The 135,731-nt window shown below is 41.2% G+C and overlaps 6 protein-coding genes across 33 annotated transcripts in view; 5 read left to right on the top strand and 1 right to left on the bottom strand.

The window, feature by feature from the left end:
* Positions 1-665: 665 nt before the first annotated feature.
* idh3g (isocitrate dehydrogenase (NAD(+)) 3 non-catalytic subunit gamma) lies at positions 666-6,583 on the bottom strand. Of its 2 annotated transcripts, XM_085144625.1 has the most exons (13): positions 6,457-6,583; positions 6,178-6,225; positions 5,919-5,930; positions 5,091-5,188; positions 4,875-4,990; positions 4,680-4,740; positions 4,445-4,577; positions 2,752-2,885; positions 2,541-2,643; positions 2,307-2,453; positions 2,116-2,210; positions 1,952-2,012; positions 666-1,454 (listed from the first exon to the last, which is right to left on the bottom strand). In XM_085144625.1, exons 1-13 carry the CDS (start codon positions 6,535-6,537, stop codon positions 1,353-1,355), a joined length of 1,191 nt encoding a protein of 396 aa, XP_085000751.1. In that variant the 5' UTR covers positions 6,538-6,583; the 3' UTR covers positions 666-1,352. The 2 variants fall into 2 exon arrangements, with proteins under 2 accessions (XP_085000751.1, XP_085000752.1); XM_085144626.1 differs by lacking the exon at positions 5,919-5,930.
* Positions 6,584-6,720: 137 nt separating this feature from the next.
* fam3a (FAM3 metabolism regulating signaling molecule A) lies at positions 6,721-13,216 on the top strand. Its single transcript, XM_085144627.1, has 10 exons — positions 6,721-7,018; positions 7,454-7,485; positions 7,569-7,676; positions 7,970-7,993; positions 8,091-8,214; positions 8,505-8,563; positions 8,669-8,719; positions 8,835-8,919; positions 9,442-9,568; positions 10,893-13,216. Exons 2-10 carry the CDS (start codon positions 7,473-7,475, stop codon positions 10,989-10,991), a joined length of 690 nt encoding a protein of 229 aa, XP_085000753.1. The 5' UTR covers positions 6,721-7,018; positions 7,454-7,472; the 3' UTR covers positions 10,992-13,216.
* Positions 13,217-14,572: 1,356 nt separating this feature from the next.
* On the top strand, positions 14,573-52,158 carry wnk3 (WNK lysine deficient protein kinase 3). Of its 10 annotated transcripts, none has more exons than XM_085146881.1 (25): positions 14,573-15,192; positions 23,123-24,273; positions 31,208-31,380; positions 31,774-31,994; positions 33,038-33,195; positions 33,391-33,479; positions 33,597-33,816; positions 34,049-34,370; positions 34,559-34,677; positions 34,781-34,981; positions 35,418-38,687; positions 38,987-39,030; positions 41,154-41,283; positions 41,399-41,515; positions 41,605-41,706; positions 41,816-41,861; positions 41,965-42,117; positions 42,219-44,236; positions 44,457-44,703; positions 46,683-46,768; positions 47,483-47,820; positions 47,954-48,189; positions 48,277-48,372; positions 48,467-48,630; positions 48,946-52,158. In XM_085146881.1, the coding sequence occupies exons 2-25, from the start codon at positions 23,554-23,556 to the stop codon at positions 49,495-49,497; spliced, it is 9,822 nt and encodes a 3,273-aa protein (XP_085003007.1). In that variant the 5' UTR covers positions 14,573-15,192; positions 23,123-23,553; the 3' UTR covers positions 49,498-52,158. The 10 variants fall into 10 exon arrangements, 9 of the variants coding, with proteins under 9 accessions (XP_085003007.1, XP_085003012.1, XP_085003013.1 ...); XM_085146886.1 differs by having other exon boundaries at positions 44,457-44,562; XM_085146887.1 differs by having other exon boundaries at positions 35,418-38,540.
* Positions 52,159-53,420: 1,262 nt separating this feature from the next.
* phf8 (PHD finger protein 8) lies at positions 53,421-65,195 on the top strand. The gene is made up of 22 exons (XM_085146896.1): positions 53,421-53,741; positions 54,315-54,602; positions 54,763-54,848; positions 54,953-55,079; positions 57,171-57,331; positions 57,446-57,587; positions 57,695-57,881; positions 57,992-58,154; positions 58,713-58,800; positions 59,081-59,187; positions 59,286-59,377; positions 60,245-60,334; positions 60,445-60,726; positions 60,835-60,917; positions 61,008-61,177; positions 61,377-61,462; positions 61,731-61,852; positions 62,115-62,446; positions 62,535-62,630; positions 62,712-62,821; positions 62,906-63,266; positions 63,364-65,195. Exons 2-22 carry the CDS (start codon positions 54,505-54,507, stop codon positions 63,450-63,452), a joined length of 3,072 nt encoding a protein of 1,023 aa, XP_085003022.1. The 5' UTR covers positions 53,421-53,741; positions 54,315-54,504; the 3' UTR covers positions 63,453-65,195.
* Positions 65,196-65,477: 282 nt separating this feature from the next.
* On the top strand, positions 65,478-115,135 carry huwe1 (HECT, UBA and WWE domain containing E3 ubiquitin protein ligase 1). Of its 17 annotated transcripts, none has more exons than XM_085146869.1 (82): positions 65,478-65,610; positions 67,560-67,629; positions 70,770-70,823; positions 71,055-71,124; positions 72,525-72,623; positions 73,203-73,409; positions 73,553-73,705; positions 73,791-73,853; positions 74,012-74,089; positions 74,207-74,254; positions 74,343-74,511; positions 74,608-74,708; positions 74,920-75,070; positions 75,172-75,299; positions 75,384-75,524; positions 75,621-75,726; positions 79,048-79,155; positions 79,236-79,337; positions 79,463-79,543; positions 79,731-79,837; positions 80,274-80,451; positions 80,554-80,645; positions 80,727-80,947; positions 81,085-81,142; positions 81,285-81,461; positions 81,623-81,868; positions 82,192-82,325; positions 82,406-82,518; positions 82,608-82,790; positions 82,929-83,145; positions 83,239-83,361; positions 84,505-84,742; positions 85,054-85,401; positions 86,084-86,206; positions 86,304-86,399; positions 86,521-86,790; positions 87,113-87,265; positions 88,810-88,937; positions 89,067-89,148; positions 89,601-89,777; positions 89,882-90,433; positions 90,559-90,754; positions 90,876-91,043; positions 91,130-91,278; positions 91,368-91,434; positions 92,760-92,983; positions 93,072-93,283; positions 93,406-93,588; positions 93,773-93,945; positions 94,025-94,164; positions 94,340-94,415; positions 94,675-94,773; positions 96,531-96,658; positions 96,742-96,901; positions 97,276-97,504; positions 97,617-97,795; positions 97,886-97,975; positions 98,407-98,567; positions 98,686-98,728; positions 99,514-99,879; positions 100,063-100,273; positions 100,546-100,670; positions 101,780-102,000; positions 102,125-102,516; positions 102,640-103,300; positions 103,416-104,130; positions 104,234-104,322; positions 106,390-106,546; positions 106,641-106,773; positions 106,928-107,130; positions 107,235-107,470; positions 109,558-109,660; positions 109,932-110,081; positions 110,180-110,425; positions 111,831-111,948; positions 112,064-112,204; positions 112,290-112,577; positions 112,770-112,875; positions 113,040-113,157; positions 113,409-113,590; positions 113,979-114,169; positions 114,264-115,135. In XM_085146869.1, exons 4-82 carry the CDS (start codon positions 71,080-71,082, stop codon positions 114,364-114,366), a joined length of 13,728 nt encoding a protein of 4,575 aa, XP_085002995.1. In that variant the 5' UTR covers positions 65,478-65,610; positions 67,560-67,629; positions 70,770-70,823; positions 71,055-71,079; the 3' UTR covers positions 114,367-115,135. The 17 variants fall into 17 exon arrangements, with proteins under 17 accessions (XP_085002995.1, XP_085002990.1, XP_085003003.1 ...); XM_085146864.1 differs by having other exon boundaries at positions 70,770-70,819; XM_085146877.1 differs by having other exon boundaries at positions 70,770-70,819; positions 107,235-107,317.
* Positions 115,136-132,049: 16,914 nt separating this feature from the next.
* Positions 132,050-135,731, top strand: part of l1cama (L1 cell adhesion molecule, paralog a) — a 47,318-nt gene continuing 43,636 nt past the window's right edge. The window contains exon 1 of one of the 2 annotated variants that reach the window (XM_085146892.1): positions 132,050-132,193. The gene's annotated coding sequence lies outside the window, so the exon portion shown is untranslated. The remainder of the gene's footprint in view (positions 132,194-135,731) is intronic. The other variant, XM_085146894.1, reaches the window with a different exon arrangement.

Consider the following 135,731-nt stretch of genomic DNA (forward strand, 5'->3'; position numbering starts at 1 on the left):
TATGTAATGGAGCACACATCCAAGCAGCTGTGAGTTTTTTGAGTGGCAGCTATAGAAAGTTGTGTTGCCACCTAGTGGCAACATGTAAAACAGCAACCTACCATCTAATGTTGAAGGTTAAGAAGTTGATGGAGCGTGAAATTGTAAAACAAACAGAAAGATCAGCGAGCTTTTCTTACTTACTAATCTTTATCCCCAGCAAGAGGCCAGAACACAAAGCTTCAGAAGAGTCAAAGTAACAATGAGGCTTCCTCTTGAGCACATATCTGTACACTCAGTCGTCCATTTATGAGATACAGCTAATCAAAACAAATCCCGGTTATTAGAACAATCAGTAGGACTTGTCAGCATAAAGCAGTACAGTTCTACAGACTCACATATTAAAGCCTGAGAAATTACCATTAAGGCATATTAAACATTTCCAGAACAGTTTCAACAACAACAAAAAAAAGAGAACTGTTAAAGAAAAGATTTGTTGCAAGACTAAGAACTATCTCAGTGGACAACCTTAATTTCAGCTAACAATCTGGCAGCTTGCTCTCTCTGCATTTATATCCAATTAATTTCTGGAGTGCATGTCGGCCACGTGCATCCTAATCCTTCGTAGTACTCAAAATACGTCTCAAATATGCTGAGAATTCAAACCTCTCTTCAAAAGAAAGATGTTAAGACATAAAATTTCTTTATTGATTACATCTTATGCTCACACACGTACAAACAAAATGAAACCATTCTTTTCATATCAGGCGTTATGAGCATTTTCTTGGATAGACCCCAAAACAACAGTAAAATATTGTGATATCATCCCTACACCAAAAGAAGCCATTATGGCACAAGCAGTAAAGTTCAGGTTTGACAGCAGTCACGCTCCTCTATAGTGTATCACCTTTTCAAAGTACAGTTGCTGTGATAAGAACATAAACAATGTAACAGGATATAATGGGCACTTTACATTTATATTAAGCATTAATGACATTTTGGTTAATTTAAAGTCTGTGATGTAATCACAAGATGCGTGCCTATACTTGTATATTTAAATATCTAACGTAGGCCCTTTCATGTTTCATATGAATCTCTAAGGAGATTCATATTCAACTGAATAAGCTTTGTGAACTCCAGCAGTAAAAACGATGCTTGCAGGAGTGATAATGGATTTTTATCAAAACTGACCTTTTTAAACAGGTCATGTGAAACCTTGAAGTGAAAGCAGGCTCATTTGTATTGTGAACAGGTAAATAAGCTGTGTGAAACGAGATGCTATGGAAACGCAGACATCCTCTCTCAGAAGGTACACCTGTTTAAACTCAAACCACCTGATAAGAGCGTGGGTGCGTGAACCTTCCCGGTCATTCTTACAGCTCTGCCGTGAACTGTCCTTTACTCTGGATGACCCTCATGACGGACTGCACCACCTCTGATGTGGTTCCTTGACCCCCGAGATCTGCTGTGTGCAACTGCAAATAAAGAGAAAAAAAAAAATCATAAATAAGCTACAACGAACAAAAGAACAGGGTGCTAACAGATATGGTCCAAAATCCGTATTAAATTATTTAAGACCTCAACGTATGCTATGAAATTGTAGCCTCATGCCGCATACTGTATTTGGATAGACGCTTTGTATTTCCTTTGTGTAATCAGTTTCCCACAGTAACTAGTCAGATGCTGCACACGATAGGCAGATCAGGTTTTGGTCTGAAACATAATTAAGGCCACCAAAAACGCATGCAAGCACAACATAATGTAAAATCAGATCACATACAGTGTAGAGCTGCACGAGAGCTTTGTGAAAGGAAAAGGGACACAATGCTGCTTTGTGTGAATGTATTGTGATGCCTTCTAGGAAGCATGCCAGAATTGTCACTGCGGCCTTAAATCCTATGTCACGCAACAATGGCCTGTGAGCTTCATGGCAGCACGATAGGTGAGGAACCCATCAGTGAGGAAGGCTCACCCTGGTTTCGTTCATTGTGGTGAGAACTGCATTCCGGATCAGACTTGCATAATCATTAAGGCTGGAGACACAAAGAAGAAAAAAATTATTTAAATATAATACAGTCACACCAACACACACACACAGAAAACCAATGAAGAAGAATTTTATCCGGAAAAGCTTACTTAAGGTGGTCCAGCATCAGGCAGCTAGCTAGCAGCATGGCAGTTGGGTTTGCAATGTTTTTTTCTGCAATACTTTTTCCCGTGTTTCTTGTGGCCTGAAACACCAGACAGACACGACTCATACATTTTCCATCCTTCAAAATTCTGAGCGAACAGTGTCCTACAAACCTATTCAAGCCTCCAACACTCACCGTTTCAAAGACAGCATAGTCGCGACCATAATTGGCCCCAGGCACGAGGCCAGGTCCTCCCACCAGCCCTGCGCACACATTGCTCACCACATTCCCGTACAGATTGGGCATGACCATCACATCAAACTGGTGTGGTTTGGACACGAGCTAAACGACACAAACGGAGTTAAGTAAAACAAATAAAATCAGAAGAAGAACATTCCCCGGATTCCCTAAAATGTCATCATCTGTTACCTGCATTGTGGTGTTGTCCACAATCATGCTGTCGAATGTGATGTCTGGATAACCCGAGGCCACTTCTCTGCAGCACTGCAGGAACAAGCCATCGGCGAGCTTCCTGTTGGAACACAAATGCCACACTCAGCATATCCAGGACTAAGAAACTCCCCGTAGTAAACAAAAGGTTTGACGTGTTTGACAGGACGTTTCCCAAAGGGTAACTTACATGATGTTAGCTTTGTGTACAGCAGTGACCCTGCGGCGACCTCTCTCCCTGGCCAGTTTGAAGGCATAATCAGCAATCCTGATGGAATTATTCCTGGTGATAATCTTTAGACTCTCCACTACCCCGGATACACTCTGGAAGTAGGACAAGAAGACAATAACAAATGAAATACAGTGACATGAAAAAGAAAGATCAATAAGACTGTAGTGGGAATAAAGTGTCGTCTGTAAGACTACGCGTAATACTACATAAAGTAAAACTTCTATCTACAAGGTAATACTAAACATTCAAAAATGATTAAGTGCAACAAACAGAACAAAATTAGCAGTAAATAAAAAATAATCATTTTAATTAGTACTAAGTGGTTAAAAATGTAACAATATGTTTCTGTACAAATTGTAAAACAGCATCTATAACTGTATGGAAGTGAATGGACCACTTTGTGTAAGCAAACATGGCTCAACAACTACAGTTACTGTGCTCAGAGGTTTATATACATTCATCATAGAGAATAAATGTAACAGAATGATTTCTTTGAACTGTTCTGTTTTCCCAGGGTGGAATGATTGTATAGCATCCATCTTTAATGACTTAAAAAAAAAATAAGAATTGGGTCCACAGGTTTTTATTTAGTTTCTCTAATTTACACACGGCCAGAACATAAATATGGGCACAAATATAAACATACACTTACTTAAATCTTTTAATAAGTGGTGCTGAATCTTCTTCAGTGTCTTTTAACTTGACAAGGTCAAGGAGTATCAACTTTTTAGTCATTATGATTGACTTCTGGTTCTTTCTCTTCACCAGAGCAAAAATGATTTGTCTGAGAGCACTCATTGGACTGATCAGTACTCTGAAAAAACTCACTGAAGATCTAAGAATGAAAACTGTAAATTTACACAAGGTGTGAAGATCTCTCTGAAGAATTTTAAACAACAGCAGATTCCAGGATCCTCAGCTCAAACAACTGTACATGAGTCCAAGTTATTCAGAGATGTCATCACTTCCACCAAGACCTGGAGGAAGACCCAAACCGTCACCCACAGGTGAGAGGAAACTGTTCAGGTACAACCACCAAGGCTCAAGCCTACCATGAACCGACAAACAACTAAGGGACAAATAAACAAATAATGGACCATGTTAGAGCCTGAATGTATACCTTTGACCATGTGTGCATTAGAGAAACTGAAATAAATTTGGACTTGTGCACCCAATTCCTTCTTTTTAAGTCATTACAGATGTATGCTGTATAATCGTTCCACCTTGAAAAAAAAAACACTTAGAAGAAATCATCGAAAGCCCAAAATGACAACATTCATAGTGTAAATCTCGGAGCACAGTGGTAGCTTCATGCACAGCAGGTACACATCCCGGCACACCACTGCCCATTTCAGTCTGCTGCAGATTTGGATCTAATGCAGGATTTTCATGTTTCTTTGCAGCCCAGAAGTCTTATTTAGTTTCAGATAATCATATTTTATCTGTTGCATTCTGAAGTCAATGTTGTCGATATTAAATTCTATCATATGACCAAATCAAAAGATTTTGCACAGTTATTTCATTTGGCAAATTGATGATGATAGCACCCAATTCCCTTTTCCAAAAAGAGACAGATAAGAAGTGTTTAAGGGACCATAAACATGTTTTTCAGCAGACAGTAGTATTGATTGTTTTTCCTCTTGCGTCTGACCTCGTGCTCCAGGCTGCTGTACTCTCCCTCTGTGTTCTCCCTGATGATCATGATGTCAATGTCCTTGTGGCGAGTCTGGACCCCGGGGAGGGACTGACAGTGCATCACATTGGCGTACAGGTCCAAGCTCGTGCTGGTAGTACACACAAAAGACCAAATTACGTACGAAATGAGAGTTATTTCACACAAAAAAATGACCCTAATCTAGGAAACTAAAGATTTCATCTAAACTTACCGCAGCACATTATTTCTGGATTTGACAGACGCTGGCAGGGTATGTTTGGTTTCTATGTTACCTATCAAAAGAGGTAAGCAATTACACAGTTACTTTAGTTCTACTGTCTTATTAAAAATTATACTCTACTTACAGCTATGTTCTGTTTTTCATGCTTTCATACTTTGATCGAAAAAAAAGAAGCTGTTTGCTTACCCTTCAGGGCAACTCCATTTCTCCGGATGGCAGTGATGGCATTATTCATGTCATCATCGGTCTCCAAAGCGGAGTTGACATTCACCATCTCAAAGTCAACTGGCACACAGGCGAACCTGCAGCACAATGTTCACAAACCACACAATGGATTCAATTCTTATGTGACTGTAGATGATATGTAATCACTCAACAGGACTGAGATTCAATCTAACCAACCTGAAAACTTCTCTGACATGATTGAGAAGCTCTGGACCGATCCCATCACCAGGTATGAGGGTCACAGTGTGCCTGCCTCCATACTTTGCTGGAGGGGGCTAGAAGATTGTTAAATGCCAAAGGATCAACTTCAATAAATAGAGAAAATTGAAGGTTTGGCACCTTTTAAAGACAGATCATCCACTACAGTAAATATATGTTATGAAAAAAAAAGTTTACCTTTCTAAGTCTACAAATAATCTCATGAAAATAAGGTTTACAGTAAATTTGATAGTTTTTGGTATCTGGTGTCTGCTTATGTCCACATTACCAATGACATAATAACAAATAGATATGGTGTAGTAATGTTCACTGTGGTGGGTTGACAATATCGTGCAATACTTTAATACACAGAAGCAGTAGGAATTCTGAAGTCAAAAGAAAAGAATAATAGTAGTAGTAGTATTAGTATTAATAGCAGTAATACTGGCCAAAAATCAACCAGTACATGTCCAGAGCAACAAGTAAGTATGTTTGAGAGATTATTGTCAGGCAGTTAATAGTGTTTTTTAGGTTTGACAAATATTTAAATAGATTTGATGATGTCATTACTGTGTTTATTATTGTGAATCAAGATTGTTAGAAATTCCAGTTGAAATTGATGGTAACAAAATTGCCATGCATCCATGCAACATGTTTAAAACCTGTTATATTATTTTAATAATGCTAGTGTTTTTATTCTCATCACACATCTTTTTTTCTATATCATAACCCCGTTATAGAAAATATTCTCGTTTAAGAAACGATGCAGTGAATTGCAGTGAACCGTGTCACGAGTCAGCTACTTACAATGTTTTCTCCCTGTTGTTGAAGGTGAACAGAGGAAAGCAGAAGGACAAGAGTCAGTTTGATGTTTAGAAGAACAGGTTTGGTCCAAATAGTGGCAAACAGAGTAGTGTCGTAACCTTCACCCCACAAGAAAGTGGAAAAACAGATATATACACACAATTCCCAAGTTACACTGAAAAAGACATCAACTTCCGATGCGAAACAGCCCGGAAACTCCGGAAACTGACAACAATCCCATGTAGCGATCTGACACACTCACAGTAAACGAGGTCTTATTCCGGTGTCTGATCAAAGTTGTTCCAAATACCTGGAAAATACAAAGTGCAAATGATTTAGAGCATGTTTGTCAACGGATCCCGTGCACGGGTGCCGTAAAACCTGTGACCAACCCACAGATGTGGAAAAGCCCGCTAGCTTTGCTAATCAAATGATGTTAACAGCATGACCTTGTGTTAAAAAAATTATAACGGAGTTTAAATTAGAGCCACACAACACCATTCACCCTTTGAGCAGGTTTGTTCTGCGTGTCTTGTCTTACTTTAGCAGTGTTTCCAAGGCGTCCAACCCAGAAAGGATTCATTATTTTGGACGCGGAGAGTACGGCACTGTGGGCAGCCATCTTGGTTTTGCAGTGCTGATCGCGTGAGGAGCAGATGTGACAGAAAAACAGTTCCTTTTTTAAATTTTATTTATTTTATCATTTCTTAAGTGTGATAGATATTGTAAGAGTTTGAGTTAAAAAAAACAAACACTAAAAATAATTTTTATAATCTTTTTTTTTTTTTTGGTCATGTGAACCACTTCACGCAGACTCTGTAGTGACGGGTTGAGGTCCGTAGAAAAGGCTCGGGGTGGGCTGTAGGTTATATCCGGAAGACAAATGGGTTAAATTAAACCAGGTCTTTTTCCATGTTCGTCGAAAGAGGATACCAACTTCAGCCTGTCTTCTTACTGAAAGCGTATTTATGTCAGGGACGACTCAATGAGGAAACAGCGCAAGAAATAGCAAAAAGTCCAGGGTGACAAGAGCAACAGCTCCTCGTTACTGTTCGTTACAGCCGGGCAAAGGCGGCAAAACAAGGCGATCCTCGCTCGTAAAGGTAAACAAGTGAACTTTTCCGGTTCTAATTCTAGTAGAAATGTAATTGACAACATCGCTAAGGGTTCATTCTTTACTGTCTCGCCTCTGAGATTGTTTGGGTTCATTTTCTAACCTTTAAACGTCATCTCTGCAGAGCCATTTTGCAGGGCCACTGTAAAAAAAATTAATAAATAAAAACATAAAGCTAGGAAGAGAAACGTCACACAGAGGAAAAATGCCCTTTTAAATAATTTAAAATAATTACATTTTTTATTCATGACTGTTTCTTTCAAATTTTATCATCTTTTAAAGCTAAAGGTAGACTACAGGCAAAGACTATAATATTTGGTATAACTAGAAGCTGGGAAATGGTATTTTAAATAAGAACTAAAAAGTATCCTGTCTTGTTAAACTACTTAAGCCACTCTAATCTCAATGCTTTTCTTCTCCCCAGGTCTATGAAAGAGTGAAGCATGAGATTAACAGGTGGGTTGATATTTTCAATGGGGATTTATTGATAAACCCATATGTTTCTGGCCTGAGCTGATGTGTCCTGATTATTGTGACAGGCCCCCTGCGAGCTGTGGCTGTGGTGCTGCTGGTGGGTTTCACCTGGCTGCTGGCAAACACCTTATTTGGAGGGGAGAGTGCGTCATCTATGCTGCATTTCTTCAGCGGTAAGAGGAATCAAGCGGAAACCAGTTAACTGACAAGCAAATAAAATTTACCAAACATGGAAGAAAATATGACTTTACACGTTGGATTGTTAGGTCTGTTTTACGTGAGTTAAATCTTTTGGGTTTGTATTGCTAACTGGTCAAAACAAGCAGTTGGTAAACTGCAATCGGAGTTTTTAATAATTTAATAATTTAATTTAAAGTTGATGTTTTATGGCTGGATTTTCTGAATATAATGTTGCTAAGTTTAATCAAGAAATCAGTTGTTTTTTTGTTTGTTTGCTTTTTTTCAGGTACAAGTGAAGAAGCAACACCAGGTAAGCAAACTGTACAGCATAACTTTACTCATTAATTAATACTTTCACAAAGTTGCATTCTTATCTTCCTTCTTATGATCGACATGTTTTTTAACAGAACCCCACCCACGAAAATATAAATGTGGACTTTCAGCCCCTTGTCCTCCAAAACATCTGGCTTTCCGTCTGGTGTCTGGTGCTGCCAACGTCATTGGCCCTAAAATCTGCCTAGAGGACAAGATGTGAGATTCAGTGTTAATTATTTCTGGTTCTTCATCTATGTCTTTGTCTCTCCTTAGTCCCTCCTTTCCCCCTTTTTTTTGTTTTGTTTTGTTTTCACACTGTTCTGTTTTTTTCCTCTGTGCTGTCATAACCAGGCCTTCAAGCCTGTCTGGGGAGCTGAATGCAAGTATTGTTTCTTTCTGCTGGTCCCTCTCACCGTTTTGCCTGTTGTCTTGGCCCATATAAGTGTTACATAGTGTGAATAAGAGTTTAAATAGCTATGTATAAGCCTTGTGGTTTTGTCTAACAGGTTAGTGAGCAGTGTGAAGAACAATGTTGGCAGGGGACTAAACATAGCCTTGGTGAATGGTAAGACTCTCATTCTTCACGTGTTAGCAGACTATATTGTTTTTGTTTTTTTAGCTCCTTTTTATGGTGCTGTTTTAACATTTTACTGATGTATCTTTGCTCCAGGGGTGACTGGCGAGCTTTTGGAGACGAAAACCTTTGATATGTGGGCAGGAGGTAATAAAAACCAGACATTAATGTTTAATATGCTTCTCATATCCTGTAGTCCATACACTTTGGCAGTAACAACCCATAAACTGCACTTCAGATCTCATTTGATGCTCATTTTCAGATGTTTCTGACCTGTTGAAGTTTCTCCGGCCTCTTCACGAGGGAACACTTGTGTTTGTGGCCTCCTTTGATGATGCAGCTACAAAGTAAGGATTTGTGTTGTGCTCCCAGTTCCTCCCCTTTCACATTAGCCAATTTTAATAGAAACCTGGGAATAGTTCATATTCTGAAGTATTGTGTTATAAATATTTAGTAGAGTAAAACAAAGAGGATTTTGCCTCATGTGCTGTCACATTTTCATGTATTTAATTTCTGCTATAAAATAAATTTGAATGCATTTATCTGGGAAGCCTAACAAGTTAAACAGTCACTGAGCAGTGCAAGGAAGAATGTATGATAATGTGACAGTGAATGGCAGGCTAGACACAAAAGTCTTTCACCTTTAAGATTTATCGGGGTTGCTACATGTGAACACCGACTTAATGATTCGATTTAAATTAGATTTACAAAGTGTAGACCTGAATTAAATTAGACTGATTCAATTCATTCTTGATGTCTTGGGTGATGGTTATTATTATGAAATAAAATTGTGCAGAGAGCATGTTTAAAAAATCCTCTAAACTTGTTTGTTGTCTTTGGTTTTTTGTTTGTATTTTTCACTGTGTCAGGATGAATGATGAGTCTCGACGGCTTTTTGAGGAGCTCGGGAGCACAGCTGTGAAGGATTTGGCCTTTAGAGACAGCTGGGTGTTTGTTGGAGCCAAGGGTATTGAGAATAAGAGTCCCTTTGAGCAGGTTTGTTCCTTTTACTATTAGTGCTGATCGAGGGCTGAAGGTGGAGTCGGTGTGCTGTCTTTGATGTGACGCCAGTGTTCAGTAGAAAATATTCTTCCTGTGCATAAGGTGCTAACTGTCACAACAGTATTACAAAACAGCATTAACTATAACCACCGGACACTTTATTAGGTACACCTTGTTAGTACTGTTGGCTTCAGAACTGCCTTAATTCCCAAAGATTCAGCTGGAAACAATCCTCTGAGATTATGGTCCATATTGATGTGATGACATCACACAGTTGCTACAGATTTGTTGGCTGCACATCCATGATGTATGTTTTTCCATTCAACCACATCCCAAAGGTGCTCTGTTGGATTGAGAGCTGTGACTGTGAGACTAAGACTGCAGAGGCTCTGTTTGCACTAAAGGCCTGCACACGACCACATTCTGAACTGTTGATACAAAGCAGGATGGATTCATGTTTTCATGTTGTTTACGCCAAATTCTGGCCCTTCGGTCTGAATGTTGCAGCAGAAATCGAGACTTATCAGACCAGGAAACATTTTTCCCATCATCTATTGTTAACTCAGTGACCCTGTGTGAATTGTAGCCTCAGTTTCTTGTTCTTAGCTGACAGGAATGGTACCCAGGGTGGTCTTTTACCACTGTAGCTCATTTTCTTTAAAGTTCAACATTTATAGATCCTCTTCTGTAAACCTGCATTTTAACAAGTCAGAGTTTAAGTTAATGCTGCATTTCTACGAACTCGGAGCAGTGTGTCAGTTCTTCACTGGCGTCGAGCTGCTGAGGAAAATCCCAGCAGGTCAGCAGTTTCTGAAATACTCGCAACAGCCTGTCTGGCACCAACAACCATGCCACGTTCAATGTCACTTAAGTCACCTTTCTTTGGGTTTCAGAAGTTTAAACATTAACCTGCTTAAAAAAACAAAAGATTAACCTGCTGAAGTTTAAAGTTCAACAGGTCGTGTTGGCCATGATAGCAACTCTGTACCTTCATGCTTGGTGTTGCTGCCATGTGATTGGCTAATAAGATATTTGCATTTTTCATTTCAGACTACCACATGATAATGCAGATTTATTTATTTTTTTAAATGGCTGTTTTGAAGTCTGGTATTCAAAATGGGTTGTGATGAATGGGGAAAAACCCAATGCATACTTTTCAACAGTGACTATTAACTGCTAAATGGTTAAATCAGCTTTGACTTGAAAAACGCAGTCAGGTTCAGCACTCTGTGTACAATTATTCAGCAGCTACTGTGCTATAGGAACCTGATCCCAGTCTGTTTTGCTGACATCATTTATGTTTGTCTTTCCCCCTTAGCGTATGAAAAACAGTAAAAGCAGCAACAAATATGAAGGCTGGCCCGAGTCACTGGAGATGGATGGCTGTATTCCTCTGCGGCCACCACTGGAAAGTTAACTCTGCCTGCTACCCCTCGTATGCATTGCAACCGAACCTGGAGGAACTGTCAGAAAGTCCAGGAACTGCTTAACAAGTGACAAAATTCAAGCTCTGGACCACAAATAACTTTTTTATTTGTCCTCTCATGGCAGAGGCATGAGCTCAGTGCGAAGATCGTCTCGACTTGATATATTTAAAGTTGCTGAAACCTGCTGTAGAGGATTTTTGATTTAAGCTTTGTGAGCCACTTTTGAGCTGAAGTAATGCTTTGGAATCAAGTAAGATTATGTTAGGCTGTGGGAAACTTCAAAGTCCAACTCAGTGTTTCCATTGTGAAAATTACTGCACCTGAGAAGAAAAAAAAGAAATGGAAAAGTTAGTAGATCGAGGCAGCCCTATACTCTCACTATGCAAATGTATAGAGCTTTTGGACTTACACAATTCCTCTGCTTCCGCTCTCATATGAAACAGTCTGTTAGTGTACACAGCTTTGATGAGAGGATGAAGACTAATTATCTTGTTGGTTATAAAAACCAATGGACAAGTATGGATTATAGAAAGAGCTATCAGGTGAACTCAGTATGTCCACATATATAAGGCTAAACTTGTGGTTTCCTTTAAGTTGCTATAAATGTATTTTTTTCCGTTACAATAACAAAATCAATTGATAATGATAATGCTGACTGATAATGAATGTTCTGCTAGGGTGATGAGTGTGATGGCAGATGGAGAAAGAGAGTGAGCAGAGATAAAATGCACAGGCTTTAGGGCTGGGTAAATGCACACACTCACTCACACACACACACACACACACACAATGTGTATGATACTTATCAGGGAAAAGAACGTGCTGCCAGCTAGGCTGCAAACTTGCCAATGACTTAATTCATAGTGCCCTCTGTACATATTTTCTTACATTTCTTTTCCAGTACGGCACCGCTTTTTTGACATTTACGGTGTGATTTATTCACTTCAGTCATCACCCAGGTATACTTTCCCTGAGCGCTGGAAAAAATTCTTACAGGAAACACTGCAAGTGTCAGATAACCAAAGTGTAACAGTGATGAGTGGATGAATACAGCTAGAGTAGGTCTTCCAAAGCCATTGTTGGAAATAGGTACATTTCTCTCTCTTCGGGACTGCCTATAGGTTTGTTTTGTTTTTTGTACTTGAGCAACAGCATAGATAAGTGTTTAATACTATGATGTAGAAAAAAATAAACATCTTAGTTAGTGGTTTCATGCTGGAAACCCTAATTCAGAGTAGAAAGAAAAACTGGGTCTGTGGACGTATTTTATATTTCATACTTTAACATATTTTTGTTGTGTAATGTCAAATTCATTAGTAATAGTGCTTAGCTGCCATTGTTTCTGTAGAACCTGATGTACACTAGTTGTTGCTCATCACAAGTTTACAGTTTTGTTTTTTGTCTGTTTTTTCTTTTTAAAATTAGTCTTTGTCATTGTCCTTTAATAAAACTATTTATTTTTAAATACTTAAACAGACAGCAAACTATTTGTGTGGGTTCATCACAGCACTGCCAGTGGTTCTGAAGTTGTCCCAGGCCTGCAGGCATCTTTACACTCTTTGCTTTGCTTAAAGATTATTGGTATGGTTATTGATTGGTTATTTTTTCTTTCTTTTTTATGTTGAACGGATTAATTTTGCTTCTTGAAAGTCTAATATATATATAAAGTGTAAAGACCTAGTTCTTCTCTATCGCTCTGTATGGTTAAGTCTGTTTCAGTCGCCTTTCTGAATTAGGTTGTGCTACCAAAGTGTAATTTTTTTTCTACAAAAGATTACAGTCTGTGCTTTTATTGTGACAATAATGATGATGAATAAAGTATGTTCTGAAATCAGTGTGTTTTTATTCCCGTGGGCCCTAATATTGAGTCATCTGTCATGCTTGGAGAAATTCACCAGAGGGCGACAGAAGGCAAAGTCTCACTGGGGTTACTCGGTTCATCCTGCTCAAGGCATTTGCTTCACTAAGCATACGCTGTGCTGGGGATAAAAGCTTCGGACTGAATGCACTGTTTCTGCTTTGACAGGGAGTTCAGTGACAGCAAAGAATAGCGATGGTCGTTGAATCGGTACACTGTAACGTAGTAATGTCAAACACGATCAATTTCATTGTTTCACTGAAATGTGTTATGAGGCATTCAAGTCGTGGGAGAAAAATCGTGAATTCGCAATATGCGTTATTTGACGTTCAAAGGCACAAACTGGGGTTGAAAACCTGAGGTAGAAGAGCAAATCTGCACCCCAAATGCCTGACTTCTATCTTTTAGAATTAGATTGGGAATTGTTTTCACTGTCACAAAAGTAGAACTAAATTCAGTGCTGGATAGAGACCGGAAAGACTTTTTGCTCTCGTGGAAATCTTGTCATTAGCGTCATACCTTGCAAGAAAAACAGTATAACATGGATGTATATGCATGCATGTGTCCATATGCAGTTACACGAGTAGTATAAACTAATTTTTATATTCCAGTATTGCATTAAAATAAATTTTGAGGTACTTGAGCGTTTCTCTTTAATAGTAAGTATTTATATTAAAAGCTACTTTGCACTTGTACTAAGGTGTGTGTGTGGTGGAGGTGCAATATCGTACTTTTTATCTGATAGTTAGAAGTTTCTATTTGAATTTATATGGATAATGTGGTGAATTGTTACAGAACAGAGAATGAAAGCTATAGTTAAAATCAGCTTCACCTTAACCAACTATGACTGAAAAATACTAATTGCAATGAAAGCATGAATAATGTGATGCAGGCGTGTCAAAAGACTCCAATCCGACCCCAATAAAAACGTTGGAAAACATGAGAAAGGCAAAAATTATGGACTTTTAACTGCATTTTCATATAAGTTTTACAGAATTATCTTTACTGATAAAGGCCAAGCGTTTGCTCATTCTTGCTACACCAAATTCATAAGGCAATACATTATTTTTTACGACAGAGATAGAAATAGGAATTTATAGAAATTTCGGGCGGGGGGGAGGGGGGGCTTGACACTAAGGCCAAAGAGTAGTGACACTTTTTTCTTTTCTTTTCTTTAACTACAGCAGCATTTATATATCATAAAGGAAAAAAACGGTCATGTTCTGTTGAAGCGGTGCTTCTTTTTCTTATATAAAGACATCCTAATGATTCAAAGTGGGATGTATGTACGAGGTAACGTGAGTTAGTCATTGCTGGTCTAATGTATCAAATGAAAGTATAACATGCACATGATTTATTTAGAGTTTTCAGTTTTTTAACTTTTTATTATTTTACCTCTATTCATGCTTTTGCTTTTAAACTTCATATTTTTAATTGAGAAATTTCTTGTAGTTCTACTGAATACTTCTTCCACGAAAAGCTAACAAACACACATATAAACATAGTGTTTGAATTAATTATTTTTTTTATAATAGTATATAGATTTATGCAGCCGTGTCTCTGTCAGTCACACATAATGTTTCAATTGCCTTTGCAAGACCGCTGAAAACCCTGCTTCCTCCCCTGAAACAGATTTTTACGACGGGCATTTGAATGCATCACCATATCCACACGATAAACTGCGGACATAAACACGCGGCGTATCGCCCTCTAGTGGCGTAGTAAGCTAACTGTCGGTTTGTGTTCGTCCTCTGGCTGATGATGAGCCCTGTGGCAAGTGAGAACTGGCAGGCGGCGCGCGCTCAGTACACGCGAGAAACTGAAGAAGGCCGTTGGACTCGTACGTTGTAAATTATGTACATAAGTTGCTGATATTTTCCGGATACACATGAATGGCGTGTTGGTCAACTTTGAGCCGACAAACCGAGCAGCGAGTGAGAAAATCTGTAGACCAACGGCAAGCATCGTCTAAACTGAATACACGTATCCCAAGTGCTCCGCGCTCGTGTCTCACACAGACCGAGGATCGACGACTCCGGTGGGGATTTTCAACCTGACAACACCGCGAGAAGCCTTTAAAATGTAAAGAGGAAAAAAACGACAGCAACAAACGAACCTAGCGGAATTTTTATTTTTGTTTTGCCGAAGCTTTTTTATTATACATTTTTTGAGCGTGTGTAAAATATTTTTGTAGGCAGAAAGTCCAGTGTAAATCTCCTGTAAATAACACCAAGGTTTGTAGATAGATAGCCTACTATATCCAGTTTTCTGTGAGTTTGCTAGCTATTCAGTCTAAATAACGCTGGACCGACGAGCTGCGATGTTGCATTTGGGTGAGTGATGTTTGTTGTTATTTTCATTTACAGTGCAGATAGTAATTTGCGTGATTACTGGACTGTGGTGCCCCGGTGGGGTGCTGTTGTTATTTTGTCCGTCTGTTTGGGCATTAAGAGATCGCTCAGGAGGTGTTTATCATCCACATAATATTCCATTTTAATTCACGCGGTGTTAAAACACTTAAGTGCAGACCTGCGGGCCCTCACACACCAACAGTGAGCCCATCATTCGAGTGATTTGAACTGTGCTCAGGGCAAGTCCTGGAGGTTTGATGATTTATTTATTTATTTATTTGTGATGGTGTCAGCCGTCTCAGTCACTATGCTCTCGCCCTGTATCGTGATTGTACTCTATGTTATGCGTGGCGTTTCCAAAGTCAGCTGAGCTATCTGCTAGCCAATAGCTGTACATCATGGTGCATGCACATCCAGGCATCACTGTGTTGGTACCATGTATTTATATACCTATGAATAACATACACGAACCAGTGAGTACTGCGTGACCGGCCACATCATGGGGGCTTTAAGCAATTTCCCAATTAATGTTAAAAAATGAAAATCACCCCTGCTGTCTCCCATCAGCAGCAAAAGGTATTGATATAATATTTATAAATGTATACATTCCCTTAACTTCACCATTGATCTATATCAAAACAGTGGTTTTATCCAGCTGAGAGTAGTAGTGGTGCATCCAAAACATTAGAGAGGGCACTTCCTTCTTTAAAAAAACAGAAAAAGGCTGACAGGTGCTGAACTCCTGAAATCAACACTATGCTGAGCTCAGAGTACTCCAGCATCCATGAAAGTTCAGTGACTGAGGGAATGGGAAGGCTCATAGGAACTCCAGGAGTGGTAAGCCAATTTAGTGACATGTAATCCTGTTTCAACTTTGGCTGATGAAGGAGCCTTTCCCGCACCTGGACCATAGGAATCTCTCAGAACTGGACAGCTCTGCTCGCAAAGGGGAATGAAAGAGAACAAAACAAAACAAAAAACAGGGTTAGATAACATATTCCCTCTCTCAGCGAACAGTACTCTGTGTGTGCTACCTACACTCTACTCTCCCATGCTTGACCTGGATTGGACAAAAGTCCTTGTTGTGTTTTCAGCCTTGCGTTTCCCTAATGGGAAGAGAACAAATAATTGTGTGTTTGATCCTGGTAACCAGGATTCGATATTTTTCATTGGGCTTCAGAGAAGAAAGCAACATGTGCGGAAGCACTTGTGTAGTCGAGGTGGAGAAATAATCACTTTAGTCTCAACTTTTTTTTCTTTTGTAGTGAAATTTGAAAAGTATTTATACCCGTTAAACACAGACACATCTGCCTTTATATTTTATCTGTGGCCAACAGCTGAGACCTGTGTTGTTCTAAATAGCTTCCGCTTGACATTGGGCCCATTCAAATTTTGGCCAGCAGCTCTCAGACCTTGTGTTACCCCCAGCCTGTCTCCCCATATCACTCGGCCTCCATCTCCTCTTTAAATCTCTGTGGTACGAATTTGCAGTCGTGATAATTTGGACAGATTCAAGTTGTTGTATTGGTTATGTGTGGAAAAGTTAGTGTCGCAGACAGGAAGTGGTTTCATGCGGTTAGGTTTTGATCTGCAAACAAGACATATTCAATGAATCAGTCACTTAAATGCAGCCAGATTTTTTCTTGTTTTTTTTTCTTGCCAACTGGATCTTCTAAACATTTCTACTTATCCCTGACTCCCTGATACACTGTAACCGTGCTCATTCAGTCAAGAAAATCAACAAAGGGATAGTATGCAAAGTTCTGCCTCTGACTAGACTAGACACATGCAAATGACCTGATAATACACTTTGCTATAATAACTTCATGCCTAAACTGCATCTGAAACGACCAGTTTAGCCTTGGAAGTTTGATTAAAAGGCATTCGTTTTGTTATTTTTAATGAAGAACGAAACTTTTTGCCCTGTGGTAATTGTGTCTCTGTAGTAATGCGTTATTATCATTTCCATTCCAGAGCTGCTAGCGCAATCTCCCATTTATTTGCTTAATTAACTTTTTTTGATCTACATTATGCAAATGAAAAATAAAAAATAGTGGAAAAATTCACAGTTTTCTAAATCCAGTGGTAATATTTTCACATGGCCTCTTCTGTCTTATTTTAACCGTGTGAGATAACCGCTCACATGAGACCAAGAAGAGCGAGTCCTAAGAGTTGAGACGTTGTCACGACGGGACATTTGGTGTTTATTGCTTTAAAAATGACAGGATTAATGATGAATAGAGAACTGAGCTCTGTTTATTTAAATATTTTTTAATAATTTATTTCTGTAAACGCACTTAAAGTACGTTTATATGTTTATGGTCCTTTAACCTGCTCTCCCTCAGCCTCCTGCACCGAGTCGGGCAGCGACACAGAACACGCCATTGGAAACTATTCCTGCGCTAATATAATCACCTCGTGTTTTCAGCCTTTTCTAAACACTAAAGGTATTTCTCCACTCCTCTCCGTGCACAACTGTAGCTGCTTTTGTTGGTGCAGAAATTTAGCTATAGTCACTGCTTTCATTCACACAAACATTGGCACATATTTTATCAGGCCGCCCCCACCTTTTGTCTGTGCCAGCCCACCGCCCTCCCTTTTCGCTCTCTTGTTCTCTTTCACACACACATTTTTCCCACCCCTCCTGCCCCCCACCCCACCCCCACTCAACTCACTCCTTCCCTCTGCCTCTGCTGTCCGCCCGCTCCCACCAACTACAATCCCTTGCTGTACCCCTCGCCACTTTATAGTCGCTCTCTTTTTTTCTTTTTTCATCTGTATGTCCCCCTCAATTGCAAAAACATAGCCGTCTGCGCTTACACGCACACACGCACACACGCACACAGTCCCCTGGCTCTTCCTTTGTATGCCTGCTTAATTTTTCAGCGGCTTTTTGTTTTGAGGGATTATTCTGCTTCCCTGTGAAGTGATTTATGGAAGTTGTGCAACCGGATTGCAGCATATTTGTTGTGTTTAAAGAGATATGTTTGTCTAGGAGCGTAAACACAAGTAACACAGAGCACATTTTTCCTGTGCTTCACACTTTTAAGCATAGAGGTCAAAGTTACAAGTGAAAACCAACAGAGGCTTCAGTGGGTGTTGAGAATAGAACAGAAATCACATCACTGAAGCAAAGTTGTCACATTGATTTTTGGTGCACATTTCAATAACGATTAGGCAGCTGCAGGTGTTCTCCCGTGCAGGAGCCTCACCGTAGCCTGCAGGGCGGGAGGATCGCTGCACGTCAGTTGTTTAGTTCTCATGTACTTCGGCGCTGATAGAAAACTGAACAGACAACGACTCTGACACGGGAACTTGATGCGCGCTACGCACCAGAGTCATTTTGCTGCCAAAGCGAGATGTCATAGTTTTAGCTGCAGCGTTGGTTTTATTATCTTCAACTTTAGTTTACCGCGCTTGCCCACACGGGCAGTTGCTTGGTCATTTGGCTGGTGTCAGGAAATTCCTCTCGGCATTCTTTCATTGAAAGGGGACATGCAGTTTGGGTGCTAGTGACAGTTTGCTTTCGATGTGTGTCTGTGTGTGTGGTTTTTGTCTGTGTATAAAAGATACAAAGAGCGCTGAAGGGACAGAGGGAGAAAGTTTGTTCTAACCTGCCGTCTGATATCTGTATCGTGAGTCTATGTGGGCGTGTTTGGAAGGGAGACTGATCGGGTGTGAGAGACAGTGATGGTTGAACGTGTTTGGTGTGCTGTGATAACTCTGTCCGGTATGTGGCTTTCATGGGAACTCCTTGCCCCGGGGACATGGGCAAATAAGCTCTTGCTTAAAGGGCAACTTCCCTCTCTTTATCGGCTGTTGTTTTTCCCCCTTTATGCTCCCTACATCCTGTTAGCCTTTACCTTTTTAGACTCCCTGTACACTACAGTATGTCCTCTGTGGGTTACACAAACACACCCAGTTTTCTGTAGTTTTTTTAATCACTGTGCATCAAGTCTTCGATTACATGCATGCTTTTTAGTCTATCTAGTGATAGTCCGGTACAGGGTGCAGCACTTAAATGAGTAGACGACTGAAAATGAAACATGTTTTGATAATTGAATCAGTTCATACTTACTAGATTCAGCTTATTAAAGCATGAGGATTTTCAGTTTCTCGCTCTTTTTCTTCTGTGTTTATCATTTTAAATTTGGATACAAAATAATAGGGCCTCAATTTAGAATTTTAAACACATACTGTTAGGTCCATTAGTTCTTGAAACAGTGACACAGCCGTGCTTCTCTACACCAGATCAGTCAAGAAGTGATTGAAGTGCATACTTTCAGCTTTTTTTCAAGGGGATTAAGACAAATATTGCATTAACTGCTTAGGAATTACAGCTGTTTCTATATAGGCCGAAAAAAAGAAATGAAAAACATGTTTGATATAACAATTGTTTTTAATACTTCTATCAGCATTTACATTATCAATAAACACTAGTGACCAGTTCCACTTGCAACCATACATCTCCATGCCACAACATTGCCTCTGCCATGTTTGCAAATAATGTGCTTTAGCTCGTGAGCTGTTTTCTTTCTTTCTCCATACCTTTCACTCCCTTTCATTCTGGTAGAAGCTCATCTTGGTTTCATCTGTCTATGAAACTGTTTACTTTTTCAGTTTCTCCATTAATTTTTTTGTGTTGTTTTTTTTTGCTTTTTTTTGTTTTTTTACATGTTATAATGGCTGTAATTAGTAAATTAAATTATTTAAATTTATAATTTAAAGTAGTCTACACTTTTCTGTCCAGAAACTTATGGACCTAACTGTGTAGGGTGCCTAGCTAAAGGGTAAGGATAAGCAAAATAGCAGCTGTCCCCACATTCTTTTCTAACATTAAGAAGTACACTCTTGACTATTTGACAGATTCTTCTAAACATAGCTACAGGCTGAGAGCCTCTCACCAGAAGCGTTACCTGCAGCTAGTGAATCAGAGGGACGAGTACAGCGGAGATGCTGCTGCAAACATTAGTTAATCTTCTATCAACTTAATTGACTATTTGATTCAAACACTGTTGATGTTTTTCTTTTAAAAGAAAGTTAAAAGTAATAATAACAAACACATTTCTTAGTAATGTCAAGTAATTAATTTTTAGAAAATACAGAAAATGGTAATATTACAAAGCCTTCTCTGAAAAAGCGGTAAAGTTTAAATGTAAGGGACATCTTGCAACTAATTAGGTTAATTAGATCAGTAACATGATTGGGGTATTAAAAAAAGAGCATAGTGGCAGAAGTTTAAAAATAAAAATAATAATAATAAAAATCACATCTGAAAGTTGTGGAACAATTTCTAAAAAATTTTTTGAATATTTTGTCATTATCTCATCATCTACAGTAGCGGTCTCCAACCTTTTTTGCCCGACAATATTTTCACGGACCGGCCTTTAAGGTGTCGCGGATAAATACAACAAAATAAAACTAGTACCGGTACCGAAAAAAAAAAAAGATTTATTCATAACACACGTGAAAAGACCCAGGAAAACAGAGTAAACGATAAAAACGATAACAAAATAAAGCTGAAAAACAATAAAAACTCTGAAAACTATGCATTTCACACCTGAGCCTCAACTCTCGCGGCCCGGTACCAAACGACTCACGGACCGGTACCGGTCCGAGGCCCGGGGGTTGGGGACCACCATCACCAACATATTCAGGATCTGTAGAAATCTGTGCGCAAGGAACAAGGCCAAAAAGTCAATATTTCATGCTCATGATCTTCAAAAAGATCATGAGCATGTTTTAAATGCATTCTGTTATGGAAACCACTCAATTGGCTCAGAAACACTGCCAGAACTGGTACATGAATACTGTGCCATCCATAAATGTGGGTTAAATCTCTGCCGTGCAAAGAAGACCCAGGACTGTTAGAATCCTATATCAGACAAGAATGGTACAGAATTGCTCTCCTCTAAGTCCAGTGGCCTCAGTTCAGAGATGTTTACAGACTGTTGTTGGTCTTGTCCCAACTTTTTTGAGATGTGTTGTTACCATCAAATTCAAAATTATATGTTTCCTGTGTTTTGCTACGAATAGAATATGGGTTTACAGCATTGCAGTCTATGTACATTTTACATAACGTCCCAACTGGAATTTGGGTTGTAGAATAGCCTCATATTTATTATTAACAACTGGCTAGTAGCTGCTGGACTTTGGAAAGAGACAAAAAAACCCTCACTTGAGTGGTGCTGCTGGTCGAGCCATTTTCTTTATTACTTAATCTGTTTAATTGGAGAAGTGCAAGAAAAAAGACAGATGGAAGTATTTCATTTGGTGGATATTTGAATATTTTATTCATCAATCGGATTCCTAGAAAACAGCCTAAATAACAACATATTACATCACATTTAAAGGTTATTATTTGATGATTTTTTACAACGTTTATTTTCTTTCGTTATAGTATTTGGGTGTGTCTTGCTTAATGCTGATAATGGTTTCTCTCTTAGCTTACATGTCTGTTCCTTGGAAATGTTGCTAAACTTGAATTGCTTGTTCTTCGGGAGCTTAGGAGTTAGTCTACAGACAGTGTATTGTGCATTAGTTTGACTGACAGCTACTAGCATTGCACTTCAGACTCGCTGCGTTTGAGCCTGGAGACACAATAGGCTTGATGTGAGCGTTAATGTCATTGTAATAAAAGAGATAATGGCTGTTGTGAGCTTCCAGATGATTCCCGTGTGGTAACCGTGGGCTTTGTTCGAGCTTAAAGACAAGTTCAGATTTGCTACTGTGACATTTCAGGGTCTGAGGCCGGCTGCTTCGGTGGGTTTCTTCATAGCCAAGTCGCTGTAACCACAGATTGTTTGGGTGCCTAATTGCAGTAAGTTTCACATGTTCACTTTCAAATTAATATGTGTGAAGGTGTAAACTTATATTTGTTAATAGCCTGAATTGGACTGCACTTCCTATCCACTACATTCCCATAACAATCCTTGTGTACGGCTGTTGTTGGTATCCATTAGTATGCTCTCTTCCTGGAACTTCAAATGCTTAGTCATAAGGTGACTTTGGGCCTTATTGCAACTTTTATTAGTAGTTAAACCCTGGCTCTAAGATACACTCTCCAAAGCAACTCCAGGCTATGAGCCACTTAGAGATAATTTGTTTTAAGAAGGCAGGGGAGATGCAATACCATGGGAAAGGTGGGGAGTGATAGAGGAGAAGTGAAGATAAAGATGCCACTGGAAATCTGCCCACTTCTGTCCACACAATGACACAAAAATCACCAAAAAAACTAACAGCAATCAGGTCCTTTTTATAGGAAGATCACTATTTCAGAAGAAACTTTGTTCACTTCTGCCTCACTTTACCTAAGAGCCAGTCAGTAGTTTCAAATTTCACTGCTTTAAATGGTTCCCAGGGTATGAGTAATACTGTAGTGATGATAATCATAATCACAGTTGTGTAATCTTATGAGGCTTTTGTTGCATATGTGTGATAGTGTCTCTCAAACAGTTCAACAATCCCTCTGAGTATGAATTATTCACACTCAACCGAACTGGCCCATAGTTCATCATCCATTTTTAATGGTTGGGATTGTATACTCCTAACTGCAGCTTTCTGTTCACTAATGGAGCTGTTGAGCACAACTTCAGACGCTAGACTCTGGTAAACATGTGATTGACGATTGATGAAACCATGTGTGATCACTGAGCAGGCTCACGGGATATTCTTCAGAGACTCTTTGGTTTAATTGTACACAACTGAGGCGTTTGTTGTGTTAAAATTACAGATGAAAATTTGTCTTTCTTAAGGTTCAGCCTCTATGTGATTATGATGATATCTTGAAGTCCATCCATTCACACTGGGCTGTTGGGGCTATTCCAAGTGTATCTTATTAAATATAAATAATGTACCAGTGTTTTTCTGATTTAAATATGTCAATCGACTGTGTTTTGTTTTTGTCTTGCAGGTTTACTTGAAGATTTCCGCATCAGAGTTTGAAATAATAACAGTGCTGCTTACCCCAGCTGGCTTGAAAAAAACCTTCCTGGTTTCCTGTGTTTGTTTGAGCCCAGAGATGTCTGATTCTTCTTGATTAGCACCGAACAAGTCGCTCCTGAAGAAAATGTAGGCAATGTTGAGAAGGAAAGTGAAGATAGAAAGCTGTTGTGATCTCACCTGCTTCTGTAAAGCAGCAGAGTAAAAGAGTCCGAGGAAGACGACAGAGGAAAAGAGTGACAGAGTGACCAGTGTGATCAAGGACAGCTTCCACCTGTAGCAGTCTCTTAACCCGTTAAAAGAAGTGAGAGGGTGACCACAGAAAAAGAGAGAGACGGGGACTGACGGAGGAACAAAGGTTTGGAGGAGGAGGTCTAGCAGGGGTGGGAAAGCCCATTCCCCATGGCTACTGACCCAGGAGAGCCCGCAGGCACCGAGGATTCCTCGGAGAAACCTGATGGACAGAAGGAGGAGGACCCGGAGTGGGAGGGCAGGGTCGACCAACAGAGGGAGAGGACAGACAGCACCCCTATGGACTCATCCTCCTCCCAGACAGAAGCAGGGAGAGCAGCAACAGAAGAAGATGGAGGAATCAGAGGAGGCGGCGGTGGAGGAGAAGCCTCCCAGGAGGAGACCGTACTCAGACCTATTTCATTCTCCACACCCTCCCTACCCATCGATACAGGTCAGAAACGACTAAGAAGGGAGAAGCGCTTCTTCAGGAAGAGCGTGGAGATTTGTGAGGAAGACGACGAGGTGGATGTGCCCACCTTGGCATCACATAGTGCCCCCCACCTGGAGCTGCGCTCATCAGACTCAGTCTTTAGTAGTAGTCCCCAGCAGCATGGGGTAGCTTCATCCTGTGCAACCGTGGGACATGAACCGTCTTGCACCAGCTCAGTCCATGAGCCTGGGAAAGATGCTCCTTCATCTGCACCTGTACCGAGGGGGAAGGAGAGGGACCGAGAACAGGAAGAGGAGGCAGAGATGAAAGCTGTTGCTACCTCTCCTGGAGGAAGGTTCCTCAAATTTGACATAGAACTCGGCAGAGGAGCCTTCAAGACCGTCTATAAAGGCCTAGACACCGAGACTTGGGTGGAGGTGGCTTGGTGTGAACTTCAGGTAAGACAGTCTGTTTTCTGTTTTTTTTTATTATTATAATCAGTGCACTTAAACAATGCCGTAGGTTTACTGATAATACTTAGACTTTATTTATCCACTTCAGAATTTTAAACACAGTATTACTGTTGTAAAATGAACAGAGACCAGGAAATCTCAGCACGTAGTCTGCTTCCTATTCAGACTGTGTGACTGCAGCTCCGTGGAGACTGAGGTGAAAACGAGGAGCATCACTTGTAGCTGAGTGACAGCACACAGTGAAAGTGGAGGCATTGCCTTTTCTAGGACTGTATGAATAATAGAATAGACTGTCAGCATATCTTCTTGTTGTGATAGGTGTCCTATCAGAAAGACTATGCCATGCATTTACCTGAATTGTATGAAGGCGATTATTGTTTTTCAGGTTTGTATCAATGCTTGTTATAGGTGTAGTGATCAGGAAAGAAACATCATAAAGGGGATATACGGCCTCTGCCTTGCTTTGTAGAAATAAATTATTAAACAAGCTGTTTCTTCTTGTAATCATGCAGTCTAATGCATGATTACAAGTACTAGGAGAAGATAAATTAATGTTTGCATTATTTGTTTTTGTATTATTCCTTTAGGTGTAACCAGGTCTACAAAGCCTGTCTGTTGTTTATGAAATGGAATTATGAATGAGATGTATTTTGTGAGAACAGAGTAAATAGGAGGACTGTAGTATATGTAGGGGTGACTGCACCAAACATCACTCTGAGAAAGTCTTTTTCATGCATTGTAATTGAAGTGGGAGGAAAATGTCAAATTATTATAAATGTTTAATATGGCTCTTCTGTCAAAGGCTTTACACGCTGTAGCCCACCAAATGTAATTATGTGGAGAAGTAATGGGAAACATTGTTATATGGTGTGAATATTAAATATGGTGGGAGGCAGCCTCGTGGAGGAGCAAAGAAATGCATCCCTCTGACTCTTAGCCTCACAATAGACAGCAGTGTTACAGTTAGCCATCTGATCTGACTGCTGGCTTTGTGTGAGGAAAGTCAGTCATGTGTTTGGTTTGGAGCTAATTCCAAAACAAGAGCCTTGGCTAATCCTTGAGATCAGGCTCTTTCTGTTGGACTAACAAGCAGCAGGAATGCCCTCATCACCTTTTCTGGTATTACTCCCAACACTTACTGAAACAGGTTCACATCAGCAGTTGTTCAGAGCTACTTAAATAATCGACTTGCCCTTTTTTGGAGGAAATTTACAGAGCTTGCAAAGGTAGCATCAATATAGTATCAATGTTAGAGTTGTGTTTTGCCACCAGACAGTTTTATGTCATGACATCAGCAACAACATTTTTTGAGATCATTTTTTGAAAATGAAAAGCCATCAGTGTTAAACTTCACCCATCCAGTCCTACTGAGAACAGCAAGTTTTGGGGGTAATTGTTATAAAACAGGCTGTTTCAATCCAAAATGATTAAGTCATTAATTAGATTTTGTATTACAAACAGATAGTGAATCGAGAAAAACAAACAGACTGTAATTGTGACACACAGAGCAACAGCTAGGAGAAGGGAAAAAGGCAGCGTGTGAGAAAGAAAAGTGACAGACACAGGAGGTGATCGTGAAGGGGAAGAGAAGGAAAGACAGAGGGGGACACAATGAGCCAAACACAGGATTACCATGGCATCCCTCCCAGTGAGCAGCCATGTAGCTAATGCTAAGCTACCGTACGCAGGGAGACACATGAACACACACAAACGTGCACATACACAGAGGTCTGGTCACACGCCTATAGATGCATCCAGTGCAACATTCAGTGCAACATTCTAGTCACTCGGTGCACATGATCTGACCCGTTTACTCTAAATCACCAAAGTCTACTCATGGTTTCAATGTTTTCAGGTTGCCATTGACTAGACAAAAGTGATCACAATAATAATGACTTCAAGCCGTGATGGCAATGATACACTTGATTAGACAGAGTTGATGTGGGACATTAATTTGGTCCTAATAACGAATGCAGTGTGCAATGTCAAAAAAGCTTCAAACAGTGGTCGTCCTATTTTAAAACACAGGGAATCAATAACAACTATATAGGTTGAACAGGATGATAAATGACTTGTACATGACTAGCCAGTACGCTGTTTGATGCTGTCCACTTTACTGTGAGACTGCAGCCTGGGAGCACCAGACTCCTGTCCTCCTGTGACCATAAAGAAAGGGAAGCCGGGGGATTAGCTGTCCAAATGCAGCTTGAATGAGTGGGTAATTAAAGTTCACAGTGTGGACACTATCCCTCTTCTTTCCTTCCCTTTCCCAGGGAATTCCACACCTCACAGAGCAGAGCTGTACATCGACCTTGCTATTGCTTCAGTCGTATATTGCCATCCATACAGGGGAATGTGTTTGTTTGAATCCCACAACTGGGAGCTGTTGCCCTCTTGTCTGTCTGTGTCAACATATCACTGTATGTGTCTGCCTGTCACCCTCCCTCTCTCTTTCTCTCTCACCCCACTTTCCCCCCTGCACCCGTACTCTCCCCCATCACTTTTTTGTCTGTTTGAGTGAGCATGCAGAGTGATCCAGGGAGTTAATTACAGTGGGTGCCTGTCAGGCTGGAACAAAAATCCTGCACAGACAGCATAACTCGGGAGGCAGAAACCAGACTGGTTCAACCCAGTCATCCCAGACAGGTCCAGCACACCCCAGGCCAGTTACATTCACAAGACTAGAAGCGTTTAGTACTGAGTTTAACAATAGTCACCACTTTGGGTTTGGTGATTTTACTTGTTTTGTTTCAGAGAATTTTAGCTCCATATCAAAAGGTAAATGTCAGCTTAGGAGGCTGCCTTCTCCAAACACTGTACCATGTGTGCTGGCTTGGTAAAGACTGCATGCAGTCAAGTCTAACAGTTTGGAAGTGATAAGAGAACACATTTGGATTTTTTTTGTTAACTGTCATATTGTATATATTCTATTAAAAACTGTCAATTTTGCAGTGATCAAAGTATCTTAGTGAACGTCAACATGCTCATTGACTTGCAAAAGGTGTTTATTCTGGATATACTTCTTTGGGTTGGTCTGATATGATAACAATAAAAACAATAAAGGGAGGAGTCGGGATTGTGTTTGTTGTTTCTCATTGTAAAGACCAGTCTGATCAGGAAAAGCAAAGACAAAGTAATGATGGGTGACTAAAATTAGTTCAGGCTAAATCAAATAGACTACAGCCGAACTGACTAGACCGATTGGATCAATCTAATCAAACTGGCCAGGCACATATTTGCTGGGTCTCTGATAGTTGACAAGTGTCCCTGGGGCTGTATCCTCCCCCCAGAGTCTTTATTACCTAACCAGCAACCAGAGATTCAGTTGCTATTGATCGCTGGAAACATTAACTGCATAACACTACCATTAACTGTATAGCTTGATTAGAAATCAATAAAAGGTTAGCACTGGTGATCCATTTTTTATGGTATGATAATTGTCAAAGGCAGCACATTGAAAATAATCTGTTTGGTCAGATAGCAGTCAGTTATCACACCGTTTCATCTGAAGAGTAGGTTTCTGGTTTGACAACATGCAGAACCAGAAATCTGTGAAGAATGAGGGACTAGCAAAAAGTTTGGTTTGTTTTGAAAACAAAAACGAAGACATTATAGTATAAAAGTATAGTCTCTACCACTGCACAACAGTAGTACCACAGTAAAACAAGAAACAATTGAACACATTTCTTGTAGTGGTAAAGGCCTGCGTGTTGGCTAAAGGCTTCTATAGATCTTTGTAAACCTGGCCCACTGGCCTGGAGTCTTAATCTGGTATGCAGGCAACCCTTTTGCAGCAATCTGTCTTGTTAGTTTGGGCTGTTGGAGCTTAGAGTAATCTAATCTTAGCCATCCACCACCTTAAAACGCTAACTGCAGAACAAGATATGGTGCATGCACCCTGATAAATGTATAAATATACGCCTTCAGTATGAATAACGCTCCAAATTAGTCCGCTTTATCCTGCTTTAGCCATCTCAGATAAGAATATAACCCCGTGTATGTGATACCTATACAGTGCTTGCCAAAATAGATGGTTTAAGACTCACATGGTGCATTCATGATCCCAGCTTCATGCCGTCGACTTATGTACTTTGTAAGCTATATCCTGCCCATTTACCCTGGTGTTTTATGAGGCTACTTAATAACCCGCGGCTTGACCTTCTGCTCTACCAGATGTCTGATCCAAAAAAAATCTCACGGTGCACGTGGTGCTTAGATCTTATTCTGTTTACTGATCTATAGTACTGACGTCCCTGCCACAGATGCACCATGTAAAAAATTACATGATGTTGAAAGTTTTAACAAAATAAGAGGAGCATTACAAAGTATTACATACTTAAATATTTTGTGCAGTAACTATGGCCAAAATCAGTCATTATAATGCAGGGTGAAATAATTACTTCACATGTCTGAGATTCTACAATTACCATTGTGGGCCCATCTATGACACACTTTAAGTAAAAACTGAATATCAAAATATTTCTGAAAGAGAAAGGTTCACCACAGTGGATCAACTGCCTCTGTCTCACCCCATTCCTAGCATCCTTCTCTGTAACACCTTCCCTTATCCAGTATATCTACTATCCTTCCTCTGCACATGTCCAAACCCTCTCAGCTTTACTTCTCTAACTGCTTAACCAGAGTTACCCAGAGTTACTGCTGTCTTTTTGGTAGTTCCACAGTCTTCAAATCATACATCATACATAGAAGACTGACACTAGGAGTACAATAGGTTTCTGGCCTCTCTCATTTATTTACACAGTATATGTGTAAATGTTAATTTTTTATGATTTCTCTATTTGAAAGCAGAAATGTGGAACTGTCTGTGTGTTTCAATGTTGCTTTGTCATTTAATTGATGGTTAACAAATTGCTCTGCAACTGTTTTTCTTTCCCTCTGGTGTCTATTTGTCATTTTGTTTGCAAACTCTTTGTCTGCAAATTGCTGTTTATATCTATCCATTTATATTTTTGACCATTAATCTAATTCAGCATCTCAGGGTGGTGGAAGAAAGGGCAGCATTCACCTTGGACACAATGTCACTGCATCACCGTCCCAACACAGAGTAATAGACAGCCCTTCACAGCAATAACCGATTTATAATCACCAATTAATCTAACAATATCAGACTTTTGTGATCTTTTGGCTTATTAATAATACACTTAGAGGGATTTCTTCATTGATGCTGTGCCTCCATTTATGAGAATATTAGTGTGAATGTGTGAGCTGGTTCACAGTGGGCGGTAGGCTTGTGTGAGGACGTCTAGACAGATATTAACTGAACTCTTAATAACCTTTGCTGACCCTAAGAGTGGCTGATGATGCAATGCTCTGTGGGGAGACAAAATAGACGCTGAGGAGGCAACAGACACAGTCACACTGTTTCACAGTGTGCCAGACAATGAGGTAGACTGGAGCTCTAAACGAGGACACAGACAGTACTCCCTGACAAAATACAGCACAGCAGGAGCATACGCGAAAATATGAGAAAAGGTAGAAGCAGGCAGCATTGAGACTCACATTTGCACATGTGAGTCTCAATGCATTGCAACATGACATTGCAACATGACAGACTTAGTAGTAAACACAGAAAGGTGTAAGGGCAAGGCTATTCTGAGGAACTAATTCTTAGTGAGTGCAAAAAGGAGCAGCTTCTTTGTTGATGCTTCTTCTCCGTTGAGAGGGGAGGGTGAAGAGATTGCTTAATATTTCCAGGACACCAAACCAGTATTGACACAGAGAGCAAAGGTGCTCTGAAAAAATAAGTACAGAGCTTTTAGTGTAGGCAGAAAAATGTATATCAATATATAAAGTGACAGAAGGCTGTATAACAGGATATCGACAGTACATGAAAATCTGTTGATCTGTGTCCAAATATCTGCAGTACTCCACCTCCCTGTGGCGAGGCGGGGTTTGTGGGGAAAAAGCAAGCTTAACATCAATGAAATCGATTAGTGGAAACCAAGTGTTATGATGACTTCTATTTATAGTGAGGTCTGTTTGTGACACAGTAGTGGCTGCCACCCAACTTCCCCATTGATAATAAGTGAAACATACTGTATTGTTTGTTTTTATTTCTTCCTAAGTTCTTTGCATAAATGGCATAAAATTAGATTTTTTTAATAATACAAAACCATGACACGTAACTTTCCTGTTAAACCTGTCATAATTCCCTGAAATAGCAGGTCCAAGGTTAATAAAGCTCAAATGACCGCATACCTGAAAAGACGGATTTGTATACATGGATATAGCAACAGTTGTTAATGACAACGTCTAAAAATACACACTCACTTAGTGGAGCCAGCAAAGTCATCTCTCACTGTGAAATGCTTTAATTGACAGTTTTATGTGACTCTTAATAAATTCTCAAATCACTATCACAACATAGCATATTCTGAAACATTTTTCCACCTGCTGGGAACTTCATGTTCGTGTGTTTTCTATGTGAATAGAGTACAGCAAATTATATTAATTAAAGTGTTAGTATTTTAAGAAAAAGCAGTATAATGTCTGGAAATGTAAAAAGAAGAAAACAAACATGCTTTATATATTCACAACAGAAGAAAAAACCTTATGCGATCAATCTGAGGGATTGCAAAAGACTATATACCAGTGTGTAACTGAGGGATTAGTCAGTGCTATCTCTGTTCCTATAGGAAGCTGCTTGTGCCAGTGAACTGTATTTCTGCAACAGCCATTCTGTCCGCCATACTAGGGATGTGTGGCAGATGCAGTAGAAATGTGTTTTATAAAGCCAGTGACTGGGTGTTGTCTTTGCAGAGCTACATCTATATGCTGCTAGCACCATCTAGTGGCAGTAGGTGTTATTGCTTCATTATGGGAGTGCTGTCCAGGGCAGGCTTATGTTTTGGGTTCCTGCTGCTGAGGCTCATGACATGACATGTACCTCCTATTTCAGGATCGCAAGCTGACCAAGGCAGAGCAGCAACGCTTCAAAGAAGAGGCAGAGATGCTAAAGGGGCTTCAGCACCCCAACATCGTCCGCTTCTATGATTCCTGGGAGTCTGTACTTCGTGGAAAGAAGTGCATTGTACTAGTCACTGAACTCATGACATCAGGAACACTCAAAACGTTAGTGTAACCTATCTGCTACAGATCGCTATTATTGAGTCTATGTTTATTATGTTCTAAAAAATGAATTATATATGATAAATGATATGAAGTTATATCCACATTCATTTGTTTGTCTTGCCAACACCTTGTTACTCACTTCTGTTAATGCATTTGATGAATGGAGATTATTCATACTGCAAAACACAGTTTTTATTGAGTTAATGTACTATTAATTTGGACAGATGTGTTGCTTTATACAGAGATATATAATGTGTTTCAGGTGAAGTGTCATCACATTATCACAACACATTCAAATTCAGGAAATATAAGTAATTCATAATATTTCGCTATCGCTGTCAGTGTTTTGACACGTTTTATCTATTGGTTGTTGCTTTTATTCTCTATCCACAGTTACCTGAAGCGCTTTAAGGTGATGAAACCCAAGGTCCTTAGAAGTTGGTGTAGGCAAATTCTGAAAGGCCTTCACTTCCTTCACACCAGGACTCCACCAATTGTCCATCGGGACCTCAAGTGTGACAACATTTTTATAACAGGCCCCACAGGATCAGTCAAGATCGGTGATCTGGGACTGGCCACTCTTATGAGGACCTCCTTTGCAAAGAGTGTTATAGGTAGGCTGCTTGCAGTTTATAGATTGAATGCTTTTTAGATCACTCATGCCCTGTCTCTATAAGATTAAGGCCTTTCCTCTGCATTCAGCACTACTGAGATTTTACAAAGGTCTCACTTAACTTCAGTAGACGTTAGGGGTGGAGGGAAAAATGGATACTGTGTAGTATGGTGATATTTTGTTTGCTAATAATGTATGGATACAGGGACAGCAGAAATCGATATTTTGTTACAAAAAGGTTTTTGTGCTCTGACTTCAGAGCATGTTGATCCTTTTTCGGAGCAAGAATCCTGACATTCCTTCACTGTCCAAATGTGTTTAACTTGTTTTTGGCAGCAATAAACATGACAGTTTACTTATTTTAATTTAAGACATGTTTTATTTTAATTAAGTTTAAAACTTTTTTATTTAATGTAAAATTATATTTTGTTTTAATTTACTTTCAAATTCTTCAGTTGCTGAAGGGGCTGCATAGTTTTCATAAACTGCATAGTTCAGAATAGCTATAATTGTACCAGATGGTTGATTCAGTTAAGTTGGACTAGACTGTAATACAAACCGTTCAGTTTGTCAACAATAAAACTGAAATGAGAGAAAGACTGAGTGTGAGACTTTGATATTAGAGAAAATGAATGATTGATAAAGTTTACCTTTATGTACAGAATCTGAATATCGCAAAATATTTTAAAAAATTGCAATAATATCGTATCGTGCGTTAAGTATTGTGATAATATCGTATCGTGGGATGTATGGTGATTCCCACCTCTAGTAGACATATAGTTTATTTCTATGTTAGTGGTGAATGTAGAAAGAGGGCACTGATGAAGAAATGCCAGCTGTCTTAGCCTGCAGAAGCAGTGCCCAGTAAAGATAAATTAGATGATGAGTAAGTAGATTATTATCAGTTTGAAAATTCTTACATTGAGTCTGAGGAAATTTCTGCTTTGTGGATGGTATTACATCACTGTAAATACAAACTCTAATCTGTAGTGAAATAATATTTAGATGTTTGGGTTGTCATAGAGTACTGTTTGGTTTTAACAGGAACCCCGGAGTTCATGGCTCCAGAGATGTATGAGGAGCACTATGATGAGTCTGTGGACGTATATGCCTTTGGGATGTGTATGCTGGAGATGGCTACTTCAGAGTACCCCTACTCTGAGTGCCAAAATGCTGCTCAGATCTATCGCAAAGTCACAAGCGTGAGTCTTTGAAATATTTGCAAGCAAACTCTATGATGATGCATAAGGATCTAATTGATTGTTGTTTTATTTAATTGGGATCTAAACTATTTGGCTCAACTCTGAAAACGTTTTAATTGTTAAATGCAGGACTTAAAATCCTAATTACATAAGTTCCTGTAGAATACAATGAATTTCCTGTTTCTTTTATTTCAGGGTATAAAGCCAGCCAGCTTTGACAAAGTAAATGACCCAGAGATCAAAGAGATCATTGAAGGCTGCATTCGTCAGAACAAAAGCCAGAGGTAAGCAGAATTTGCTTTCATAACACTATGGCATCCACTCTATTATGCAGAGTGTCTGGTAATGTGATCATTAAACGTCCCAGTCTCTTCTATCATCGAATTCTCCTTTCTTGACAGACTCTCCATTCGAGACCTGCTGAATCATGCTTTCTTTGGGGAGGACACAGGCGTCCGGGTGGAACTAGCTGAGGAGGACACAGGCGTCCAGGACTGCCTGGCTCTCCGAATTTGGGTTGAAGACCCCAAGAAGCTGAAGGGGAAGCACAAGGACAACGAGGCCATTGAGTTCAGCTATGACCTGGAAAATGATAGTGCTGAAGAAGTGGCTCTAGAGATGGTAAGGCAGGAATAATTAATCCCTGACAAGCTGATCGGGCCCGTAGGTGTCAGGTACTGTAGACTAGGAAAAGGCTTTGATTTGATACTTAAAAGCTTAAATGCAGGTTAGGAATTACAAGCCCTTCACTTTATCTATCAGCCACTTCAAGATTTCTCCAGCGGATCTAGATTTCCTCTGCTGACATTTGCCCATTAATTAATTACTCTCTCTTTGCCTCTCTACATTACAGGTGAAATCAGGCTTCTTTCATGAAAGTGATGCCAAAGTGGTCGGAAAATCCATCCGGGACAGAGTGAACCTAATCAAAAAGTCAAGGGAGCGTCGACAGCAGCAGGTCCTTCAGCAGCAGGGCTTTGAAGAACGAAGAGACTCCACTCTCACTTCCTACACCTTTACTCATCCATCTTACCCATCCTCGCTGGTGCAAGGGGCAGCTGGACACACAGGAGACGGAGGGGGAGGTGGAGTGCAGGAGTCCGAGGAGCTTCCTGAAGTGGACCAACATGTCAGGCAGCAAAATATTTTCAGTGGGGCAACCCTAAATATGCCAGGTACAGCGTGCACCTTAGTGACATATCCCATGTGCCAGTAGCTGATCAAAACGTATCTATATGAAACAATTATAATGGTGAAATTTTAAATAAAAATTTAAAATACATGAATATGATTTGAACAAGTACTTTTTGTGTAGTCTGAATTTTTATAGTGTCTTATTTTTTAAATGTCTTTGACTACTCAGAAGGGGAGAGCATCGGATCTGCAAGCTGTGAATCTTATGCAAGTGGACAGAGCCAGGCATACTCTCTGCAGGGGGACTCATATACCCACTCACAGACCTCATTACCCACAGTTGCATCTGTAGGTGTATTTTTATATCTTACTGATAAAATTATTGTTTTTTGAACTTAAATACTGTATATATATATTTATATATGTATTCATCATTTTTCTTCCACAACAGAGCACTGGTGCATTGCCTCATCCTCAGATGCCCCCCATTGGTGAGAGTACAAGTGTTGCTACTATACCTCTTGGGCCGAGCGTTAGTATGACGAGCATGTCCTTAGGACAAAGTGGAGGAGGACCCATGGGTCAGACATTTCTTCACTCCGGTACCGTGGTTCCGCAGGTATCGCCAAGTGTACCTCAACAATACTTTCAGGTGAAAATGGTGATAATGTGCAAACCGACAGCCTAATTTAACATAGGGGCAATGAAGGCTAACATTAATGTTAATGTGTTCTTTTCCATATAATAACTGTTTGTGCTGACATAAATCATCCTCATAATCATCTGAGATTCGCCATCTGGTTTTACACTACACAGGGTTTCCCCCAGGAAGTTGTTTGTCAGAGGTGGTGAGATGTCTCTCTCATTAAATACTATATTACCTTGGAGTGTGAAATTGTGATTCTGGTTAATTTTGTGGGGAGGCAGCCAACCTCTGCTATAAAGCACTGTGGGACACCCTGATTAAAATTAAATGTGTTGATAATTGATGCTTCTTTCCAAAGCTTAATCTTAACCCAATTTTTCTGCTACTTTCTTTTCCCCCTTCTTTCAACTCCAAACATCCTTCTGCCATTATCACTCAATAGTCACAAACATTCCCATCAGATGATTTTCAAACCGCCACTCCCCACGGATCAGTTGCCCCTTCACAGTCATACATACCACCTGTTTCCCCACAGGCACCCATTAATGTTCTCACTGCATCCATGCCAGTCAGTGATACTGCTGGACTAGCAAGGACAATTGTGCCCCACGCTCAGCAGACCCAACACCCTGCCACTCCCATGCAGATCACTGACATCATTTCCCAGGCCGCACCCCAACAAACACAGTCTGTCGTGATCCCCCAGCAGACTATTGTCCCACAACAACAGATGGGAATGGATCCCCAGACCTCCACTCTTCATTTGCAGCAGCAGCAGCCACAACTGCAAATAGGGGGGCAGTCAGCTGAGCTTGAACAACAACAAGTTACTGCCGCTCAGCCTGCAACAGAACAGCATCAACACAGCCTTTCAGCTACGTCCATCGAGAAACATCAGTCTGAGACTCAGCAGCAGATCTGTGTACAGCAGTCTGCCCCACACGTCCAGCCGGCTTCACAGCAGCATGTGTTCACACCGCAAACAGGTATGGAGCAGCGAGCTATGCAATCAACAGGGGATCCCTGTGAACAGATAATGCTACAATCACAACAACAGCTTCAGCAACAGCAAACTTTGTTACAACAGCAGCAGCAAAAAGAGCAGCAGCAACAAGCTTTACTGCTTGAGCAACATCAGCTGTATGTCCAGCAACAGCTTGATCAGCAACAACAAAGAGCACTGCTTCAACAGCAGCAGCAAGCCCAGCTACAGCAGCAGCAAGCGCTTCAACAAAAGCAACTGTTGGATCAACAGCAACAAGCTCTCATTCAGCAGAAACAAGAGCAGCAGCAACAAGGTCTTGGACCGCAAGAGCAACCAGTTTTTCAGCATCAGTTAGAGCAACAACAACCAAAGCAACCTCCTTCACAGCAACAGAGTCAGTTATATCAACAAATTGGACAGCGCCAAACTGCAACACAAAAGGAAACAGAGAATCAGCAACAAAGCGGGCAAAACGAGCAACAAATTGTATTGCAGCAGCATCCCCAGCAGACGCAGCAGCAGAATGAACAACAACTGCAACAGCAGGCCTTGATCCGGCAAATGGAACAGCAGCAGGCGCTGATACAACAGCAGTTAATGCTACAGCAGCAGCAGCAGCTTCAGCAGAAAGCTCAGCTGCAGCAACAAGAGCAGCAACAAGCGCAACTCAAACAGCAGATAGAGCAGCAGCAGCAAGCTCTGTTGCAGCAACAGTTAGAGCAGCAGCGTCAACAGCAAGTCCTGTTACAACAGCAAGCAGAACGATTACAGCAACAGGCTCTAATGAAGCAGCAGTTTAAAGAGCAGCAGCAAGCTTCCATCATTCAACTTCAGCAAACTGAAAAACACAAAGCTGTCCCTATACCACAAAGCAACAGTGAGCAGCAGATTCATCATCAACCAACCGATATGCAGCAGATGTGCATCCCACAATTGAACTCTACTCAGTTTACACCTCATGCTTCTCAGATGATAGAGCAACAGCAGCAGGTAGCACTGATGCAGCAGCAGCAGGCATTTGTTGCCCAACCACAGCAGCACACATCTGTAATGGAACCTCACATATCAGTTGGCGCACCAGTCAGTACTGAGGTCATTCATCACCAAACTTATATTATATCTCAGGGCCAAGTGCCCATGACCATTCCTGCTACTGTTCAGACGCCTGCAAGTGTCCCAGCTCAAATCCTTACACAGCAAGGACAAAGTGAGGCTCAGCCCCAGAACCAAGGCCAGAGCCCAGCCAAGTTTATAGCTCAGTCTGCAGCCCAAGCACCTCAAGCTATGACAGAGGGCCAGGTAACTACCCCATTATCATTGATTCAGGGACACACACAAGTCATCCAGAGCCAGCAGGTTCCTTCCCAAAGTAGTTACCCTGGGCCTGTTACTCCCACACAGAGTCAGGTAACTTCTCAGCCAATCCAGGCTCATCCTCTGACCACAACCTTTACTCAGTCACAGCCACTGCATGGCCAGGTCCCAAAGGCTGATGTTCAAATGATGGGCCAACAAAGTCAAACTACTGTCCAGCCTCCAGGTGCAGTTGCTTCAATCCCCAGTCAGATTCAACATGAAACTCTTATTCAGCAAAATGCTCAAATGCCAGCGCTCACCCAGCCCCAGATCCAACAACAAACTCAAGGCCAGCAAGCCAGCCAGTTGCATGCTCAGTCTGCTGCTGTTCCTTTGACCAGTCAGTATGTCCCTCACCCTACCCAGCAAGCCATACCACCTGTACAGTCTGATATAACTCATATTACCCAACGGCTGGAACAACAGCACCCAGTAATCCAGTATCAGCAGATGATTCTGTCACCTGGCTCAGCTGGAAGTTGTGGAACGAAAACAGATGGTCTCAGTTCAGTAGCTGCCCCTCTTCATCCTATACAGACCAAACAAGCACACGTCCCGGGCCAAAGATCACTACATCCAGTTGTTCAGGGTGACCCTTCAGTAATTCAGTCCATCTGCCAGCCTGCTGTTCCTCAGTATACCGAGCAGTACCAACAACAGCTGCAGAAGCTTTCTCACGTGCAGCAATCTCTCGCCATGCCACCCCCACAGACCCAGCTACCGGCACTACCCAGCTCAACTCCCGTTCAGCAACCGCTTCCTCTGAAACCAGCTTTGATAACCTTTGACGAGAGTCAGCTTCCCTCACAGTGTCAACCTACTTCCCCTCTAATGACCATTGCTCCTGGACAATTAGGCCCCAATAATGTGGCTGAGCCTCAGTCCCAGGGCAACACCCTGTCTCTGTATAGCCACCTAGTGCTAGGTGCCCCTCCTTCTCCACAGCACCATCCCACGCAGATGCCACCAGCTCACACACAAACACAAGCCAGCAATCAGGCCCAAGCACACTCTCAAACACAGATACACACTCAAACACACTCTGAGACGCCTATATCTGAGCAGCCTATTTTGCCCCATGCTGTCTTTCCTACACAGCAAGTGCCCCTAAGCCCTTTGCATACCTCATGTCCTTCTACACTATCATCTCTTACATCCCTGCCATCCCCCTATCCTGCTGTTGCCCCTGCTCCAGAGCTGCCCACATCTTCACCAGCAGCCCAGGTAACCTTACCAGCGCAAGCCGACTTTATGCCCACCTCCCCTCTGCCTGTTACTGCTCTACAATCACTTGATTCTAATGCCCCCAAACCCAAACTGACCCAAGGCTCGCTGCAAGACTGTGACCTTTCCCTGCTGGGCATTGCTCAGGTACAAGAAGTATGAAAGTTTGCTTTATAAATTTAATAATAACTTGACTGACATGCTGGCAGAATAAGTAAGAATACTGCTAAATCTAAATATTTGAAAATAAGCTTTGACTGCACCTTTTTGATTCATACTAACAAATTTTGATTCCTAAGTGTATTCACAGAACATGTCCTATATGTCATTTGTCATAATCACATTATTGCTTTACTTGCCGTTAACATAGCTAATCTATTTTTGCATTCTTTTCTTCACGCTGGCATGGTTTGTGTGTGCGTGTTTGTATATATGTCACTCTACAGGATGGTCCTTGTAAGACAAGTGCAGATCGTCATTCTTCATCAGGGTAAGTGATATCATTGCAGTCAGATTTCCATATAAATGTAATCTCAGTACTGAGTGAAGCTGTAATTTGCCATACAAGGACTTAAAACATGCTCAGAGACTTGGTTTTTCTTTTAAATGAATTCATTTTGCAGCTAAGTAGTAGTGCAAAAAGATTATGTTTTTAGAAATCATAAAAGAGTCTCATGATGTAATAATGTTTTACATTTGAATCCTTTACAATTTCACATTAAATGTTGAGTGAGAGCCTTTAAAGCTTCAAGCATGGCTGATGTTTTTAGATCATTTGTGGAAAACTCCTCTGCATTTTTCCCTGTGTTGCACTAGATTTTAAACACTATGGCCAAATGACAAGCCTTTATCTTTAACCTCCTAGGACCTGGCATCCACATATGTGGACATCACATTTTGGGTTATTTAGACCAAAATACTCAATTTTGCTCTACAAGGGCCTGATATCCACCTACGAGGACATTATGCTGCTACTGTTCTATCAAAATTTTAAACAAATATCCTCATATGTGGCTCATATTTTTCTTAGACACAAAAATTAGGTAAAAAAAAAAAATCTGGTAATTCTTTGTTTTTATATTCATCAGGTCCCAATATGCCCAAATATCAAAGAGAAATTAAAAATGCATGCCGTGAATGAGTTCGGGTTTTAGGAGGTTAAAGGCTCATTTTGGGTAACAATGCATAGTCTCAGTCATCTTTCTTTGGCAGGTCAGGAGTATTTGTAGGTTTTGGTTGTTCTGGTTCAGCCAGAAAAGTCCATTGCACTGTGTGCTGACCTGCAATAACATGCTGACAGAAACCATAGTTCAGGTGGTTTTTGTTGGATGTTCTTCTCATTGACAGTCTGACCCTCAGGGTCAGAGTCCTCGTGCATAGAACTGCCGGTATTGAAAACAATGAGAAGTTTGCTTCTGTTTGGGCCTCTGACTAACGTATAGACAGGAACTTTGCTCTTATTACCAGTGATGATTCTGGACAGCCATTCACAAATGCAGGTTAAAGCGTTATTATGCGAAGGATAATCCATATGTAAACATGATTCAGGAACACAGACATCTTCTCTGGGCTAAAGTTCATTTAAAATGGACTGAGGCAAAGTGTAAATATGGTCTGTGACAAACAAAATTTAATGGGAAACATGAATGCTGAGGCGCCACACTAAATAGGGAAGGGACCATCCAGTTTGTTATCAGCACTCAGTTCAATAAAATTCAAATTCAAATTTTATTTGTCACATACATGGTCATACACAGTACGATATGCAGTGAAATGCTTAGACAACTGCTCGTGACCTAAAGAAAAAAAGAAAAGGCTATGAATAAGATAGGAAATAAATATGAAAATTAAAAAGGGGTAAAATTTAACTAGGAAGGAATAAAATAAAATAAAATATATAAATTAAAGTTGAAAAATAAAATAACTGTACAACAAAATACACAATACACACAATAACCTGCATCTCTGACAGTATGTGGTTACATTAGTGCCTATGTAATAATAACCCCGAACATCTGGAAAGGCACCATCAGTGCTGAAACATGTATACAGGTTTAGAGCAACACATGCTCCCATTCAGATGACATCTTTCTTAGGGAAGGTCTTGCATATTTTAGCAAGACGGCGATAAACAACATACTGCATCTTTTACAACAGCGCTGACTTTTTAGTAGAAGACTCCAGGTGCTGAAGAGGCCCACCTGCAGTCCAGATCTGTCACCTATTTAAAACATTTAATGCATCATGAAATTAAAAATACCACAAAGAAGACACAGGATGTTTGAGCAACTAGAATCCTACATGAGACAAGAATAGGACAATGTGCCTCTCCCAAAAGTTCAGCAGCTGGTCTCCTCAGTTCACAGATGTTTACAGACTATTGTTAAAAGAAGAGGGGACGCTACCAAATGGTAAACAGGGCCCTGTCCCAACTTTTTTGAGACATGTTGCTCCAATGAAATTCAACATGACCTGATTTTTGAGATTTGGAAATCATTACATTCTGTTTTTTTTCTATTTTATACAGTATCTCTACTTTTTCATAATTGAGTTTATACATTTATACACACTTAAGATTTACAATACAATTTCTAATCTCCATGACACCTTTAGGTCTATACCAGCCAGTGGCGAAGACCCCTTGCAGCTGTTGGCGAATGGAAAATTAGAGAAACTTAAGTCTCAGAGACGAGCTTCCAGCCAGAAGTCTGAGAAACACCAGTTTCAACTGAGCATGCTTCAGGTAAAAAATATAGGAAACACCAACACCGACTTTATAATATATATAAAGTATATTCATGGATATTAAAAGATTAATAGCAAATAATAAATGCGATTATTTGTCTTGTACTTAATAGGTGTCCGGCAGTGGGGACAATATGGTGGACTGTCAGTTGGAGACTCACAGCAACAAGATGGTGACATTTAAGTTTGACATTGAAGGGGATGCACCCGAGGACATAGCAGACTACATGGTACATTACTGTATATTCCTGTAGTTTGCACTTATTTTGAAAAGTATTGTTTTCATTTTTGATGACTGCCGTTTGATAAAACTTTGCAGGTGGAGGAGGACTTTGTCCTTGATGTGGAGAAAGAAACATTTGTTGAGGAGCTCAGAGCGATCGTTAAGAAAGCCCATGAAATTCTTCAGACACATTCAGAGGTACTATCGGTCTATCCTCTTTAGTTTTTCTGTTTTGTTTGAATGATGCTGAATCTGAGAAAACGTGAATATATATACACAAAATGATAAATCCTTATTTTTGTACTAGACTGGATCGACTGACCAGTTACAAGTCAGCACTCCCACTTACTCCAGTAAGTTTAAGCATACACAAATGTTCTGGTAGAATGGGAATATGTTCTATGTGATGTTTCTCAACTTAGTAGAAACCAGTAAACAATCTTTACGGTTTCTCAGTGGACCCAGTGCCCCATTCCTCCCCAGTGGGACGTTGGCGGTTCTTTATCAACCAGACTATCCGCCACAGAGACTCTCTGTCCAGTCAGGGAGCAACCACACCATCACCTACTGCAGAGACAAGGATTCCCCAGTCTCCTAAAAGAGAGAAAGGTGAGCACTCCTCGAGTCGGTTTTATTACTTTGGCTTATTAACATGGCCCATTTGGCCACATAACAAAAACTTAACTCCGTGTTCATTTCTGCGGCTGTAGAAAGTGAAGGATCCCAAAGTCTGGAGTCCTTGAGTGGAATGAGCTCTCCTTCCTACCCCACCCTTTCTGCCACCTCCCCCCCAGACTCCACTGCTTCAGTACCTACTTCCATGAGCCCCTCTGCTACCGCAGCCCCTGCTCATCACACAGCACCTGAAACCAGGCCTGGACCAGCCTCTGTCCCTGTCACCACCTCAACTGGCCTTATCTCAGCTTCTGCTGACCAACTTTCTATTGCTCCTTTAACTATAGCAACATCTGCTGCTGCTCCCGATGCTAACCTCACCAGCTTGTCCACTGCTCCTGCTGTTGTGTCTCCCTCACCCATCACTATTCATCCCGATAACCTGACTTCTCCTGGAACCAGTGTTTGTTCCACTGCGAGTCAAAGTGTAGATGATACTCTGATCTCTGCTTCAAGGCCCCGTATGTCTGCCGTGGACCCATCTTCAGCCTCTTTTCATTCCCCTTCTCCTGCTGTAGTCATCCCTTCTACTGTAAGCCAACTTGGCATAGAGCAGCAGCAGACATACACCCAAGTAGCCCAACCAGCCCCACAACAGCCACACCAACAGCTACAGTCTGCATCACAGCAGCAAGTACCGTCACCACAACAGAAACTACAGTCCCAACATCAGGTGTACCACGAACAAGTACCACTGCAGCAGGAACGAGCACTTCAGCAGTCTCTCCAGCAGTTGCATCCGCAGCAGCTAATTCAAACACAAATACCACTCCAACAGCAGCTGACTGAGGTGCAGGGAATGTCTCAGCATTGTCATTCAGAGGTGTTACAGCAGTCTCTGCCTCTGCCACCTTTTCCTCAGCAGCCAACCGAACAACCCCTTGTTCAACAGCAGACATCAAAGTTTGCCCCACAGTTGCTGCAGCAGCCTCAGTTACAGCAGTTACAACAGCAGATTATGAGTCCTGCTGGTCCATTGCCCCCCAAACAAGCCCACATTGATCAACAACAGCAGCAGCAGCAACAGTTAAACCTACAACAGACATTACACTTACAGCAGCAGCTACAGCAGCAACAGCAGCAGATGTTTATGGGTGCTGCAATTTTGAACCCAGATCAAAACCAAATGCTGCCCCTATCAGTTAGTCAGCAGTTTCTTCAGCAGCAGACACAGCTAAATGTTTGCCCAGTACCACAACAGCAGGTCCCACAACAAACCCCTGTGCCTGTTGAGCTGTTATCACAACACATACAGGCACAGAAACAATCACAATATACTGAGCAGCAACAGGAGATGGTTAAAGCTGTGGACACACCCCTCAAACAGCTGCAGTTCCCACTACAGAAGCAGTCCTCCTTACAGATGTCAGAGTCAGAGGTGTCCACGGGAGAGACAAGTGTCACAGAGGACACGGGGAGTTATTCTGCCCCCTTTCATCCCTCCTCTGACTCCTCTCTGCCACCTCTGCATCTGGGAACTGCTGACACCCCCTTACCCGCATTCTCCCACGTAATGACGCCATCCCCTGTTCAACCTTCCTCCGTAGCCGAGTCAGACAGCGAAGGCCCCCCCAAAATTGAATTTGTAGACAACCGCATAAAAACCTTGGATGAAAAGCTAAGGAATTTGTTGTATCAGGAGTACAGCAGTGGGACAGCGCTGGCTGGGGGGGCTACCTCTGGCCCAACATCAGCTGCCTCCACATCAGCAGGTGGTGATGAGTCATCAGAGCCACAGTCAATCCACCACTCATCTTTCCCCCCACCTGCCTCCATCTCAGATACTTCCCCACAGTCCTCATCCTCCACTACTTCCTCCACCAACTCCCGTTCATCTTCCACCTCTCCTGACCCAGAGAGAGAAGGAGGTGGAGAGAAAGCTTCCAAAGAGGTGCCAAACTCTATGGAGTTGGACCCAGTGGAGCAGCAGCTTGGCCCACGACTCCTCACCACCTCTGTCTCATCCAGCCCACCCACCCCTCTTCTGCCTCCCAATCAGGATGACTCTGCTGGGCCCCAACGCCCACCTGTACCAGGAGAACCAACCATTCTTGTGAGTGAATACCACAGATTAGATTTCAAGTGAATTCTCCTTCAGTTTGTCTTTCACTGTAGTGAATTATAATTATTGTACTGTTTCAGTGTGTAAATGTGACTCCACTATGTTTCAGCTGTCCGCGATTATTCGTATTATATAAATGTTTGAGTATCTCTGCGTTTCTTTTTATATCTCAACTCCATGCAGCCACTCTTAATTGTCTTAACTGTTCTAGGCTGTACCCTCACATTCTGACACCAGTGCCACTGGAGACGCATCATGGCCCCCCAATCAGCAACCGATCCCCCTCCGGCACGGACAGCAGCAGCACAATGCAGGAGGTGGATATTTTGGCCTAAACCTGACATGTCCTAGTATCAGAAATCCTGTTAGCAAGAAATCCTGGACTCGAAAATTCAAAAACTGGGCATGCAAACTGCGTCACTCCGCCAGCTTGTTCAAGAAGCCCAGAGTCCAGCAAGGTAGCGTCCTTTTAGGGAGTAAACGCGCGCGAGAGAGAGCGAGAGCGAGAGAGAGAGAATGGGATGTTGGGGCATGGACCTAAATCTAATATCTAGTACTAATTTTAACATAGCAAAATAACTTTTTTTAACCTTTAAGGCTTTAAAGTTAATGTTAATGGATATTAATTTTTCCAGCTAAATAATACTGTTTTATGTATGTTTTTTTATTTGGTTATAGTCCCCCCCTGTAAGTCCCTAGTGTTGACATCACTGCATACATTACTGTTTGTTTTTATTTATTGATTTTTTTATTTCTAAATTCCTTTTTACTAAATTTCATTTTCTTGGCAGTCTTTCTTTTTGCATGACTTGCTCACTCAGGGGCGAGAACAGTGGAGCGTAGAGGAGGGTGGGAGATTGGCACAGTATAGGAAGAGTTTGGCATCACAAATCTGATGTCCTCCCAGTGCTGATGAACTATGGAGTAAAGACAAGCTGTGCCTGTGCCAAGGAAATATTCCTTCACATCACACCTCCCTTCATTGTCCCAAGTCCACAGGCACTGCCAGCAACAATCATCTCAACTGCACCTGCTGACTCAGTGTAGACAGCGTAATGCAACTCACACCATTACACAGATAGCATAGATGCTAAGTTACCAAGCCGATGTTATGTAACTAGCATAGATGCTAAGTTACCAAGCCGATAGCATAGATGCTAAGTTACCAAGCCGATGTTATGTAATTAGCATAGATGCTAAGTTACCAAGCCGATAGCATAGATGCTAAGTTACCAAGCCGATGTTATGTAATTAGCATAGATGCTAAGTTCCAAGCCGATAGCATAGATGCTAAGTTACCAAGCCGATGTTATGTAATTAGCATAGATGCTAAGTTACCAAGCCGATAGCATATATGCTAAGTTACCAAGCCGATGTTATGTAATTAGCATAGATGCTAAGTTACCAAGCCGATAGCATAGATGCTAAGTTACCAAGCCGATGTTATGTAATTGTTTGTAGTTCAGAATACATATAGGCTTATCCTGTAAACTCATACACAGTAGCACTGCTCCAAAACAATAATATATGATGTAGCTGTAGTGAAGTAAGTGTAAAATATATAGTGAAGAATGTTAGACTACAGTGTGTGCATTACCAAAGGATTTGTAAGTTACTGCCGGGCTCTTTTGCACACGTTTAGGCTTTCCATCACGCTTTTCAAGTATTCCAGTCATCTTGCATGTAATCGTGTTTATGTGTGTAAAGTGTGTAGCAGTAGCTTAGATCTTCTGTTACAAGAGCACATGCATGAGCATGTACGTTATGTTCTACACACGTGACTAATAATGGACCATTACCTGTAAGTAACACATATACCAGGCTGTATATATTTTATGTTAATTTTTATGTTTTATTTTTCCCTTAAAAATGGCTGTGGTGATCCATGTACACACGCTAATGTCGTAATCCCAAACATCAAACACACTGACCAATATCACTGTTGCTCTGACAAAGATCTTAAATGTGATATTGGGCTACATTGTCTAATGAGTGGGTGGAGCAGCGATGACTTGGTGAGAATGAGAGAGTGGATGTGTGGGTGGGCTATACTGTATTTAACTGGTATTTTAAAATATGTTTTTGCTTTTAATGAATGCATTTACCACTACTCCCCACACCTCACAAAGTTTTTTTTAACAACTTTAAATTCACAAAGACCTCATTTTAAAATTGACATCCACAGAAAGTATCTTTCCACAGTTTACAGACTTGCATGCATGTTAAAGAAGTCAAATGGCCAATTCTTAACACTGTGCCTTTGTGTTTGTTCTCCGTGTCTGTCCTTTTGCATTTGTATGTCTCACTGTCATGTGCATTTTTCTGTTTCTGTTCCTTTCTTGTATGTCTGTATCATCATTTGTGTGTTTTTATACGTGTGTTTTTGTATCTTTGTCCTTGTCTATCCCTTTTGTTTTCATCCCTTTCTCATTATCAGAAGCAGATTCAAGCAGTCAGCTGTTTAAAGATGGAAAGGCAGGAGCACCACTTAATCCCCCGCAGCCTTTTAAAGGACGTTTTCAGGTAGGAGCACATTAGCTGATTCTTGTTAGTCTCAGTCTTTGGGACAGTCTGAACTAGGGCTGCAACAAAAAAATTTGGTAGTCGACTAATCTGCCAGTTTTTCTTTGATTAGTTGATTAGTCATCGATTAATGTTTCATATGTTTCCGGGTCAAAATAATGACCCAGGAAACGCTTAGCAAGCATCATCCTGAGCAGTTTCTGACAGTTAAGCTAACATAAACATGACAGTACGAACATTTACATGAACAAGGTATCAGTGTGACGAACTAACTTAACTTTCTAAAACTGACCCATTCAGAGTTGATGTCACAGGTCCAGGGGGCCGGCCTTAAATGTTCGTGCACGGCAGTATTGCTGTTGTGAAAGGAAAGCTCCGCTTTGCACAGTCTGCATTTAACTTTGCTTGTTTTCTGTGAAATGCTTTCATCTGTTTCCATTTTCTGCTGACCTCCTGTTTTGCAGTTCGCACCACATTCTTTTTCCTTAGTATTGTCTGCAGTCTTGGTAGATGATATAGGTGATCCTTCCCCCATAGCGTCCTGGAGTGTATTGCAGTTACAAAAACACATTTACTTGGTATTAGCATATGAAGCGTTGACAGTAAAATTTCGCATCAACTAATTTTTATAGCTGAGTCATGAATTATGCCGACAAAACGTTGCAGCCCTGGTCTGAACAAGCAATGAAGATTTCCCACATTATTAATCACCAGGTGACTCCAGTGCCCCAGATCTCTCCCCCAAAGGATCGACCGTCGGGCCATGGTGGCACTCACAGAAAAGTTGGCCGTTTCTCTGTGACCCAGACTGAGACTAAGAAAGATGACAGGCAGACTGACAGCTCGCCAGTGTCTCCTGATTTGGTGAGGGAGAGGAGGAAATCTCGGGCAAAGGAAGGAGATAAAGAAGAAAGTAAGAGAACTCCATCAATGGCCCACGCTGCTCGAGGTCCTGGCCACAGCCACTCACCCCTTGGAAGCAGTGATGATGATGATGAGAGTGAGCTGGAGGATGAAGACCTGCGGAAAGAATTACACAAGCTCAGAGAAAAGTAAGTCAACAAGGGAAAGAAGTTTTATTATTGTACAAGACTTTTGCTTCTCCATTTATTGAATTTTCTTCTTTGTGTCTCCGTTTATTTTTGTTTCTTTCTCACAGTTCATAACCGTTCTCTTTCTCTGTAGGCACATCAAAGAGGTGGTTTCCCTTCAGGCTCAGCAGAACAGAGAGCTCCAGGAGCTGTACAGACAGCTTCGTTCCCTCAAAGACCAAAGACAGAGTCTGCCTGCCTCCCTATCTCGTACCCCCCCTCTTCCTGCAGCGCCCCCTGCCCTCTCACCTCGCAGGCCCAGGCCAACCAAAACAAAGTTTCGTCCCAGGCCTCACTCTCACGTAGACAACAATGGAGTTACACATGCTGGTGAGGCTTTTACTATTTCTTCCTCACTTTCTTGTTTTCTTTTTTTATATTTGCTCTCTGCGAAACTGTCTTGTATGTCTCATCCAGGGATTCAGCAGTCAAGCAGCTTTTCAGGTAGTGAAAAGAATAGGCTTTCACTGTACTGCAAGCCAGCGCACCTTACTACGCTACCTGCTAAAAGAGGTACGGTTTATCCTCGTAGTGCTACAAAAATCGGGTCAGCATAACATAATTAATGTCAGTTGGTGCCATGACGAGTCGCCTTGTTTTTCCACAGATCACAGTCCTCTAAGAAAAAGTACATTCACAGACGAGCTGCACAAACTTGTTGATAATTGGACAAAGGAGACAGTGAGCACCACCCCGCCTAAGCCTTCACTGAATCAAATTAAGCAGATTCAGCAGGTGCAGGAGTTGGGAGGCTGGAGCCAGGGAACTGAGGTAGGACTACACGTGAAAAGTGTTGTTGGTATATCAGGCATGTCTTTCTTAATAATTAATTATTTGGATAAATAAACTTTATATATTTCAAATGCATTTTACTGAACTGTGGCTTATTGTTTATGAGAGGAAAAAAATCTTTTTTGAGTGTGATGTTGAATTACCAAACAATTCTTCGTGGTTTTTGGTGATGATGATACAATTAAGTCAGAAAGCTTTAAGAGTTTTAGACAGTTTCTTGAGCCAACAGTACCAAAAGGTTTGTTTTGTTATTGTAGTCATACTCTCTAAGTGTTTACTGCTATATTTGTGCAGGTGGCTCCCCCAGGTTGGTTTCCAGTGGCACAGGCGCCCACAACCCCTGCCAGTTTGACTGTGGCACCCTCTTCCCATTACACGGGTGGAGGAAGCCTGTCCACCCTGCACTCTCCAGGACCTCCACCACAAACACACATGGCTCAAGTCCCGCAGATGCAGCAAAGTTTACACCTTCATCAGTCTCTCCCCCTCCAGCAGATTAGCTATCCACAGTCCCAACTCTGCCAGCAGATACCACAGCCCCTGATGCAAACTCCCATGCAGTCGCAGTCTTTATCACAGACACCACCCATCGCCCAGCCTCAAAGCCAACCGCTGCTGCCTTCCCAAATGCCCACATCACCAGTGTCCACAGCTACATCTATGCTGCCGGGTAGTGGTACCGCTGCACCCACAGATAGCGCTGCTGCTGCTGCTGCTGGGGCATTTTGCTCCTGCTCCTCACCCTCTTCCACCTGTTCCTCGTCGTGCTCTACTGCTGCTCTACCTACCAGTGCCAAAATTCACCAAACACCCCCCACCTCTACTCTTCCTCTGGGACAGAAATGAAACCAGGTGAAGTGTGAGGCCAATATGAAGGTCCAAGAGATGGACGTAAAGCAGATCCATTTAGAGCGTTAGTTCTGTGTACGTGTGCGAGAGTTGTGACTGCAATGACATATGGGTTCTAGTGTACTTGTGGATGTGATGGGAAATGAATGTGAAAGAAAGGTGATAGGTTGTAGTATGTACAGGCAGAGGGTAATGTGGAGCATGGCTGCGGTTTCTGAATCAGTATTGAGCTGTATAAAGTCTTTGATGTATGAGTGTGTGCATTTATGAGTGTGGGTGGATTATTTGAGTACATATCACTTCTGTCTTTGGACACAAGATAACATTAACGTTTTTGTTTGCAAACCAACTCAGCAGGACCTGAAATCTCCCTAAGCAGAGACGAGAAGGACAAAATATTTGACGGCGTTGACATTTTTCTTTGGATTTGTCAACGCTTACAGTGAAAGGACTATCAATTTTTAAAAGTGCAATTAGTAATGATCATCTAAATTGATCAGCACGTATTGTTTTCATTTGTCTTTAAGGCATAAAATATTTTTGTAGAAGCACAATGATTAATACCTGATGCATAGGGGATTTTGTTCAGCATATTTTAAAACTGTAAACCTACAGATCAAGTGTTTCAAAGGCAATCAGAAAAAAAACAAACCCAAACTGACAGCAGCATGTTTCAGAGGTCAGCACTTATCCGGCTATCCATTTAACTGCAGTGCAAACAAACACACTGTCGAGGTGTCGTGTACCTGTACAGCATGTGCTTGATTTTCTATTGTTTTATGTTTGTAACAAAATTAATATGACCAGATGAATCCATAATATGATGGTAAATTCAAATCTGCCATCTCTGTTCAGTAAATATTTGGGTGCCTTCGACCCAGGACTGCATGATTTTATGGCCGGCTTGACTCGCCTAGTGCAAACTGCTTGCACTTGCTGTATATTCATGAATCTCGCAGTTACTGTTTGCAGCCCACTGAGGTAACAAGTCATATACATTTGCTTTCAATATGATATGATTTCACATTTGACATTTTCCTTTATTTCTGCTGCATATCATCTATACCAGTGCTGAAGAGGACGATTTAAAAGGAAAAGAAAAAAAACTGCCAAGTTATCATTAACTAAATTATAAAGGTATTCTCATATTGCCTTTTTCTAAAGATACTGCATTTTTGTGAGCGTGTGAGTTTATTTTTTTCTGTGTGACAAAATGTTGTAATAGTCCTGGTATATTGCATTAATTTATGCATCAAAGCAGCCTCTCAAATGTCACTGTATTCAAGTGGAATTGTTTACGCTGCCTATGATTTAGGCTTACTTTCTTTAAAAAAAAGAAGAAGAAGAAGAAGAAGAAGAAAAGGAAAACAACAGAAACAAAACAAGTGAGCTCTTCAGTCATACACCAGTTCTAAGTTTGATGTTCAACACCAATGTGAGATCCTCACATGCTCATGTGTCAGCTTTGTTTGGCATTGTACAAATTCCTTGTTTCAATTGTGAGCAATTTAATTATTAAATATAGCCTGTTTGAATTCAATGATCAGAAGATGAAATGTGGGCCACTGTGCTTTACGCACACATCTAAAGGTTTACTCGAGTCAAACATCCTTCATTTCTTGATTTCTTAACTCATTGTGTAGATGCAGACATTCAGAGTAATATATCACCAGCAGATATATTACTGTACACTCTGACAGCTTATCAGCCATACACACATTAGACCATCGATGGTTAGGTGTTAATACATTTTTTTGGTCTAATAAATAGCCAGTAGTCAAAGCGGTATTTCTGATTTATTAATAATAGATTGTGTGCCACAGAAAACAGGTGATTTAACAGACAAAAACTGCTAAATGTAAATCAAAGGCATGAAACACGAGTGGTTAAGAGGAATAGTTCATGCCAAGTGGTATGGTTGTTCAGAAGCGGCATAATCTAGAATATAAATTTACAGTACTCAGTATGTGTTGCTTTTCAAGACTACCCACGTTTTCACAGAGATGTACTGTAGTTCATTATTAGTGGAGGTGTGTGTGTTGTCATGTCTGATACTAACATGCATCTAACAAGCTACAGCTTAATGATTATGACTCATGAAGAGAAGCTGACTTTGTCCTTGAAGTGTTACCAAAATGTTATCGAAAAGACAAAGATTATTTTTGTATTTTGGAATGAGGTTGTACAAATTGTAAAATTGTGTTCTCCCCGCTACAAATCAGAGGTTATTTGAAACTAGAAAACTGGTTTTCATCCATGTTTACGTGGGACTCCCTGTCTTGCTTTAACTCTGACAGGCGAAGCTCATTCCGGATCATATTCAGATCATTTTTGGTTATTTTGCCATCATATTTTAGTTTTGAACCACTGCAGCCCAGATGGTACATAAAGCAATGACACCTCACCTTCCCACTGAGCTTTAGGTCACATTAAATTAAATTAAAATTAAATTAATACAAATTAAACAGAAAATCTGGGGGCTCCCAAAATGGCACAATTGAGAACCATGGTTAAAAAGTACATTTGGGCAGAAAAGAAAACTAAAGGAATAATGTATGTTGCGGGTGATTTAGCCTCTGTAAATTCTAACTAATTCATCTGTTGATTTTATTTATGTTTTGTAACTAATCAAAATAAATGATGTCAAACATCAAATGACACCAGTGTATAGGAGGTTTATTTGTACCGTAAGTTCACTGGGCACGTGGGATGTTCATATATATGCTTATATATGTGTTATTATGATGATAAAACACAATAATCATTTGTAAAACTAGTAAAACCTGGGCTACATTGCCAATGAAAAGTTTTTTTTCTTTAATTTCATGACTATTTACATTGTAGATTCCCACTGAAGGCCTCAAAACTGAATGAACAGATATGGAATTATGTAGTAAACAAAAAAGTGTAAAAAGTCAAAACATGATTTATATTTTAGATTCTTCAAAATAGCCACTCTTTCCTTTGATTACTGCACCCTCTTGACATTCTCTCACTTAGAGAAGCTCATTTAGAGAAGGCCAAGGGTTTGCAGGGCTGTCAACAAAGCGAAGACTTGCTAATTTCAGGAATCTAAAATATAAAACATAATAGAATTATTTATCTCTTTTTTTGTGCTACATATCTCCCATATGTCTTGCTTCATGTATTTGATGTTTTCGTTATTTATCTAGAAAAACCATTAAATGAGAAGGTGTATCCAAACTGCTAGTCTGACTGGCAGTGTATATATATCTGTTAGTGCCGGATGTTTTTCTCCATTCTCCAGAGGAGCCTCACAGATCACAGCAGCTAACACCTTCGGTGCATTCCTAACCTGGAATCGCTGTTAATCATAATGCCAGGATGTGAGAAAGAGTGCCAGGGAATAAAAACATTTTTTATAAATAAATTTCATAAGTGATGAAGGGCCTTAGGCAAATTAAAAAAGAGAAAAAGATTATTAAATTATAAAATATATGTACACTTGAATCACAATCCTGATCATGACACTCCACCAGTTGCACTCATAGACCGATGTGTGTGGTTTGCATTTCTTAACACAGGTTCAATAAAATGACAACGTGAAAAATAATGACGTAAATACAAACTTTTTAAATTATAAAATCAGGTTACTCAACGTTGGCAATAATTATTTATTTTTACTTGAAAAGAAATATCCGTTTCAAATTATAGTTTGTATTCTGACTGACATAAAGTGTGAAGGGAAAAGAGATTAAAATAAAATAAAATTAAACGTTATGAGAGTGTGCAGTTATTTGACAAATCGTATGTACTCGCATGCTGATAATTATGTAGTACATTTCTGTTTCTATGAGATGACGGCAAAAATACATGTTTGCAGTGTCTCCTGACGCATAGTACTGAATTTCCGCACCGTAACGTAGTTCCTGAACGCAACTCAATTTTTGACTGTCTACAACTTTATTGTCCCCGCCACGGCAGACAACGACGAACAACGGTCTGACGTTACTACCTTTGAAATGGCGTCGATGCAGTTAAATACGATGTTATTTGTTGTTGTTTTGTTAGTTTAGGTCGCTTCGTGCTACAATTTTCTGGTCCATTGTGAATTTCTGGACCTGGCCTTTATATTTGGGCATTACAAAGTTGATAAGCAAAAATGTGGTGAAGCAAATTGTTAATACTTTACGTTGCATAATAAGGCCGCAGCTAACCCCGAGCTTGCGTAGGGATTACAACGGCTTTTCAATAGTTGGCCCAGCCGCAGCTACATTTTGGTGAGTTGCTATCGTGGAAAGAAAAATCCAAACGTTTTAACCAGCAACGACGTTTTCCTGGCTGAAATATACTAGCTGCATCAGATACATATAAGGGTTCATTCACGCTTCGTAGCTACTTTTGCTTAAGTTAACATCTTGGCAAATAATTTTCTTCTCTAACTACATCGCTTGCTAACGCGGCTAACGTTAGCGTTAGCCTACTTGCTGTACGTATAAGTGCGTTGATAAAGCTAGCAGCGCAACATTCACTATGCATAGAGTGTTTACAAACGGAGCTAACGTTAGCGATAACAGCTGTTGAGCAGAAGCGATCTTGAATTTTCGTCCGGGATGAGTCTGAGCTTATCTGCAAAGATTAGTATTTGACCAATATGCACCGATACTCATTAATTCATGTACCACCGAAACAAAATGCTGATCATTCAAGTAAACGACTAAACTTATTCGTTATGACGGGAACAGGATTTATATGTTACTCTAATCAGCTCTCTACTAGCGAGTGTGGGGTCATTATAGTGAGCTGCTAACAAGTTTTGTTTTGTTTTTCTTTTTTCCCCTTTATTTTAACAGGTTTTCAAGTAAACCTCTGGACATGTGCATCAAGTAGAAGAATCTGAACGTGAAGTGACAGATTTCACCAGCCTTACCATTAATACATAAATAATAATTCCTTTTGTTGATTAATTAGTCTCTCCTCACTCGTTTCCATTAGATTTGAAAATATTTTACATAAATATCTTGCAAAAAAAACACACTGAACATGGCATCAGTGCCCGTGTATTGTCTGTGTCGTCTGCCATATGATGTGACACGCTTCATGATAGAGTGCGACATTTGTCAAGACTGGTTTCATGGAAGGTAGGATGTTTTTGTGCTTTGACCCACTTGATTAGATTTATGATGTGGTTACATCTGTTGTCTTCACTGTAAAATTTCTGTGTCTATATAATGGGTAATGGAGCCATTTATTGTTTATACAGATATTCTTTGTTTTGATATAAGTATGCTTTTTGTGTAGCTGTGTTGGAGTAGAGGAAGACAAAGCAGCTGAGATTGACCTGTACCACTGCCCCAACTGTCAGGTCACTCATGGGCCTTCTGTTAGTAAGTTAACATTTCTTAAGTAAAACTCTCAGGGTTGGTGTTATTATTAGTTGACTTTTTCATAGGAATGTACAGGTTGAAAACAGTTTTCTCCATTTTCTTAGTGCGCAAACGCCGGGGAGGCAATAAGCAAGTAGATGGAGGTGCCACTGGAGGAAGAGACCCAAGTAAGCCTGTTAAGACAGGGAGCGCACAGTTTGTTAGGGAGCTACGGAGCCGAACCTTCCCGAAGTAAGTCTCACCTGCCATCCTGCTAAAACAAAAGTTTGAAGAAAATCATGGTTTGTAGTGTGTTTTTCACATTGTAAGAACTTAATGTACTATTGCTGTTATAATATCCTGGCAACTAATTTCTTAGTCAACTAAACAAAGAAAAAAATGTTGCACATAGTACTCCAAACACACAAGAAGAAGAAAAACACTTAAACCAATGTTAAATATGATATGAAAACGTTACTTCAAAACATGTTCACGTTTTATTAAAATGTGACAAATTAACATCCGAAAAACAAATAAACAGCGACTGAAAAGTGTGATACACTGTGCCATGCATAATGAATTCCCTGGCCATCCAATAGATGTAATCTCTCCAGCGTGTTCAAGGTCTACTCCGGGGCCTCCTCTCGGTAGGACATGGCCGGCCAGAACACCTTACCCTAGAGAAGCCCGCCTTAACTGGCTCCTTTCAATGTGGAGGAGGAGCAGCTCTACTCTTAGCCCCTCCCAAATGAACTCCTCACCTTATTGCTGAGGAAAAGCCTTTTCACACCTATGAGAAAGCTCATTTTCGCAGCTTGTTCTCACCTTTATATAACTAGAAATGATAGTGTTGACAAAAAAATCAGGCAAAGATGAACAGTTTAATGGTGTTTAATGAAAATGCTCCATCTGGTGGCAGATGGCTGCATAACATTTAGGACACAACAATTTACCAGCATTTAAAATGTAAAACAATTAGATAGTAGGGCTGGGCCATATCATACCGTTCACGGTAATACTGGTATAATGTTGAGCAATAATAAGAAAATGAAACATGGCGATAGAATATGGGTAAAATGCGCATGTGCAGTGCCTTTGTTTTCATACGCATATGGCGGAAAAAGCATGGCGGCGACGGAGAACGAGAAGGGCGAAAGCAGATCGTTGAATGAAACAGATGAACCAGAATTGGTTTGTAAAAATGTTGCAACTTCAGTGGTGTGGAACTGGTTTGGCTTTCGTCCGTCAGATACACAAAAGCACTATTTTTGGTAGAGCATGCTAGCGGGCCGTCGTTATTACCGTGTTTTTTGGAAAATACGGCACTTAAAATCAATCCATTGATTTTTCTGAGAATCGACAGTGCCCCTTATAATCCCGTGTGCCTTATGTGTGAATCCTGGTTGTGTTTACTGACCTCGAAACAATTTTATGTACACAGCGCTCGAAAATCTGTCAAATGTTTCAGTACGACTTTGCTAAGCTACAAAGCCGCACCGCTTGATGGATTGTCGGAGCATTACGGCTATCGTAGGCAGGAGCCTCGCGGAGTGATACGTACTGTGCTTCAACATAATATTACCGTATTGTGTGTGTATAACCTCTTTTTAAGTTTTGTGGATATTATACATGGTTATGCTGAGGATATGTCGGCCAGTTTCCACTGGAAATGCCTTTTGGTTAAACTGTTAGCGAGGAATTTGCACTGTTACATTTTTATATAACTTTAATGCACATAAAAAACAGCTGCTTGTTTAAGTGAAAATACATTGATGGTTTTTTTTTTGCACTAATAAAGTTGTGGAGTTGTAAAGTATTTTGTCTAGTGTCAGTTATATCGTCAGTTATATCGTTATGGCAAATTTTCAAATGTATATCATGATAAATATTTCTGGTCATATCGCCCTGCTCTATTAGGTAGATTATAGTGACAGTTAGTTGTCTGGTTGACTAGTTGCTAACATCCCAAATACATTGCTATTAAAGTTGATTGCATTGCATTCTACTAGTCTTTATCTAACACTGGTCTTGAAACCGGTTGGTGAACCAGCAACACCGACTACTGACTGAATAAATATTATAATTTCAGGAATTTAGTGGTTGCTGGTTTTTGCAAGGACTTTAGGTTGCCAGCCAGTCGCTAGTCCTCTGTGTATGTGTGTGTGTTAGTAAGGGAGACTGGTGTTATAGTTATTACTGCTTACTCCATGTGTCACTATTTTAGTTAGCAGCCTGGATTTTTGATCTTTAATGTAATAACACTGTAAATCACTCTGTCCTATTATTGTTTTTTTTTTTTCTTGTGATCAGAGTGAAAACGTACTTTTTGTTTTTCTGTGACAGTGCGGATGAAATATTGTTAAAGCCTTCAGGGGCCCAACTTACAGTTGAGTTTCTGGAGGAGCATTCATTCAGTGTACCTGTCATGGTTCTGCGGCGGGATGGCCTGGGTATGACCCTACCTCCATCATCATTTGGCGTCAGTGATGTGGAGCACTACATTGGTAAAGTATTGATACATTTACAATTTAAATTATGGTTAGGTTGTGTTTTTGTAATCGGTAAATTCGTTTTTGTTTGCTTTGTTTTCTGAAACCTGTGCATTTTGTTAAATTCAGGTTCGGATAAAGAGATCGATGTAATTGATGTTTCACGCCAGTGTGATCTGAAGATGCGTCTGGGCGACTTTGTTGAGTACTACAACAGCCCCAACAGAGACAGGGTCCTCAATGTCATCAGCCTGGAGTTCTCTGAGACCAGGTATGAAAAGACAGTCAGTCATTCTACTAAATATACGTTTAAGTAACACATTGTCGTTACTGGTGTGGAGTTTTGAAGACTAAATAAAAGTTTTGGACTTATCTTAGACTGTCAAACCTGGTGGAGACGCCTAAGATTGTGAGGAAACTTTCCTGGGTGGAAAACCTCTGGCCCGAAGAGTCTGTTTTCGAGCGTCCCAATGTGCAAAAGTACTGCCTAATGGGAGTGAAGGATAGCTACACAGACTTCCATATTGACTTTGGAGGCACCTCAGTGTGGTACCATGTCCTCAGGGTAAGTGTTAATTGTTTCAAAGGTTTCTGTTCACATTCGTTTTTTGTGTTTGTGTTTTAAATGAATAGTTTTGCATCTTTTTAAAAGCTTCCCTTATTGTGCTTACTCAGGGTGAGAAAATCTTCTATTTAATTTCCCCCACCCCTGCCAACCTGGCACTTTTCGAGCGATGGAGTTCATCATCTAACCAGAATGAGATGTTCTTTGGGGACCAGGTCGACATGTGCTATAAGTGTTCTGTCAAACAGGGAAACACCTTGTTCATACCAACGGGTAAGCACTAGGGTAATTCTTTTTGTTAGAGCAGAGCTTTGTTTTGTCAGATATCTCAAACTAACTACATTAACTCAGCTACAATATGAATATCAGGCATTTCATCTGGTTTCTACATGGGCATACATGATGACAACACAAAAAAGCCGTAGAAAATAAGTAAAGTAGAAACTGTCTATGTTTATGTGGCGGAGTCTTGTTTCTACAAGTATATTGCAACAGTTCAGCTTATAGTTCAATATCCAAACAGAGGTCGAACAGCTTTTAAAAGTTACCAGTGAAGAAGAAGAGTGATTGGTGTGCATTCTTTCTCTCTTTGATTTAGATTATGAAAGCAATAACATGCCACAAAATGATTTGTGAGCAGTAAAGATTACAATGGTGTTTACAACACTGTTTGTGTGTATGCACCATAATGCCTAAGCTACATTTCTATATTTATACACTCTTATATTTATACACAGTTGTGTAAAAGCCTTGTTTTAGAGAGACGAGCCAAAGCGGAGAGAAAATGATCTGCTTATAGTGTGGATTTTTATTTATTTATTTTTTATCCAGGGTGGATTCATTCTGTGCTCACTCCAGTGGACTGCCTGGCTTTTGGAGGAAACTTCTTGCATAGTCTCAACATTGACATGCAGTTGCGGTTAGTTTTTTGATAAACTTATGTATGTTAAGTATATTTCATTGAGCATAATTGTATTCCTTTTGACTGAAATGTTGAAATGTCAGTGTTTAGACGTGGCGGACGAAGGAACTTGCACCCTTAATTGTTGTGGTTCCTCACTTCTTGTTCCTCAAGCCTGAAGTTCTGTATTTGGTTAAAATTACTATACTTGTGGGTTGTTGTTGTTGTTTTTTCTTGTCTGCAGAGATATTTTAACCTGGTGGCAATAAACAACTTTTTGTGATGTGGTATTGTTTAGGGCTTATGAAATAGAGAAGAGACTAAGCACAGCAGACTTGTTCAAATTTCCCAACTTTGAGACTGTGTGCTGGTATGTAGGAAAGCACCTTCTTGATACTTTCAGAGGTAAGGGCTTTGGCTTTTATTATGTTTTTATTTGAACTACTTGACTGGTCTGTGTTTGCTGTTAATAATTGTTAACTTTGTGGTGTTTGGTCCGACAGGTTTGAGAGAAAATCGCAGGCATCCTGCCACTTACCTGGTTCATGGGGCGAAGGCCCTAAACAATGCCTTCCGCAGCTGGACCCGCAAAGAGGTAAAACCTTAAACATTTGCAATGTAATGTCCCATTTTAGTCCTGGTTTTACTGATTCTCTTATTGCTTGGTTTATTTCCTTTCTAAAGTTGACTTTGAAATATGAGAAGTTTTTTATTTTTAATTATTAATGTTTTGGCCCAGAGAATGCTACTGACTGAGAAATACAGCTCTACAATTGTTTTAATACATCAACTTTAATGCAGTAAAATCTATAGTGTCATAAATGATTACATAAAAGTTACTGCATGGTATTTTTCTTGTTTAGAAGCAAAACATTAAATTGTAGCAATGCTGTTAAGAAAACTGCTAATTTGGGATGTTTTTATTTGCTCACTAGCGAAGAGTTAAATGAGAAAATCAGTTCCACTTTCATGTCTGTCTGCTTATACCTCTGAAGCTTGTTTGTTTAATCAGTGTAGAAATGATGTCCTGTGGCTTCGCCACGGTGTTATGTCTGTTATGTCTGTTATGTCTGTTATGTCTGTTATGTCTGTTATGTCTTGGTTCTGAGCACTTGCCAGACAACCAGCAGAGACTTCAGGAAGTTACCGATCACTGACAGGAAATACTGCTGCATGACCAAAGTCATTACACTAGTCTTACCCCTTGGCAGCCATCATGGCATTGCCCTCAGGCTCGGAGCCTGTAACTTTTCCTTGTAACATCATTTGTGTAAATGTAGAGTCTGATGTAGTGACATTTCTACAGTGAAATGATATATGTCCATTTCCCCATTGTGACAGTTTGTAATGTGTGAAATAATGATAAGAATAATAATCATAGTAACATAAAAAGAGCATAGTATCACTTGTAGCTTTGGAAAATGTTGTAAGGAGATGATTGATGATTATCTCCTACACTCAGGCTTTAGCAGATCATGAAGTGGAGATTCCAGAAACCATCAATACTCCGGCGCTGGTGAAGGACCTGGCCAAGGAGATTCGTCTGGTGGAGGTAAATGACATCACTGAAAGCTTGTTTTAATTCTACAAATGTTAATGTTTAAATGTTTTTCTTACTCTTTCTGTGTTTTAATGATTTAAAAAAATAATCTGTTTTTTCAGGATATCTTTCAGCAAAACATTGGCCGCACTGGTCCTCAGTTTCCTGGTTCGCCACTCTCCAAAGCTCCCCTCACCACCTCTCAGAATTCAGGACGGCCCCCTGGAAAAAAGAAAGGGCCCAAGCCCAAGGAGATGACAGGGGGTGTTGGGCCCCCAGGAACCAAAAAGAAGAGTCAAAAGGGACTACTTAAAGCAGAAGCAGGAGAACTCGATCTGATTGAGATCCACACCAAACATACACTCAAGAAATTTCAACCTGGAAAGTCGAAACACAAGAACAAGGTATGATGTTTGCAGATGTTTGTGATGATAATGGGAATGCTTATCCAGCATTTTCAGTGAACACGTTTCATTTTCATATATCCTTATAGTGATGATCTCTCTTTGCAGTTGGAGTTACCACTAGAGGAGTTTGAAGGGAAGATAAATAAAAGCAAGCTGAAACTTGTGTTGACCAATGGAAAAATTCAAGGGTAAGCTTTACAGCCATTTCACAGGTTCCTGTTGGTTCTGTGATCTTACTACAGGTTGATGTGTTTACCTGCTGTTTTTTCTGGCTTCAGTAAGAAGGATGGCAGCAGTAATGGTGCAGGAAGTGCTGGAAACTACAAACATGTTGCGACGGAGGGATCCAGTCTGTCCGACTTGGAGTCTGAGGATGAGTTGCAGATTGATGAGACCCCACCTCCACGACGGAAGACAGCTGGACTGAGTAAGAAGAAGAAGCTTAGTGGTAAGTGTATTATGCATTCTTGAACGAAATATATACATGTGTTTAATCTGTTCATTCATTTATTCATCTATTTCAAGTAAAATTGATCATGCTTAAGTAAAGCTGTTTGAATGCTGGGACTAATAACAAAATGTGGTTTCTAATATAATTCAGTAGTAGTTTCAAAGCTGTAATTTAAAGTGTTAAAATGTACCTTCAGGTCTTCCTAGAAAGCTGCCCAGAGCCAAACCCTGCTCTGACCCTAATCGCATCAGAGAGCCTGGAGAAGTTGACTTTGACATTGAGGTGAGATTATTATTGAAACGGCCATCCTTTCAAGTCTTTGGGTTCCAATTTGAATGTGTTCTTTACTTATAACAGTCAGAGGTCAGTCCCAAAGATTTAAAGAAACTATTCACTACACTATAATTAATGTTTCATAAATTAGAGCAGCTCGCTTATATTGATTTTGTTATCCCCTGCTGAGCAAACAAAAGCTTTATTTCATAAGACAAGCCATGGAGTGTTGACAAGAACTTGATGTTCAGTTTTTAAACAATTGATGTGGCTTCAGGAGGACTACACCACTGATGAAGAGGCACTGGCTGCTCATGGAGTGAAGGGTGGTGCGGGGGGCATTCTGGACTTACTGAAGGCTAGCAAGCAAGTGGCAGGCTTGGACTCTACAGCAATCGGGTAAGATTGCCTGGATCATCTGTGTGTTGGTACTTATGAATAATCATAATAAAACGGTACTGTGTGAAGCTGTGCAGCTGAAACACCCAGAAAACTTTGTATACCTTTGTCAAGAGTGGAGGCGGGTGAAAATGACTCATATTGTTGATGAAGTCATCTTGAAAACCTTTGTTTTACAAATTTGCAATGGGTTTGGGGTCCCACTTTGTGTAAGAGTTTTATATTGCGAGGTGATTAGTGATGAGCTGTGTACTTTTCTCAGTGAGGAAGCCCCAGCCTCTCCCAGCACTCGTGATGCCATTCAAGGGATGCTCTCCATGGCCAACCCCCCTTCGTCATCCTCCTCCTCATCCTCTTCATCTCCTTTGTCTATATCTGGAGGCCTGACAGAAGGATTAGGGGTCGTCAAGGAAAAGGGGGGCAAGGCTGTATGGGTGACAGGAGGGGTCAAAAAGACAGCAAATTCTGAGAAGAAACCTGTCATTCAGCGACCTGGAAAACGTCCAATTAAACGACCAGCCCGTCACCTTAGTGACGAGGAAAGTCCAGATGAACAGGAGACTCTGGGAACTTGTTTTAAAGATTCAGACTATGGTGAGCAGTACAACTTTGATTAATTTTCCTGATCAAGCCAAAATTTAATTCTGATAATTTTTTAAAATTATTTATTTATTTTTGTAAGTTTACCCATCCTTGGAATCTGATGAGGAGGATCACACCAACAAGACTAAGATGAAGCGGAAGAAAAACTGGGATGACACACCATGGAGTCCAAAAGGTAAACGTAGCAGAAGGATCGATCAAATTTCTTTTTAGCTTTCTGATGTTTAGTCACTCACTAACTTATTTTCATATACAGCCAGGGTGATGCCCACCCTTCCCAAACAGGATCGTCCAGCCAGGGAGGGAGCTAGAGTTGCCTCTGTAGAAACTGGCCTTGCTGCAGCTGCTGCCAAGCTGGCACAACAAGTGAGTGGGGGGGAACTAATAAAAAAAATCTTATCTTCTAATATTCCTTGGAAAAGATGAAAAACTTTGTTGTTTGTGATTCAGGAGCAGCAAAAGCCTGCTAAAAGGAAGTACACGAAAAAGCAGCGTCCCCCTGCTCCTGTCATCACTCCACCTCCTGTTCAGACCGAGCCAGCCCCACCCTCTCCAACACCTGCCCCCGAGGCTGCAGCAGACGCCAGCCCAGACAGACGAGTGGATTATTACTCTGCTAGTCTGTTGGACCATGAATATACAGCAGGACCAGGACCTTTTGGCTCAGGAGGACCTAGAGGCAGTGGAGCCATGGCTCCGGGTGTATTTCTTACATCAAGAAGACCTTCCCTGTCTCCACAAAATAGCAGCTCTCACTCCGGTGCATCTCCTGCAGGTTTATCCAGTCAGGGCACAACAGGAGTTGGTCAAGGTGAGCATAAACTTGAGTAAACTTTAGTTTTGACAGCACAATTTCATATTTTATAAAGTTTATTTGTTTTTAATGTTCCCCTTATACCTTGATTTAGGGAAACGTCCAAAGAAAGGTCTTGCGACTGCAAAACAGAGACTTGGAAAAATCCTGAAAATTCACCGCAATGGCAAACTTCTCTTGTGAGAGGTGTTGGAAATGTGGCTGAAGAATGAGAATGAAGAAAAGACCTGAAGTAGGTCTGAAGGAAAAAGAGACAGTAATCTATATTTTTTATTCCAGATAAATTTGTTTACTGTTTTTACTCGTTACCGAACCTCACAAAAAAAGTTCTTGTCCTACACCAGTTACTCTGCCCAGTTCTGCTCACCCTCATCTGCATAAAGGTATTTTCGGAAGCACATGTGTGGCTTTAAGTGAATCACTGTAATGTGCTGGACAAGCACTTAACGTGGTAATTAACTGTTAATTACCACCTATTTGACGTCACATTTGAATTTCAGAATGTCAGGTGGACATTGATTTAACGTGGTAATTCACAAAGGCAAATGGTTTCTTTTGTTTAGGCCATTTTAGAGGTTGTATTTATGTTTGTACTATCCATCATACTTTTTTTTCTTTTTTAAAGGGAAAGAAAACAGTTAATGTGATATTTGTATAGGCCCCTTTCCCATGCAGAAGATCCATTGGTGCAAATACTGAGTTGTAGTATTATTTTTGTTTAGTTTCCTTTTTACCTAATTTTTATTACAATAAAGGTTGTACAAAACTCAAGTGTGTGCATATAATATGCGACATGTATTAATTCTTTTTGAGAAATTTGCCCCTGATGTTTGTATAGAAAATAGATCTCCATATATTGTAGCTCTACCTATGAAAGCTGACATGCTAGATTAATGCCAGGACTTACCACCATTATTTTATTTATTCTTTTCATATTTATTTAACAGGGCAGAACTTTTGCCATCTCTTATCCTGTTTTATGTTGTATGTTTTTACAACCTCATCTTCTGGTCCCCACGTCAAGTATTTTCAACCACTTTATGCTTGTACAAAAACTGTAGCCATTGCTTTGTTGTCACTGTAAATACTTGTAATATTTGTAATTAATATAGCTGCTTAAATGCAGAACAATTTTAGACTTAAAAACAAACAAACAAGCAAAAAAAGGTTCCTGCATGTTGCCGTAAATTGCGCCCCGGATGTTAGCAGGACTCTTGGGTCAGAAATAGAAATGTGTTTTTGTATCACAGAATGTACTAGTCCTAAAATGTTGGCAGAGATGTAGATTTAACTTTGTGAAGGTGCAGGACATGAGGTGATATGTAAATATATGTTGTAATTTAAATTCTTTTCTAGTTCAAAAACTTTCAGATCTTTCGTAACATGACTTGTACATTATACATTGCTGTATTTGGGAAATATCTGAAATAGTTCTTTTTTATATTTGTATGCAGTAACTCTCATGCTAAGTCCATGTTGTCTTGTTAGTGTTATTGGAAGCGTGCTGGAAAATGCCCTTGTTAAATTTCATCCATTTAGTTTTATATTAATTATTGTTGATTTTCACTCTTGTGTTGGTGTGAACTGTGCATTTTAAACATGATGTGTTTTAAATACGACCTGGAAAAGATAAAATATACCTTGGGCAAAATTTCTTTTTTTTCCTTTGAGTTTATTTGATGATTGCTGAGTCACCAAAAGCACTACCGGTGGGTCTTCTGATTTCTCATGTCTGCTGGAGAACCAAGGTGTCAGTGCATTCATGAAGGTGTCATTTAGGAACGTTTTTGAATACACAAACAAGGAATGTTGTGTTGTATTAAAAACATCTACACTTAATGATTTTTTTTCCAATAAAAGTACAGTTTCATTAATTGTAGAGATTAGCAACCTACTTGGGTATTTTTAATAAAGGGTGTAAACATATTTTCTCATGGTTTTTTGATCTATGAATTACTGTACTATTATTATTTTAACATCTTAACATCCCACATTTTAAGTTTAGGGTTGAATACATTTGTTAATACAATGTCCAGTCTTTATTCCACAAATGTCAGTGAGTTTGAATGCACTTTGATATTAAACTATATTTTTCAGAAAGCCTGGAGACTTTTGCTGTGTGCTTTCGTTTGCACATTTAATTAAAAAGTCGAGACTGGAAATGCCATTTACTTCCAATCTGAAATGCCTTAGCATTTGTTTTTGTTTTGTGTGGTTTTTTTTAATAGCAATTACAAGGGAGTGCCCTGTGTAAACGCAACAGCAGGTATTCTCGCGAGAACTAAACTGCCATACCACTCGTTAGTGCAAGATGGAGAAGCAAATGTAACACGCATTCGAGGTAGGCAGAAAGACTTATTCTAAAGTGTTGACACGGGGTTTAGCAAAGCGGTGACGGACGTCTATCGTCCGTAAATTGCTGATTGATTGTTGTTAAGGGATCCGAGCCACCAAAATAGTGTATTTTTAATGGTAATGTATGCGTCTTTTGCAGTGTAAACCGCCATTTTTAATTTAGCCGTGATCCCATGGATAGAGCATTGTGCGGACTCGGAGCCTTAACGGCTAGCCGATTAGCTCGCGCGAAACCCTCAAACACAGAAGCCGCACACTTAACACGCAGAGTCATGTTCACTGTGTGTGGGTATTTGCACCTCTGTGCAAGTAATCTAAAGCCAGTTTTCTCCCTCTGTTGCGGCTTGTTCTCTTGGCGGGAATGAAGACAACTTGAGTCTAAGTGTGTGTTGCAGATTGACTTTTCGTGATGTGCTAACGTTAGCCGTCAAAGCTGAATTAAAGCCGAAGTAGCAAATGTTAGCCAAAAGTGCTAGTAAACCTAGCTAACATCAGATGACTAGCTGTTAACTTTGTCTACGTTAGCGCCACTACTGACTTAGCTTTAACTGCGTAGCAAGCTACTTAAACAACACTTAGAAACAATGGGATAGGAGCTGAATGTACACGCTTTCAACTTGGAGCTAACTCAGTTAACTTGGGAGTAATAATAGCCTTTACTTCACTTTGTGTTTCGGATGATGACTTCAACATTCCATAATGTCAGCAGCTATAAATGCTGCAGGTTGGTTTTAGATTAAATGTGCGTTCATCGGTAGAATCAGCATGATTTCGTCAAAGAAAATATTGCACTCGGCTACATTTGCAAATTTTATTTATCCTTTATTTATAAATGTGATGCCGGTGAGTCAGACTGTCTCGTTTACAAGAGAGACCTGTTTCAAACAGCAGCAGCATATACAAGTCTTGAGATCAAGCGGTGAAACCACTTAGTGAAAACATACCGAGCTGCTGAAATGTGAATATTTGTTACCTGTCAGATTCCCTTCACCATCTCATCATACTCTTAATCGCTGTTAATTGTGATGGTATGACAAAGAAGTAGACCACTTCTCCGTCATTGGCTTAAATCTCCCCTGAGTGCCTCATGGGTTTTTGTATTCTTTATTATGGAATCAAACTATTGCCGGGATAGTTCATTTATGCCAGGCCTCAGCTCGCTCATTAAAGGTGATCAGCTTATTAAAGTATAAAACAGTTTAAAAGTGGAGATGTGACAAGTTTTTTCTGCAAATATTTTAATGTACTTTAAAATCTGGGTAATTAGGGTGATTCTGTTCAGCTATATGGAGGTTGTGATATTAAAGTACCATATGATTTAATGAGAGAGATTGCCGAAATGGAAATTGTTTTATGCGGACTACTACTATCTCTCATGGATTTTTCATAAATAAAGTTCTGTTTGGTTGGCATAAATAAGGCATGCACATCAACAGCAAGTCTGTGCTGAACAGTGTAGTTTAATGGCAGACAAATAAGTTGAACTTGAGAAAATTTTAAACAGTAAGGATCTGTTGATTGTAGTCCATGTTTACAGAAAAAATAACTCCCAATTAGTAACAAGATATCAAAGAATTCAGTTTGTTTAAAAATAATGACTTAAGGAAGATACAGATAAGTTAGAAATGTCATTCACATGTGCAAAACACATATACATCCTGAATCCTGTGTATAAAAGGAAACTGTTAAGGCCCCAAAGTTAGAAAACTGGAGGTACAGCCCTGTTTTAGAGTTTAAGTGAAACAGAAATAAGTTAAATGTTTAACTATATTTAATTTTACAAAGTAGAAAGTCTTTAAGTTTTAATTGAATTCTACCTGAAACACTGACATGACGGACGTTTGGAGAAATAGAGATGGTGTTTCAAGTGTCCAAGCAGTTCCATTTTCTTTTCTTCATTCAAAACTAATTTCATTGTTTGTCATATGTTTTCAGATTGTGTAAAGAAACAGCGTAGTAAATCAAGGATGAGAAAGGTGGAACCACTGAACCAGATCAGATTCTGGTGAGTACTGCCTCCCCTCCTTTCTTTTTTTTTTTTCTGCTTTGACTGAACTGAGCTGGTAATGCACACTATACATGAAGAATATACCTGCAGGGATAAATTGATGTAACAACTTAATATCTGTATCAGTCGATTTTTGCATCGCCTATTGGCAAATGAGATGGTATTCAGAGATGGCAGTGTTTGATGTTTATCTGTTGTGTTAGAGAAGATTTCCACGGGCTACATGCTTTGGTAGTTTGAAGAGCTGAACAACATAAAAACAGTTCAGTATTTTTTAAAAAATAATGATTTCTTTGTCTTCATATGGCACAAAAAGCAGTAAATGTCAAAAACAAAACACCCCCTATAGCCATTGGCAGAGTTTTGGCACATTCTAGTTTGCAATAAGAAGAAGAGGAGCAAGGTATTTCTGACAGTAAACACTTTGGTGTATTTGAAATATTTTTCCGCAACTGAAACTAGCAGAAGTTATTGAAATTCCTAAATAAGAAAATATGACCTTCTTTTCTGGCTCCATGTGGTTATATCTGTCTAACCAGAGGGTCTTGGTGAGATTTACTGTGATTTCTATTATTCAGCCATTGTTCAGCTCTGAACAACTGGGCTCAGTGACAGTGTTTGTGCTGCTCATCATACCCAAATATTAATTTAGGGAAAAACCATAACCTCTCACAGGGTGTGTGGAGCTTTTGGAAACTTTTTTGTTTTATGTCTGTGCTGTAATCAATATTGGCAGACATCCATATTTATAATATATAAAAAACACCTGTAAATACTATTTTAAATAATCACCAATATACAACCAATGTCAGTAAAATATCCACTGATATTGCAATAAAATATTTAAAACAAAAACATCCCTTAAGATAATGCCTAGATGTGGCAGGGGTTTAATTTAGTCCCCACTCATTTTGTGTAATTTGAATTTGCCTATCAATAAATAATGCATGAATAATTCAGATTAATTTGGTAAACAAATATAGTGCCAAAAGAAAACAATGCTTCCCTTTTCCCCCCTTTCTTCTTTTTTTTTTTTAATGACACTGAATTTTGTTGAATTAGGCATATGGAGAAAACTACACTTAAATCATATAAGCTATAATGTAGCACTGAGTAAGAGCAAGGTCGGTGTTCTAACATCAGTATGTTAGCTCTTAAAGGTTTGAATTAAGTACTTGCTTACTTCATCAGAGAAGTCTTACACACATAATGCAACAGTGAGTAATCTTAAAAAATATCAATGAACTAGACAATTAGCAACCTCTAAGCTTATTTAACTGAAATAAAGTGTTTACTCCTGACTTGTCCAGGTTTCGTAAACAGGCTTTTAAAATTCTGATTTATTTATTTTGTAAACATTCATGGATCAAATACCTAAAGTTGTTTTGATGCAGTGTGCTTGTGTTTTTCTAAGTGTTCACGGTGGCTAGCACAATATTTTGATGCACATGTAAGTTCGTATGAATATGTCGGCGCTTACGCTGGTGTGCCTGGTATGCTTTCATGAAAACAACTTGAAGAACTGTGTCGACTTAATATGATAAGATGTTTTGGTGGTGCATCCCACAGAGGGCCCATTGCCCCGTTATAAATACGCACTGCATCGATACAGACAGCAGTGGCTTCTCATTCCCAGCCGTAGCGTTATTCACTTTTTGCACACTACCCACACTCATCATGACTGTGCCAAGAGCTAGTGCCTATGTGCTATGGAAACAGGCGGGGATAGTGTAATACTCCGGACGGACGAACAAACTTCTTAATTGATTCGGTAGTCAATTTTCCCTTCTGCAAACTAAAAACAAAACTCGCAGTGTCACGTTAGACCAGTCCGACAATGATTCAGCGGGTTGTTCTGCGATTCTGCTCACTGCTCAACTAACGGTAGCTAGCTCGCTAGCTAGCGCGTGCAACGACTGTAGCTTTAGAGCCAGGAACTCCGAGCCTAAGAAAAAAAACGTCACGTTAGTGTTTCCAGGTATTTTGCACACATTCATCTCTTTGTCGCTAGTCACCGAGTTGTTTACAGATTCATCTTAACTGGAGTAGGGCCAGCACTGAACTAGGGAGTGCGGGCTCCTTTTTGCGGCCTGTGCAGCCCCGACCTAAATTAGTCAAGAGTCAGGTCAGGACAGGATGGTGAATCTGTAAGGTCTGGTTTGACAGCTGTGCCACAAATGGTCCTAGCGGTTTGAATTTTGTTTAGTTACATTGCGAATGGTTATCGCTGATGACAGGCATGAGTTGATTATGACTTGGCTGACTTTTTAAAAAACGTTTGGTGACTCTGAATTTCAGAGGAAGATCGTTTGCTAACGGTACCGGTAGCTCGGTGTTAGCTGGTCAGGGGTTAACATCTCCGCAGCAAACGTTGCCGATCGATTCCGTCGCTACGTTGAGTTTTACAGGGGTTCTCGTTTTCTTAGACGTGTTGCTACCTAATTACAAACAAAACGCATCACGTTTATGCCCTATAACTGCAGTGTGGGCTTTGAATAGAAACTTGTTAACGTTAGGTAAATAACGTAAAGCTATTACCGACGCTAGCTTGTTAGCTAGGTAGCTATAACTTTAACCTGTAAGCTTCGAGTCGTTTGAGTTGGTGGAAAAGCAAACAGAGAGGCGCACTGTTTGGCTTAAATCTCCCCTGAATTTGAAAGTGATGAAACGTCGGGCTAATGTTTTAGGCCAATAAATGGGACCCAATATAATTTGATTAACTTTGTGTCGTACATTGCTCGCTAGCCGTCAGCTAATGCTCTGCCCGGTTTGCTTTGTGATCATCAGACTTTTAGAGAGCCTGAGAAAATGTCAATGTTTTCATCACCTTTTTAACCACTGGTGGTGATCAATCATCTTTTGCTGTAACAGATTTTCGAGGATTATCGCCATATCATCTACCTTTGCTTATTCATTGAGTGCCCTGCCAAATGTTGAGATTTGTAGTCGACTGTCTGCATTTTGTTATGTGTATTTCAAGTACATAATGTACGAATTTCCCTAGCTATATAGCCAGCAGGTACTTTTTTGTGTTATATTATATACTGAATATTATCCAAATAATTTACATATTTACCTGGAGCATTTTTTAAATAACATATGGGACACTGTTTTGATGTAAGGTTTTGATTTTGCAGATAGAGCAACTGGAACATGCCCTTAAGTGGGCATTGCCAAATATTTTTTTGTAAGTATGTATCTTATTTTTTATTTTTTTTTTTTTGGGGTTTTTTTTTTTTTTTTTAAGACATTTTAATGTTAATATTTCAATATCCGAATAACTGTTTGGCTGGGAGTATTTAGATATGTAAAGTCAGTAAATGTATATTTACGCAAGTGCTATAGAAGAATATCTGCATCACAGCACACTGAAATTCATTATTAGATGTTGTTTTATGGGTTACATTAACATTTCTCAACAGGAGCAGCAAATAGAGATTATTGACAATGAAGGTCGACAGAAGCAAGTTAAAGAAAACACCTACGGAAGCTGTGAGTATATTTGATGCTGGCTGTGTTTTTTTTCATAGCTCCTAACCTCACTGCTGCCTAAATTGCATGTAGTTGGGATATTTAGGATAACTTTTCTCTAGCCAATTGTGATAAGAGTTCATAATGGGAGCAGGGCCTAAAAGAACTTGTTGAAGATTTATTATTATATGATTTATTATTTATTATTATAAGACTTATTTTATATATATATTGTAAGAAATTTACAGTTTGTCATGTCCAAAAATGCGCGGGGGTATGACTGCAAGCATGATGTGTACGATACAGTTGACAACTCGGATAACTTCTTTAGTAAAAATATGGGAATTTTCTTATCTGTAATGTTTTGATAAGCAGGAATGGCTGTTATCCTTGTTTTAATGAAACCCCAGTTAACAAAACTGGATACAGAAATAACTTTATTCCAATGCTGTTAATTACTGTGGGTCTGGCTACAACTGTTTTGAGCACCAAACATTTCTACAGGAAAAATTCTGGTATTTATCTTAGAAGGATCTTGAACTCTCTGAACTGAATTTGGTTAAATTGAACTGAATTACTTTAATGTTGGAGTTTGTAAGAATGGTAAGGGGTTAGAGCTGAAGACTTAAAACATTTAACAGCCATACTGTTGTTTACCTTGATGATAATGCCTGCACAGCTGATTGCCGTGATAAGTAAACAGTGACAGGACAGGACACGTCTTCTTGTAGGATTGTGCTATTCAGAAATGCAAGTATTGGTCAGTTAAACCAAGTAATTCACTATGCTTTTTAACTGTTGGTTCAAAGATGTTGAACAGTCTTCCACCACTAGGCAGACTGCAGCACCGCTCACTTTTTTGAAGGGAAGTTGTAAACAAGCTAGGTGGAAAGTAAAACAAGTCACGGCCCTGCTAAAGCACAGAATTCTAGCAGTACTTTGTTTTAGAAAATAAATGCCTGTATCTAAACTGTTTCAGAATAAAATGGCATTCAACCACATTTTGCACAAGGGTATTGGCATTAAAGAATGCTGTGGTGCTAGCATTGCTGATGTCAGGCTCACTTTGTTTCTCAAAGAGTGTGATTACAAGCTTAAAGTAGCTCAAATACACACATAGTATTTCTATGTACAATTTTAAGCCCAGTTCATTAGATTGTGCTCAGTTTGACTTTGACTTGCTTTTTGACTTGTTAATTGATCTTTTTCTTTTCTCTTCTCATATTTAAACAACTTGAGTGAAAATATTGTGGGTTATTGTGTTTGCCCAGAGTTGTTGTTAGTTCAGTGTAAATGGAGATTTTCACTGTCTATCAGCATAGAGCATCTGTTTAGGGTGCTATATTGTGTTTTGAGAAGACTCATAAGGATCCAGGAACTGTGCTTGACCTAATATTTTTCTAAACCTTCTGCACCAACAGCCTGCTGACTGCAGGATACTTATAGAGAAGCTCAAGGCATGCAATGATGAGCAGCTATTGGTTGAACTGCAGCATATCAAGACCTGGAATATTGGCAAGGTAAGAAGATTAGGCTGAAGAAGAAGCTACTCCTTCAGTCTTTTATAAAACACAAACTCTTATAACAAGGTTCCCATCACTCTAGAATTGTGTGGAATATCATGAATATCATCAAATATATTTGAGAAATTTCACAATACCTGCTGACACAAGTTCATGACATCATTTCCGCACCACACTCCTAGAAACATCTCCCTGAAATGAAATTATGTCTTAACAAGTGTAGTAATAATACAGATTAACAGAATGCAAAAGGGAATGGGGATTTAATCCTAACTTAATGCTACAAAATAAGAGGTGGTTGATGTGTTCAAGCTTTAAACCTGAGAAATAGACTTTGACTTTATTAAATTTATGAAAACTTATGAGCTACAAGCAAATATAAAAATAATTATGTATGAATGTCACTGGCACTTGCCATTGGTCTGACTTGCTGTTATTACAGAATCCTAATGGCCAGAAGTACTACTAATTTGAGAGTAGAATACAAAATCTAAAACTTTTTTTGGACATTAAATTAAATCAATGATATGTAATATTTGTTTGAAATTTGTTATTTTTTTCTATCTCTTTCAACAGTGTGAGCTTTACCATTGGGTGGATCTGTTGGACCGCTTCGATGGTATTCTGTGTGATGCAGGCCAGACAGTAGAGAATATGTCATGGCTGCTGGTGTGTGACCGTCCAGAGAATGGACAGCTCAAAGCCTTGCTTTTGGCAGTGCTCAACTTCACAGCTTTGCTTATTGAGTACAGCTTCTCTAGGCACCTTTACAGCTCCATAGAGGTATGGTTCAACCAATTGAGCTCTTCAGTACTACTGATACATATTTATGTTTTTTTTTTGTGTGTGCTGTGGATATGTCAGAGAAAATGAAGTTCACAAACTTAAATATTTCTTGTTTTATCTACCATCCACCCTCTTTACAGCACCTGACCACCTTGTTAGCATCATGTGACATGCAGGTGGTCCTGTCTGTGCTGAACCTACTCTATGTGTTCAGTAAGCGATCCAACTACATCACAAGACTGGGATCTGAAAAAAGGACTCCTCTCCTGGCCCGTCTGCAGCACTTGGCTGAGGTCTGGTGAACATTTGTCATTGTGATTCTAGCTGTCCCTCAACAAGTGGAGTTGAATTGTTTAGTCTCTTTGTTCTTTTCTGCAGAGTTGGGGTGGGAAGGAGAATGGCTTTGGTCTGGCTGAATGTTGCAGGGATCTGCCTATGACGGTAAGATTTCTTTTTTTTTTTTTTTGTGAGTGAGTGATGTTTCATAACTATCACCTACATATTACTGTTGGCCAGAAAGTTTTATGTTTCTAAATAGATGCTGTCAAAAACTATTAAATTACGCCTACTTATAAATTATGTTTATATTCCCACTGCAGAAGTATCCTCCCAGTGCCACCACACTTCACTTTGAGTTTTACGCTGAACCGGGCCCTGAGGTCAAAGTAGAGAGAAAGGTATAGGCATCAACATTTACTAAAGCAACCAAAGTAAAAACTGAATAATATTTGGAATATTCTGTTGACCACCTGACTGTGTCCCAATCATTTCCAAATGTCATATTCCCTCCGCAGACAAGTAGTAACACACTACATTATATTCACATCGAGCAGCTTGACAAGGTACAGTCAAATTAGAATTGCATCATTAACAGCTTAAAAGCCACATCTTGGCTTCTTGACCTAATACACAGCTTGTTTTGTCTCATAGATTTCAGAGAGTCCATCAGAAATCATGGAGTCACTGACAATGATGTACAACATCCCAAAAGACAAACAGACCCTACTGTTTACTCATATTCGACTAGCCCATGGTTTCTCAAATCACAAGAAGAGGTTGCAGGCTGTGCAAGCCCGACTGCATGCTATTTCTATACTGGGTGAGCAGAAAGCTTTTTCCCAAGAAAGTGACATGATTTTGGTCCTAGTTTTATGTTCTAACCTTTTCTCTCTTTTTCTTTGCCTCTCCCCACCAGTGTATTCAAATGCACTCCAAGAGTCAGCCAACAGTATTCTGTATAATGGCTTGATAGAGGAGCTGGTGGATGTCTTGCAGATTACAGACAAACAGCTTGTGGTAAGAAAGTAATTTTTTTTCCCTTCAATCTCGATCACTGTCATTACACTAAATGTACTTTCATTGTATTAATAAAATGTCTTTTGATGTGTTTTGTGACTGCGTGAGAAGATGATTACTTTCAGTGCCTTCTTTATTCTTAGGTCTGCACAATCTCTGTCCTTTTTCATTGTCTGTTCTCTGAAGTGCTGTATTGGATTTTGTTCTTCAGGATATCAAGGCGGCCTCTTTGCGCACTTTAACTTCAATTGTCCATCTGGAGAGGACGCCCAAGCTTTCCAACATCATCGACTGCACCGGCACTGCCTCATACCATGGCTTCTTGCCCGTGTTGGTTCGCAATTGCATACAAGCAATGATTGGTGAGAACATAGCAGAAATTATGACCCAAATTTTTAATTAGTGATGTGCAAGAAATTTGGTAAATAAAATCAGAGCTTTTAACCCCCCCTTTTCTTTCTAGATCCTCTGATGGAACCTTACCCACACCAGTTTGCAACAGCACTCTTTTCATTCCTTTACCATTTGGCTAGCTATGATGCTGGAGGGGAGGCCCTTGTGTCCTGTGGAATGATGGAAGCCCTCCTTAAGGTACACACAGGCCCTATAGCACATCGTAGCCATTCACAATGTTGTCTTTAAGAAATATATCAATGATTATCTTGTACTTCATAGGTGATCAAGTTCTTGGGTGACGAGCAGGACCAGATCACCTTTGTAACAAGAGCAGTGCGGGTTGTGGACCTCATCACCAACCTTGACATGGCTGCCTTTCAGTCCCACAGCGGCCTTTCCATTTTCATCTGCAGACTAGAGGTTTGTTAGGCATATTCCTGACCTAGCCACTTTTAGATACAGTCACTCAGTCCTCTGCATTTGCTCATTCCTCTCTCTATCAATTTCTTAATATAGCATGAGGTGGACCTGTCGAGAAAAGAGTGCCCTTTTGTCATCAAGCCAAAGATCCAGAGGCCTAGTGCAGCAGTAGAGTCTGAGGACATGGACACAGACATGGAGAGTAAGTGAATATATGGAATATTTTGAACTTCAATAATATACCAAAAACTTGATTAGAAAACAACCAACCAACCACATGACGTTATGTTCCGTACTAACAGAAGATTGCTCTAAAAGGTTTTTTAAAACTTTTAACTAAAAGCACGTATTTCTTAAATCCAGCTTCACAGACAGTGTTATATCTTTGTCACATTTTGAGAGCAGGGCTCAATGGTGTATATTAGCCTCTATATGTATAGTGTTTCATGTCCTCTTTAATGTTTAACATCAGGGTGGTGGTTAAAATGATCTCAATGGACTGGTATTTACATAGTGCTTTTCTATTTATACTGACCACTAAAAATGCTTGACACGACACATGCATTGATAGATTTATTCCACAAAATCATAGCGCTTTGTTGGTCTCACCTCTACATCCAATTTAAAATTGATTTGATCTCACATGGATGTCTCTAAACAAACGGAGCAAACCCACCCTGGCACAGGGAGAGCATGCAGGCTATGTGCATGATGGCTCCAGGAAGGTGTGAACCTAGAACCTTCTTTCATGCTGTAGATGGTGCTAGCTTTTATTTACTGAAAACACCCTGGTTGGAATCTAGATTGCTCAGGCATGCGGATGGTATGGTAAGAATTTGTTGTCACCAAATTCTGTGACTCCTTGGATGGTGCCAAACATTCAGGCTGGTGCAGGTTGTATAATGATGAGGGCAATCTTTGTGGACCAGATTTAGGGCAACTTTAAACTTGTTATTAATTAAATGCTGCTGCTGACTTGAGAATTTTTGTTGATAGACGCAACAGTGAGCTCTCAGTGCTTCACCGGCCTTTCCAGTCTTTGAGTAGAACACTTCTCGTTTGAAAAGAGGGTTGTTGGATGAATGCGCAGCTGACAGATCTTCTAAACGTATTGGGGTAACTCCTTTACGGAGAGAATGTTGGTGTTTTTGAATTTTAGTTGGCATCAGAGGAAAATCACGAGTTCCAAAATAATCAAGCACTATGTGAATGTGTTTGATCAAACATGGCAGGTGAACAAGGACATATGACTTCTTTGCCAAAAAGTTGATTCTTTTCATCAGGATGTAGCGTTTTCAGTGGGAGAAATGTTTCATCATTCATCCAAGTGACATCTTCAGAAGTCTTGACTTCTTGATCCAGACATCCAGATGAACAGAATCAAATTTTTGGGTTTTCCTTACCTGGATGATTGAGCGTGCATCAAGATATGGCTTTGTTGTAGGGCTGTTCGATATAACGATATATATCGGATGACGATATAAAAACGTCTATCGTTTCATTTTACGCTATCGTTTGTTTCTTGGTGTCGCAAAATAAACTGTTTACGGCAATATTTTTTCATTATTTTGATGGTCACTGCAGTGGCTATATTAATTTCTACTTTCTCTTATATTTAATATAACCACACTACAGACAGACAGGCGTTTGTTTTTGTGCGTTGTCGTTAGCAACAACGACGGTAAAACCACCGCGTGTCCGCTTGTTCCACATAAACCTTTCGCAATAAAGCTCAAGATCCTGTTGAGACTTTTCAAAATAAACTGAATCACGTGAAAGATGCAGAGTGTTTACGGATGAGAATTCGAAAAGAGCCGCCAGGTGCTAAAAAATAAACCTTAGACTCAAACGTTAGAACAGGCTTTTCCCCGCAGCACGCCGTGTAATAAATACTCACAAAGAAAACTGCGGCTGTTACAACTTATGTCTAAAAATGTACCGTTTCATGCATCGGTTAAAACACTCGACTCCAGCTACATGACGCCCAGCTGGAAACACTTCACACAAGTCGAACTGCCCGAGATTCACAGAATTTACAGAAAATGTTACATTTTTGTGATTTATATCGTTATTGGACGATAGATGTCTTAATATCGGGATAGGAGATTTTGGTTACATCGCACAGCCCTACTTTGTTGATTTCCAACAGTCAACTTTCGTCCTCTCTGATTCACAGCTGCTGTATTTTACACATGTGCTGAATTAGCCAGCTAAGCTGCAGTGTTTTGGTTTTGATGTATTCTGACTTTCATATCATTTATGATCTGAATAGTTAAGAGACAATGATCTGTTGCAGTCTCTCCTGGTGGCTTTGGTGGTAGTATAATGCAGGGTTGTGACACGCCTTTGTGTCCAAATCGTGCAGTTCTTAGGGACTGAAGTCGCTATAGGTTAACTTTGATTTCCAATAGTGATATTCCCAAAACAGACAAACCAGTGCTCAGGTTAAACATGATGTAAGTCACTTAGATAACTTAAAAATGTTATTGTTTGGCTTTTTTCAGTATTTTATTTGTTCCTGAGTAAATCGGTTTGGCTGAGATTAAAGTTGTAGTTTTTACACAGCTGAATAAATGTCAAGCAGACAACTGAGAAGTGTGAGATGCTGGAGAATATACTCCAGTGTCCTGTTATATTTTAGATAGCAAGGAGCAGACGGCTGAGTTTATTAAACTCCACTGAAACAATCTGCACATTTCATTAAAATTTAACAAACTATCATCTTGTCTTTATTTTTAGTTAGCACGTACCTTAAACACTTACAACTGTAAGCAATAATAGTTATATAAGAGCAAATGCATGCTGGTGCAATAAGCTGTACGTTGCACGTCCAATGGATGCATGATCTGATTAGTCAACTAATCGCAAAAAATAATCGGTGACTAGTCGACTATCAAAATAATTGTTTGTGGCAACCCTATTGTTTACATGCCCTGCTGCCTTTGTTGTTAGATGACTGTATGTGCATCAGTGACACAAGTGACACCCATTAAGACTAATGTACTATGCACTGAGTGATGTTCTGTTGCACTATGTGGTACAAAAAAGTATAGTGCTTTTAGCATTAAAACATGCAAACCAATTCTAGTAGCTCCTTCAAAACAGTGAATCAATAAAGGGCCATTTCACCAAATGCCAATTACTAGAAAGGCCTCCCTAATAGGGAAAATTGAAATATTTCTAAAACTTAACTTTTAGAACTTTTAAATACAGTTGTATATATTTATTTTTACACTATAATAATCATGTATAACAATAATGATGATGCTTTATACATTTTTTTTTAAATTCTTTGTCAAAGAGCTTTTAGTCCTGTTTTGCCCCTGCTTATGTGATGACATTACATTAAAGTGAATACTGTATTCAGAGAGGGGATCATGCCTAACTTACAGCGATGGTTTTCCTAATCAAGTCCTTGGTTGGTTGTGGCCAGATTTTATAAGCAGTAGTCTGTTTGTTAGGGTTATATAAAATATAAAATATTCCCCTGTTGTTTATATGGAAACATTGTGAATTCTCACAGTGTCAGAAGTTGCTATGGAAAGCAGCCCTCGACCATCAACATCTTCTAGTTCCAGAGCTGAGGGAGACCACCGAGCACAGAGCAGCACTACTAACACGCCTCGTGCAGGTACGCACATCGCACACAAATGAATATATGAATTTTATCACTCCTGCGTTCTTCAGTTTCTATGATTCTCATCTCTTTAGGTATGCAGTGTATCCCCCAGAGGGCAGCTCTGTTGAAGTCGATGCTAAATTTCTTGAAGAAAGCCATCCAGGACCCTGCCTTTTCTGATGGCATCCGCCATGGTGAGTCATTGGAATCCACTTCTTTGTTGTACCGATGAACTTGAGATCACACATCTTGTACTAATCTTGTTTACATATGTTGCTGTACATCTGTATGTGAACCCACTTTTTTTTTAAACTCCAAGTAATGGATGGGTCCTTGCCTACCTCACTCAAGCACATCATCAGTAATGCAGAATATTACGGCCCCTCACTGTTCCTCCTAGGTGAGTACACAGTTACTCTTTCACTTTACGGAGTCCTCCTCATCTGACTTCAGAAATGCAACATTTTTCTCATATTAAACTTTCTGCTTCATCAGTGTTGCAATATTTTTATCCATTTAATATTTTATTGGATTATGATTTCTTTCCCTACCACCCCCATTTTTGTTTTTGTCTTTCTGGTTTTTAGCGACAGAAGTGGTGACGGTGTTTGTGTTCCAGGAGCCATCTCTGCTCTCCTCTTTGCAGGATAATGGTCTGACTGATGTCATGCTGCATGCCCTTCTCATCAAAGATGTGAGTTTCTAGCTCGTTCTTTTCTTAATGTCTTTGACTACTTGTGGCAGTTCAATATCAGTTTCGATGTCTGTGTCTTTGTACACTCAATAGATTCTTAGAATTAATTATTTCTTTGTTTTTAGATATGGATAGATGATATAACATGGTTGCCTATTATCCAAAAGTCAGGAATCAGACATGCACATGTGTTGATTTATAAATTTGACTATTATAACAACCATTCAGTCAGAATATATATTGTATAAACAAGTTGACATTATTGGAAAGCATTTCAATGCATGCAACCACTGTTCTTACAAAAGAAAACAAAAAACAACTCCCCCCCCCCCCCCCCCCCCCCCAAAAAAAAAAAAAAACAAAACAAAAAAAACCCACAGGCTAATAGTGGGCCTTTAACTTGAAAAACAGTAAAACATTTCAAACGCTTTTGCAGGTTCCTGCTACCCGCGAAGTATTGGGTTCTCTCCCCAATGTGTTCAGTGCCCTCTGCTTGAATGCGAGAGGCTTGCACTCCTTCGTTCAGTGCCAGCCCTTTGAGCGACTCTTCAAAGTGCTTTTGTCTCCTGACTACCTGCCTGCAATGCGACGACGGCGTAGCTCTGACCCTTTGGGTGAGGTTCCCCTGTTGTTTATTTTTTGTCTTTGGTGTGTTTTTTTTGTCTTTGCCTGTGAACCACGTTTCATTGCATAACATGTTGTTTGTTTTAATTCAGGTGACACTGCATCCAACTTGGGTAGTGCTGTGGATGAACTAATGAGGCACCAGCCCACTTTGAAAACAGATGCTACTACTGCCATTATTAAGGTAGTCCAAATTTGATTTAAAAATATTTCAAGTGTTGAAACAGAACATGTCAAGGTATCTAAAGCAAAGTTGCTGTTACAGTTGCTTGAGGAGATCTGCAACCTAGGTCGAGCTCCTGAGTACATCTGCCAGAAACCATCTATCCAGAAAGCAGATGGTACTGTTGCAGTTCCACCAGCACGCTCCAGCCATGCTGCCGAAGAAGCTTCAAGTGAGGATGAAGAGGAAGAGGAGGCCCTTCACACATTCAGCCAGCAGCAGGGGGAAGCAGAGAGCAGCAGACAGTCAGTGCCACTTGAACTGTATGACTCTGAGTTCATAACACAATAGAAAAGAAAAAACTGTCTTTACAGACTTTAATTACTTTTCCAGGTTAATTGACAACATTTCAAATATACGGTTGGTGGTTGAAGTTTTGATAATGTGTGCATTCTTGCAGGGTGGTTGGCACTGAGGAACGGATACCCATTCCTCTAATGGATTATATTCTTAATGTGGTAAGTCTTTGCTTCAGTGGTTGTACTGTCTGGTTCATGGTGCAATATATTTTAAGTAATAATTGGGAAATGGTGTAAGCTATTAAAGCAGTGGATACCTTTATCACTTAAGTCCATAATTTGGTGTGCATACGTTCTCCAGATGAAGTTTGTGGAATCCATTCTAAGCAACAACACCACAGATGACCATTGTCAAGAATTTGTCAACCAGAAGGGGCTTCTGCCCCTCGTCTCTATTCTGGGCCTGCCCAACTTGCCCATAGACTTTCCCACCTCAGCTGCTTGCCAAGCAGTTGCTGGCGTCTGCAAGTCGATACTGGTGAGCATAACCTAAAGATCACTGGAATTTATTTCCAGTTTCTTTATTTTTTATTTTTTTAAATTGGCACACATGGAATGCACATTGCTGTTGCACTCCGTACACTTGTTTTAATAGGCAGTTCGTGGGCAATTTGAAAATGACTCAATCCTTCCCTTTAGACTCTCTCACATGAGCCTAAAGTACTCCAGGAGGGCCTGTGCCAACTGGACAGTATTTTGACATCTCTGGAGCCACTTCATCGACCAATTGAGGTGCCTGGTGGGTCTGTGCTTCTCAGAGAACTGGCTAATGCCGGCCACGTCACAGATGCCACATTGTCAGCTCGGGCAACACCCCTTCTACATGCTCTTACTGCAGCGCATGCTTACATCCTCATGTTTGTCCATACCTGCAGAGTCGGACAGGTAAACACAGAGTGTGTGTGTGTGTGTGTAAAAAAATAAAACTACTTGACCTCAAAACACTACAGTTCAGAAGGTGGCTCTCCACCCATGTTGTGATTTCCAAAAACTATTAGAAGCAAGTGCCTATGCAGCTAATTATTTTCTGTTCAGTCCACTATGCAGATGCCTTATGAGGACACAAACACATTGAAACCCAAATGTTAGATCTCAAAAACATAGAATTTACTTTTCTTTTGCTAATGAATGAAAATTCAGCCTTTGTTTGACAAGTGAGACCCAAATTGATTCAACAGCTCTAAATATTTCTGTTGTCTTCTAAACAGAGTGAAATCAGAGCCATTTCAGTAAACCAGTGGGGCTCTCAGCTCGGCCTGAGTGTTCTCAGCAAGCTCAGCCAGCTCTACTGCTCTCTGGTATGGGAGAGCACTGTGCTACTGTCCCTTTGCACCCCTAACAGGTGAGTAATCTTATCCTTTACTCCTTTACCTGAACTTTGTAGTTATCACCCCTTACAACTTATTGCTTGTTTCTTAACAGTTTGCCTCCAGGATGTGAGTTTGGCCAGGCCGACATGCAAAAACTTGTTCCCAAAGAGGAAAAGCCATCTGGCAACACGACAGCAACTTCAGCCTCTGGCTCCAGGAGAACTGGTAATGTAACCATTTAAACTTGTTCATTAAAAACTAGCATGTCCTTGGAGCACCCTTCAACAAATACATACTTGTCCACATTCATCCAGCAGAATCAGAGGCAGTGTCTGTGGATTCCTCTGCTGGTGGTCTATTAGAAGGCATGGGTCTAGATGGGGATACCTTGGCTCCCATGGAGACAGATGAACCCTCTGCAGCAGACCCAAAGACCAAGTCCAAACTTACTCCAGCTATGGCCACCCGCATCAAACAAATTAAGCCCTTACTCTCTGGTAGGAGTATGTCCAAGGCGCACATATTATATTTTTGTGTCTGTAATTTTTTTTTATTTTTTCCTTTTATCTTACAATATTTAACACTTTTTTTCCTGAAAGTCAAAGTTTGTCTTACCTATCCACGTGTCTTTGCAGCTTCATCTCGGTTAGGTAGGGCTCTGGCCGAGCTCTTTGGCTTGCTAGTAAAACTGTGCGTGGGCTCCCCAGTGCGCCAACGTCGCTCCCACCATGCCACAAGTACAGGCACTACCCCAACACCTGCTGCCAGGGCCACTGCTTCTGCTCTCACCAAGCTGCTCACCAAGGGTCTAAGTTGGCAGCCTCCACCCTACACACCCACCCCTCGCTTTAGGTAAGAGGAATTTGGCACTGCCACCTCTTTTGCTATTATGTGCTTATCACAAGCAATGATATTGAACAATATTTTTTTTTCTTTCCCTGGCAGGTTGACTTTTTTCATCTGCTCAGTGGGTTTCACATCTCCTATGCTGTTTGATGAAAGGAAGTACCCTTACCACCTTATGCTGCAAAAGTTCTTTTGCTCTGGAGGACACGATGCCTTATTTGAGTGAGTCATATTGTATGGTGCAATTAAGTTGTAGAGCAGAAATATGGGCAAAAATAGAAATGTTATGTTGTTTGTGATGAGAAGCTTATTTTAACATGCAGTGAAATTCTTGCCACAAGTCAGGGACTTTACTTTAAAGAACGAGTACCTCGTTGTTTGTAGGACTGCTGTTTATGGAAGTAGGTGACTTTTGTGTGTTAAAAGACCACCGCGTAGCTGCAGCCACCAGGCCTTTATTCATATGGGCATATACTCAAACTCAAACAATGTGACTTTGGTAGAGTTTGCCAAGCAGACAACATACAACTCAGAAATTCATCTTACTTTTGGACTTGATATGCCTGATATGACTGCTCTCTGCCATCTTTGTTTTTATGTACTGTGCTGGAAATGGGGAGACGAGAGACACAAGTGTTTTTGAAAATCCTCATAGAATTCTTGAAATAAATGGTTGTCTCCTGCCATTTGTGATGCAGGTTTTCTTCATCTCTAAAATTATGCATTCATTTTTTTTTAAACTTTCTAAAGGCATTTGGCCTCTGCTACTTTACGTTCTACTTGACACTCCTTCTCACTGACCTGGTTGCTAATTATGCAGATAAAGCTTTACTTCAGTTAAGACCATACACATTCATTAAAATGTAATCCTAGTTTCGTGATCTATCCCCACATCCATTTTTCTTAACCGCTTGTCCAATTTAGGGTTACAGGGGGCTGAATCAGTTGTCGTAATGCGAGAGGCAGAATGCACTGTGGACAGTTAAGCACTCTATCGCAGGGCTAATGGAGAAACAGACACTCATTCACACTTAGATTCACAGCTACAGCCAGTTTCGTATCGCTGTTAACCTAACGTCCATGTCTTTGGACTATGGGAGGAAGCCAGCGTACCCAGAGAGAACCGACACAGGTACAGGGAGAACATGCAAGTTTATGTAGAAAGGCCTTAGATGGCCAATGAATTTGAATCCAAAACATTGCTGTCAGGTGATGGTGCTAACCAATATACCACTGTCACTCATGTTTCATTTTTCAATAATTACAGACATCATTTTTTTGCCCGTCCCCCAAAAATATTATTTTGACATTTACTTAGTTTAATTGGTTGAGTTTTGGGTTTTTTTTTGTTTGTTTTTTTAACAGGACATTTAACTGGGCACTGTCAATGGGAGGGAAGGTACCTGTATCTGAGGGTCTGGAGCATGCTGATCTACCAGATGGGACAGGGGAGTTCCTGGATGCCTGGTTAATGCTGGTGGAGAAGATGGTGAATCCAAGCACTGTGCTGGACTCACCCCATTCCTTGCCAGCTAAAATGCCTGGAGTTACACCCACCATGCCACAGTTCAGTGCCCTAAGGTTCCTTATTGTCACCCAGAAGGTCAGTATTAACTAAAATAACCAATTTCTACGTGATTTCTAAGAGATTTTGTGTTTTGAAAAGATGGAAGAGATGAGCATTTATGCCTGTGTTTTCAAAAACAGTTGCTCAGTTGTATTTCTGCATTTTTAGTACTGTGCGGAGAAAAATGAAAAGGATTGCAACAAATGTCCATGATCTTCATGCCCCCTAGAAATTCTTTATACTGTATTTATTTTTTTGTAGGCTTTAAATATGGTAGTTTTTTTTGTTTGTATTAATCTAAGGATTCTGGTGTTTTATTATTGTAACACAGTTTCTCTTTCATAAAGGCTGCATTCAGCTGCATTCGCAATCTGTGGAATCGGAAGCCACTGAAGGTGTATGGGGGTAGGATGGCTGAATCCATGTTGGCTATTCTCTGCCACATACTAAGAGGAGAGCCTGTTATTCAGGAGCGCCTGGCAAAAGAGAGGGAGGGAACAGTGCGCCCAGATGATGAGGGAACCTCTGCCGGTTCGTTGGTACCTGGCACGGCTCCAGGAGCATCTTCATCAAGTGGAGAGGCACCGCCAGTGAGTGGATCAACTTCTGGAGGGCCAACAGGAGGACCAGCTGATGATTCTACCAATTCTACGCCTCGCCGCGAGCCCCAAGTTAACCAGGCTCAGCTAACACAGGTATGTAGGGAAAGCTGTGGCAAATTGATCTTTCTCACCTGATTTTACTCAGTTTGGGGGACTGCCTCAGGAAGGGCATTTGGTGTAAAAATCTACCAACTCAAAATATGTGGAACTTCTCACTGTAGTGACAGATATTTTTTTTGGTTTGTTTGTTTTTCATAAGTTGTCTGATGTAACATTATTTCATTATATAACATTATTCCAGCAGCAATATTTTTTTAGCTTGTTATGCTAGTGCTGCAGGTAGATGTGAGAGTACAGGTTAACTGCGTAATTTTATATCTAGATGCTGATGATTCTGGGTTTAGGAAATGTTACACCACCACCACCCTGCAGCCAGAGAAAGGGAGAAATTGAGAAACAACTTGGAGCGAGTAAGGAAATAAAGGAAAGAGTCATATTGAAGAAAAAAATAAGGACTTGAGAGACAAATTTCAGTGTTATAATAATAGTGTTGGGACAAGGTTTGGTTGGGGTTTGAGAGAGATTAGAGTAGTAATTTATAGAGGCCTCTGTCATGTTTCAGAAAGAATGACTTGCATGACCTTTTTTCCCCCTTCAGCATGCAAACTAGTTTGCTATCACTCACTTATGTGACGTTGTTATGTAACGTCCTTTTATAGTTTCTTTTTTCACAACCTCATCTCTCTCTGCGTCTTTCTGTCGTGTGGTGTTCCAGCTGATGGATATGGGTTTCTCAAGAGAACATGCCATGGAGGCTCTACTGAACACCAGCACGATGGAGCAGGCCACCGAGTACCTCCTTACACACCCTCCTCCACTTCTTGGTGGAGCAGTAAGAGTAAGCTTTATACACAAAAACACACACAGTACTTTAGTCCTTTACAATGTTTGAGAGAGACTTGGGTAGCTAACATTGTTGCTCTTATTCCATCTAGGATCTAACTATGTCCGAAGAAGACCAGATGATGAGAGCAATTGCCATGTCACTCGGGCAAGAGGTTAGCATGGAGCAGCGCTCCGACTCTCCTGAGGTGTGTTTCTTTTTTCTAGAAAAAAGCGTAGTGTAAAACATTTTTTGCTAATTGAAACTGAATGAAGGATTAGTTTACTGTTTAGCTAAATAACTGTTGATCGTTGGTGTGTCTCCTTTAGGAAGCAGCACGACGGCGAGAGGAGGAGGACAGAAGAGCCAGGGAACGGGCAGAAGAGGAGGAGGCACGATGCTTGGAGCGCTTCATGGAGGCTGAGCCACTGGACCCCCAGGAGCTACATGCCTTCACTGACACCATGCTGCCTGGCTGCTTCCATCTTTTGGATGAGCTGCCTGACACAGTCTACCGACTGTGCGACCTGCTAATGACTGCCATAAAGAGAAGTGGCCCTGAATACAGGGATCTCATCCTTGGCCAAGTTGTCCAACAGGTCAGTAGATGTTAATACTGTAGCCTGCTCTACAAGTTTATTTAAATTTAAAAAGCAGGTTTTTCATGGACTTGAAAAAGGTAGGCGAGTCTCTTACTTTGAACCTTCTCAGGTGGAATGTTGTTAGTACATTTTGAATGCAGGTAAGGCAGTAATGCAGTTCCTAAGCACCTCTGTACATTTGAAAGATGTGATTGTCGTCACTACTTTTTTTTTTTTTTTTTTTTTTAAAAAAAAGAAAGAAAAGTTAAGCATAATAGTGACCTTAACAATAGCCATTTGTACACTTGTATAAGCCTGATTGTTGACATGTTGTGTGTAGGTGTGGGAGGCAGCAGACGTGCTGATCAAAGCAGCTGAGCCGCTGACTACCAGTGACACAAAGACAGTGTCTGAGTGGACCAGGCAGATGGCCACACTGCCCCAGGCCTCCAAGCTGGCAACACGAATTCTGCTGCTCACGCTGCTCTTTGAGGTACCAGAATTTTAGGTTCTTGTCATAGAATGTTTATCCATACAGTGCATTTGAAAAGTGTTAGGCCCGCTTAAGGTTTCCACATTTTGGATTATTACAGACTCCTTAATCAATTCTTTGCTACAAATGTTTTATTTGAAAATGGCAGAAATTCCAATTACAGAAGCATTTTTACACCATATGGTCTTTAAGTATTTCTTAAACTGGATTGAAGAAGACGTGCGCCTAAGTGAATTCATTGGACAGAATTGGGAAAGGCACACCTTGTTATGGAAAACCTCAGTTTAATGGTTTATGTAAGTGAAAAGCAATCCATTACGTTGAGAGACCTGCAAGATTAGATTATCTCTCGGCGCAGATCTGGGCAAGGATAGAAATACATTTTTGCAGTATTTAATTATCCTAAGGCACAGTAGGCTCATTCATTTTTAAATGAAGGAAGCAACCACCACTACCAAAAACAACCAAAGCCCCAGTGGCCACTGAATATTAATCCAAAGTTCCTTTATGGATGAATATGGATGAAAAATGTATTGGATGACAACCATTGGCTAGAGCATTCCACCATTCAAGCCTTTATGGTATAGTAGTCACACGAGCATGATTCCTCAATGAAAGGCAAATGCCAGCAAATTCATCTTTCACACAACATAAAGATTGAAATCTTGCCACATTTCAGATTTTGTGTTTGTGAATCATACTTCATTAAAGTGAAACGAAACATAGATAATGTAATCTTAGGTAATACCATTCCACAAAAACCCCCATAATACTATCCTTACAGTGACACAGATTGAGTGCATCATTACGCTTTGGGAGTGATGTTTTTAGGGAGGATTTTTAGAGATAATATGGCAGTACCTGTGCAATGCTTCCAGGAATAGGAGACACTTGGAAAAGGAACGTGGGCCGAGGTTATAGGACCGTTCCCAAGAATATTATTTTGTTTTTGTTCTTTTTGGGGGCTGTTCATGTTACAAAAGTGCTTTTACCAAGTACTAAGTTGCGGCGGCATTTATGTACACGTTTTTTTTCTTTTGTTTAAATAGATTAGGAGGAAGTTTTGAGACTAGGCCAGATTGTTTTTATAGTGTGCTTCACTATGTCTGAGAGTTCAGACTCCTTTTTCCTCGTCCTCTCACTCTCTGTACGTCATGCACACTGTGATTGTTGAAAAGCACAAGGAGTTTGATGAATTCATGAATTTTTTTCTCTCCATCAAATTGAGGCATATTTTGGAAGACATGACACATTGTCCTCTCGTGTACCTTTTATAGCGCCACATACAAACAGCAATTTTTCATAGAGGAAGCATTACAGTTTCACGCTTTGGTGCGGCTACAAATCATGCAACATGCACACTGTGCCCCAGTTCATCTGAAGTGAACCAGGGCAGCGTATGCACAGTGTCCTTAAGTCCTTTGTACACCTTAAGATGAGTCTGAACAGTAATGTTGAAATCTTACACGGGTTTGAGTTGACAAATGAAGTGTCGCTGATTACCTGTGCATCTCATGGAATTACTAGTTTTCGTTTTTCTGTAGGAACTAAAGCTGCTGGGTGCCCGAGTGATTGAGAACAGTGGAATTCTTGATTTGCTCATAAAGCTGCTCGAGGTTGTGCAGCCTTGTCTGCAAGCAGCTAAAGAACACAAAGACATCCAGACACCGAAGTGAGTTTTGCACACCCATACAAAGATCTTATCACTTGCAAATATGACACCAGCATTTCATCATCATAGCACTGATATGTTTTTGTGATGAATTTATTTATGATTAAAAAGCTTGACTTTTTTCTGCAGATGGATCACACCAGTGCTGTTGATCATTGATTTCTATGAAAAGATGGCAGTCTCTTCAAAGCGCCGGGAACAAATGAACAAGGTAAAAAGCAAACAAACAAACAACAACACAAAGCCAAAACAAAATGGAAAAAACACAGCTACAAATTATAGTAGTGAAGTAAAAAATGAAATGATCGGCTTTGGCACAGCAATAAAAATGAGTATATATGAGGAGGGTAAGGGTGGGGGGGGAAGAGCAGCATTTTGCTGGTATACATATTGATTACTCTTGGATTTCTTTATTAGAGTCTTGTGTAGACTTAGCTATAACTATACACAAAGGTATTTTTACAGGTAATGAGTGTATAGGAATTGGACAAAATGTATGTAATCCTGTACAAATCTTTATCCACAAAAACTGATTTAAGTTGTTTTGTTTGTTTTTAAATTTATATCAAGGTTTCTTGCATAAACTTTGTTGGAGGGTATTTGTGTTATTCTGCTACACCTCTCTTGTATAGTTGTGAACAATTTGTCTTGGTTGCCTTCTAGTATTTGCAGCCAAATGGGAATAACTGGCGATGGTTTGATGACCGCTCAGGCCGTTGGTGCAGCTACAGTGCTTCCAACAACAGTACCATTGATTCAGCATGGAGGGCTGGAGAGAGCAGCGTCCGCTTCACAGCTGGACGGCGGAGATACACTGTGCAGTTTAACACCATGGTGCAGGTATACATATTCCTTTTATATTTTTCCAGAGAAAATCCCTTTTAAGGTTAATTGTGTTAATAGACTTGGCTGGTTCCCTTTTCTAACACAACTTTATTGGGCAGGTAAATGAAGAGACCGGTAATAGGAGGCCAGTTATGCTCACTCTTCAGAAAGTGCCTCGCATCCCCAAGCCTTCCAAAACTGGTAGTGTTACGGATTCTGAGCGAGAGGAGAGCGACCGGGGCAAAGTGGAAGAAAGCCAGAGCGATTTAGATTCGGGAACAGCAGTGGAGATGAACGCTCCTAAGGATGATTCCAGCCAGCTGAAGGAGGCGACATCCGGCCCCTCATCTTCCCTGGAGTCTGACTACTCTCAGGGATCTGATATTGTTGTGCAAGGCCTAACTGAGGACATGACCACCGTTCTTATTCGGGCCTGTGTCAGTATGATTAGTGTCCCTGTGGACCCAGACACCCTTCATGCTACACTGCGTCTCTGTTTGCGCCTTACACGCAATCACCACTATGCAATGATGTTTGCTGAGCTGAAGAGCACACGGATGATTTTGGGGTTGACACAGAGCTCTGGCTTCAATGGCTTCACACCACTGGTTACTCTGTTGTTCAGACACATCATAGAAGATCCAGCCACACTGCGACACACCATGGAGAAGGTAAATCTAGTTTCATACTGAAACTTTAAATAAAACTCAACGTGTTTAAAAGCTTCTGGTATTTAAACTATAGCATCATTTAAACTATATTGTCTAATAACATAAGCCAATTTTTGTTGTAACAGGTGGTGAGATCAGCAGTAACAAGTGGAGCAGGTAGTACCACATCAGGAGTAGTATCAGGCAGCCTTGGTTCCAGAGAAATCAATTATGTGCTTCGTGTCCTGGGGCCGGCTGCCTGCCGTAACCCTGAATGTTTTACTGAAACTGCTAGCAACTGTATCCGCATTGCTCTACCTGCACCTCGTGGAGCTGGCACCAGTAAGTGTGCAAACTTCTCCAATATGTGAAGTTTCTTTTTAAGTAAATTAAAAATAATTGCGCTATAATACACATTGTTTCCTGTAATATATGTTCCTTGCATACATTCTTTTTCCTCCAGCTTCTGACGATGAGTTTGAGAACCTTCGAATTAAGGGACCTAATGCTGTGCAGCTGGTGAAGACCACTCCTCTGAAACTATCACCATTACCACCGATCCCTGACACCATCAAAGAGGTCATCTATGACATGCTTAATGCTTTGGCTGCCTACCATGCTCCTGAAGAACGTAAGACATTTTAACAAGATATTGACTTGAGAAATTCAAAAGTCGTTTGAACATTTCAGGTATTAATGCATTTGTGTGTGTCTCAGCCGAGCGTCCAGAAGAACGTGCAGCAGCTGTACCCGGTGGTCAAGACCTTTGCCAGATTTTGCAGGATGTTGGTGATGATGTTTACCAGCAGTACCGGCTCACCCGTCAAGGAAGTGACTTTGACTCCCAGTCTGCATTCCATATCAACGTGAGTCTTCAGTGACATATAATCCTATTGTGGAGTGTTCCATTTGTGTCTGTTTCTAAGTTAATAATAAAACCATTTCCTCTTTTCAGAGTCAAGTATTTGCTGCTGATGGAGGCGTTGCAGAGTCTTCCCAGTCTGGTACACCACAAGGAGAAGGTGAGACTAAAAGCTCCTCTTAACACCTGCGAATAGAGAGTTTTCTTATTTTAAGTGCAAAATAAATCACAAGGCTGAAACATTGCCTCATGTGAACTCGGTGAACATCACTGTGAACTCACTTCTTGTGAGTTCAGTTTCTTTTTTCTTTTTCTTTTTTTTTGCCTGTCCCATTTGGTTCTTTAGTCGTCAGAATTGTTCTCTGAAGACCAACAAGGATACCCAATGGATTTGCTTTGCCAAATGGATCATCACGGCCTTGCCGTATTGGTCCATTTGATCGACCTTTGTTGTTATTGTTTATTTTATTTTCAGTTGTTACAGACGGGACAGACACGACTGAGGGATAGGAAAGGGAGAAAGAAAGATGAAGGAAAAGAAAAACAGAAGGGAAGAGGGACAGTGAGAAAGGGCACTTAAAAAGAGAAAGAGGGAAAAAAAATCTCCTGGATCACCTGTTGAGAGAAAAAGAAGAGAAAACAAACAAAAAAAACAAACACAGAGCAACATACTAAACACAACACCACCTGACAGCGCACAATGTGCTTGGAAATAGCAGCCAATAAAGGTGTAGTTTATGTCTATGAACAGTGAACACCTGTGTGCACACCTGTGTGGATCAGCGCGCTTGTATTCAAAAGGTTTCCCCATGTAATGGTCTGCTAGAGGATGTAGAGAGCCACAGCCCCGTCCCCCCAGGGCATGAAGCAGGCATGGAGGAGATCCAGCCTCCAGACATCCAGAGGCCCCAGAGTGCGAGAGCACAAGGAGGACCACCGGAGGGGAATCTGTGCCACCTTCCTGGGAAGAACTGAGGAGAGCCCCAGATGAGGGGTCACCCAGTAGCCACGGAGCAGAAGCCAGAGGGGGCTGCAGTGGCCGGCGGGCACGCCGGGGGAAAGATGTTACCCTTTTCCCCGGGGTGGAGGCAAGCAGACCGCCCCAGGCTCCACAGCAGCCTGGGGCGCATCCCAGATCCCAATCGGACGGCCAACACCTCCTCCCAGCCCCCCGCCCCTGATGGCCAGCAGAGAACAGGGGTGTGTGAAGACCCCAAAACTCCCTCCTCTCGCTCATGTGTAGTGTTGCTGCGTGTTGTTCTAAGGTGCATTTAAAACACGGGAGAGCATGGTGCTGCTGCCAGAGAGCAGCAGGTGTTAGCACGGCCCCTCCCGAGAACCCTCAATGTCTACGTGGATTTAAAATTGAGAGGTGGGCACCGGCGCCAGAGGTGGGGTTGAATACACAGACCGTCCACTGGACGCCGTTAAGCGAGTTCAGTTTTATACAAGGCATAACTTATTGTGTTATGCTAACTTCCTCAGCCTCCACACCAGAAGAAATGCGGGAAGAGAAGAAGGAGCAGGAGGGAGAAAAGGGTACCACTTCAGATGAGAGTAAAGCAGCAAAGGTCAAGGCAAGCAAACCTCTCATGCCTACTTCTACCATCCTGAGACTACTGGCTGAGCTAGTGCGCTCCTACGTGGGAATCGCCACGCTAATCGCCTCCTACTGTTATACAGCTGGGCAGTCTGAGCTCATTAAGGAGGTGGGTAGCTGAACATACTCTTCTCAGCCATTCACACATTGTATTCTCAAGCCTCTCAACTCATTTTGACATGCATGTATCCTAACAGGATTGCAGTGTCCTAGCCTTTGTGCTCGACCACTTGCTGCCTCACACCCAGAACTCAGAGGACAAAGACACCCCAGCCTTGGCACGTCTTTTTCTAGCCAGCCTAGCAGCTGCTGGAACAGGCACTGATGCCCAGGTGTCCTTAGTGAATGAGGTAAAGGCTGCCCTAAGTCGAGCCCTAGCAATGCCAGAAGGTGCTGAAAAACATGCCAGGTAAATGGAATAAAAATGTCATACAACCCTGACTGTGTGTGGGGTTTAATTGTTGTTGTTGTTTGTTTTTTCTAAATCTATGCCAACTAATTTTCTCTCATCTTGGCAAACCTATTTTACAGGCTTCAGGCAGTGATGTGTATCATTAGCACCATCATGGAGTCATGCCCTTCAACATCCAGTTTCTATAGCACAGCAGCAGCCAAGACGCAACATAACGGCATGAACAACATTATAAGGCTCTTCCTTAAAAAAGGACTGGTCAATGACTTGGCACGTGTGCCACACAGCTTGGATTTGTCCAGGTATAAGATTAGTCAGTAGTTATCTGGTTTACCAGTTAGTACTCATATAACTTAGGTTCACTTCTGTCATAATACATTTTTGTGAGTTCTGTTTCAGAATCAAGTTGGTTTTTCAGCAGTTATTAATACTAAATAAATTAATCTGAAAGGGCTCCTTATTTTCCCTTTGTGTCCTTTGCTTTAGTCCCAACATGGCCAACACAGTGAATGCTGCCTTGAAGCCACTGGAAACTCTCTCACGAATTGTTAACCAGCCTAGCAGTCTCTTTGGGGGCAAAGGAGGCTCCAGCAAGAACAAGACTGAACACGACCCTGTGGGCACTGCCAGGGACAGCAACAGCAACACTCAGGACCAAGGTATTCACATGAGACAGATGAAATGCTTTAATAGCCTACTTTTTAAATGTATGATGCTCATGTGGGCCATCTGTTGTAGGAGAGTCGGGTGAGGCAGAGCCAGTGGATGGCAGCCACAGGGTCCAAGGAACAGACACTGATCTGATGGATGGAGAAACTGAGGGAGACGCAGTGGTCATTGCTGGCCAGCCAGAGGTTCTTAGCACACAGGCTATGCAGGTAAATAATGTATTAACATTGCATTACTCACAATGCACTCAATAGCTCAAACTACACTCAGATCCCCTGATCTGTAACATTTGTAATTAAAGGTCAGAACATAAGTGTGTAGATACCCATTCATTTTGTGCACCATGTGAAGGCTGACTGTGTATATCATTTCCTTTCCATGCAGGTAGAGAATGAGTTGGTGGATCTGATTGATGAGCTGTTGGAGAGAGATGCTGGCACTGTCAACAGCACAATTATAGGTAGGCAACTGGATTCATTTCAGGGGTGACAGTGAGTGTTGCTGGGCAATGAAAAGTGTGGAGCAGTTCTCTGCACTGCTTGTGATAACTTAACCTTTCCATAATAGGTGTAGGAAACAAATCAGTGCATTGAAGCACAAGCAGTGTAATTTATTTATTTATTTTTAATTACGTATGATTTCAAACTGAGTTCATTCTTGATTACAAACAGGCAGAACAGCCCAGAGCTGATGTAGCGTTTGTTTGTTCTGTTGATTAGTTGGACGCAGTGGTGAAGATGAATCGCAAGAGGACGTGTTGATGGATGAAGCCCCCTCCAATATTAGCCAAGCATCAACTCTTCAGGCCAACCGGGAAGGTACAACATTTTGACAAAATGAACAGTTATATCTATAACTTTTGTTCCCGTTCAGTCGATTCACTCGGTACAACACATAAGTATGGGATATCACGCCCCTGTGGCCCCTGTGAAATGAGCTCTCGCAGCCCTGGGGCAAAGCGAGACCCTTGGTACGCCAGTGATATAGCTTCTATAATCCAGTGAGACAGTCCCTGTTTAGACAGAGCTCTACCTCCTGGCTGGATTAGCAAAGCAGACAAACAACTGGTCACATAAACGCACATTCTGAGTGCACTCAATGTCGGTATGTAGCACATGCACTGCGCACAAAATGCATCCTCCTCTGCTCCTTAGATGCAAAAGAAATGGAGCAGAAGCTGAAATTCTATTGAGCTGTAAGCTGCAGGAATGACCTTTGGTAAATATACGGCATTCAGGCACAATATGATTTTGAAGCCATCAGGAGAGAACTGTGTGCAGGAGGGATGCACAGACGGAGCATGTAGGTCAGAAACCAAAGCAATGCAGTCTTTTATATGAAAGAAATTTCACATACTCAACGGGATCAAAAGGGGGGCAGCAAAGGGCTTCTAGCACCAAAGACAAGTCCCATTCAGCAACACTGGACCTAACCATGGGTCTCAGCTGGTGAACCCCAGCTTAAATATAAACCTTATAAACCTTAATTGTAGAAAACGAAAGGGCCTTATCCAGCAGCTCCTTAAGTAATGTCAAAACATCCACAATAGAGCTTGTGGATCTATAACAGTCCTAGTGGTGATCATAGATGCCATCATGCCCAAAAACCATAGTATCATTTGGAAATGTAGTCTGCATATGAGCTGAAACTGAGCGAGGCTGCAACGAAACAAAGCCACTATGTGCTGCGACAAATGTGTGCGGCTGGAAAGCAAGCATATTTCCAAACCGAGGAAAGAAATCTGCTGAATGTCGATTAGCGTTGGGTTACTTAACTTAATCCCTGGTTCTTTGATAACAGAGTGAGGTGTTTTTGAAAGTTCATAGAGAAACTAAGTGACAGCTGTGTCGCTCTGGAGCAAGCGACAAGAGCCCAGTCATATAGATGAGCTAGGATGCGGACGCCCCTCTTTCTGAGGGGGGCTAACGATGACTCTGCACATTTGTTAGGAGGCACATTTGACTCGACCTTGTTAAGGAGAGGTGTCAGTGGGCTGTTTGCAGGAACCAGCGACTCTAGCTCTCCCAGGCACATCGCCTGGTACGTCTGGAGCATAGTGACGTACGTGTGGGACAGGGCCAGGTAATCAGCCAGGGAAGACTCCATAGGAGGTGGGTTAACAAAGCCAGCCTCCTCAGCGCCTTCCAGCTCTATGTACTGTCAAAAGTAATGCACAGTGACGCGTTTCTATGATGCAGTTAGCTTGGAGACAAATTCTGGGAACATGGCTAGCACCACCTGGGGCAGTTAAGCTAACTTCAAGCAGCAGACAACAGAGCTAACAAGCAGCGGCAAGCTGCAACTGTGCAGAATTGTTTTAGCGAGGTGAAGAGCATAACAACTGAGGGATGACAGTGATGTAAGGGGGTATATGTGCAGGCAGGGCCATGCACATGTCATCACAGGTCATCTGTTTGCCTTTAAGGCGTGAATAAAGGTTTCTCTAGCTAGGACACGCGGGGGTGTGATATCTCATACTTGCGTGTTGTACTGAGTGAATTGACTGAAAGGGAACACTATTGTTCTGTTATTTGTTGAGATGTACATGTAAAGTATTGACGGGCTCTTCCATCAGACTCCATGAACATCTTAGAACCAGAGGATGAGGAGCACACACAGGAGGAGGATTCTAGTGGCAGCAATGATGATGAAGACAGCCAAGATGAAGAGGAGGAAGAGGAAGAAGAGGAGGAGGAAGATCAGGTAGAGGTTAATGCAGTGAAGCTCGTTAAAAAACCTTGATTTTTGTTTATGTTTAAGATTTATTTCCTGTGCCATTTGTTAAGGATGATGAAGAAGGAGATGAGGATGATGATGATGAAGGTTCGGAGATGGAGTTGGACGAAGACTTCCCTGATATCAATGCTGCACCACACATTCGCTTTGAAAGGTTTGACAGGGATGATGACCTCATCATAGAGTTTGACAACATGTTCTCCAACAATGGTAAGCGGGATAATCTGATAGTTTTTGTAAGGTCACATAGTTTTCACGCACTTAATCCCAAAGGAGTCCTTTCTAAGCAAATCTATTTATTTGTTTGGTATAAAATTGAGCTTCCTGATTAACAGAAAAGCTTCAGTTTGTTACACGTACTGATGTTTCTTGCAAAAACCACCAGTATGCAGAATAATAATAATTATACCCGTTGTGCTGCTACCAAAATGTTTAGCTGTACTAAGTGGTTCTGTTCAGTAGCTCGTTAAAAATAACAAATCATAAGATACAGAAAATGTATTTAAATAAATGTTACGTTTTTAGGTTTATGCTAGAGGTTTCTCCCTAATGTCTGCGTGCTGTGTTCTGTTTTTCTCTATCAGCTGACATCCCTCCTTCCCCAGGCAACATCCCTAGCTCCCACCCACTGATGGTGCGTCATGCTGACCACGGATCCCTCACCCTAGGTGTGGCAGGCACTAGCAGCCGCTTGGCGCAGGGCATGGGCCGCAGCCAGCGAACACTACGTCAGCTCACTGCCAACAGTGGACACACAATCCATGTCCACTACCCTCATAACCGTCAGCCCAACCCTCCACTTATCTTACAAAGGTTGAAACCATGTTTGTTTATGTGGCTCTATTACGCAGCTCCTGTTTTACACCAGCTTTCTTTGTCTGCCTGAACATTAAAAAGGCATTTCCTTCTTTTCTTTCTTCTTCAGACTTCTAGGTCCCAGTGCAGCAGCAGACATTTTACAGCTTTCCAGTTCTCTGCCTTTACAATCACGTGGTCGTGCCCGCCTTTTGGTTGGAAATGAGGATGTGCATATCATAGCTCGTTCTGATGATGAGTTATTGGACGACTTCTTCCATGAGCAGAGCAGTACTGGAGGTCAAGCGGGTATATATTACCATAGACGTCAGAGCATTGTAAGGGTCGGGTTTATTATTAACCTAAATGCGTAACATTTTTATCCTTTTGTTTCTGTAGGGACCCTCTCTAGCATTCCTACTGCCTTGACTAGATGGACAGATGAGTGCAAAGTGCTGGATGCAGAGAGTATGCACGACTGTGTTGCAGGTAAACTAGCGGTTTCTTTTCAGTGGTAGTAAGGTAGTCATATGATTAATGAAAACATTTTATGACTTCTTTTATTTATTGTGTGTGTCGTCTTTTTGGTACCTTCAGAAAATATTTATATTCCTGAGAACTGGACCATGAATAATTTGGATATGGTAGTCAAGTGGTTGGACATTCCCTGTTAATTTCAGACAAATCTATAGTTAGCATATAGGCTTTTTATTGCATTTTATTTAAAGACAGCAGTTCACATAGTTGTGATCTGATTTTTAGTGAGATGGTTAGAATTCATTACATTTTTTTGGTGACCAGTGAAAAACAAAATGTTTTAGTAACTTGACCAAAAATTACTTTGACTTGGTGACATTTCACAAACCTTTTGAGTTTAAATTGAAAACTATTTTGATTTGAATGCCCCCATCTGCTTTTAGTGGTTAAGGTGCCTATCCTGCAGCATCTGGAAAGTCTGCGAGATGAGGAATTGGAAGAGCGCAGAGAGAAGAGAAGGCGGCAGCTAGTTGAGGAGGAAGAGTCCAAACAGAATGAAAGGAGGGCCTCTGGAGCAGAACAGGCCAGAGAACAGAGCCTGCAGGTTAGCAGATGATTGCTGTCTGTGCACAAGGATGTATTTTCAAATACAATAGTGCATTTTTGGTAGATATACTCATGTTTTGTTTTTTGTTTCTAACATTAGCATTTTGTGTCCACAGGGTTCTGGATTGGGGACGGTTAATGGTGCAGAGAACACAGCAGGTACTGACATTTATAAAGATTTTGCTTTTGTTTCTGTTTTAATGTTAAATTCCTTGACCTATGTGGATTGGACAACCCAGAGGCAAGTGGCCAGCTTGCTGTGCGTGCTGTGGGATGAGGTAGTAGTTTGTATAGTTTTAGGATCACACCAGATCTGGGAGATAACTATACAGTCTACTGTCTTTCTTATGGCAACGCCATACCAGCTCGACATCGAATTTTTTCTTTGAGATTTATTGCCGCTACATTGTTTTAAGAACCTTATTCTAAATATTTACATTTTTGATATACAACATATATATCTTTTGTTCAATGTATTATTTTTATTGTCTGTGCTGTGGTGAGGTAGTAAGTTGTGTTGTTGTTGGGGATCAGGATTGTGCACCCCGTTAAGGAGATAACTATACAACTTACTGCCTTCCTCAGCAGAGGAATCTGTCATCTGTTAAATAGTTATTCACCAGCTAATCACCACAGTGTTATTTCTGACATTTCTGTGCCCTGATTTTCCTTTTTTGAATATTATTAACACCTTTTTGAAAGGGTTTTGAAAATCTTTTGGAAGCAGTTGTGTGAATGGAAAATGTTTACTGTAATTAGACATTTTTAACAGGAACACGTGCACAAGTAGCTGGCAGATATAGCAGAAAAGTGATATTAAGATGCAACAGTCATGTTGAGGCATTGTCAGATATGTAAATTGTTTTTAAGACTTGAATCTATTCAAATAAAAATAATTTAAACTGTCCCTTTTCTTCACACAAGTGTTTCTTTGAATATTGCAGAGGGTGAGCAGGCTCAGGGTGGTACTGTGTCATGTCTGGATCCACCCAGGGTTTCAGAGGGCTTCCTCACTGCCCCACCATCTGGAGAAGTCACTCCAACCACACCTGCTCCTCATGAACAGGCCTTAGTCTCGCTGGAGACTGCTATTAGTCAGCAGGTCCACCAACCAATAGCTGACCTTTTACTGGCTGAGTCGCATGCTAGCTCACTGGCTGCTTTGGCAGGGGCAGGCCTTCCACCCTTGTCGACAGCCGAGAGGCCAAACAGTGAAGCGGAAGCATCTCAGATGGAAATGTCCCCGGCACCTGCAATCGGTGAGAGAGTCGGAGGTGGTGGTGGAGGAACGTTGGATGAAGGCAGGGAAGGTAGACTAACTTTGAAAACTCTATTTATACAGACTGGCTAACAGTAAGGAAGCATATTTGTAATTTAAAGAATGTTATAGAAGCTATAATAACACATAATGAAACCAAGGAATTTAGATGTAGTGCATTAAATGATCAGATAACTTGCTAGCCCGAATCATAAGCTCCCTTTCCTTTTCACAGCCTCTCTAAGTCCAGACATTGTAGAGAACTCTGAGCCTGCAGCAGCTGGTGTGTCACAACTGGAAGGGTCACCAATGGATACCAGCAGCCCTGCCTCTGCCACCCAGGAAGAAGCTGCCCCCAACCCTGCCCAGCCCACCCAGCTTTCTCAGGAGCTGTCTGGAAGTGGGGAAAGTGGCCTGACTGACAGGCAAACTGATGCAGAAACTGGGTGGGTAGAAACTAGAAGTTCATTACTGACCAAGCCTCTGTTTAAAAGCAGTATATTCTGCCATTTGAACCTCTTGGACTGATGTTGGAAAGTTTGACAGAAAAAAATCACAGTCTATATGTATCTTTAAAATTGTTCCAACCTTTTGTTAAATTTCACATAAGATTCAAAAGGCATCTCATGCAGTTAGAACTTTGAGATCAATAGATATTGCACATAATTTTGATAGCAATGATAGTCTTTGTTTTTTTTGTTTGTTTTATTATGTGCAGCTCTACTTCTGTTTCATCTCCTGGGGAAACTATGCCCAGGAGTGACAGTGCTGACAGCCAGTCTCAGGCCATCCAGGAAGAGCCCCTTCCCTCTACAAGCAATGATGAGGAGGATCCACTTGCAGGTAAAGTACTCTGCTACTTCTGCAATTGTTAATATTTTTATGCTTTTGCAGGGTCAATGCCATTGTATTCTCTTATTGGCTTGGATGTCATGCCTCAGGAATACCTGAAGGAGATTTGATTACATTTGGTTTAAATGTTCACTTGGATGAATTGATGAGAATATGGTAGTCAGACGTCCATGTTAACATTAACCTCACAATAATGTTTTTGCCATATTACAGTCATTATGATTACCTCAGACATATCAATAATTTGATGAAAGTTTTGACATTTTATAGTATTTCTATCTTTGCTGGAGTAATTATAATGCTTTGCAAAAAACTGTGTTCTGGTTGTTTTTGTGACCATATTTCACATTTGGCCAGATACTGATTTTTGCTGCTGCTGCTCCTTGTTGATGGTAATCTTTTGTACCCTCTATTTAATTCCTGCCAAGTCTTCATTGAAACTTGAGATACTTGAATGTAAACCGCAATTTGGATGGTTAGTGGATATATGACTGAAGGGTAGAATCTCTGCGTATGCCACCGTCAGACTACGTGACATTTTTATCTGTTGTGATGGTTACTATGTCTGATTGGACAGCCATAAAATGTTGCATTTATTGATTGAGAGACAACAGATTACAGATTGCTCCCCAATCAATCATGACTGCTATCATTTATGATGTGTGTGACGTCATTGGAAAGGAGTAACTGACTATCATGTTTAAGATAAAAGTGGTAACCAAAATAGTTTGTGAAATGCTGGCTCCTATTTTAATCCGTTTTAGTATTCCATCTAGCTGCTTTGTTGTCATCATTCTGGTTTATCATGTTTATAGTATTACACAGCTTAGTGGTATGAAGAACATCGGTGTGTTTGTTTTGGTCAGGTGCCAAACGTGATACAACCTTCATGGAAGAACCATAAAAATTCTAATGTGAAATTTTGGACATATCTTGCAAGATGAGCCCTTTTGTTGCCAACACAAACCGATGCTTTACGTTGCCTGGATTAGACGCAGTCTGGCTGATATTCTATAGTGAACCCTGCAATAATAAACTGTATAATATTAATTGAATTGTTTCATTTTGGGGGTTTGTTTTGTTCTATTTTGTGATGGCAGGCATCAGCCTGCCAGAGGGTGTAGATCCCTCCTTCTTGGCAGCTCTTCCTGAGGACATCCGCCGAGAGGTGCTGCAGAATCAGCTTGGCATCAGACCACCCTCCCGTCCTCCAGCTGCTACAAGCTTGCCAGCCTCTACTGCACCTGTATTGGGAGGGCCAGGGGTTACAGAGGTCAGCCCTGAATTCCTGGCAGCATTACCACCTGCCATCCAGGAGGAGGTGAGATGTTTTTTTTAAATTGCGTGAGTAAGCAAAATGCTTATTCATAGATATTTCAAACAAATCCTTAAAGAAGTCACTGACAATTGGTTCTATTTACTAAGCATGCCATTGGTTGTCTTAGGTTCTTGCCCAGCAGAGAGCAGAGCAGCAGCGTAGGGAACTAGCCCAGCAGCCTCCCCAAGGAGACACACCTTTAGATCCCGTAACTTTCATCCAGACACTGCCATCAGAGCTCCGTCGCAGTGTTCTTGAAGACATGGAGGACAGCGTGTTGGCTGTCATGCCTCCAGACATTGCTGCTGAAGCTGCTGCATTACGTAGAGAGCAAGAGGCACGTCAGAGACAACTGATGCATGAAAGGCTTTTTGGTCATAGTTCGTCTTCAGCCCTCTCAGCCATCTTGCGCTCACCGGCCTTCACTAGCCGGTTAGGAAGCAATCGTGGCGTCCAGTACACCCGACTGGCTGTGCAGAGAGGAGGGACATTTCAGATGGGTGGAGGAACAAACCACAGGTATAATAACAGTGATCTAATTTTTTGAAATGTTTTCCTTTTTAAATAAAATGTCGGGTTTGGCATTTAGGAAATCTTACAGAAGTTTTGACAGGTGACATACTGTTACTACTTTTTCTTCAGACCATCCAGTTCAAGTGTCGACTCCCTGTTGCGCCTGCGTGGACGATTGCTTCTGGACCACGAGGCTTTGTCCTGCCTGCTGGTTTTGCTGTTTGTGGATGAACCGAAACTCAACACCAGCCGTCTGCACCGTGTGCTCAGGAACCTCTGCTACCATTCTCAGACGCGTGGGTGGGTCATTCGCAGCCTGTTGTCAATCCTCCAACGAAGCAGCGAGAGTGAGGTATGCGTGGAGACCTCACGTCTAGAGGACTCTCGCGGCAAGAGGACCAGCCAGGGAAGCTGTGGAGGAAAAGGCACAGCCACCTCGTCCCTCTCCTCATCTTCATCTTCTTCTTCTTCATCCCCAGCTTCCTCCTTAGAGTTATTGAACAGGGTGGAGTCTCGCAGTTCCAGTCAGCTTTCCTGGCTCTCTGTTTCTATGGATGCAGCCTTGGGTTGCCGAACAAACATTTTCCAGATTCAGCGAGCATCAGGTAGGAAGCATGCTGACAGGCATTCAGCTGGAGGCTCTTCAAGTTCTGGGACATTGGGAGGTGTGTCAGCGGGTGCAACGAGTGTCACATGTGCTGGAGGTGGAGGCTCCACTGTTCACATCCACCCACAAGCTGCTCCAGTGGTCTGTCGACATGTGCTGGACACACTTATTCAGTTAGCCAAGGTGAGGGTTTAACTATATTGATCTAAATCTTTGTCCATTCTGTGTTCTAAGACTTGAAATGAAGTTGGTTACGCAAGTTATTCATTGTCCTTTTGTTTTTTCTTTTCTTCTGCAGGTGTTCCCCAGCCACTTCACGCAGCAGCGTTGTAAGGACTTGTCAGCTTCGTCTTCTGACCTAGACTCTCGTCTTTGTTCAGGCTCCTCAGGAGGAGGGGGTGGAGGTGGAGGCTCCAGGTCAGGGTCACAGTCTCAGACCAACCCTAATGTCTCCAACACCCAGAACTCCCTGGGGTCTACTGCCTCTACCCTCCAGTCTCTAGGAATCTCCACCGATTTTTGGGACCTACTGGTCAAGCTTGACAACATGAATGTCAGCCGTAAGGGCAAAGCCTCAATGAAGACGGTGCCTCTAGGTGGAAGTGCAGAGGCAGAGGGAGCCCAGTTCAGCTTAGAGACCTCTCCTCTAGGCCAGCTGATGAACATGTTGTCCCACCCTGTGATCAGACGGAGCTCCTTGCTCACTGAAAAGCTGCTGCGCCTGCTCTCCCTCATATCCATTGCCCTCCCTGACAACAAGGCCACAGAGGTGCCTGCTGGACATCCAACTCCACAGGCTCCTAACCCCAACACGGCAACCAGCTCAGGAGCCTCAGCCTCAGTCACGACACAAGGCACCGCCGCAGTGGGCGCTATGCAGTCTACTGTGGCAGGCCCAGGGGCTTCTGTAGGAGCTGTAGCCCAGGGTACATCCTCAGGGACAAGTATAGCAACCTCTCAGACATCCTCTACAACAATCTCTATACCCACGTCCACTGGAACAATCTCTACAGGTAGTGGTACTTTATTCCTGAATAAAATGTGATGCAAGAGATTTTATTAGAAAATGATCATTTTTATTAATGAAAAAAAATTTTTTTTTTCTTTTCAAAACAGGAAAACAGAGGGGTGCTGTTAGCAATACAGAGAGTGAAAAGTTGGCTTCCACTGGACTGACAGAAAAACAGCTTCAACTCTCTGTGGAGGTATGATGAAATGATTTAAAGAAATGTCGAGGGCTTTTCCAAGATATTTCTCTGAATAACTTCTAAGGGTCAATTAAGGCAAGCTTGTTGGTAAACTGAGTTAAGTTGAAGTTAGGATACATTTAGTTTTTGGGCTCAAAACTAAAATTCAGTAATATTTTATTAAGTACCTCTAGATCATCAGGCATTTCAGTTTTTGAGGCAAGGACTTCAGATATTGAAAACACATTTTTCTTTCAATATCCTGTTAGTGGAAGAGTTGCCTGATGTTTGCGATTCTCTCTTGGCCGAGACACAAATGTTAAAACACATTTTAGGATGTTGTTTAAAAAAAAGCCTGTCTTTTTTTTCTCAGTCTACAGTAAATTCTTCAGTAAAAATGTGTTTTAAGAAGTGACAAAAGTGCAGTGGTTTGTCTGTTAAACACTATTAGGGAAAAATAAAATGCTGGACTGCCAGATAAATTAACCAGACTACTTTGAGAATGTTGACTGTGTTCATCCAGAATTAAGAGAAAACACCAAAGCTTATGTCTTTTAAGTCTTCAGTAGATTATTATGGATGGATAATATTACTTTATGTGATGAGGGAAAAAAATCAGAGCAGAAAAGGGTTTTTTTGTTTTTGTAAGTCAGATTACATAAAAAAAACAACTTAACTCTCAACTCTTTTCTTGTGACCTTTGTCAATTTCAAATCAAATCAATTTATTTATATAGCACTTTACACAGGATAAAAACCACAAAGTGCTTCACAGTAATATAAAACAGAAATACATAAAATACATTAATAATAAAACACAGCACAAATCTAATTAAAAGCCAATCTAAATAAATGAGTCTTAAGTTGATTTTTAAAAGAATAAATACAATCAAGGCAACGTAATGATGGAGGGAGGGCATTCCACAACCTGGGGGCCACCGCTCTAAAAGATCTATCACCTCTGGTCTTAAAATATGTTCGAGGGACTACCAGCAGCCTTTGATTAGAAGATCTCAGGCTGCGAGAAGGAGCGTGAAATGTAAAAGATCAGAAATGTAAGCAAGGGCATCACAATTCAAAGCTTTAAAAGTCAGTACCAAGATTTTAAAAGGAATTCTGAAATTTACTGGAAGCCAGTGTAATGAACGTAACACTGGTGTAATGTGCTCTCTTTTTCGTGTCTTAGTTAAAAGCCTTGCAGCAGCATTCTGGGCTAACTGGAGACGGTCCAGATTCCTTTTGCTCAAACAAAGAAAAAGGCTGTTACAATAATCTAAGCGAGAAGAAATAAAAGCATGAATAACTATTTCTAACTCAGACTTAGACAGCAAAATTCGCAGTTTGGAGATGTTTCTTAGCTGAAAAAGGCAGTTCCTAATTAACTGGCGAGAGTGTTGTTCTAGGGACATGGCAGAATCAAAGATCACACCTAGGTACCTGAGGCTCGGGTGAACAGATGAGCCAAGAGAACCAAGATGCTGTTTGATTAGAGATATCTGGTTGTCGGGAGCAATAATTAATGTTTCTGACTTCTCAGAGTTCAACTGTAAGTAACCTTTGTGCCAGGTTTCTTGGCATAATCGGTGTTTGGGTGAATGAGGCAAGTTGTGTAAAGCGCTTTGAGTGCTCAGAGTAGAAAAGTGCTGTATAAGAACCAGTCCATTTACCAAATATATGTGTAAGCAGCCATCAAGAAAGTTTTAGTGCTGTCCTTAGGGGTTAGTGCTGGCCAAGATGTTCAAGTAGGCCAGGGAACTATACACAGCAATCGCACTTGTCAAATACATGCTTGGCTGCAGTATGGACAGATCACCTCATCTGGTTACGCCCTTATTGGTAGCTTTTTGTGTTTAGGAGCATAAACAGCAGCTTGTTCATGACAGTGTATTCTTGGAACCTGGATTCATGCAGAAGTAATGCAGCATAACATGTGTCGATAGTTTTAGGAAATTGTCTTACTGCTTGTTCATAACGATCTCATTTGTTAAAATGTCTTTAAGTCTTTATATATTTTACTGTTCTTTGTTTTCAACATTTATTTTTGCAATGATGTGTTTTCACAAATGATTCTTTTCCTCTGCGAAAGGTGTTGACATCTCACTCGTGTTCAGAGGAAGGTCTGGAAGATGCAGCTAACATTCTGCTGCAGCTTTCTAGAGGAGACGCTTCCACCAGAGACACTGTACTCAGACTGCTGCTCAGCGGCGCAAGACATCTCGGATACACTCTTTGCAAACAGATCGGTAGGTTTTGGGGAAGAGCGTAGGTGCCAGTTCATATTCCTGTTTTTTTTTTTCTTTACAAACTTTTGGAACATTATTTCTTTTCTTTTTTTAGGGACATTACTGGCCGAGCTTAGAGAGTACAATTTGGAGCAGCAGAGACGGGCACAAGCTGATTCACATTCCCCTGACGCACCTCCCGAGGATTCCTCCATATCAGCTAGACTGAAGGGCAAGATGACAAGCAGGTTAGCTCATGACAATTCTCATCGGTCAGTGGCATTATTTTGTCAGCGTAGATGACTGGCAGATTAGGAAAAAAATATTATACTCATTAAATTTGCATTGTAATGATGACTATAAACTCCTATACCTTGTATGTGTCTGTTGATTGGGACACAGGTTTGACGGGTCAGAGAGTGTGGTGATTGTTGCGGCACAGAAGCGCACGCTTGGGGGACGTGAACTGCAGCTTCCTTGTATGAGCTCACTAACATCCAAGACATCGACACAGAAGTTTTTCTTGCGAGTGCTGCAGGTTATCATCCAGCTCCGCGAGGACACACGGCGCGCCAACAAGAAGGCCAAACAGACAGGGCGCTTGGGTAAAAAACATGCTACATATACAGAGCTTTCTTGGTTTTTGTGTACAATATAGTCATCGTGTCTCAATGATTAAAACCCCTTTCTTCCATTTGTGACTGGCAAGGCTCCACCAGTTTGGGCTCAGCAAGCAGCATCCAGGCTGCGGTGCGTCAGCTGGAGGCCGAAGCTGATGCCATCATCCAGATGGTGAGAGAGGGGCAACGGGCACGTCGGCTGCAACAGGCCCCCCCACCCACCGCCCCTTCTGCCTCTGCCGCCGTCGCTGCCGGATCCTCAATGGCTGCCCCCCATCCTCCTGCTGGGGCTGCTGCCCCTGTTGGCACGGCTGCTGCTGCCACGGTTAGCATGGGCTCCACTGACAGCAGGCATTCTTACTCACACAGTCAATCATCATTTTAATGCTTAAAAGTCATCATTGACTATGCGGTGTGACCTTCACAGTGAATTTATTCATACTTGGTGTGGTGGTCATCAAGATACATACTATTAGTCATTTGCCTTGGATTTGGACATTTTAATCTATTAGCCAACCCATTAATTATATTGCACATGCCTTTAAAAAGTAGGAAACTCCAATTCTACCCTTTGTATTGGATTTAATTATTTGTAAACATATTACATTTTACATTCACCCTATAGTCTGCTACTTCAAGTAATTTATGCATTGTGACATCTGCTTTGCTGCTATGATGAACATTGACAGCTCCAACAGAGAGACAGATGGGCCAGTGATTCATTGCACTCTTTATCATTCTTTGCATTGATGTAGTCTAGTTTTGATGGTGCCTAGATGTGAATGTGCTGCCTGCTCCAAATGGTTTGATTTGTTTCACTGAAGTCGTCTGTTTGCTGGCTGATGTTGCTTCATGCTTTTGGCCCACCCTCCCCTTCCTCCCTCCCTCCTTTCCTTCCTTACTTGCTGTGTCAGTGGATCATGGGAATGTCATTTTGCATGACAGTCTCAGTCAAGATTGAACACTATTAGGGATGCTCTGATGTTCTTGGCCAATTGACCCTGTGCACGAGAAAATGCTAACTTCCTGGTTTGAGACCGGATGTGGGGTTGTACATTTCCGGTAGCTTTACTTTGCGGTCAATCGCTACTGCAAAGATATACTCCAAAATCATGTCCGAAACTCAAAAACTGAAAGATCACGTTAAGTTACAAAGAGCAGAAGGTGGGAACACTCACCACTGTTGTGTCATAAAAAATCTAATGATCAATTTTGACGTTTAAAGAGTTTAGATCGATCAGTTGTTTACATCACTCAACACAAGCAGAACTGCAGCAGAAGACACATCGTCCACATTCAGAAGCACATCTCTGTATAGTGACTGGTCTCATGATTTAAACAGGCAAATGTTCAGCATTCAAACTACAGGTGAAGAATAGTCAAACCAGATGTTTCCCCGTTATGTTGATATCAGCTAGTCAAGTACACACCTACACAGCATGTTAACAAACTGTGAAAAAAGCCACACAAAAAGTGAATGATTGCTGGTAAGGGTTTCTATACATTAGTATGTACAAAGGGTATGTTGTAACTTACCTTCAAAATGACAGCGGTCCCTCGCTATAACGCTGTTCACCTTTCACCTCGCTGTTTCGCTGATTTTTTTAGTGCAAGTTTGCATGCTTTTTTTACATCACATTGTGTCCTGCGTCCTGATCGCTGCAGACAATCTCCTCCGTCTCTCCTGTACAGTACAGAATCGCTGCATCGATCGCTAGCAGTGTGACTCTGAAGTGCAGTGCTGTATGTCCACGAAACGTTTTGCACCGTCAAAAAATAAAATTGGCTACTTGATTTCACCTATCGCTGGTTAGTTTTAGAACATAACACCCGCGATAAACGAGGGACAGCTGAGAAATATAACATTTGAATCCCTTTTCTCTTTTGCTCTGAGGCGCTGGGGAAAAATATCGACAAGTCGATGAACATCATTTACAGATATATTGGGTAAATGCCCGAGACATCTATAGAAATGTAAATCGCCGCTTGATTCATTCATTTGCTTAACTTGTTTTGGACCGTAAACCGGGCGCGAATAGGACACCGGAAACAAAGCTCCCCACAGGAGTTTCCGCACCGGAAGTAGCATATGCTAACGTGCACATAGTCAATACTGTATCAAAAACAGACTGGATGAATGTATTCTGTATATACTGTTTAATTTTCAGCCTATTAAAAACGTAACCATAAATGTACCTAAATTTGTTATACAAAACAGATAAATATTAGTCACTGCGCTATTGGCCAATAGCTCAGTTTCAGTAAACAAGATGATTATTAGCAAATAAATCTGTGCATCCCTAATTATTTCCAAACAAGCCATCATGTTAGTCATTATTTTGTTTTGTTTTTTCCCCCCTGTTGTTCACATTCTGTTTCTGCCTCTGGTTCTGCCTGGTTTATTTTCTGTAGTCTGAAGGCCAGTCGGTTTCAGAATCCCAGTCAGCACAGAGAGATGATTCTCCAATGGATGTGGACCAGCCGTCTCCTCTAGAGCAAGACCCTGCACCTCTGGGTATGACTCACAAGCAGCCTGTTAATTATACCTTAAAACACTCTCTGCTTTACTGTGATTTTTGCTTCAGTGGAAGATGCTTACATCTAATTGGAGTTCCTTTAAAAGAAAAAAAAACAAACCTTTTTATTATAACAAGCAGCTGCAATACAGATAAATACGTTTTAATCACAGACTAAAGAGCAGTCTTGTTAACAGTCAAAATGAAATGTATATGACAGCTGACAGCAACGCTGATGCAATGATTCGGTCTATATTGTAACTTTATTAGATGAAGAAGGAAATGGTCAATCAGAGAGTGAAGAGAGACTTCCAGATCTCCCTCTGCTCAGTGAGCAGCTGTTGTTGGATGAACTATGGGATATGCTCGGGGAGTGTCTGAAAGAACTGGAGGAATCACATGACCAGCATGCCGTCCTGGGTAGGTGGAAATTCAGAAATGTACATACTGTGATTTTTATGTTCTACTAATTGCTATCAGGGGTTAAGTAATATGTTCTCCTAATGCTGTTTTCCCAGTTCTCCAGCCTGCTGTGGAGGCATTCTTTCTAGTCCATGCCACAGAGCGAGAGAGCAAACCTCCTGTGAGGGATACACGGGAGAGCCAGCTTTCTCACATCAAAGATGAACCTCCACCACTGTCTCCAGCACCTCTTACACCTGCCACACCTTCATCTCTAGACCCATTCTTTTCCAGGGAACCATCCTCCATGCACATCTCTTCAAATCTGCCACCAGACACTCAGAAGTTTCTCCGCTTTGCTGGTAAGCCTAAATATTCAAATAAGGAGAATGATAAAGCTTTGTTTTAGTTTTCTTTTTTTTCTTTCTGGCTCTTGATGAAGGCGGTCGCACTTTTCTCCTCTCCGCCTCCTCCTCTCCCTTAGCTTCCCTGCTCAGCCTCTTGTGTCCTTGTCTAGTCTGTTTTTTTTGTATTACTTTCACTGGAACACTCTCTCACAGTCTGTTCTCTAAAACCTACAAGAGGAATTATGGATTTGATCAACTGGTCCCTGAATGCAATTGACACCCTTTTCTCAACGAGATGTCTGGGCTTGGGTGAGCCTGAGTGTCCTGGAGGTACTTTCCCTGCCGGATACACAATGGACAGGTGGAATAACTGGAGGGTCATGTGCCTGGCGAGACTGTCGATCGAAGACGCTGAAGATATCTACCTATTCGGAACCATGATAACAGGGTTCTTGCTGATCGGAGCTGGCTTGGCCCTGGTTTATCGAAGAATTAAGAAAGCGGAACCGGCTGTTCAAACCCCCACAAGGCTGCCCGCTGGGATTGAAACGATGCTGCTCTTTGAGCACAAGATCGACAACATCACGGAGCGTAAGTTTGATAACATCATGGAGAAGCTCGCGGCTCTCCAACGGGAGATAGTGTCGGACTGTTAGAACAGCTTTGAAATTCATACGAGTTGTTCGCACTAAAGTAAAAACGACCATCACTTCGTGCGGCTACCACTTCGGCGCCCGCTGTGGTCTCAAGGCTTGAGCTGAACAAAAACACCCTGATAACAGACTGTGCTTAGACTGTTCTTCCTATCCTACGCAAGGCCACCTGGGTTGGCTGGAAGACTGTTTACTTAGCCTGGCAGGGCGAAGGACAGTGTCTCAGCTGAACTCTGGACACACACACACAGACATATATATACACATGCAGATATACACTCATCCCCCCTCCCCCTCCAAACGCCTTCGATGTTTATTCCCTTTCGATGCAGATGGTGGATCAAGGAGACCAGCGCATAGGCTGCAGGCCCGGATGCACTGTCTACACTGGCTGTCTCTCACCCTTTACTCATCCCTGTTGCTTGTCATGTGTTTCTTTGGTGTATTAAGAGTTTTTCATGTGCAGAGGTGTTTTTTTTTTTTCTGTTCTCACACTGATCTCCCTGTTGGAGCTCAGTCTGGGGGAGTTATTTTTTTCTCCTTATCTTTCCTCATGTTGTGCATCCTCCATTGTTATACCTCTCTGACCTGTCCTCCCCATGTGATGTTTTTGTGTAATGTATGTATGGTCGGAGGGTAAGATGGCGCCGCCATTGCGCTGGCAATGGTCGGCAGCCTTAACATGAAATTTGCCACTCATGGGACTAATAATGGTGTCTTATCTTATGGTATATGTTCTAATGGGAGTCCTTACTCTTTATTTCTAGAAACTCACCGCACAGTACTTAATCAGATCCTGCGGCAGTCAACCACTCACTTGGCCGATGGACCTTTTGCAGTACTGGTTGACTACATACGCATCCTAGACTTTGATGTTAAGAGGAAGTAAGGAGAATTATCTTCAGCTTAAATTTTGTACTTTGAAGTGTTCCCTTTTTTTCTCCTTTTTTCCCCTTTTCTTCCATCGTTGACATGCTGGGATTTCTGTTTGTCTCTGTAGGTACTTCCGCCAGGAACTGGAGCGGCTGGATGAAGGCCTGAGGAAGGAGGACATGGCAGTGCATGTGAGGAGAGATCATGTGTTTGAGGACTCGTACAGGGAGCTGCATCGTAAGAGCCCAGAGGACATGAAGAACAGGCTGTAAGGCTTCATTACTCTTTCTGTCTATCTGCACGGCTCCTCAATTCAAACCCACTCAACTTGATCCACTCACCTTCCCTTACAGGTACATTGTTTTTGAAGGGGAGGAGGGTCAGGATGCTGGCGGCCTGCTGAGGGAATGGTACATGATCATCTCCCGGGAGATGTTCAACCCAATGTATGCCCTGTTCCGCACTTCACCAGGGGATCGTGTCACCTATACCATCAACCCATCATCGCACTGCAACCCCAACCATCTCAGCTACTTTAAGTTTGTGGGTCGTGTTGTGGCTAAGGCGGTCTATGATAATCGGTTACTGGAGTGCTACTTCACCCGCAGCTTCTACAAGCACATCTTGGGCAAGAGCGTCAGGTATTTGAGCTACTAGCATTTAAACCCAAGTGACCTAATTGTCGACACGTTGCACCAGTTAGTGTAATGATCTCAACAAACCCATGCCTAGTTAAATACAACACTAAATGTTGTGGCAACCGGAGAACCAGTCAGCTATAGATTTTTCTTGAACGTGCCAATAATATGATTACATTTCTGTGGTATTCCTAGGTATACGGACATGGAAAGCGAGGATTACCCATTCTTCCAGGGCTTGGTTTACCTGTTGGAAAATGATGTTTCCACCCTGGGCTATGAGCTGACATTCAGCACAGAGGTTGGTGTCTATTCTTTATGTATTTTTTTTTCTGTTTGATGGAATTTAATATGTTCCTTAAAGGTTCGAAGTTCTCATAGAAGTGCTGTTAAGGTTTAATTACCTGAACCCTTAAAAATGCTACTGCTCTCAATGTTTTTGACGGTCTTTGACTGTATGTGTAGGTCCAGGAGTTTGGGGTATGTGAAGTCAGAGACCTCAAACCAAATGGAGCCAATATTTTGGTCACAGAGGAAAACAAAAAGGAGTATGTGCACCTGGTGTGCCAGATGAAGATGACAGGTGAGTTTTTTCTTAATACTAATGCTGCATCAGTGAAATTAAATGCTAAAATAATTGGTGTAGGCAAAAACAATAAGTCATCAGCAGATGCCATTTTAAACCAGTATATAATGCAATCTAAATGATGCCACTAGGTGGCAGCACTGCAGCAGGATTAAAGATGCAAAGTTGAGCTACAACCAAACATTATTGAGAGATGCTTTGAATTTTCAGGTGCTTAACTGAAAAATGAACAAATTCTCACTCACTAGGTGCAATCCGCAAGCAACTCGCAGCCTTTCTTGAGGGTTTCTACGAGATCATCCCCAAGAGACTGATCTCCATCTTCACTGAGCAGGAGCTGGAACTGCTCATTTCTGGCCTGCCTGCTATTGACATCGATGACCTCAAGGCTAACACTGAATATCACAAGTACCAGTCCAGCTCAATCCAGGTAGGGATGAGGAAATGTTTGCAGTGTTTTTAATTGTTTGGTAAGATGTGTGCACGATTCCTCCTGGAGGACTTCACAAATACACCAGCATGTAGCTGAACAGCGAATACTATTTATTTATTTTGTTAATATGGAGCAGCTTGAACTTAAGTTTCCACCTGTAGAAGTGATGCAGACACATTTGGTTCGATAAAGCGTTTCATTTGAACTTTCACACATAGCGCTGAATATGATTTGGGAATATTGAAAAGCCTTATAAATTATCTTAAATGTTTCTTGATCACAAGACACTTGCATATTGCTTAAGAACCACATTTTCTTACTATAACTGAAACAGAAATGTATGTTTGTAACTCGGATACATTTTTTTTTTCTTTCTCTCCTTTAGATTCAATGGTTCTGGAGGGCCTTGCGGTCATTTGATCAAGCAGACCGGGCCAAGTTCCTGCAGTTTGTCACTGGCACATCCAAGGTTCCCCTCCAGGGTTTTGCAGCTTTGGAAGGCATGAACGGCATCCAGAAGTTCCAGATCCACCGTGATGATCGATCCACTGACCGCCTGCCATCTGCTCACACTTGGTAAGCATGTTGAAAGTTGATATGGCACAAATATTTGTAGACGGTTCAAAAGAGCAAAACTTTAAAACTGTAATGTTTTGTTTTTCATCCTCAGCTTTAACCAGCTGGACCTTCCAGCCTACGAGAGCTACGAGAAGCTGAGACACATGCTGCTGTTGGCCATTCAGGAATGCTCCGAGGGATTCGGACTGGCTTAAACTCTGAGACTCTTAACACACAGAGACATGCATACACTTAATTTTAGGTTTGCCTACTCCTTACACATTCACATTGATAACCTTTGAACGCACACACCAACATAGACATTACTGGATTACTTGTTGAATGGCCTAGACTTGCTGGTTTCTATTCCACATAAAACAGATAAAACCAGCAAGTGAAATAGACTGATTGACATTGCGTACAACACAGAGAGCCTCATTCTGACACTGTTGTGTCTCCCTTCCCAATTTAATGGCAAATGCAAGAGGGGATTCAAAGGATAAAACATGGACTAATATAAGAGATGTTTTCTTCATTTAGTTTGATTTCTCTGTACAAAAGGTTTGGGAGTTTATTATGTTCAATCTTTTTTGTTCTCTGGCTGTGTAAAAAACAAAAAACAAAAAAAAGATTGTTTGAACAGGATGGTTATAAAACCTTTGGGGAAAAAATGTTGGTGGTTTCCTGTTGCGAATTTGTGACCTCACAAGCTTTGATGACGGGGAACATTTTTATGAGGGGTATATGAACAACTTGAAAAGTTTTGGAGCTATTCACAAAAATGCACTTTTCAAAGTTTTGTGGCATTTTTAAGGATGGTACAAAAATGAAGAGAAAACCTGAAGGAGATTTAAAAAAAGAAAAAAGAAAAAAAAAACATTAACCACATAAACTCTAGAGTATTTTTGGCTATTAAATCGCTGACCCAGCCTTGAGCCTTTGAATCAGAGTGGAATAACTACATGAATAAATGCGTAAAAATGCGTTCATTGTCTCTTTTAACAGTGTTTTAACCACTATTTGCAGCTAATTAATTTCATTAAAGGTGTCTCTATTCATAATTCTACTTAGCAGTTGAACAACCACAAAAAAAATTGTTGCCAGTCCGACACTTGCAAACCCTTGCAATGCTACGAATCAGACTGACTGTACGAATCAGACTGACTGACTAAGCATGTAATAACTGATGCCATCGTGAGCAGAGTGCCTGCTGGGTAAAGGGATCAGTTGGAACCAGAAGAGGAGCCCAGCTTGACCCAGTTTGGCCTCCATTCTCAAACCTGTGTGTGGTTTTCATTACTGATGAAAGAGAGAGACAAAACGATGGTACACACACATTTTAACCTTCACTGTCAGATTGCCACCTTTCCTTGGTTTGAACCAACCTGAAGATGTGATCTACTTGTGTGTTCAGTTTTGAAGTCAAAGGACCAACAATGGTCAGGTTATCTTGTCGTTTTGCATCATCGCAAAGTTTATTTAGGTTTGTCGTTACTTAAATGGGTTGTGTAGTCTAAACAAAACAAATCTGTTATAAGTTTGACTCTTATTGTCATTGCGTGGTCATATTTAGTATGAGTACAAGGAAACTGTAGTCCTCTCCCACATCGGTGCTAAAATAAGACAAGCAAAACACAATTTCTGGAGTCTAGCAGCTTCGGTCGGTTAACAGTTAAACATGTTGACATACCAGGTAGCAAAAAAACACAATGGGCACAAATTGTGTAAGTTTTTCTTTTTAGTTTAGACCATTTCAAACTACAGGCTACCCAGAAACCACGTGTGTGAATTGACTCAAGTCCAAAATATTACTGGAAACCAGACCACATGACCACAGCTGGACAGAACTGCACACCAACACTTAATCTCAAGCCTTTCTGCTCTATATGCGCTACTCACATCTGTTTTCATTTGTTTTCTTATTGTCTTACCTCAGAACACCCCCCCCCCCCTCCAAACCCCCCAAAAACTGATATTTCCACTGAAGTAGAAGTTATGGTAAACGATACTGTTGATGATTTAGTGAGAAAACTTAATGATTCAGTACTTGAATAACTGTTTAGCTTGGATTAATTTGACTTGTCAGTCTCTGATTATTGATTATTTGGCCCACTTTTCTTTAAACGCTTCATGTACAGCCATTCATTCATTCATTCATTCATGTGCAACTCTCTTAAGGTGCTGCCACAGCATTTCAGTCTGGATTCACTGAACCACTGCAACACCTTGAGTCTGTTTTTATTTCCTTTCCTCTCCTTCACAGTCATTATGTTGTAGGTATGCTACTGTGCTTTGGATCACTCTCATGTTCTGAACCAATATGGGCCACGCTTTAGCTGTCAGGTAGGTGGCCTCACGTTTGACTCTAGAATACTTTAATATTCATCAGAGTTCATTGATAACTTGGTGACTATAAGGCTGTCCAGGTCCTGTGTCCCATCACCCCTCTACCACGGTGCTGATATGCTGGGTTTCATCTCCACTTTGGTCTTGTTTGTCTAAAGGACATTGTTCCAGAGGTTTTGGGGTTTCTTTAGATGCAACTTTGCAAACCCAAACCGTCCGGTGACAACTTTCTCTTAGCAGCCCTTCAGTCTTTTTGTAATTGTACTGTCATAAGCTTTTAATATTTAACACACTCACTGAGGCCTGTAGAATCTGAGATGAAGCTCTTGGGCTGGGAGATAAAAAGATTGGGGCATTGTTTCAACACCCAACTGAAAGCTCACGAACAGCAAACTGCCAACATGTCTTTTAGAGATGCTGACAATCACTTATTCAAGTGCAACATCTGGCTACTGTTTATCCTCTTAAATCCTATGGCAGCAGTAAGGATGCACAGAGTCCTGTGAATACTTTTCACATGACTGTCCCTTTTTGTTTTAACAGCCACGCATCACTCTGAATCACCAAAGTTTAAACTTGTTATATCTGCTTTGGTGCTTTGTGCTATTTTTGTTTTTTACTTTTGTTTTTTTAAAAGTCAATTTTTTTCACAATGCTGAACAAGAAGAACAAGAACGGATGTCTCATTTCATGTTTACGAGGACATCGTGCCAAATACTCAGTCGCTGGAACAGAGCAGCATCTGGTCAGTCTGTTTTTTCTAAATATGTTCTAGTGCTTGTAATTTCCTGTCATTCCCATTATCTTCTGCTTTTCTAGGATAATTCATGCCTTGAACCACACACTTATTGAAGACCTTTGAACTCACGGACTTTTCATTCTTAACTCTTAAGAATAACATCTTAACATCCCCAAGTTCCCTTCTTCTCCACAGTTTTTGTCACATCCACATTTTAGGCTTAAATATATTCTTTGTAACACCCTGTTATTAATTCAAAAGAGAAATAATCTGATATCACCATTTACTTTCAGAAAACTTTTTAGTCTCAGTACCAGCGTGTTTAAGAACATTATGCAATGGTGTGGAAAAGTGTTCCCCCCCAAATGTGGCTGAATTTCAACAACTCTGCAGAGATGAGTGAGCCAAAATTCATCCACCGCACTGCCAGATGTCCCAAACACTTGATTACAGTTGTTGCTGCTAAGCACGGCCCAACCAGTTTCCCCCCTTTATAATAAAAACCTTAATTCAGAAACTGCACTTTGTGTTTAATTGTGTCATTTTTGTCTAATATTTAAATGTCTTTGATCTGAAACATTTAAGTGGCAACACTTTTTCACACCACTGTATCTTGTTCTGCTTCCTTGGGGTTCCCTGCCGCTCCTCTAAACCCCTCGCATGTCTGCACCTGTCGTTCCCTCAGTAATCCCCTGTGTATCCACCTTCTTTTCACTGCTCTCACACGCCAAATTTGTTCCACTTCAGGACTCCTACAACACCAGAAATCGAATTGAACCCACCCACCAGTGTTTCTTTGACCCTCCCCCCACCTCAGCTCCCGCCACAAACCTGCACACGAGGGGTAGAATCGTAAGCGTCCATGTCTGATTTGGTGCGTGCTGAGGCGTGATAAATGAAATTACAGTGCTGTCATGCAGGGATTGCAGAGCCCCGCAGTAAGACCTGGTTTTACAGTACAATAGCCAGCCACATCTCCTGCATGTATGAAACACAGATGCCATTTTCCATTTGCCACACTTGCTTCACATTCTGTCAGCATCTGTTGCTTTGTTAAGGCTTTGCTTTCCAATTAAATGGTGGGAAACTAATTAATGCTTTCAGGGAATTTGCCTGGCAGAAGATTTCAGTGGGCTAACTTCTCTGCTAACCGGGGGGGATGTTTGATTTTTCTTGGAAGAAATGACGTTGCACCTCTGGCTCAATATGTTTCCCGTAAGCGTATATTAGGGATGAAGATGTCAGCAGTGCTGCCAAAAGAGCTGTTGCAATGCATTGCACCGCCACCTCCACTGGGTGGGGATGATTGTGCAAGACTGAACAAGGTGTTGCCTGTTCTCCACGTCGGTGCATTTTCTTTTATTTCCATTTCATGCTCTGGAAGTGATTTAGGGGTGACTGTTGTGAGAGTTTAAAGTGTGTGTGTGCATGTGTGGGGGGGGGAGCATCTGGTGCTGCCAGTCTGCAGTATGGTAAATTCACATTTCACAGTTCTATGGTGCACTTTGAGAAACAAAATACTCTGTGATTGTTTAAAAAGACAGCAAAAGACCCCAACAAACGACATCGTGTGTCGACTGTTTTAAGAAAATAAACTTTAAGTTAAAGCATGTCAAAAAAAAGAAAAAGTGCTCCCTCCTCATCAGTGATAGTGGAGCTGAGGAGGAAATGAATGCCAACGGAGTTCATTGATGATGTCTGTATGAGCCAGAAAGCTCTCAGCCTAATTCATTTTACTGCTGTGGAATAAATCACAATATTTCTGCTCTCACAGATAAAAGGTTTTCTTTCAGTACTGAGCCCAAACGGGCAACGGGACAAAATCAGTTCATTAGACTAATTGGTTTAATGTTTCTAATTACCTAAAGATATTTATACTGAAGAAAACTCAAGACGGTGCACAACCCTTTCTTTACAGAATTAATCAGCCATTTATTTCCAAATCAAAGGTTTGATGATACTCTGAGGTGCCACGAGGAAACGCGAGGCTTGAATATTCATAATCAATAAACTCCGGCTTTGTTTGCAGTGTGAACACTGTGCTAACAGCTCACCATTAAGTTTGTGCATTAATCACTGGGTAGGCGTTCCAATTGTATTCCAATAGAAAGTTTTAAATTGAGAAAAATTACTTTCTTTTTTGTCGTGTTTATCTCTACTTTCTGAACTTCTTCCAGCTGGTGATGGGAACACTGTGTACCAAATGTGTGGATGAAGGAGAAGTTTGACATATCAAGGAGGACAGGAGCAGCCCTCAGTTTTGACAGCAGTGCAGCGGCTGTTATGTGCTGTTGTTGAATGTGTCGGCATTGTCATCACCTCCTGATTAGGCTGCTATCTCTGCTCTGCCTCCGAGGACAACGTCTGCAGAGAGCTGCAAAAAGTGAGTGTATATTTCAGGCAGATGAGCTGAACTCCATGTAGCGACAAATCTTTGTGCTTCTGTTTGTGAAGCAGAGGGAGATTGGAGACGAGGAAGAGGAGGAATTAAAAAAACAAAAAGGTTGGGCTCAGGTGGGTGCACATAGGCTGGCTTTGGGTCACAGAAATGAGCACAGCGCAGCGACGGCACAGTCCAGACCCAAACCAGAAGTGACAGTCTGTCTACTGTAAAGGTCATAGTCTTTATTACCTCTGTGGTCGCTATCTCTCTACGCACATCTGCGACCACCTCCCCTCCAAGCTTCTCCCTCACCTCCCCTCAGGGGCACAGCAGTAGGCACCTTGTGGCATTTTAGAGAAGCGAAGCCACCGTGTGAAATTCAGCCGTGCTACATTACTGATCACGTAGTGAAGTCATTTTACTGAGCCACAGAGAGACACGTGCTACACAGTGTTGGGGAGTAACGGAATACATGTACCGCCGTTACGTATTTAAAATACAAAATGTGAGTAACTGTATTCCGTTACAGTTACCGTTTAAAAAGGTGGTATTTAGAATACAGTTACTTTGTTGAAATAAATGGATTACACGGCGGTACTTCCCTGTTTCATATTGTGGCGGGTCAGGACTGTTTGGGTTTTGTTTGACAGCTACGTTCTGTTGTTCCAGGTGGCAGCGTTACGGTTGCCATGGTTACAGGGTGCCGCTCTCTCTCTGCGTGTTTCCTGGGTGAAAGAGCGCCTGTTGTTGTTGTGCTAAGCTAATAGGCAGAATGCTACCGGTATAGCTCTAAAGAATGTAGCATCATGGGCAGTGTAGTCCGTGCTGCAGGGAGAATGGACTGCCATACACGTTATGTGTCTGTGAGCGAGGGAGGGAGAAAAAGGAAAAGTACGAGCTGTCATCGAGCAGAAAGCTGGAAGCATGTAAATATAATAATAACCACTGCAGCCAAGAAGAGAGCCTGACGAGCCCAGCTGTAAGTAAGCTATTAAGACTCGACTGTACACCGTGTTCGTGTTTTCCTCCAAAAACAATAAGTTCTGTTGGAGCAGCCTTTCAACGCCTCTCTCTGTCTCTGCTAGCAAAGTTGACCCAGACAACAAAGTAAAGCTAGTTTTTGGCTACGAGCCCGACGTATTAGCCAGAGGTCCCTTTACTACGGTTCGGAGCCGCGGACCTTCAGTAACAGTAATAAATCACAGCAATAGTACATTCATGTAGTTGTAAACAGCATGATAATATATTAAGTAATCCAAAGTATTCAGAATACGTTACTCTCATTGAGTAACGTAACGGAATACGTTACAGAATACATTTTGGGGCATGTAATCTGTAGTGGAATACATTTTAAAAGTAACCTTCCCAACACTGGTGCTACAGAAGGCAAAGACTGCAGGACGATTTAATGGCACCACATAAAATCTGCGTATTTATCTTCAAATAAGCCACAGAAACCTTATCAGTGAATAAGCTCCATTTCTTTGTGGGACTTTTTCCCATCTCTACTACATTACATTAGACTTAAAAATGCAAATAATTAGATGATGCAACTCCCACGTGGTCAGTAGTAATACAAGATCAAGATGGTAAAGAGTCGTTTCTGTTTGTGAGGTTTATGAGGGAAGCCTTTGAAGTGAATGACTGTAAACAAACATCACAGTCATTCCTTTGCTTTAACAACAGTGCGCAGCAACAAGTTCTATGCAAACGCCTCAATTTGAATATCAATGACATGAATTTGAGTATACATAAGCTGCAATTGACCGTTTCTGATCTGACTGCCCGGCCTCGATTTCTGGTACCAATGTCTTATCTGTAGTGGTGGTCTAACCTTCGGTGTACCACATCTGGTTTGTCTGAAGCTATTTACATTTAGTTAACATGCATAATGAGACGGATTCTGATGAGTGAAGCGCCGGTCATATTAGCAGCCATACCACTGCAAGCATGGGCGGAAACGAAATCAGAGTCATTTCCCCTCAATTACTGAATGATTAACGGCAGGTCAGAGACGACCAGCTGACCTTCTGGCCCCATAATGACTTTACATGGATCAATGGATCTCCAAAAACCAGACACACCAGCAACCCAAGAACTGTAGTCAAAATCTCAGGGAATGAGAGTTGGTGAAACCTGCTCTGACTGCTCGCTTCTCACTCTTGGTTTGTCTTTTTTAAACTTTTGTTACCTGTCACCTTTCTCCATTTTTTCCCCCTTTATAAAATAGTCACATCCCCCCCCCCCCCCCCCCCCCGTCTCTTTCTTTTTCCCAGTACTGTTGACTCACTGCTATTTTCCTTTGCGTGTCAATGTGTTTAAAACATTTTTCTGTCACTCTCTGCGGCTTTTCCATGCATTTCCTCAAGATTTTCTACTTGATTTAACTTTCTGTCAACCATGAACTCCTCTGTACTCTAGAGTCAGATTTGAGGCCATCTGTCTGACAGCTACATCCTGGCCCTAACTGGGTCATGCCACTGGACAATGATCCCAGCAAACCAGCAAGAAAACAAGTGTTGCAATGGCCCAGTCGTCGTTCAGACCTCAAATCCTTAAGAGAGCTGTAGAAGCGCCGTTTGTTGTGATTTGGCGCTATTGAATTGAATAGATAAACAAATGTCCACCAACCTCAATGAACTTAAGCATTTTTCTGCATTGATGAAACTAATAAACTTGCAAAGAAACTGCATTGTTCCAAGAGGCACTGACTCATGGGCTGCACTGCTACAGTACTAACAAAATGCAATATGTCACGTGTAGTTCATGTAGAACCTGGTTTTTAATTATACCCAAAAGATTTTTCATGTGACTGTTTATATATTTACATATATATTTAAATATGTTGGATTTAACAGTAGCAACATTAGTTGAAAAAGCTGGGGAAGGTTAATAAAGGTCTGGAAAGACGTTAAAGAACAAAATAAGTTTTTAGGAGTTTGTCAGAGCTGAAGATGGTGAAGGGTTCATCAGTCAGTGAAGAACTAGGGGCAATAGTTCAAGAATTTAAGAACCTTTTTCAACATAAAATAAACTTATTTCATCATCTTACATACAGATTACAATTAAAATGTTCAGAGGATACAGAAATATCTCTGTATGCGAGGGACAAGGCTGAAACCCCAATTTTCAGTGGCTGTGATCTTTAGACCTTCAAATCTCATCATATTTAACTAGAAAATAGAGTTGCAGTGTAAAGATTAGTGCCTGGGCTCAGACACACCTCTAAAACCCACTGACTGTGATAACTAATCACTGCATACACACACAGTTGTAGTCAGAAATGTGTATCCACTCATCATGGGTGTGAATGTCATGGTAATGTTTGTTTAAACATGCTTTAGCACCTCGATCAGATGCTTTTGATCCTCATCGACAAGACAAAGAAACCTCTCTGCAGAAGGTGAAATGCTTCTGTTCACTCGGGCAGCTACAAACTTCACTGTCGACTGTGGAGAAGGAGCTTCTTCTAGTCTCTAAGGACAGTGACACTGGTGCTCCAGCAGTTTTCACTTCACGGTAAACCTGAGCTTTGGTTGGTTGCAGGGTTGTCTTAAAAATCTTAACCCATCTCCTTCAGTCTCAAGCTAACAGTTTGGGTTTTCTTCTAGGCCTCGGCAAAGGGCTGACACATCAGAATAACTCGTATGTAGGTACAATTGTTTGAACCGATGATCTTGGAATCTGCTTCTTTAGAAATGACTCCACACAGGCCTTCCCAACTTTTGTAAATCTAAGGAAGTTCTTCTTAGATCTTCACTGAGTTCCCATTGTTCTGAGAATTGGTCAAGCCAATGAGTGAAAACTGCTGCTCGTAGTCAATCATGATCACTTAAAAGAAGTTTGCAGGCCTTTGTCTTTATAAGTTAAAAGACATTGAAGAACCATCAGCATCACTTTTTAAAAGATTTGATGTGTATACATAAAGTTTTGTGTAGTTCAGAAAATCCCCGAAAAACTTCCAATTCTTGTGTTTTAAAGTCCTTAAAGATGTTTGCTGTACAATCATCACACGCTGAAAAAAAAGTTAAAAGAAAATTACCATGATGTTCATACCCACAGTGTTGGGGAGTAACGGAATACATGTACCACTGTTACGTATTTAAAATACAAAATATGAGTAACTGTATTCCGTTACAGTTACCGTTTAAAAAGGTGGTATTTAGAATACAGTTACTTTGTTGAAATAAATGGATTACACAGCGGTACTTCCCTGTTTCATATTGTGGCGGGTCAGGACTGTTTGGGTTTTGTTTGACAGCTACGTTCTGTTGTTCCAGGTGGCAGCGTTATGGTTGCCATGGTTACAGGGTGACGTTCTCTCTCTGTGTGTTTCCTGGGTGAGAGAGGCCTTTTTGTTGTTGTTGTGCTAAGCTAATAGGCAGAATGCTACAGGTATAGCTCTAAAGAATGTAGCATCATGGGCAGTGTAGTCCGTGCTGCAGGGAGAATGGACTGCCATACACGTTATGTGTCTGTGAGCGAGGGAGGGAGAAAAAGGAAAAGTACGAGCTGTCATCGAGCAGAAACGGGAGCTGGAAGCATGTAAATATAATAATAACCACTGCAGCCAAGAAGAGAGCCTGACGAGCCCAGTTGTAAGTAAGCTATTAAGACTCGACTGTACACCGTGTTCGTGTTTTCCTCCAAAAACAATAAGTTCTGTTGGAGCAGCCTTTCAACGCCTCTCTCTGTCTCTTGCTAGCAAAGTGACCCAGACAACAAAGTAAAGCTAGTTTTCGGCTACGAGCCGACACAGAACCCACCGTATTAGCCAGAGGTCCCTTTACTACGGTTCGGAGCCGCGGACCTTCAGTAACAGTAATAAATCACAGCAATAGTACATTCATGTAGTTGTAAACAGCATGATAATATATTAAGTAATCCAAAGTATTCAGAATACGTTACTCTCATTGAGTAACGTAACGGAATACGTTACAGAATACATTTTGGGGCATGTATTCTGTATTCTGTAATGGAATACATTTTAAAAGTAACCTTCCCAACACTGCATACCCATGATGACTGGAAAGTTGTATGAAAGCTAAAACTACAATGCAAAGAAAGACACAAGATCTAGAAACAACAACTTTCACACAGACTGAGGTGAAACGGGAAAACTGTGGACTTCTTTTTTTTTTTTTTGCACATCTCATAAAACCAGATTTTGTATTGACAGTAGAACACAGAAAAGATATGAAATGGTTAAACACACATCTACAATTTTAAGAAAAATACCAGCTCATATTTGAATGGGACGGCAGCGACACATCCCACAAAAAGTTGGGACAGGAGCAACAAAAGGCTGGAAAAGTAAGCGGCACTAAAAAGTTACAGCTGGAGGAGCATTGTGCAACTAATTGGCTGCTGATGTGTCAAACTGTCCTCAGGCAGCTTGCTGTGATAGACGAGGGATTCAATGCTTTTTGCATAACATTTGGGCTCATTTTACAGAAGATGTTTTAACATCACAGTGAGATGATCAATTAAAAACGTGCAAATAATAAAAAAAATGATTTCCTTGTCCTGTCGGAAAAGGAAAGATGCTTTTGTCAGGGCACATTTAGGATTAATATCTTATATAGTTATTATTATATATAGAGCCATCTGTTCCTTGTATAATGTGTCTCACTCTTTTTAACTCTATCCTAATTTAACCATGAAAAAAAATGTTTTTTTAAAGCTTTCTTTGCTTTTCGAGCCAACCAGGAAACACTTTACAGTGTTTGTAGCTTTTTTGAGGACTATCTGTATTTATTTTTGAGTCCACGCCATCCTTGGTGACACACGATCCTCTTTTTTCCTCCCTTAATCTCTTGTTCCCTCCTCCATCTCAGTACCTCTCTCTCTCCCTTGCTGAAACTCCACACCCACATTGCAGCCCTTTGCTGTCCCTGTCTGCTCGCTTCTTTTTAAGCTGATGAAATTGCTCCACCTTCCCCGCTCCCTCACCCTTCTGTCTTTTGCTGACTGCGTCTGTTTTTCCTGCAACTCCGGGCTTTAACTTGTTCATTCATAACCTTTCCTTCTCCCTCTCTCTCCCATCCTCCTCCTCATATATCATCCCATCTCTCCCGCCAGTCTGCTAGCTGACTCACTTACAGTCAAGTCGGGAGGAAGGAAAATGAGCAGAGAGCTTTTGCAAGGGCAAGTGGGAAGTCTCTCACAGATGAATGGGTTTGAGTGAAGGCCCAGCCAGCGGCTATGAAGAAGTGACAGCTGAGAATAAAAGTCTCCTCACAGATATGTTTATACCCCAAAGGTCATGGAGGGGATTTTTATTTTATTTCTTCCGTTTGCTCGAGTCTCTTTAACATGAAACTGCTTTTAGGGAAGTGAAACGGAGCAGAGACATCATCCCTATTGATTTACTTGAGTGCAACTTCATACAAGCTGCAAATTTTCCAACATCCTCCACTTGCAAGTGCCTCTGGAATATTACTGCACTGGAATTTAGCTGTGGACTAAAAATCTCTAATGAAACTATAAAGAGAATAATAATTATGATCCAGCTTTTGGGCTTCTTGTAAAGTTGCTGCATTTTGGCTTATTGGCCTCTATTGTTGTATAACTGAGTTTTATTCACCGCTTCTCAGCATCTGTTTAAAAAATGTTACCAAACCCAGATTTTCTAAGGTAGCACCGTCATCTCTGCTCCATGTTCTTGTTCTTCTTGTAACCCAGTTTTAGTCTCCACTCCTGGCATCCAACCAAGCACAGATTTCACTTTGACCTTGCAGCCTTTCTTCAGCCATCCAGCCTCTCCTGGGAATAATGGCTGGGGTTTTCACCTAACTAGCATCATCAATCATCATTCCCATCCTGTCTGCTGTAGCGGCTTTTGTCTGAATGCTTGGCAGATCCTCGGACGCCAGCGGCAGATGGGCACGCTGGCACCCTCATGTTGACGAGGAGCACAAAGAGAAACTACAGCAGCTCAGAAACTACTCAGCTACATCAATGTTTCTGGAAGGGTCAGTGATTCTGCCAAATGTAGAGTGCTGTGAAAAAGTCTTGAGCTGCCCCTCAAGAGAGGAAAATGGGAAATACGAGCAGCAATTTTATTGAAACGTGCAAATGTCCATGTAAATACAGTATATGAGGCAAAAACAGAATTTGTACAATTCTAATGAGCTTGAAAATTAATACTTGGTGTGACCACTTTATCCTCCAACACAGCGTGAATTCTATTAGCAAAACTTTCTCATGATTATTTAAATGGTTTTCAGTTCTCCAGGCTTCTTGAAGGACGTTCAAAGCTCTTCTTTGTCTGTTGTCTGTGAGGACGATCACAAACGGCTTCGATGACGTTGAGGTCTGGGCTCTGGGGAGATCAATCCATGACCAGTGTTGGGTAAGTTACTTTAAAATAGTAACTTAGTTACATTACTAGTTACTTCTATCAAAAGTAACTCAGTTACTTCAAGTTACTCGTTACTTTCAAAGTAACTAGTTACTAGGGAAAGTAACTTTGGTTTTACTCAGAATTCTCTTGTTAATGTGTTGCTTCCATAACTTTGCCAGTCTTCTAGCTTGCTTACTTGCCACAAGTGCACTGTGCCACCTACCAATAGAAAGGAAAAGATAATGTGCACATTTCCACGAGAGAAATCCCACGCCTGGACCATCATTGACTGCTGCCATGATTCTAGCCTACGTCACAGCATCATGTGCACCTTTTACATCCAACACAAAAACTGCAGTCGTGGTGCTTTGAGTGTACTCAGAACTCGGAAATTCTGCCTTCTGAATAGGAAGATGTAGGTAACACCAGACTGCAGATGAGCTGCATACAGGGCTGGACTGGGACAAAAAATCGGCCCGGGCATTTTGACTAGAGACCGGCCCACCATTATAGGAAAAATCATAAAGCCTTTGAATGAAAACAAACACTGTTGTGACAGTGATGTACACTGTTCTGATGGTATATATGCATCAATCTATCAATCGTTTGTTGTAAGATTCAGATAATTATTTTTTAAAAGCGAGACATTTTAAATGAGAATAAGAAAGAAAAGTATTTCTTTGTGCCCCCCTCTCCCTCTTAATGCCCTACCTGGCCCCCCTGGCAAAACTTTGCTAGATCCGCACCTGCACAGTTACCAGCTGTCAGCTACCTAAAAAAGGATCCTGGGGTTATCTGTCTCTCAGAAACAGTTCATAACTTCCCTTCAACTCATTCATGTCACCTAAAAGGTAAACCTGTTTCTCCATCACCTGTTCAGCTCTGATTCAGTAAGGACATCTCCTGGTTTCATCTTCATGTTTCCCTCTCACCAGATAACCAAACCGACATCATGACCAGCAGCTTTTTTGCAGCTGTGGCTCCAGCAAACATCAGCTGATACTAGAAATTAATAATAAATAAATTCTAACAACTGCTGATCAAGCTTAAACGTGCTGCTGTTGTTTAACGCGACATTGGCTGGTTTCCTCTTTCTGGCGCAAAGTGGGCGATAAACAAACAAGAGAGCCGATCAGCTGATCATTGATCAGTTTTCATGATTGAAGTAGAAACGGGAGAGGGAGGGGGGAGAATGAAAGAAGAAGAGGCAGCTGTGCAGCAAAGACACAGAATAACTCCAGCTCTGTGTCTTTTTCATTGTAGCTGAATTACGGGACAAACTGTTCCTTTTCACCTCAATAAGAAACGCGTAATATTTTCTCTGAATACCAGACGGGACGGTTGGCAACTCTAATAACTTATGAACAAAATAAAGTTCAACATGATTAACTTCATAGCACCCACCCAGCTGTATAGAAACTCCGTCATGCTAGCTAGTACACAGTACGGAAAAAGTCAGAATAACGAAAATAAACTCCACCTAAACTTGGTTTATATCTGACCCAGATAGACTGCAGGTCACAACTTCTTACCTGAAGTTCAGTTCACACTTGGACCGGCGGCCGCCTCGGGTCTCTTTTCCTTCTGCGTCCCCTTTCCCTCATCCACCTGCTGCCTCCACCACTTGCTAATGTTACAGAATCTGTGGAAGCTCCGCGATAGCCACCACACGAAGTAACGAGTAACGGCCCTATCTAAATCCCAGTAACGACTAACGCGTTCCTGATTTTGGCATAATAACTAGTTACCGTGCTCGTTACCACAATAATAACGTAGTTACTGTAACGCGTTACTTAATAACGCGTTAGTCCCAACACTGTCCATGACTGATAGTGATCCATTGTGTGCTTTACTGTGCTTGTATCTGCACTGGCAGTGTGTTTGGGATCAGCTGAAAAATGAAGCTGTTGCCAGTGAGAAGTCTTGCTGATGACACTGGTGCACAAACATGAGACATGCAGCTCCAAACCAAGACAGAGCTTCCACCATGTTTTACAGTTGGCGCTAGACACTCACTGTTATAGCTATTTATAACAAATCGAACCAAAACTCTCATATTTTGGATTAACAACTCCATAATATGTGTTCCTGCTGATTTTCAGTCCAGGTCTTGTGTAATTAGTGTACAATACAATACAATACAATACAATTTTATTTATATAGCACATTTAAAAACCCGAAAAGTGCTTCACAGTAATATGGAGAGTCAACATAAGTCAATAACAGGGTACAAATCGGGCACAAGCACAGACAGGATAGAGGCACTAACAGACCAGGAGAGTTAGATAAATACAAAAACAGCAGTAAAATTTATAAAAATAATAAATTTAATAAAATCTAATAAGAGATTTAAAAGTTTTAAAATTAAAAGATTTCAAAGGGTATTAACTGGTCAAATAGATATGCTTTTAATCTTGATTTAAAGGACTGGATAGAGTCCGAGGCTCGAATAGAAGCTGGGAGGCTTCCAAAGGTCGGGTGCAGCTGGAGCAAAGGGTCGCCTCTGGTCTTCAGTCTGAACTTAGGTCGGGCCAGGAGTAACTGACCTGATGATCTTAATGCACGACAAGGAGTGTACAAATTGAGGAGGTCAGTGAGGTAGCTGGGCGCAATGTTATTCAGGATTTTAAAAGTGAGTAGCAAGATTTTAAACTCAATGCGATATTTGATTGGAAACCAGTGTAGATCAACAAGAGCCGGAGTAATAGGGTCAAATGTTCTAGTTCCAGTAAGAAGGCGAGCCGCAGCTTTCTGAACGAGTTGCAGCCTTCGAAGAGAGAAGGCTTGGAGACCACAGTAGAGAGAATTACAGTAATCTAACCTGGAGGTCACAAAAGCATGGATAGGTTTTTCCAGGTCCCTGTGTGGTATATAATGCTTAGCTTTAGAAATGTGGCGCAGTTGAAAAAAAAAACCAGATTTAACTACTGATGATACTTGCTTATCGAGCTTAAAGGAGCTATCCAAATAGACACCCAGGTCAGGTACCTTAGGTCGTCCTCTTTCCCCACTACCTGGCAGCTCCATATTCACCACACTTTGTCCACTATCCCTCCTCTGCACATGTCCAAACCATCTCAGCCCTACCTCTGTGACGTTGTCTCAAAAAACACTCGCTGTCCGTCCAGGTCATTACCAATGAATTTTAGCATTTTGATTGGAAAATGTGAACATCTTTAGCTCTGCCACCTCCAGCTCAGCCCACCTGTCTTTTTGCCCCCAAACCATACATCATTAGCAGGACTCACTACCATATTGTCTCCACCCTGCCCCGAGGAAACTCCTTGTGTATTCACTTTTCCACCCATTTTCCTCTCACATTTTAAAGCAACTGCAGTTATCTTCACCCTCACTTCCTCCTTACTAATCCTCTGTGCTTCTTCACTCACTCACTGTCCTCCATCCCTCCTCCTCCTCCTCACCCTCTCATCCTCATTTTCTTTATTCATCAGCTTGTCAGAGTCCTCCTTCTATCTTCTATACACACTCTCTTCACTCTTTAGTACATTTCGGTCTCTACCTTTAATCACTCTCACCTGTTGCACATCCTTTCCAGCCTTATCTCTTCGTCTAGCGTCAACCTCACATCTCTCCGTCTCTCTCTTTGATTCACAAAGGGGGAGATGCACTGCAGCATTAGTTTCTCTGCGACTGCTACTTCATAAACACATGTAAGAGAATTACAAAGTAAGTATGTAGTAGTAGAAGTAGTGATGATAATCTTAAAACAGCATGAGGGAAAACATTTACGCAGCCTGAAGGCAGCACATGTTTGAGTTCAGCTAGGTTTGTGAAACTGTGTGAAATTAAGAGGGACAACTGCTTAAAGGATGGAAACGTTAGGTGTCACCTTTTTATAACGAGCTTGTTGACTTGTGGTTGTACTTTGTAGTAGAGGGTCCTCGAGATAAAGAAATGTTAGAAATGTTGTAATGTTCTGTCTGCTTTACACAGAGTCGAGCAGGAGTCCCTGCACGATCAACCCCGGCACTTCTATCTAGGGCAGAATAGAATAATTTTATTTATATGGATTATAGCATAAATGTGAGTTTTTAAATGTGAGCTGGGTGGGAAAGAATGATCTTTCCAGTGCCAACCCCAGCCTACCCCTTTGTCCCATAATCCTGTGTTCTTTTGCAGGATTAATACACGTTTTTGTTTGTTTAACCTGACTCCTCTGTGTTTGCACTTCGGATCCTCCTTTTGAACGCCTTGCAGCCCTAAAGGGTTTTAGAGAATGAATGGGGATGGAGGAGGTTTTAAAATAGTGCCACTTTATTCAGCGCTTTAAAAGCAAATAAAAGAACATTCGGTTCTACGTTCCTTGATTTTTGGATGAGCTGCAGGGGGAACAGAGAAGACTGAAACACAGATTCATGCTAGCAGGATGCAGCAGATAAAAGGACGTAAAATCAAAGACCTGCTTTATCATGTGCGGCAGATTATCATCACCTAGTTATCTTGGCCCCGACAACAAACACATCCAGACAGCCCCTGAATTACCCGACAATGAAGCCTCGAATCAGGACCTCTTCCCCCAAACTCAAATAAGAAACGTCACATATTCCTGACACATTTTCATTCACCAGCGTTATGTAACATTCATCTCAGCTGTGCCTGCGATTACTCTATAATGAACTGAAGTCCAGGGAAATTCTTAATAGTGCGATGAATTAAAAGAGCTTATGAAAGTTGAGCTCAGTGGAGCGTAGAGATTACAAACACAAAACCTCACATGGACGTTATTTCACCCTGTAGTCTATTAGCCTCTGAAACGGTGCAGGGAGAACAAGTGCTGGAGAGCCATAGGCTATTTCCGCTATCCATTATTATGCCTGGCACTGCCCAGGTGAATACAAGAACAGTCAAAAGAGCTGCTGGACCCTTTAATCCTGACCGTGTGGAAGGAGAAAGGGGAGGACAGAGGGGTACAATAAAGGAATGGCCAGAATCCACAGAGAGTGAGGTGAGGAGAGTGATGGGAGGGAACAGAGGAGGAGGAGGGAGGGAGGCAGGCAGAAAAGGAAGGGTGATGTCACCTCTAACAGGCAGCCAATGAGAGTCAGGGAGGGAGAGTGAGAGAGAGAGAGGCCGAAGGAGGGTGTGTTTTTCTATCACTGCAGCATCAGCAGAGGAAAGGGGCACGATCATTTTCATAGAGAAGAGAAAGAAAAGACAAGTAGATCAGGAAAGGACGGGACGACAGAGCCGAGGAGCATCACTCTGCAGGTAAGAGCATCTTTTTGCGATACGGTGGGCAATTTGTCATCACACGGAGAGAGAGCAGGAGCGTGCTGGTGAGTGGATTAATTAGGCTGCTAGGTGGAGGTGGCTTGCTTCAGAATCGCACCTTTGGCTCGTCTCACGCCGGCGGTGAAAAGACGACCGTCTGCTTCGTGTAAATCACTTTATTCTTACCTTTCTTATTTAAATGTCTTCACATTGGGAGGTCGTCGTATTTCCTCCAGACTTGTTGATGTTGGGGAAAAATCTAATTACAATTTTTAAACACATTTAACTGAAAGAATTAGACAAATGTAAAAAATGTCACCAGACGTGTGTATTGCAGTGTTTGGGGGGAAATATACTGTAACACTGTAACACTTTTAATTGTTTAAGGAAAGTCAGGTGCCAGGAGTAACCTGTTGGTGTGGAATACTTTTAGAGGAAATCTCTTCTCTTTTGTGGCTGGATTTATCGCTTGCTGACTGAAGAGCAAGGACGCTGCATGCAACAGGCTCTCCTCTCATTATACTGAATACAGAACAGTGCTGATTGCCATTGAACCTTTACTGCTCGGCGTTACATTTCCTTTACCTTTTTAGCTAATGTTCCGTAAAGCTGGCGTTCGTCTTAAATAAAAACTATGAAATATTGATTGATGGATATCTTTAAGTGCACTGAACCATGTTTTACATTTATAATACTCTGTCAAGTGCAAAATAAAGCTGCCGTCTGCTGCAACTGTCTACTGCATCACATCTGTAAAATTCTTCGCTTTGCTTCTCTTTCTGCCTTTTTAATTTAATATGAATATGCATTTCCTCCATGCATTCCCCTCCCCCAGCTGATATCTGGGTGGCTTAATGTTAAGTGCAGCCTATGATTGCAATGTCCTCGTCAGATTTTCACTCGGGTGTATGGGAAACGACAAAGCGGAGCAGACCCCGACAGTTTTTCTAGTTCGCCGGTCTTATTTCCTACACACCTGCAGCGAGTGTGTTGTGGCAGGTCGGTGTCAGGCTGGGTAATTTAAACCTGCTGAAATAAGAGAAGAAAGGGAAAAGGAAGTGGGGAGGTGAAAGAAAAGCAAAGAAATTTAGAAATCAACAGGAGACAGACTGAGAGAGATGTTTAGACTGAAGGAGACATCAGAGTGAAAATAAGGGTGGGGCAGCGCACGCAGCAGACAGTGGAGGTGTGCCGTCGGATGGAGGCACTCACCTGGCTGTATGCCATACAGATGCCTGCTGTCAGCCTCTGCGACCTGTGAACCAATAGTTTCTGAGCCCAATGAAAACATTAATTGCACCAGTTGTGTTAATGCTACACATCATATACAGTATATCAATATATATTAAAAGGATTTGCCAGAGACAGCTGCTGATGGTCGTGAGATTTTCCCCACTTGACGGTTCTTCACTGCCTGTCTGATGTTTTGTAAGTAACGCATATCATGCACAGAGATGTGACTGGATTTTTAATAAAGCAGTGATTAAAAATCTGCGGGTGTTTGTGTGCTAGTGCTGCCGTGAACCGACACACTCCCCCTTCCTCGATGCCTCAGTAGCCTGGAGCTTGTCCCAGATGAACCCAGTCGAGGGACTGGAGGGGAAGGAAGGCTCTCTGTCTCACAATGACTTGTAACCATCTGTACAACATCCATAAATGCACTGCACTGCACACATCCACACAATAGATCACGATACAGCTGCTGCTGAAGGGGCACGTTGGAGTGAATGAGAGTGTGTGTGGATCCTCACTGTGGCAGCGATGCTCCACAGACCCACTGCTGGTCATATTATCATACTATTAAATGCAGCGGATTTTGTGTGGCAGCGAATCTCTAGACTGCGCTGGGAGCTGCTTGTGTAGCAGTGATATTGTTGTCAGAGTAGCCAGACTTGGACTCCGTCATTACCCTTGCTACAGCGTGGTGCAGAATGTAATCTCCCCTCTGACGCCGGCTGGTTAATTGAGCTGTTTCATCAAAGAGATGGATGGAAACGGGGATTTATGTGCGGAGAGAAGGACGGACGAATGGGGATGTGCAATAAAAATAAGCAAAGTAGGATGGTGTAAGCAACATTAAAAAAAAAAAAAAGCTGAAGGGGAAGAAGAGGAACGTCCTTTTGAAAGGCAAATCACTTTGCGTCATTTAAAGCGTGGTCACTCCTTTTAGGGAGCGGAGAGAAGAGCACCAACTAGGACGAAGAAAAAAAGCAAGGCCGTAAGAGAAGACTTGTTTATTTAAACATGAATACTCTAAATATTATTGAAGAAGGTTATAAGTAGAGCCCTGCAGTGCTTTGTGACATATTCATGCTTTTGCTGTATACGGTTTTTAATGTCAGGGACTGGCCCATTTCCAAATGCCTTTAGTCCAGCAGTGGAAGTCGGGAGCTGTGTTGTGTAGGAGGAGAGGAGTGATTTGCTCTCAATATGCCAGCTAGGAGCAACTCCAGAGTAGAGCAGTACTCTGGCCCTTCAGCCCCTCAGCCACCTGTTATTGCCTTGGGGCATATTTGTCAGTCATCTCGCTCACCAAACGCAGATATACGAACACACACAAGCAGGAACACATCTGTAAGGCACATCCTCGGCAACCCAAACAAACACGCTGCAGAGGTCCTGTTGCAGTGCGCCAAATTAAAGATTCTCTAATGTTGCCTACACGGCCTGATTACTTAAGCGTCTGCGACTGATCAAAGACCACACTCATCACTTTCTGGGGATTCAGCCATTAAAGCAGCAACGGGGTAAAATAAGGGTTATGAGGAAACGCTCGCTCCTAGACTGAAGTGTCAACAATAACACTTTCAAGTCTGAGTTTTGTTTTATCCTCTTTTGAGAATAGTTACAAAGTTACAAACTCACAACTGCAGATTCAAAGGCTTGTGAGTGAAAGGCTCCCTTGAGTTATCTTCTAGTGTGTGTGTGTGTGTGTGTGTTTGATGCTGTGTGTGTGCACTGTTCAGCATCAGGATCCTGTTCCTTCAGGATGCTGTCAAGATGGAGAGTGAGCCCCCCCCTTCCCCTTCCACCAGCTGCAGCTCGGAGGCTGTTTGATTTAGACTGTGCAGATGGGAGTCGACCCACTGGGTGTCAAGTAGAGGATCGTGCCGACATGCTGTCAGGGTTTGGTGGGGAATACATTGTGGTGATTTAGGGAGCCAAGGGTCAGATAGATTGACAGGCCAGCAGGGGTAAATTATTATGGAAAAGTGAGGAGGAGGAAATGAAGCGAGCAAAGGGGAGAGGGAATTTTGCAAAGGTAAGGTGAGGCAGAGGGGGGCGAACCATAAAGATGTGACGGACTGATTTAAAAGGCAGGAGGATGGGAGGAGATGGGATAAATATGAAAGTTGTACTGGAAAGCAGAGAAGAGGTGTTGTGATCTAAAATCACAGTTCCCGCTCTTCGAACCTTTAAACATGGCTAATCCCTCGGACGGCGTGACGATCTGTAGAGTCGGGGGAATTCCCAATGGGACGGCTCCCATTCATCTCTCCTTTGGGCCGCCTGGGTGGGGAAAAATGACTTTTCT

Source organism: Neolamprologus multifasciatus, chromosome 20 (genome assembly GCF_963576455.1).
Source record: "Neolamprologus multifasciatus chromosome 20, fNeoMul1.2, whole genome shotgun sequence".
NCBI lineage: Eukaryota > Metazoa > Chordata > Actinopteri > Cichliformes > Cichlidae > Neolamprologus > Neolamprologus multifasciatus.

Coding starts and splice junctions, on each gene's coding strand:
- wnk3 (XM_085146881.1), top strand. CDS start 23,554: ATGGCTACTGACCCAGGAGAGCCCGCAGGCACCGAGGATTCCTCGGAG. Junction 34,371..34,558: donor GGCAACCCTAAATATGCCAG/GTACAGCGTGCA, acceptor TTGACTACTCAG/AAGGGGAGAGCATCGGATCT. Junction 44,704..46,682: donor GAAGCCCAGAGTCCAGCAAG/GTAGCGTCCTTT, acceptor TCTCATTATCAG/AAGCAGATTCAAGCAGTCAG.
- fam3a (XM_085144627.1), top strand. Junction 7,994..8,090: donor AAGTGAAGAAGCAACACCAG/GTAAGCAAACTG, acceptor GTTTTTTAACAG/AACCCCACCCACGAAAATAT. Junction 9,569..10,892: donor ATAAGAGTCCCTTTGAGCAG/GTTTGTTCCTTT, acceptor TTTCCCCCTTAG/CGTATGAAAAACAGTAAAAG.
- idh3g (XM_085144625.1), bottom strand. CDS start 6,537: ATGGCTGCCCACAGTGCCGTACTCTCCGCGTCCAAAATAATGAATCCT. Junction 2,886..4,444: donor ACAGCAGCCTGGAGCACGAG/GTCAGACGCAAG, acceptor TCCTACTTCCAG/AGTGTATCCGGGGTAGTGGA. Junction 1,455..1,951: donor CCACAATGAACGAAACCAGG/GTGAGCCTTCCT, acceptor CTTTATTTGCAG/TTGCACACAGCAGATCTCGG.
- phf8 (XM_085146896.1), top strand. CDS start 54,505: ATGGCATCAGTGCCCGTGTATTGTCTGTGTCGTCTGCCATATGATGTG. Junction 57,332..57,445: donor TGATGTGGAGCACTACATTG/GTAAAGTATTGA, acceptor TGTTAAATTCAG/GTTCGGATAAAGAGATCGAT. Junction 59,378..60,244: donor GCAGCTGGACCCGCAAAGAG/GTAAAACCTTAA, acceptor TCCTACACTCAG/GCTTTAGCAGATCATGAAGT.
- huwe1 (XM_085146869.1), top strand. CDS start 71,080: ATGAAGGTCGACAGAAGCAAGTTAAAGAAAACACCTACGGAAGCT. Junction 74,709..74,919: donor TTACAGACAAACAGCTTGTG/GTAAGAAAGTAA, acceptor TTTGTTCTTCAG/GATATCAAGGCGGCCTCTTT. Junction 107,471..109,557: donor GCACGGCTGCTGCTGCCACG/GTTAGCATGGGC, acceptor TATTTTCTGTAG/TCTGAAGGCCAGTCGGTTTC.